Source organism: Taudactylus pleione, unplaced genomic scaffold (genome assembly GCF_031769625.1).
Source record: "Taudactylus pleione unplaced genomic scaffold, aTauple2 ptg000556l, whole genome shotgun sequence".
Lineage (NCBI taxonomy): Eukaryota > Metazoa > Chordata > Amphibia > Anura > Myobatrachidae > Taudactylus > Taudactylus pleione.
This window is the reverse complement of record NW_028284958.1, coordinates 19826196-19970374: the sequence shown is the minus strand read 5'-3', so window position 1 is coordinate 19970374 and position 144179 is coordinate 19826196. Positions and strand designations below refer to the sequence as shown.

General features: G+C 43.1%; 1 protein-coding gene across 1 annotated transcript; it reads right to left on the bottom strand.

Annotated features, from left to right (window-relative positions):
• Positions 1-41904: 41904 nt before the first annotated feature.
• Positions 41905-127413, bottom strand: PLEKHO2 (pleckstrin homology domain containing O2). The gene is made up of 6 exons (XM_088452871.1): positions 127339-127413; positions 78830-78979; positions 67741-67857; positions 53427-53531; positions 47674-47775; positions 41905-45790 (listed from the first exon to the last, which is right to left on the bottom strand). The coding sequence occupies exons 1-6, from the start codon at positions 127345-127347 to the stop codon at positions 44528-44530; spliced, it is 1746 nt and encodes a 581-aa protein (XP_088308997.1). The 5' UTR covers positions 127348-127413; the 3' UTR covers positions 41905-44527.
• Between the last annotated feature and the right edge of the window lie 16766 nt (positions 127414-144179).

Here is a 144179-nt window from a genome sequence, read left to right as displayed (position 1 = left end):
TGCTATCAATCACCTCATTCAGAGCCTTATCCAAAATATGTTTTGGATATCCTCTCAATTTAAATGATTCCAACATGTTGGTAGCCTGTTCTAGAAAACCCTATTTTGTGGAGCAATTTCATCGCAAACGCAAAAGTTGACCCTTTGGTATATTCGTTTTCCACGGCATATAGTGGGCACTATGATAATGTAAGTAGGCATTGCTGCCCACCTCTTTCGTGTAATTCGAAGTAACAATTTGATTTTCAAAAATTTCAAGTGTGATATCCAAATAATTAATTTTCGTATAGTTGAAGGAATAAGTGAAAACCAAATTATATGTGTTGGTGTTGAGAAAATTAACAAAATCAATAGCCGTGTCCAGACCCCCATCCCAAATAATAAATAGATCGTTGATGTAACGGCCATATAGGACCAGGCTGTCGCCGAGTCCGCCTCCCCACACAAGTTCGTCCTCGACCTGGCCCATGTAGAGATTGGCGTAGCTCGGCGCAAACCTGGTCCCCATGGCCGTGCCCATCGATTGTAAGTAAAAAGTGTTTGAAAAAATAAAATAATTGTGTGATAAAATGAATTGAATGCTATCCAGAAGAAATCATACATGTCTCTCAGTTAAGTCACCGTCACGCTCAAGTGTCTTCTTAATTACCTCCACACCCAATTGATGGGGAATATTGGTGTAGAGACTCTGCACATCCAGTGTCAAAAATGCATATGATGATTTCCACCTAACTTCTTTTAGTAATTGTAAGAAGTGTGTGGTATCACGTATGTGTGAACGGAACTGAGAGACACGTGGCAGAAGATAGACATCCACATAGGCAGAAAGAAAAGAAGCCAAGGAGTTGACACCCGAAATAATGGGAGGTGAGGGACTTGTGAATTTTGGGAAGGTGATAGTAGACTGGAGTTGTAGGATGAGGTGGTAAGAGAAATCTAAACTCTTCCTTGGTAATAACACCATCCTCAAAAGCATCCGACAGGAGCCCTTCTAACTCCATTAGGAAAATTTTAGTCGGATCCTTTGGAATCACACAATAAAATTTGGTATCTTCTAATTGTCTAAGTGCCTCTTTAATATAGTCCGATTTGTCCTGTATCACTACGCCTCCACCCTTATCTGCTTCCTTGATCATGAGAGATGGGTCCCCAATTAGTGCTTTAAGGGCCTTTCTCTCCTGATTAGTGAGGTTACTCTTTTTCAATGGCTTGGACGTACATAAGGTTCTAAAGCTCTCTAGCATGGTCTTATAGAATATCTCTATATTGTTACTTTTAAAACTAATAGGAAAAAACTCTGATTTAGATTTCAAACCACTTTTATCAATATTAAATATTTTTATGGGGGTTTCTCTCTCCTCAGTAGGGTTGGATTCACTCTGTAGATCTTGTAAAATTTCCACAATGGGATCATCAAATGAATCCAAAAGAATAGGAACAGGTTCTGGAGTATCTTGAGGCATTGCCTTTTTAGCAAAAAATCTCTGTCTACACAGGTTCCGGTCAAACTTATTCAGATCTACATAGAGATCGAAAATATTTGGTTCTGTAGAAGGAGCAAATTTTAGACCTTTGCTTAGCAAAGAAAGTTCATCTTTAGACAATTTTTTAGAAGATAAGTTAAAAATACTATTGGTTGGATTTTGTTGTCCCTTCAGCTTCAATCTCTTAAGTTTCTCCTTTTTCCCATCTTTTCTGCCTCTATACCTCTTTTTGGTGTGGATGGATGGTAATCTTTTCTCCACACTGGTTCTTGAGAGGGTGGGTGCGTTTTCTCTAAAAAAACCTCTGATCCTCTCTCTCTATGTTCATAAATTCTAGAATGGTTGTTCTTTGGACGTGCCCCTAGACTCCTTTTAGTTGATAGATTTTCCTGAAGAGGAAAAGTTTCTATCTTTCTAGTATCGGAAAGGCTTGGTTCTATGTCAGGCCGATACCGATCAGAGAGAACTCTCCGTCTGATGTTGCGATATTTAATCGGATGATATTGATTAGTAGGGTCTAAAGGACGGACATTCCCAGCTTTAAAAGCTGTATGGGAATTGGAGGAGTATCTGGTTATGTTCTGTGTCCTGAAAGATCTAACCTGTCCCTTTTTGTAATCATCCAAGTCCCTTTTAAATTTTTTACATTTAATATCTGTAATATTCTGTTCAAATTTTAGTATCTTATCTGTTATTTTATTATCATATTCTAAGAAATCTGTTCTTTTACTGATGGGTTCTAATTTAATTTTGATAGCATCAATTTCTTTTTATTAGTTGCTCCACTTTCATATTTCTATACTTAATCACTACTTTCATGAGGGATAATGAGCACTGATCTAAAATATTTTCCCATTCTCTCTGAAATACTGATTCGACTGGAAAAATAGAAGGTTTAAAGATACGCAACCCTCTTGTAATCATTTCTTTATCCAGATACTTCTGTAGGTTGGTGCTATCCAACCAATTTTTTGATTCCAACTTCAATAATTCCTCTAATTTAATTTCAGCCAGTATCACTCCCAGCCGTACGTGGTACAGTGAATCGATTCTTTAGGGTCTGGAAGATGGTAAAGAGGAATTTGTGTAGGTACAAGCTGTTTGCAGATAGGAGAAGGAGGAGGGGTCGGGTGCTGGCTCCTGGTGATAAAGTCTGGCTGTCAACCAAACATCTGAGATTAAGGGTTCTGATGATGAAATTCGCTCCCAGATTCATTGGTCCTTTTCAGATCTTACATGTGATCAACCCAGTGGCATATTGTTTGAAACTTACAAACACTCTAAGAATACCCAATGAGTTTCACATTCTCTTCTCAAACCATTGGTGCTCAATCATTTCTCAACTCATTGCAGCCCTCCTCCTGCGATTCCGGTAGACCATCAAGAGGAATATGAAGTGATATAGATTCTACACTCTAGGGTTTCTAGAGGAGCTGTTCAGTTTCTAGTAGATTGGAGGTGCTATGGTCCTGAGGAATGTTGCTGGGTCAAGGCCTCTGACATTCAAGCACCTCAGCTTCTTCAGGAATTCCACCGGAAGTTTCCCAACAAACCTTTTTTGGGGTGTTCGGTACCCACCCCTAGAAGGGGGGGTAATGTCACAGTGCGCCGGACCCCGGCTTCCACTTACCGGGTCCGGCAGCACTGGAATCTGCGGCGGGCAGTGGGCAGGGAGTCCCCAGTGCCTGCAGCTATGACATCTCCTCAGGGTCCCCCGCATGCCGGCTGGAACTGCCGGCTGCCGTGGCTGTCCTACGAGCGTGCGCGCCATCCTGCAAAGTAATTTAAAGGCACAGGCGCGTCAAACGTGAAGTCACGTTTGGTGCGAGATGTGAACTTCCTCTGTAAGAGGAAGTCTCTGGTACCAGACAGGTGCCAGATAATAGGCTCCATTCCATACTCCAGCTTTCATAGTACTTACCTGTTATCCTGATCTTGACCTTGGCTTGTTTGTGACTCCGATTTCGTCTGACCCCTTGTACTGCTCCTGACATCTGGTTCCAACCTCGGCTGCTTCCTGTGACCCGTTTACGTCTGCTCCCTGGTACTGTCTCGTCTGTTTGGTTCTGACCCGGCCTGTCAACAACGTTTATTCTTCTGCACCTGATCCTGTGTCCACCAGTACCTGTATAGGGGAACCTAACCTGAGGGCCGCGACCTGTGTGACGGACGCAGCCAAGCCCATACCTTCTTGCGAGGTTCCCTGGTGAATACCGCCGGCACATTAGACTCCGTGCCTCAGGTATAGGTCTAGCCAATTCCCTAAATAGGGGCCACATCCACATTCCATCCGAGAGTTGTGACAGTGTGTCAGTCTCTTTAGTCAGCCTCTCACTGCCTGGAAAACAGGTCAGTTGACTGTTGAGAGACACTGTTTGCTGAATGTTAGTGCTGCTCTAAAGACTTCTGTTTTGACAAATGGGTTGTTAGGTCCTTTCACTCTGAGAGAGAGAATCATTTTGTTTAGTCAGAGCTGGACAGGCTAGGATTTGCTTTTATTTTTTATTTATTGTTGTGCTGCTAATAGCTGTGGTTACTTGTACCATGTCCCTGGACTAGAGTACTACTAGAGTACTACTACTTGGCTACTGCATGATAAATGCAACCATTTGCCCCAGTAAATGACATCCTTACCCTGATCTTGCCACAGTTTGCATATTATCACTCATCAATATTACAAATTACTAGTCAGTAAAATATTATTAATGTGTAATGTACTTGCAATACAGGTAAAAGTTTCAGTCATTTCCTGTTTTGTAACAAGACCAGTGACCAGATTATATTATCTACACTTCCATGACAAACAGAAACCCAGTTAATGCTGCAGCCTAGCAACCTACACTTGTTCCATATTTAGCTGAATGCATTTTCTTGGTCTCTTCTGTTGTATATTCTCTTTGATGTTATGCTTAGTGTGACTTATCTTGTTCTGCATACTTACTGCTTAGTATCACTTCCACTGTTCTATATGACGCTGGGATTAGTTCTCAGAATCACTTCTCTATGGAACTACATCATTTACCTCTCTTTTACCAGGCTGCACTGCAAAAATCTTTTATAAGTACTAAAATTAATTAGTAACACCTTTATTGTATAAATAGCATATAGAGGGTGGCTTATTCTAAAGTGAAAATGTGGCCAAAATTCCAATGGCATTGCCTAATAGAAACCTATGGGCTTCTTTCCTCATTCTGCCCTGGGAGGGATCCAATAGAATCCCTCCCAGTATCCCCTGCGGCTCGCGGATTGGCTAGCACATGCGCAGAAGGACTCCCAGTCTTTGCAAAGGAGCTGTCCTTTACGATTGAAATTCCATTTGTACGTGGATACTGGTGTTATTAACGCCAATATGCATGCGGTAAATGGCAGGTTGTATCGCATCCATAATGTGGTGCTTGATACATCCCGCCTATGTTCTTTAGTCTTCTTCCCTTCTTATCAGGTGTTTGGTAATTGTTTATCTAGCTGTTTGGTAATTACGAGATGTAAAGCAGCATTTCTAAAGGCAATACTCAAAATGTACTACCTTTAAAAAAATAAAACACCGCTTTAAATTCTGAGCAAAAGCCGCCAGAATTTGTAAAACCTCTGTTTAGTAAAAAAGGCACTTTGATATCTTCTTGTAAAAATGCGTGATTTGCTACTAAAGGGCTTATTCCCTGTTTTCATGCATAATAATGCTTTACAAGAGATGTGATATATTCACAACATTCAAATGTTTACTTTTTTATGTTATCACAAAACGTCCCTTAGCACCTGATATTTCACCATAGAAAATATAAGGGACGGTGCAAAAATCGGATTCAATTCATTGCACGTTAAATTCACTAGAGTGCCATGGGTTAGGCATGGGAGACCAGAGCTTAGGATCCCAGAAGTCAGAATGCCGACACCGGTATCCCAACAGGTAAGTACCCTACCCCTAAACCTAACCACCCCCACATGCCTACCCCTAACCTCCCCCAGCCCACAGCCTAACCGTAACCCTCGCCCACCCCCCAAGCCTGACCATAACCCTGCCCCTAGTGTCTAACCCTAACCCCTAACCATAACTCTGTGTCATCGTGCAGCATGGGATGGGGCCAAGCATTTTAAAGAATAATTTATTGGGCTATGTTGCCCCCTTCACCCTAACATTTCCACTATCTCCAGTGCAAAAAAGCCAGAGCTGTTTCCCCCTATGACAGGCAACAAACACACACACATCCTCTTTATTAAGGATGAAATTAATCAGTGTTTGGAAAAAGATAAAAATGGGGAGATGTATCAAACCTTCGAGAGAGATAAAGTGAAGTTGACCATAGCACCCAATCAGCTTCTAGCTAGCACAGTCTATAAAAAGATAGCTAGAAGCTGATTGTTTGCTGTTTTCAAATTCTCCACTCTATGTCTATCAGAGGTTCAATACATCTCCCCTTCAAGTTTTGGTCTCGCTCAGGGAGTCAGACTTCCTTGCTACAGTCTTGGAAGTTACAAGTTACAGTAATTGGATCATTGTTACAGATGGTTTCTATGTAGTACTTTCAATGTCTCTCAGTGGGCACTAGATGGCGCCCTCATCAGCTTTAAAAAAGCTGTAACATGAGAATTTAAGAATTCATATTTCAATATGTAGTTGAGCTTGCATAACTGTGAAAATTTACATCTTAAGGGGCACATTTATGAAAGTTGCCACATGAAGTGCTAGGTATCCCCTTGGCCATGATTATACTAAAAACCTCTATTGATTGCAAAATTTTATTGCATTTATATATTATCAATAATTTGGAGTTGTGCACCTGAGATTTGTCTTTCTCTGTGCCTGCAATTAGTCTCATCAGGTAGCACCTCCCATTATATATTTTCAGGTTGTGCAGTCCAGGAATCTTTCTCATATACTCTATTTAATGTGCTTTATTGCACATCTGAGGGAAAGGAGGCGCTCTCAGTCTGGATTAGCACCCTTCCATATTGTTTTAAAAGAATGGAGCCTGGTAATGTATATGCACACTGGTATTAGGCACAATTCTAGGTAAGTCCTACAAGTTATATACTGTAGTGCAACTTTGGTTCATTTTTGGGGCGTGGGTCTCCCTGGATTGCTTTGGTTGATCTGTTTCAGGGCACTGCATTATAACACATTTTTCTTTTATAACACATTTTAACCCTTCACTGTTTGTTTAATATACATGTACTTCACTTTTTTATTTTCATTCTTTATATGCAGCTGTGGCTGCTCTGAAATATCTCTTTACTGCACTTTTCTTACTATGGCTATGCCCTGGGGCAGCTTAGCTGGGCCAGTTTGGGGGGGTCCTGCACTCTGGATTTGAACCCTAGTATGTTAGGGACCTAACATAAAAAGAGGTTACCTGGATATGGTGGGTGGGCCCATAACCTTGGCCATGATTATGCTGAAAACCTCTATTGATTGCAAAATTTTATTGCATTTATATATTATCAGTAATTTGGAGTTGTGCACTGGAGATTTGTCTGTTTCTGTGCAGCAATTAGTCTCATCAGGTAGCACCTCCCATTATATATATTCAGGGTGTGCAGTCCAGGAATCTTTCTCATATACTCTATTTAATGTGCTTTATTGCACATCTGAGGGAAAGGAGATGCTCTCAGTCTGGATTAGCACCCTTCCTTATTGGTTTAAAAGAATGGAGTCTGGTAATGTATATGCACACTGGTATTAGGCACAATTCTAGGTAAGTCCTACAAATTATAAAATGTAGTGCAACTTTGGTTCATTTTTGGGGCGTGGGTCCCCCTGGATTGCTTTGGTTGATCTGTTTCTGGGCACCACATTATAATACATTTTTCTTTTATAACACATTTTAACACATTTTAACCCTTCACTGTTTGTTTAATATACATGTACTTCACTTTTTTATTTTCATTCTTTATATGCAGCTGTGGCTGCTCTTAATTATCTCTTTACACTGCACTTTTCTTACTATGGTGGTGCCCTGGGGCAGTTTGGCTGGGCCAGTTTGGGGGGGTCCTGCGCTCTGGATTCGAACCCTAGTATGTTAGGGACCTACCCTAAAGAGGTTATCTGGATGTGGTGGGTAGTCCCATAACCTTGGCCATGATTATGCTAAAAACCTCTATTGATTGCAAAATGTTATTGCATTTATATATATTATCAATAATTTGGAGTTGTGCACCAGAGGTTTGTCTGTTTCTGTGCAGCAATTAGTCTCATCAGGTAGCACCTCCCATTATATATATTCAGGGTGTGCAGTTCAGGAATCTTTCTCATATACTCTATTTAATGAGCTTTATTGCACATCTGAGGGAAAGGAGATGTCCTCAGTCTGGATTAGCACCCTTATTGGTTTAAAAGAATAGAGTCTGGTAATGTATATATGCACACTGGTATTAGGCACAATTCTAGGTAAGTCCAACAAGTTATATACTGTAATGCAACTTTGGTTCATTTTTGGGGTGTGGGTCCCCCTGGATTGCTTTGGTTGATCTGTTTCAGGGCACCGCATTATAATACATTTTTCTTTTATAACACATTTTAACACATTTTAACCCTTCACTGTTTGTTTAATATACATGTACTTCACTTTTTTATTTTCATTCTTTATATGCAGCTGTGGCTGCTCTTAACTATCTCTTTACACTGCACTTTTCTTACTATGGTGTTGCCCTGGGGCAGCTTGGCTGGGCCAGTTTGGGGGGGTCCTGCGCTCTGGATTTGAACCCTAGTATGTTAGGGACCTACCCTAAAGAGGTTACCTGGATATGGTGGGTAGGCCCATAACCTTGGCCATGATTATGCTAAAAACCTCTATTGATTGCAAAATGTTATTGCATTTATATATTATTAATAATTTGGAGTTGTGCACCGGAGATTTGTCTGTTTCTATGCAGCAATTAGTCTCATCAGGTAGCACCTCCCATTATATATATTCAGGGTGTGCAGTCCAGGAATCTTTCTCATATACTCTATTTAATGTGCTTTATTGCACATCTGAGGGAAAGGAGACGCCCTCAGTCTGGATTAGCACCCTTCCTTATTGGTTTAAAAGAATGGAGTCTGGTAATGTATATGCACACTGGTATTAGGCACAATTCTAGGTAAGTCCTACAAGTTATATACTGTAGTGCAACTTAGGTTCATTTTTGGGGTGTGGGTCCCCCTGGATTGCTTTGGTTGATCTGTTTCAGGGCACCGCATTATAATATATTTTTCTTTTATAACACATTTTAACACATTTTAACCCTTCACTGTTTGTTTAATATACATGTACTTCACTTTTTATTTTCATTCTTTATATGCAGCTGTGGCTGCTCTTAACTATCTCTTTACACTGCACTTTTCTTACTATGGCGGTGCCCTGGGGAAGCTTGGCTGGGCCAGTTTGGGGGGGTCCTGCACTCTGGATTTGATTCCAAGTATGTTAGGGACCTACCCTAAAGAGGTTACCTGGATATGGTGGGTAGGCCCATAACCTTGGCCATGATTATGCTAAAAACCTCTATTGATTGCAAAATGTTATTGCATTTATATATTATCAATAATTTAGAGTTGTGCACCGGAGATTTGTCTGTTTCTATGCAGCAATTAGTCTCATCAGGTAGCACCTCCCATTATATATATTCAGGGTGTGCAGTCCAGGAATCTTTCTCATATACTCTATTTAATGTGCTTTATTTCACATCTGAGGGAAAGGAGACGCCCTCAGTCTGGATTAGCACCCTTATTGGTTTAAAAGAATAGAGTCTGGTAATGTATATATGCACACTGGTATTAGGCACAATTCTAGGTAAGTCCTACAAATTATATACTGTAATGCAACTTTGGTTCATTTTGGGGCGTGGGTCCCCCTGGATTGCTTTGGTTGATCTGTTTCAGGGCACCGCATTATAATACATTTTTCTTTTATAACACATTTTAACACATTTTAACCCTTCACTGTTTGTTTAATATACATGTACTTCACTTTTTTATTTTCATTCTTTATATGCAGCTGTGGCTGCTCTTAACTATCTCTTTACACTGCACTTTTCTTACTATGGTGGTGCCCTGGGGCAGCTTGGCTGGGCCAGTTTGGGGGGGTCCTGCGCTCTGGATTTGAACCCTAGTATGTTAGGGACCTACCCTAAAGAGGTTATCTGGATATGGTGGGTAGGCCCATAACCTTGGCCATGATTATGCTAAAAACCTCTATTGATTGCAAAATGTTGTTGCATTTATATATTATCAATAATTTGGAGTTGTGCACCGGAGATTTGTCTGTTTCTATGCAGCAATTAGTCTCATCAGGTAGCACCTCCCATTATATATATTCAGGGTGTGCAGTCCAGGAATCTTTCTCATATACTCTATTTAATGTGCTTTATTGCACATCTGAGGGAAAGGAGACGCCCTCAGTCTGGATTAGCACCCTTCCTTATTGGTTTAAAAGAATGGAGTCTGGTAATGTATATGCACACTGGTATTAGGCACAATTCTAGGTAAGTCCTACAAGTTATATACTGTAGTGCAACTTTGGTTAATTTTTGGGGTGTGGGTCCCCCTGGATTGCTTTGGTTGATCTGTTTCAGGGCACCGCATTATAATATATTTTTCTTTTATAACACATTTTAACACATTTTAACCCTTCACTGTTTGTTTAATATACATGTACTTCACTTTTTTTTTTCATTCTTTATATGCAGCTGTGGCTGCTCTTAACTATCTCTTTACACTGCACTTTTCTTACTATGGCGGTGCCCTGGGGAAGCTTGGCTGTGCCAGTTTGGGGGGGTCCTGCGCTCTGGATTTGAACCCTAGTATGTTAGGGACCTACCCTAAAGAGGTTACCTGGATATGGTGGGTAGGCCCATAACCTTTGCCATGATTATGCTAAAAACCTCTATTGATTGCAAAATGTTATTGCATTTATATATTATCAATAATTTGGAGTTGTGTACCGGAGATTTGTCTGTTTCTATGCAGCAGTTAGTCTCATCAGGTAGCACCTCCCATTATATATATTAGGGTGTGCAGTCCAGGAATCTTTCTCATATACTCTATTTAATGTGCTTTATTGCACATCTGAGGGAAAGGAGACGCCCTCAGTCTGGATTAGCACCCTTCCATATTGGTTTAAAAGAATGGAGTCTGGTAATGTATATGCACACTGGTATTAGGCACAATTCTAGGTAAGTCCTACAAGTTATATACTGTAGTGCAACTTTGGTTCAGTTTTGGGGCGTGGGTCCCCCTGGATTGCTTTGGTTGATCTGTTTCAGGGCACCGCATTATAATACATTTTTCTTTTATAACACATTTTAACACATTTTAACCCTTCACTGTTTGTTTAATATACATGTACTTCACTTTTTTTTTTCATTCTTTATATGCAGCTGTGGCTGCTCTTAACTTTCTCTTTACACTGCACTTTTCTTACTATGGCGGTGCCCTGGGGCAGCTTGGCTGGGCCAGTTTGGGGGGGTCCTGCGCTCTGGATTTGAACCCTAGTATGTTAGGGACCTACCCTAAAGAGGTTATCTGGATATGGTGGATAGGCCCATAACCTTGGCCATGATTATGCTGAAAACCTCTATTGATTGCAAAATGTTATTGCATTTATATATTATCAATAATTTGGAGTTGTGTACCGGAGATTTGTCTGTTTCTATGCAGCAATTAGTCTCATCAGGTAGTACCTCCCATTATATATATTAGGGTGTGCAGTCCAGGAATCTTTCTCATATACTCTATTTAATGTGCTTTATTGCACATCTGAGGGAAAGGAGACGCCCTCAGTCTGGATTAGCACCCTTCCTTATTGGTTTAAAAGAATAGAGTCTGGTAATGTATATATGCACACTGGTATTAGGCACAATTCTAGGTAAGTCCTACAAGTTATATACTGTAGTGCAACTTTGGTTAATTTTTGGGGCGTGGGTCCCCCTGGATTGCTTTGGTTGATCTGTTTCAGGGCACCGCATTATAATACATTTTTCTTTTATAACACATTTTAACACATTTTAACCCTTCACTGTTTGTTTAATATACATGTACTTCACTTTTTTATTTTCATTCTTTATTTGCAGCTGTGGCTGCTCTTAACTATCTCTTTACACTGCACTTTTCTTACTATGGTGGTGCCCTGGGGCAGCTTGGCTGGGCCAGTTTGGGGGGGTCCTGCGCTCTGGATTTGAACCCTAGTATGTTAGGGACCTACCCTAAAGAGGTTACCTGGATATGGTGGGTAGGCCCATAACCTTGGCCATGATTATGCTAAAAACCTCTATTGATTGCAAAATGTTATTGCATTTATATATTATCAATAATTTGGAGTTGTGTACCGGAGATTTGTCTGTTTCTATGCAGCAATTAGTCTCATCAGGTAGTACCTCCCATTATATATATTAGGGTGTGCAGTCCAGGAATCTTTCTCATATACTCTATTTAATGTGCTTTATTGCACATCTGAGGGAAAGGAGACGCCCTCAGTCTGGATTAGCACCCTTCCTTATTGGTTTAAAAGAATGGAGTCTGGTAATGTATATGCACACTGGTATTAGGCACAATTCTAGGTAAGTCCTACAAGTTATATACTGTAGTGCAACTTTGGTTCATTTTTGGGGCGTGGGTCCCCCTGGATTGCTTTGGTTGATCTGTTTCAGGGCACCGCATTATAATACATTTTTCTTTTCTAACACATTTTAACTAGGGGTGAGTGGGTTCGGTTTTACTCGGTTTTACTCCAATCTTTTTATTGGCCAATCGCCGAACATGTGTTTTGGATAGCGAATAAAATCGAGCCGAATTTGCGGTAAAGTGGCGATAAGAACCGAGTAAAACCGAGTAAAACCGAACCCGCTCACCCCTAATTTTAACACATTTTAACCCTTCACTGTTTGTTTAATATACATGTACTTCACTTTTTTATTTTCATTCTTTATATGCAGCTGTGGCTGCTCTTAACTATCTCTTTACACTGCACTTTTCTTACTATGGTGGTGCCCTGGGGCAGCTTGGCTGGGCCATTTTGGGGGGGTCCTGTGCTCTGGATTTGAACCCTAGTATGTTAGGGACCTACCCTAAAGAGGTTACCTGGATATGGTGGGTAGGCCCATAACCTTGACCATGATTATGCTAAAAACCTCTATTGATTGCAAAATGTTATTGCATTTATATATATTATTAATAATTTGGAGTTGTGCACCGGAGATTTGTTTGTTTCTCTGCAGCAATTAGTCTCATCAGGTAGCACCTCCCATTATATATATTCAGGGTGTGCAGTCCAGGAATCTTTCCCATATATCCCCTGGATGTAAGAAGGAGCGACCGCAGCAGACATCTGTGACATCTGCGCTGTCCCTCCATTTCCGATCACAAAAGCAGCCTAAAAGGTTTTTATAGGCGCTGCTAAGTTGTCAGACTTACCAAGCTCCAGATGTAAAGCTTTCAACCCTATACCAGGACCAGTGGCGGATCCAGGGAGAACGATCAGGGAGATTACACTGGCAAAATCGTTATCATTGTTATCACTAGATCTTTATCAGTAAGCCCCAATATTGAAAAACAATGCATTGACACTATCTCAGTTGTACATGTGTTCTATATTGAACATAATTACAAATGATGTATACAGCACTGGTACGCGCAGATTTAGTGCCTGTAAAGCTTATCTCCTGATCCCACCTCTGAGTACTAGCACACTAGTCGCTGGGTCTGTATAGGGCTATGGTCACTGCCAGGCATACTTGCCTACTTTTGAAAATGCATTTCAGGGAGACTGTAAAAGCAACACCTATGAGCACGGCGGTTAAGTGGGCGTGTACTGCTACATCTGAGAGGTGTGTCATAATACTGACTTACATCCAAATGTAAATGAACCCTAAATCAGTTAATATGATCTATGTGTTGATAAAAACACACTGATTTTTTTTTCCAGAAAATACATGTAGCCATAGGGATCATTGTACCTTATAAATTACTAATGCAGGGAAATGATACTAATGATCCCATTTGAATATTAGATATATTTGTATATATCTCTGTTTTTTCTTTTCTATAATAGCTTCATAATGGGGGTAAGGTGCAATCGGTGAGATTTCTAGACTCTTCAGGGAGTCAAAGAGATTGCTACTATTTCAGGGAGTCTCCCTAACAATCAGGGAGGGTTGGCAGGTATGCTACCAGGGTATGGGTGGATGTACATTTTTTACACTCTTCGCCCTTTAAAATTCATAAGGCTATTTCTTCCCACTACACAAAATTACGTTTGACCCAGATACAGATCTGCAGTAGGTGATGGCAATGGCGCAGGTGGAGAACATACTGTACATAAAGTCAGATACGTGACAGCACAATCACATTCACAAGGTAAGATCGGCCTATAAACACTATCACTCGTCTGATCACAGAGACTTCTCAACTTTTAGCAGCTAACACTTTTGAATGTTCAAACTACTATTGTTAACTAAGCCTAATACAATAGAAAGTCGGAGCTGAGTTCAGATAGACTAGAATTAAATTGATAGACAAAAAACACTGAGTGCACCCCCCTATATGAAATAAAGTTCCCTCATCCAATTTGTTTCTAATTAAACTATTTTGTATTGTTAGACCATTTCTCCATCATAAGCAATTTTGCAAGACGAACATGCAAGCACAGCAATAACAGTATAGGTCTATTACTTAACATACACGGTAAAAAGTCCCACTCACAATTAAGGTGTGAATCAGCACAAATGTTTCAGCACTCCCCATAATTGTCCAAAATACGATTTCTTCATAAGATGCTGTATGCTGCCTCATTGCCTGCAAGAGCCAGTATGGGATGATTATGGCTCCAAACAGTTATTTTATTAGTTATCATTTATCGGACAAATCTACAGCTGTTGTTGGGCTATAATTGTTGTGCTCATGTTTTGTGTTTACTCTGGTTCAGTTACTAAAATTAAAAAGCCCTAATTTGCTTCTGATATAATCCTTTTATTTTTTTTAGACATGACTACAACTTCCAGCTTAGAGGAGAAGACCTGGAGGTGGTGGGACACTGAATTCCTGAGCTATGATTAAGTTAGATCTTGTGCGTTTAGCCCTTCCTGGCTCATATCTAGCTATGCAAGAGAGTGCAGTTTCTTGTAGGTTTTCGGAATGTGAGTGACCGGTCATTTCTGTATTCTTATTACAATGCTGAAATCTGGGTTATAAGTATCACTAGTGCAGGAAATGTAATAAGTGGCGGGTATGATTGCAACTCGCAAATTTACTAAGCTCATAACTGCTGCATGAACACTTTGAACCCTCACTTTATAATAGAAAATGTTGTCCTGATTTCTCCCCATAGTATAGAAACCTCCAGATTTACTAAGCAGCAGCTTTAAAACCCACCACAATCCTGCCTAAAAAAAATGACCTGCCTCTAACAGGCATTTTGGTGGAAAGCAGCACTGCACACGTACCTAGGATCTGTGCAGCCATAAAAAATAAATTGGTTTTGGGTCCTACATGAATTGTTAACCAGCCCCAGGCCTGGTTGATAGTGTAAAAATAAGCAGGACAAGGAACGTAGTTCATGGATGCTACTTTGAACAAAGAGAACCCTGCTGTATTCATATACAGTAAATGAGTAATAAAATAGGAAGAAGGGATGCAGTCCGCATCATGTCTTATTTTAAATAATTTTTTTACAGGTGCACTACATATGCCAGGGTATGCCCTGCTAATGGTTCTTCAAGTGCCAGCATGCCCCGACAGTCTTTTAAACTGGGTATGACCATGCTAGCTGAGATCTGTAGTACAACAATAAATTATAATATTATTATTATATTTTTTAAATAAACATTTATTAACCCCACTTCCACCACCCAAGGGGGTGTGAGGAATAGGCGTCACTTCTACATATTAGCGCCGTGTGATTGCTCCCCTTCCTCTTTTCCAGCATTCAAGTGGAAATAACCCCACCCCTCTAGCCCCCTGTTATGAGGGCAGTACATGGGCTTAACAACAGGCTCCTTTTGAGATTTGTTTGCTCATATACCAAAAACCTGTATAATATAATGTTAAAGAGGAGTTTTGAAGATTCGGTTTATTTGCGCTTTTGAGATATATCTCATTTATTCATATAGATTGTGTCAGTTATACTAAGGCGCAAACACTCGGCATATTAATGTGCTTCCATTTGCTGATACATATTATGAGCTACAAAATATCTTTTTAAATATTTCTTCCTGAACTGCCACCATATATGCTGCTTTATAGGGTTCCAGGACATGTTTTATCCATTTGTTTTATCTATTATGTCCATGCTGCTTGAAGTATTATAGTATTTGTCAAGTCAATAGTGCATTTAATACATGCTAAAATATATTGCCATCCTATCTATTAGACTAATTTTTTACTTATGTATCTATTTATGTGCTTTTGTTCATAACAGTACAGTATTTTTTATTTTATTTTATTTAGGAACATCTTTTGTAACCGTATTTCTTTATTTATTTTGAATGCATGATTCAATAAATGCAGCATTATTCTTTTTAAGTAATAAACATTTTACTTATACTACATTGTATACCACTTTGTATGCACACAGTGCTGTTATTATTTATTTTCTAGTTTATCTACAGTATTTGGCTTGCAACCGCTGAACAGAACTTAGTCTTATAATATTTTTATTACACTAGACATATATAGGTACATATATAGCGCCTTGGTATTTCTCTGGTTCCTGGGTGCCTTCCATCGCACTGCAGCCAGACTGAAAAAGTGACCGCGCATGCGTGTTACTCATAATGGTTCTCCAATATGTAGTCATGTAGCTAATGAATCAGCCTTATATCTTGTGCCCAATAATATCACCAGCATCTATTGAACTGGTAGGCTGGATATTGGATCATCACCAATAAATGGCTACCTCATCTGTGTGTACACTTTAGCATATGAATCATATATAGTATATAGTACACATTATAAAACAGACAATATATACAACAATATAAAAGTCTGTAGTAAAACACAATAACATAATTTTTCTTAAAGACTGAGGGGGAGGGGGGCGTGGCCTGGCAGCTAACAGAGCCGGACGTGTGGAAGAGCGGCTCCAGCTGAGTACAGAGGAAAAGCGGGGTAATCCATATTCCCCCAACGCTAGAGACGCCGGGAAGTGCCCATAAATACATAAGATACCTGGCCCTGCTGATCGGACAGGCTTTCGGAGCCGGGCGGCGTATTATTTAGCCGTCGCAGGCTGAGGCCTCTACATCCAGAGAAGCCGGGACCTCAATTTCCACTGGCCGGATCCGCGACTGTCTGGTAGGGACGCGCTGCACAGCAACGTTGCCGGCGTGAGTCATCCGCTTACCCCGCACGCCCGCTCACCCGCTTACCTTTATCTCCGGATCTCCGGTAGGTCTGGAGAGCGGCAGGCATCCTCTGGCATAGAGTGATTACAGATCCCTGGGGAGCGCGGCGGGTGACGTCATCACGGGAGCTGAGACCCGGGCTGCATTCTCAAAACAGGGTGTGCATATAAGGGGACAGAAATTTCATTCAATATTCCCCTGTAATTTACAGCAGTGGAGAAGAGCAGTGTCCATATAAGTCTTATCCTCTGCTGGCTTTACTCACCATTGTTGATACTCCGGCTCCATCTTGTGGCTGATAGCTATTACTACATGGTGCATTGCTTCTATTATTTACCTTATATTTCTACTGAATGCAGAGGATTTACCCAATACTATATGATCTAACTACTTTGTTCAGTGGCGGATAATTTCCTCTCAGTGAATTTTCAGATGTAATAGTGCTATATGCATAATTCCCCCCACTACTCCATGATGTCTTACTGAATATCATCGTATGATTGAATCATCTAGTTGGTGCCGCCTTTCGTGTTGAGAGGGATAGCGAAATAGGAGATTGAAGTGGTGGCGATGGGTCCTAAACGTCAGAAAGTTCCTACGAAGGTTCCGCAAGTGAGTTTTTTCAAAACACCCTCCCCGGCACAAGGTTCTAAACATCTTTCCAGTGATGGGGGTTCTAAAACTACCTCCACTACTGAACCAACCACAAAACCCCCGGCACAAATCTCTGCAAATGGGGACTCGTTGGGCGATGATGCACCCCTGACAGTGGGAACCATGAAACTCCTTTTGGCATCCTTTAAATCGGATATATCCTTGGAATTTAAATCTGCACTCCAGACCTGTCAGCAGTCAGTGGATAGCTTGGGAGAAAGGACGGATCACTTAGAAAATAAATTAGAAGAAGTGGTCAAGTCCCACAATGACTTAATTACGCTACACGAACAACTTCAATCAGAAGTGACTACTCTAAGAGATAAAGTCGGAGACATGGAAGATCGATCCCGGCGTAACAATATCAAAATCAGGGGTATTCCAGAGTCCGTGACCAACTCAGATCTCAAAGAGTATGCCACTGATTTGTTTACGAAGCTTCTTCCTACAGTTACCATAACTGACTTTCTGATAGATAGGATTCATCGACTACCCAAATCCAGAAATGCCCCAGAGGGCTCATCCAGAGATACACTCATGAGACTCCATTACTTTCATATCAAAGAAGCAGTATTACGAGCAGCAAGATCTTCCGACATTGCAGGACCGATTCTAGGCGACCTTCAAATCTTTGGAGACCTATCAGCTTCCACATTAGCTAAGCGCAGATCTTTTTACTCAGTTACAAGGGCTCTACGACAAGCTAATATACCCTATCGGTGGGGTTTCCCCACCAAATTGCTGATTGCTCGAAATGGGTCGACCACAGTAGTGTCATCGCCGGAAGATGGTATCCAGTTGATGGTCGCTTGGAACCTAGAGAATATTTCGGCATCGTTGGTCAAAAGTCCAAGAGTCGACCGTGAATGGACTTAAGTAATATTACAGTATTTGTAATTTTTTTCATATCGCAGGGTGTGCCATAAGTTAATCTAAGAGGCTATGGCGTTTAGTGCTTTTAGATATATAATATATTGTCTTTCTCCGGTTAGTCGGTTCCAACAGTATCTGGAAATGTTAGATAAATTGATAAGTATTTCAATTTGTTGATAATAGCAGATTGATATCTTCATTTTGAATGTTTATTATGGAGTGGTGGGGGTGGTTGCTACCCCCATTATATACCTAGTATGTGCCACCTCAGGAGGTGGTCCCAAATAGCTCCCATAAGGTGCTATATTTTTCCTCCCCTAATTTGTTTTCCCCTCCTTTTTTTGCTTTATCTATACAGATGTTTTTCCGCCTGTTTTGGAAACGCAATTATTTTTTTATTTTATTTTACTTCTTGCTTTAAAGGTACTATATATATATACCAGATGTTTTACGTGGTTAAATATGGCATAAGTTATAAATATGGCATTGTGACTCCATGGTTAAGCTATTGTCTTTAAATGTTAAAGGGCTAAACTCGCCCAACAAAAGGCGATTGGCCCTTAACTTTTTCCATAAACATAAAGCCGATATAGTTGCGATCCAAGAGACCCATTTAATTTGCTCAGCTCCCCCGAAATTCACTAACTCTTATTACCCAATAGTGTATTTGTCCAATGGCCCACAAAAAAAAGCTGTGGTGGCTATATTATTTGCAAGCTCCTGTCAATTTATACTAGAGGACCAAATTGTAGACCTTAATGGCCGATACCTTATCTTGATAGGGAAATTAGATAACAAAATAGTCACATTAGCCACGGTATATGCCCCAAATGCTAAACAAAATGTATTCTGCAGGAAATTTTGTGCCATTCTCCAACAACATAGCAAGGGTCAGGTTATTTTAGTGGGAGACTTTAACATGGTGCTAGATCCTTCTTTAGATAAATCTTCTCCCACTAATAAGCTACAGCCACAGCAGGTTCTAAATCATTCTAAAGTGTTTAATAGAATAATATCGGAGTATGATATCTATGATATATGGAGGGCAAAAAACCCTACAACCAGAGACTACACATTCTACTCCCATGTGCACCGATCCTATTCAAGGATTGACTTAGCGTTATCAGATAAATGGACATTGCGGCAATTTAGGAAAGCTATTATATTGCCTGTTGCATGGTCAGACCACTCGGCCATTGTCTTACATTGGGATGTTGAGTCATATAGGATTCCGCCTAGACCATGGCGTATGGGTGCCTACCTTCTAAATAACCCCACAGCTAGACAGACCATCCTGGAATCTACTAAATTGTTCTTGGAAACAAATAAACCTGAAGACACCTCTTTGGATAATCATTGGTGCACCCTTAAGGCGGTGGTGAGAGGATCAGCCATCCAAGCAGCGGCGAGACTCAGGAAAACTTCTATTAAAACTAGAATAGATTTAGAGGTAAAATTGGCCGACCTGGATGCCAGACATAAAATTTCACCTCTTAATGATAAAATTTATCGAGAACTTTTAAAAACTAGAGAGGAGTGGAATGTGCTGGCTTTGGAAGCTGTCCATAGAAATATTTTTAAATTAAAACAGAAATACTATATCCATGGCGACAGGGCGGGAAGAATGTTGGCAAGAAAATTAAGGAGCAAAATAGCTACAGAACGAGTTAAGATGATTTACAATTCCAAAGGAACTAAAGTAACCGATCCTTTTGAAATAGCAAACGCCTTTGCCGACTATTATTCTAAATTATATAATTTAAAGGATGATCCGTTAACTCCCCAACCGACCACGACAGATATTGATAAATTCCTGAATACACTACGACTCCCTTCCTTAGATGACACGGCCGTCGAACTGATTAAATCTCTACCCTTAGAAAAAGCTCCGGGCCCAGATGGGTTTATCAATAAATTTTATTCAGAGAGTTGCTGAATCCCATATTGGTAAATCTTTTTAATAAAGTTTCAGAATGCGGCTCTTTACCCAAGGAAATGTTGGAAGCCAGATTAGTGGCATTTCCAAAGCCAAACAAGAACCCCTCCCTTATTTCAAATTATCGCCCGATAGCATTATTAAATACGGATATTAAAATCTACGCAAAATTGATTGCAAATAGATTGAAATCACTTTTACCATCCCTGATTCACCAAGATCAAGTGGGGTTTGTCTCGGGCCGCCAAGCCCCCGACAGCACCAGACGAGTAATAGATTTGATTGAGACCTTCTCTGATTCGGGTGAGCCATTGTTGGTGCTTTCCCTGGATGCGGAGAAGGCTTTCGACAGACTCCACTGGGGCTATTTAACGGCGGTGTTACAGCGCTGTGGAATAGGCAATAGAGCCTTATCCTCTATAATGGCCCTGTACTCTAATCCCACAGCCAAAGTGTTTTCAAATGGTATGCTATCCAATAGGTTTGATATAACTAACGGTACTCGCCAGGGCTGTCCACTATCCCCGCTAATATTTGCGCTAGCTATTGAACCCTTGGCAGAATCTATCAGATCCACATCGGATATTCAAGGACCTATTGTTGCAGGAGTACACAATAAAATATGTTTATTTGCAGACGATGTGCTATTGACCCTCATACATCCCATCTCTAGTTTGTCAAAACTCCATGACTTACTAGTGAGTTATTCCCATGTATCATATTATAAATTAAACACATCCAAGACTGAAGCTCTCCCGATTAATATTGAACCAAATATGCTCGCCTTGCTCAAGGCATCTTACTCATATGTTTGGAAAACTAGGAGCCTTAAATACTTAGGGATCCAAATTACACCCCAAATTTCTAATATAATATCTAGGAATTACCTCCCTTTATTGAACACGCTATCTTTATTACTGAAAGATTGGATGCTGCAGGAGGTTTCTTGGCTGGGACGAATTGCTGTATTAAAAATGATGCTTCTGCCCAAGCTGATGTATCTTTTTAGAACAATTCCGGTGCTGGTTCCAAGATATATATTGGATAAATTTCATAAACTGTTTATTACATATGTTTGGAATAGTAAGAAGCCTAGAATAGCTAGAAATATTTGTCCTTACCAAAACGGAATGGGGGATTGGCATTTCCAAATTTGCAAATATATCAATTAGCCTGTTTGATGAGCCAAATTGGAGATTGGTTCGAATTTGATAAGCCGAAAATATGGGTTATGTTAGAGAGGGACGCAATACTCCCACTACCTTTGACTGATATGCTATGGTTGCCTCAAATCTGTAATATCAACAGTCCAAAGTATTTAACAGCTATCATGTCCACTAGGAAGGCTTGGCTCGAAGTAGTTTCTAGACTGAATGACTTTTCTCTTCCCACTACTAACCTCTCTCTTAGGGGAATTGCGACCCTTATTCCGAATTTGTGTTTTGATAATTGGATAGAAAGGGGGGTGCTTTCCCTTGGTGATGTAACTACTGAAGACACGTTGAACTCCTTTGCTCAGATTTGTGAGAAGTTTTCTATTCCGACAAAAGATTTCTTTAAATTTTTACAATTACGTCACTGGTTATATAATGTAATTAATGCCCCTCACCATATTAGTAAAATTCCTCAATACTTAACGAAAAGAATGGATACAATTACATCTAAGGGTGGCATAACATGGTGGTACGCTCTTATAACTGAATCCATAAAACCCTCTAAATTTTCCTCCCTGATCAAATGGGAATCAGATCTGTCATGCTCTTTGACTGAAGAAGACTGGCAGTTAGTTTTCCGTAATTGTTTTGCACTCTCAAAATGTGTTTCTCATGTAGAACAGTACTATAAATTACTACATAGATGGTATCTAACCCCAGAGAAACTACATAAGATTTGGCCTTCGGTTCCCAATCTCTGTTGGCGGCATTGTGGGATGGTGGGTACACTACCACACGTGTTCTGGACATGTCCCATGGTTCAATCACTTTGGAACCAAGTATTTAATCTCATAACCCGGGTTTTGAAGATTTCTATAGATCCGGATCCTTTAATAGCGTTGTTTCATGTATATCGGGGCCCCATATCCAAAAGTGATCGTTATGTTTTGGGACATATATTAATCTCTACAAAATTACTAATAGCTCAGCAGTGGAAATCTAATATTATTCCCAATATACAAGCTATTGAAATAAAATTCAGGCCCATTACGAATTCGAAACGGCAGGGGCCAAATACTCGTCATCATTCTCTAACCCATTGGTTCGCTGGTTTGTATGGACCGAATACAGAAATCATAAAGGTGGACAGGATGACTGATGTGAATTAAACAATACAATAATATTTTCTAGATTTTATTCGATATAATTTACAATAAGGTTATATGGTAATATGGAGTATCGAGCTGAGTATGGAAAAGCTATTGGATAAGGAAGAGGTCACGACTATGTGAATGTATGTTTCTCATATCAGTGCTATATTTTTGGTATTTGTATTTAAGAAGTTATACGGAGTCAAAGATATTATTATATTGTATGTACCTTTCTAAGTGGAGTCAGTTGTTTATGTAACGTAATCTTTTTTTTTTTTTTTATTATTATTAGTTATTATTGTTTATTTTATTTCTATTATTATTTTGTATTTTTCTGTCTGTTTTTATTATATATATGTCCAAAATTTCTCTTTGAAAATCAATAAAAATTGAATATTGAAAAAAAAAAAAAGACTGAGGGGGAGATTTATCAAAGCTTGGAGAGGGTTAAAGTGGAGAGTGATTAAAGGGGTCTATGTGCTAAGCCTTGGAGATAAAGTACCAACCAATCAGCTCCTAACTGTCATTTTTCAAACACAACCTGTAAAATGAAAGTTAGGAGCTGATGGGTTGGTACTTTAAATTTGTCCACGGCTTAGTACATAGACCCCAAAGAATCAACCCATCAGCTCCTAACTGTCATTTTACAGGCTGTGTTTGAAAAATGAGAGGTAGAAGCTGATTGGTTGGTACTTTATCTCTCTCCACTTTATCTCTCTCCAAGGTTTGATAAATCTTCCCCTTAAGCCTCATTAAACAATGAGTCTTACCATTGACAATGATTGATAAAACTTGTTGCGTATGATAATGGTGCTCCAGCCAATCAGCTTCCAACTGTCATCTGTTTAAAAAATGACAGTTGGGAGCTGATTGGCTGGAGCACCATTTATCATACGCAACAGGCTTTATCACTCGTTGTGAATGAGGCCCTTATTTAGTCGATTAGATAAATTACTGTTAAATGTAAAATCTGAGTATTAACAGCGTATACTTCCCCTGTAAGCATAAGCATGAGTCTGGGGCCCAGTTGTCCTACAATGGTTATACTGTGTTGCTAGTTTGAGAAGAAGTCTTGTTGGCCAAATCTGACAGATCCTGCCATTCAGCACTTAAGCGGAACAGCTACATCATATGCAGGCCTATACATGTATATAGAAAAGGGGGCCCTAGACTGCACACCCTGAATATATATATATATAATGGGAGGTGCTACCTGTGGAGACCATTGTTGCAAACACAAGAAGAGAAAGTACAAGTGCACAACTCCAACATTTACTAATTATATATAATACATTATGCAATAGAATTTTGCAATACATAGAGGTTTTAGCATAATCATGGCCATGGTTATGGGCCTACCCACCGCGCCCAGGTAACCTCTGAGGGTAGGTCCATAACTTACTAGGGTTGAAATCCAGAGCACAGGACACCCTCAAACAGGCTAATGCTTAATTTCATGTCTCATCATCTCTGCTAGTGTTCCTTCAGCATCCATCTGGGGCCTACTGTACCTACATCGTTTTACAGTACTGTCCTTTATCTCTGCTGCAGAAGAGACTAATTTATCCTTGACAGTCATGGCACATCTAATGGAGGCTAGTCATACTTGTCCCTATCAATAATGTCTCCAGCACTATGGGGGTCATTCAGGCCCGGTCGTTAGCGCTGATGCGCTCGGACCGGGTCGATGGCCCCCCACAGAGCATGCGCACGACGGCGCCGGCGCCATCGTGCGCATGCGTGAGACCCGCTATGACCGACAGCGCCGGTCATAGCGGGTCTCGATCCAAAGGGGGCGAGCTGTCAATGTTGATTGACAGCTCGCCCCGTTTGGAAGGCGGGCCGGGGGGGTGGCAGCTCAAACGGAGGCGTTCCCATGGGAACGCCTACCATTTGGGGGAGGCCCCACTGACATCACTAGTGATGTCAGTGGAGAGCTTCCGGCTCAGACAGAGCCAGAAGCTCTCCGGGGCTTACGACAAGGGAGACCCTACCCTAGGGTCTCGTCGTAAGCCCCGATGGTCGCGATGGTCTCTGACCATCGTGACCATCACCGGAGCGGTCGTTAGAGCTGTGGGTGTTAACCCACAGCCTAACGACCGCAACAGAGGCGGGCGGTCAGGATGCAAGCGGCCGCCCACTTTCTGAGCGACCGCTTGCATCCTCCGACCGCCTCTGAATGAGGCCCTATGTGAGGTAGAGCTAATTATCAAACTCCGTAATGCTTAATTTTTCAAAGCTTGAATCCAGTTGCTAACCCCACCTGAGAAATGCGTTAGTTTGTCTAACCTATGGCTAAATCTGATCCCTGCCATGCTAGGCTAGACTGTGAGACTAGACATTGGGGGGGTAATTCAATCGAGTACTATTATCTTGCACCCACACATGAGGGTGGGGGGGGAATTGCCATTGTGATGGCGTGTAAATGCTGGCATCGGCATCGGAACTCGCCCCCCTGACGCTTGGAGTCATGCTGGACTCTCACATTTTTGCTTGCAGCCATACAGGGCTGCAAACAAGATCTGCATACAGCCACACTTACTGGCGGGTGTGAGATAATCGCACCTAATTGAATCCCCCCCCAATTGGGCCATAATCCGTAAATTAATCTTGTCAACACTGCGATGAGCAAGCAAAGAAACATGCACTGGGATAGCTTTATATTGAATGCACTGTTCAAGAAAATGATTAGTTATTATTGCTTTTCAACCAGTAACAAGGGATGGGAGTGGGGGTGGGGTGTTACAGAAAAAATTAGGAGGGGGGGGGCAGGACAGAGGAGAGGAATAAGTAGATCCCACACAACCAACAATTGTATACTGTAAGATCAGTCCACAGCATAGATCTTTCATAATAAAGTCAATGCCATATATAAAGACCAGCGATCTTGAGACTGGCGGGGGCCAGGCCACACAGTAAACCCAGGCACAATATGTTCTAGGGCAGGGGTCAGGGAACTTTTTTACCTTTTACCCCAAAATATATTTAGATACGCCTACATTACACCCTTGATTTGAAAGGAAGGAAATCATATAGTAGTGCCCCCATATAATGCCCCATGTAGTAGTGCCCCCATATAATGCCCCTGTAGTAGTGCCCCCATATAATGCCCCATGTAGCAGTGCCCCATGTAATACCCCTGTAGTAATGCCCCCATATAGTGCCCCTGTAGTAGTGCCCCCATATAATGCCCCTGTAGTAGCGCCCTCATGTAATGCCCCTGTATTAGTGCCCCCATATAATGCCCCTGTAGTGCCGCTTGTACATAAAAAAAAAAAAAACACTTACCTTAATCCCCGCTCCTGCATCCGCCGCCGTCCTGTCCACCCGGCTGCTCCTGGGAACTATGGGAGAGACGTCATGACATCTCTCCCATAGTGCGCATGGAGAGAGGCGGAAGCTGGAGTTCAGAAGAGAACTCCAGCCTCCGACTAACGCGGCTCTGCAGGGAAGGAGCAGGGCGCGTGCTGGTAATAACATCTCAGCGGGCGTCCGGCTTAGAGCCTCGCTGCAGCATAGCCGGGCAAGCATATGAATCATTCTATATTATGATTCATATGCATGCCCGGCTATCCATCCATTACCCCCAGGAGTTTCATTTTTACCCCATGTATGGTAATTTATCCCTGTTCCCCGACCACTGTTCTAGGGAATACACAGCGTCACACAGTTACAAAGTGAAATGCGTTTCCCTGGTCCATCGGGAACATATTTGTGTCACCAGGACTTTACAGGCCTTTTGATGTGAATGTAGATAAATAGGCCCCTCTGTAATGAGATTAGTCAAAACTGTACCTGTTATTGCAGAACAGAGTTTCGGGAACTTCGATAACTGATTGCCTGCAAATAGAAGCAATTACTACAGTTTAAGTATATTTGACATAGTTGGCCTTTGTTGGAAATACCAGTATGTGTTTGTGCCTCTCATTTTAGTAACTGTAGATTCACTTAACTTTTTCTTGAAGGAAAATGTCTTTACTTCCCTATTTGTTTAATGTATTTCTCCAAAGTACTTACAGCAGGGGCTGCTTTGTACACAGCAGAAGTGACAAAGTGGTCTATAGACCACCCCATAGTGTCAACTAAATCATTTACACGCATAGAAATGTGATTATGTAGGCTGCGCTAAGTATGAGAAGCAGCTCTTATGGATTTTTACAAATTAAAGTATAAAAAGAGTGCTTGTATAATGAGTAAAATGTACAACTATGGATCTGAGAAAATAAAAGATAAGAAAATGATAAAATAGAATAAAAGTAATAAAAAGTAAAATTAAGATAAAAAGTAAAGGATAAAGATAATAAAAATAATAAAATAATATGATCTCCGGGCAATGCTGTGAAGAAAAAATTAAATTAGAGATTGTGGTATTAACCATTATGTGTTTATAGCCATTTTGCAGGTATTTGTGGGGAGCCAGACTGTAGGGGTTGTAGATGTTGCGGGCTTTGAGGGCGGTGTCACTTGCTCGATGTTTTGGAGACACTGGGCCTGATTCAGAGCCGGACGCTCTGACCAGAGCACTCGCTCTGAATCAGGGCCCTCCTCCATTAAAATGGAGCGTCCTCCTGGACGCTCGTATAGCTGTGGGTGACCACCCACAGCATATACGAGCGTCCAAAAAGATGGTCGCGATGGTCTTGACCATCGCGACCATCTGACTTGCGAGGGAAACCCTGCGATAGGGTTTCCCAGCTACAAGCCCTGGAGTGATTTTGGCTCTATCAGAGCCAAAATCACTCCCACTGACATCACGAGTAATGTCAGTGGGGCCGGCTTCAGACGGTAGGCGTTCCCATGGGAACGCCTCCGTCTGGCAGGCACGCCCCCGGCACGCCCACCAAAAGGGGCATGCTGTCAGTCACCATCGACAGCACGCCCCCTTTGGTGCGAGACCCGGAGCGACAGCTTGGCTGTCGCAGTCCGGGTCTCGCGCATGCGCACGACGGAGCTCCCTCCATCGTGCGCATGCGCAGTGGGGAACATCGACCCACTTGCGAGCGTACTGCCGCTTGCGAGTGGGTCTGAATGACCCCCACTGGCAGGTTCTAACTAGTTGACCCAATTCCTACCTTTGCCTCCTGGCAGTGGTCACCTCTTCCTCCTCACAGCATTGCGGCAATGTTCCGGGTCCCTGACGGTGTCTTACGTCCACCGGAAGTGTTCATGATCGTACTTCCGGTGGATGTTAGTCGCCAACTGGGACCCGGGACATTGCAGGTTCCACCAAGAATCACGTTTATCTATTTAGATTCCCCCTGGGATCTATTTTAGAATATTGGTTCCAAGGAACAAGTGTGCATAAGTCCTGGGATACTGTAAGCGCATTTGTGTGCACTGTGCTGCAGGAACAGTCAGGCCCGGCAACGGGCGTTACACCCATGCCGGGCCCCGAGGTTCTGAGGGCACAGCGGCACAAACGGCATCTGCCATGGGTCCACGGCTAATATAAATAATATATACTTATATATTAAGAAAACCCTCCACTTATGCACTGGAGGAAAGAGCTATATGTAAAATCATGATAAGTGTCACTTACTCTCATATGTCAATCTCAATAAAATAAAAACACCCTGTCATGGACGTCACACTTACCCCCGCAAACAGCCGCTGGGACAGTGGAGGTGCAGAGTTGCAGGCACAGCACAGCGTGAAGTAGTGTAATGTCTGTGTGCCTGGTGGTGGTCTGTTCCACTTCCTCCCTCCCTGCTCCTCGGTGGATGGATGTCACGAAGCGGGAGGTCAGAGGCACAGGGAAGGGCCGATGCAGCTGTGCAGAGTCATGCGCAGTGACGTCATGGCGTGATATGCACCAGCACCACACTCAATACTGACCCAGTGACGGGGCATTTGCGGCTAGATCCCCTTCAGCTACAGGACCCTGGCGTCATCAGTTGCTATCCATGTGGATAAAGAGTGGGAATAGTAACCTGCGGCAAGCGAAGCGAACCACCATGCCCGAACCATTGCACGTGAAGCGAGCCTGCGAGGGTACAAATATAATATACAAGTAGGTTGATTGGCATGACGGCATCCCATGAATTTGCCCTTGATGCGTGTTTGTTTGCGTGCCTGTGGTAATGAAATTAGGGCCTGATTCAGACCCGCTCGCATAGCGCTCGCAAGCGGGTCGATGTTTGGCCCCTGCGAAGTTCAGTCGCTCCGGGGCTCGCTACAAGGCGGAGCTGCTATCGATGTTGATTGACAGCTCCCCCTGTTTTGTAGGCGGGGAGGGGGGGAGGCTGCACAAACGCAGGCATTCCCTTAGGAACGCCTGGCATTTGTGGGCGGCCTACTGACATCACTCGTGATGTCAGTAGTGAACTTCCTGCTCTATTAGAGCAGGAAGTCCACTCGGGCTTGCGGGAGCCGAGACCCTACCACAGGCTCTTGTCGCAAGCCCGATGGTCGCGATAATCGTGACCATCGCCAGGCCGCTCATACAGCTATGCGAGCGGCCTGGAGGCTGAAAAAAAAAAGAAAAAATGCCCTGATTCAGAGCGAGCGCTCGCAAACAGCGAGCACCTCTGAATCAGGCCCTTAGATTGTAAACTTCACTGTCGTGGGCACCAAGCTTAATGACAAAATGATCTGTTACAGAGTTGCGTAATATGTCTGCTCTGTACTAAGGACAATGGGCCTGATTCAGAGGTGCACGCTTATGCAAACGCATTTGCGCATTTTTCCGCTTAGCACTTGCTAAAATATGCTAACGCGTCAGCCGGTGGAATTTGTATTGAGACGTCCACCGGAGCCCTCGCAGCTGCCTGCAACTGCCTACACAAATGCAGCATTGGACGCAGATCCTAAAAACATCGACTCCTCGAGTGAGTCTATGGTCACTCAGAATGGATGTGGTAATTGAGACGCTGGAGCTTTGTTCTATGCGCTGGCTAGTACACGCCCAGGAAACGGCCCAGACACGTCCGCATTTTAGCCTAAACTCCCCGTAACCACACACAAACCGGTCTCTTTCTGTCAAACAATTGTGAGTGAATCCTCACAGTGAGCATGATCGCAATTCATTCACCATGCGTGTGCAATGCGGCTGTGACGCATGCGCAGACCACCGATAATCGCCTAATTCCATGAAAAACGTCATCGCGTTCAGATCTGAATCAGGCCCAATAATAATAATCTCCATATCAATGTCCTGTCCTATCATAGTCATGATCACTTTAAATAACGTCTTGTAAAAGCCTGAACTTTGGGCCTGATTCATTTACGGATCGCAACTGCGATTATGCACGCGATAGTATGCTAATCCATTGCAATCGCTATGCCGCCTCAGCACAACATAAGGACGCCCGCATTACCTTACACACATCCGTAATCCTTAGCAAGATGGCGAAACCATCGGTACATCGCAGCGTCACACACACTTGCACAAGCTCTGACCGTACTCAGGAATTACTAACTTCATTGCACGCTATGAGTACTCAGGCTGCGTACGGCATCTCAGTGGATAATTTATGCACACCCCTGCAACGCCGCTGAAACCCCCCACCCCCTCCCACAAACAACACTTCCTGTCAATCACTCTGCAATGGGTCTGTGTAGTCGCTGCAAACACAGTCCCGATTACAGTGGCTGGTTTGTGCACACTCACTGAGTATGCGCAGAATGCAACAATCGGACGATTGCGTGCGTAATCGCAGTTGCGATCGGTAATTAATCAGGCCCTCTGTCCAGCAGTATATGATTATATGTATCCAGTGCTAACATTGTATGCAGCATATATAACACGTCAGACTAGGCACCTTATAACACAGTAATACAGAACAAAGGGCCTGATTCAGAGCCGCTCGTAAGCGGCCGCTCGTTCGTTCCGAGCGATGTTTGCTCAACTGCGCATGCGAACGGATCGTAATATGCATGCTCGAACCAGTCAGTACGGCCGAAAATCATTTGTTCGCTAAATAGCGAATGCCTGCTATTTTGAGTGACAGGAGGAGGCGTATGTGGGTGGTAACAGGGGAAGGTGCTTGAAAATGGGGAGTGGAGATCCGAACGCAGGCGTGCTTAAAGGTCAAAACGGGCGTTTTATGGGTGTGCATAATTAATACTGCAGCGTCATTGACCACGTCACTGGGTTATTTAATAGTCAGAACTGCTCGCAAGATTGCGGTAGTAAAACCAACCACAAGAATAGCGAGCAGTTCATACGCTGGTCGATGTACTCGATTAATCAAATAAATAGCGGACATGACGTAGGATGCGAGCGGCCAGGGGGCGTATTTTTCTAAAAAACGACCGCATGTTTTGTTCGCTCGTTCAGACCTAGAGGCGTGAACAGACCGCAAAGAGCGAATGGTTCATTTGAATAGCCACCCCTTTTTTCTGAACGAGCGAGCGCAAATAGCATCCGGCTCTGAATGAGGTCCAAAATGTGAACAAGTACAAAGGAGAAGGTTACATAACATTGTACTAATGTACTGACAGAATGAAACTTCTCCAGCTGAGTGTTAGGTGTGAATCTTTGTGTACTTTCTCGCACTATAAAGCCTTATTGTTGCAGTCTTTCCATATCCTGGCATCACACACTGCGCTGCTGTTTATCATATTGCTGTTGGCAGACATACACTGCTGGGAGGGGAGGGGGGATTCCATCTCTGGGCTGTACCAGCTACAGACAGGATGAGGGATGGCTAGACCTTCCTGTCATACATCACAGATTTCCAGTGTCACAACAAGATGAACATCTTACAGAGAAATAGCAAAATTAAATTGTATTCATACACTTAAAGTACTTGACAACAACTTCATGTAACTTTTACTTTAAAATACATCACTTCCGTGCTTTTCACAAGTGCATTTACACAATCATAGTTGTTTTCTTCTATTGCCATTGAATTATAGGCAAGGATGGGCTCTGGATAAAACTGTATACAATATAGAGAGCACAGGAATAACAGACATTAACAACGCTGCAAGGCTATAAATGCAGAAGAGAACTGCAAGATATGACAGGGGGCGATTCAATTGCGGTGCGCATCCCCTGCTGGGCATCTATGCGAATAGGCGCCCTGATGGAGCTATTCAATTGTTTATCCATTTGGCGCCCATTAGCATTTACGGCACCCACAAGCACCAGGTTTAGCCATACAAAGCGGCTAAACCCGTCTAAAGAGAAGGTTAGGGCACCCAAACCACCATCGGGATGCCCCAAAAACGACACTTTAGACACATATTTTCTCGCACCTCCAGAGGCTGCGAGAAAAAATGTGACTGCCGCGGTAATGGGCTTCTATCGGAGAAACAACTGAATTGTTCCGATAGACGCCCATTATTATAGACAGCCAGTGGGGGGCGCGCGGCAGAATTGAATCCACCCCAATATGTTTATGCGTACAATCCAATAACAATCAGCACAAACGTGGCATTCCAACTGTGCATAAAAAACGTAATACGTCTTTACTGTCCGGCTTTTTGTTTTTGTACTTGCGCTAATTATTATGGGCCTGATGCAGAAGTGCACGCAAACCACGCACAATGTTGCTGTTCATGCCGTTGAGCAATTATTTGCTTCTGTGTATGCGCAAAATATTCTGAAAACCCTAATGGCGCAGGTGTTACCCTGAGTAACCGCACAAAGGCGCTGTTGTGTGTGTAAGGGAAGGTATCAGATACCGCGAGGGAAAGTGATGGGCAGTGACTGGGAGGCGATCTGAAGTGAGCACAAAAAAATCCGACATATGAGCGTTTTAAGTGAGTGTCGGTGAAAGCGGCTGCGTTCTCTGACGCACACACGCAGCCACAGGGCATGTGCAAGTGTGGATGGTGTGCAGCATGGTGCGCTGATAGTAGATTGTCCAGAACCGCCGTCGGTGTTACAGTGTGCACGGGCGCTGAAAGTGGGCGTCTCAGTGTTTGCACATTCTGGCGCATGCTAGTACACATGGGGGAAGGCTAAAACTAGCGTTTGCATATTATCGCTGTTTCACAATATGCAGCCACTACTGCCTGCACCTCTGAATGAGGCCCTATATGTGGTAGATATAATGCCTGATTCTGAAATGCACATGATGTGAATGCTATTCTGAACACCTGCAGTGGGCGCAATGCTAATGCGACCATACATTCGTATTCTGAGTCATACACATCTATGCAATCGCACCACCCCTCTCCTCTGTCCGTGAGAGCAGCTTCATCACTACCCCATGCTAGGTGCAGGAGATCCATCTGACCTTGACATCTACAGTGCATACGCATGACTCAGAATAGGGAGTAACACTTCCCCTGCACACCCAGTCTTCTTGGGTGTGCACACAGTTACATGCCGCACAGTAACACCCATTCAGCAGCCACAGAGAAACGTCTGAGAGTGTACAACTCTAAAATGCTCGTAAGATGCGTATGTAGCCAGCGATGCATGTGCAGTGTGCCAACACTAGATGTGGCCGCATTGGGTCTTGAGTGCGACCTCAGAGTCAGGCCCAGGAGGAGATGTATCAAACACAGCCCATAGCAGCCAATCAGCTTCTGTCCTTTTACAGACTGTGCTACATAAATGATAACTAGAAGCTGTTTGGTTCTACACTTCTCCACTTTATCTCTCTTGATAAATCTCCCCTCTAATATTCTAAATGCAGATACACACAATGGAGCCAATTTAATGAGGTGCGAGTTGGGTCAGGCGAATTCGTATCATGAAATAAATCTTTACTGCAATCAACATCGGTAATGAAACTTAAAGCGTGTGCAGTACGACTCATACACATATACAGATCTCCGATATTCGCTGAACTGCGTAAACATAAGCACTGCCTCCATCTCTGAATCAGGTCCTTGGAGGGGTTTAAATAGCATAATTTGCATAATTTGGGCAATAAAGACATGTCAGTTTTCAGGTGAAGTTCTCTAAAAAGCTCAATAATGAGTTAAATGATGGGTGTCAGCCATGTGGGTGTGTAAATGATGTGTGACAGGCATGTGGGGGTGTAAATGATGAGGGACAGGTACATGGAGGTATAAATGATACGAGACAGGTACGTCAAGGTGTATATGATGTGGGACAGGTACATGGAAGTGTACCAGATGTGTGACAGGTACATGGACATGTAAATGAAGTGGGACAGGTATGTGGAGATATAAATTATGTGAGACATGTATGTGGAGGTGTAAATGATGTGGGACAGGTATGTGCAGGTGTAAATTATGCGGGACAGGTATGTGGAGGTGTAAATGATGTGTGACAGGTATATGGAGGTGTAAATGATGTAGGACAAGCAAGTGGAGGTGTAAATGATGGGGGACAGGCACGTGGGGGTGAAATTGACATGGGACAGGAGGTGTAAATGATGTGGGATGGGTGTGTGGAGGTGTAAATGATGTGGGACGGGTATGTGGAACTGTAAATGATGTGGGACAGGTATGTGGATGTGTAAATGATGTGGGACAGGTATGTGGAGGTGTAAATGATGCAGGATGGGTATGTGGAGGTGTAAATGATGTGGGATGGGTATGTGGAGGTGTAACTGATGTGGGAAGGGTATGTGGAACTGTAAATGATGTGGGACATGTATGGGGAGGTGTAAATGATGTGGGACGGGTATGTAGAGGTGTACATGATGAGGAATGGGTATGTCAAGGTGTAAATGATGTGGGACAGGTATGTGGAGGTGTAAATGATGTGGGACGGGTATGTGGAGTTGTAAATGATGTGGGACAGGTATGGGGAGGTGTAAATGATGTGGGACGGGTATGTGGAGGTGTAAATGATGTGGACAGCTATGTGTAGGTGTAAATGATGTGTGACAGGTATGTGTAGGTGTAAATGATGTGGGACAGGTATGTGTAGGTGTAAAGGGTGTAGGACAGGTATGTGGAGGTGTAAATGAAGTGGGACAGGTGTGTGGAGGTGTAAATGATGTGGGACAGGTATGTGGAGATGTAAATGAGGTGGGACTGGTATGTGCAAGTGTAAATGATGTGGGACAGGTATGGGGGGTGTAAATGATGTGGGACAGGTATGTGGAGGTGTAAATGAGGTGGGACTGGTATGTTGAGGTGTAAATGATGTGGGACAGGTATGTGAAGGTGTTGTATTGATGGGAGAGGATATTTTGAACTTGCAGATGAGAGGTAAAAGTGTTTATTCAAACTTTTTACAAACTTTTTTCAAAACGCTGAACAGGTACATGGCCATATAAATTATGTGGGACAGGTATGTGGAGGTGTAAATGATGTGGGACAGGTATGTGCAGGTGTAAATTATGCGGGACAGGTATGTGTGTAGGTGTACATGATGCGGGACAGGTATGTGGAGGTATAAATGATGTGTGACAGGTATGTGGAGGTGTAAATGATGTATGACAGGTATGTGGATGTGTAAATGATGTGGGACAGGTACGTGGAGGTATAAATGATGTGGGACAGGTACGTGGAGGTATAAATGATGGGGGACAGGCATGTGGGGGTGTAATTGACATGGGACAGGTACATGGAGGTGTAACTGATGTGACAGGTACATGGATGTGTAAATGAAGTGGGACAGGTACATGGAGGTGTAAATGATGTGGGACAGGTATGTGCAGGTGTAAATTATGCGGGACAGGTATGTGGAGGTGTAAATGATGTGGGATGGGTATGTGGAGGTGTAACTGATGTGGGAAGGGTATGTGGAACTGTAAATGATGTGGGACATGTATGGGGAGGTGTAAATGATGTGGGACGGGTATGTAGAGGTGTACATGATGAGGAATGGGTATGTCAAGGTGTAAATGATGTGGGACAGGTATGTGGAGGTGTAAATGATGTGGGACGGGTATGTGGAGTTGTAAATGATGTGGGACAGGTATGGGGAGGTGTAAATGATGTGGGACGGGTATGTGGAGGTGTAAATGATGTGGACAGCTATGTGTAGGTGTAAATGATGTGTGACAGGTATGTGCAGGTGTAAATGATGTGGGACAGGTATGTGTAGGTGTAAAGGGTGTAGGACAGGTATGTGGAGGTGTAAATGAAGTGGGACAGGTGTGTGGAGGTGTAAATGATGTGGGACAGGTATGTGGAGATGTAAATGAGGTGGGACTGGTATGTGCAAGTGTAAATGATGTGGGACAGGTATGGGGGGTGTAAATGATGTGGGACAGGTATGTGGAGGTGTAAATGAGGTGGGACTGGTATGTTGAGGTGTAAATGATGTGGGACAGGTATGTGAAGGTGTTGTATTGATGGGAGAGGATATTTTGAACTTGCAGATGAGAGGTAAAAGTGTTTATTCAAACTTTTTACAAACTTTTTTCAAAACGCTGAACAGGTACATGGCCGTATAAATTATGTGGGACAGGTATGTGGAGGTGTAAATGATGTGGGACAGGTATGTGCAGGTGTAAATTATGCGGGACAGGTATGTGTGTAGGTGTACATGATGCGGGACAGGTATGTGGAGGTATAAATGATGTGTGACAGGTATGTGGAGGTGTAAATGATGTATGACAGGTATGTGGATGTGTAAATGATGTGGGACAGGTACGTGGAGGTATAAATGATGTGGGACAGGTACGTGGAGGTATAAATGATGGGGGACAGGCATGTGGGGGTGTAATTGACATGGGACAGGTACATGGAGGTGTAACTGATGTGACAGGTACATGGATGTGTAAATGATGTGGGACAGGTACATGGAGGTGTAAATGATGTGGGACAGGTATGTGCAGGTGTAAATTATGCGGGACAGGTATGTGGAAGTGTAAATGATGTGGGATGGGTATGTGGAGGTGTAAATGATGTGGGATGGGTATGTGGAGGTGTAAATGATGTGGGACGGGTATGTGGAAGTGTAAATGATGTTGGACAGGTATGTGGATGTGTAAATGATGTGGGACAGGTATGTGGAGGTGTAAATGATGCAGGATGGGTATGTGGAGGTGTAAATGATGTGGGATGGGTATGTGGAGGTGTAACTGATGTGACAGGTACATGCAGGTGTAAATGATGTGGGACAGGTACGTCGAGGTGTAAATGATGTGGGACAGGTATGTGCAGGTGTAAATTATGCGGGACAGGTATGTGGAGGTGTAAATTATGCGGGATGGGTATGTGGAGGTGTAAATGATGTGGGATGGGTATGTGGAGGTGTAAATGATGTGGGAAGGGTATGTGGAGGTGTAAATGATGTGGGACAGGTATGGGGAGGTGTAAATGATGTGGGACGGGTATGTGGAGGTGTAAATGATGTGGGACAGGTATGTGGAGGTGTAAATGATGTGGGACAGGTATGTGGAGGTGTAAATGGTGTGGGACAGGTATGTGGAGGTGTAAATGATGTGGGACAGGTATGTGGAGGTGTAAATGATGTGTGACAGGTATGTGGAGGTGTAGATGATGTGTGACAGGCATGTGCAGGTGTAAATGATGTGGGACAGGTATGTGTAGGTGTAAATGATGTGGACAGGTATGTGTAGGTGTAAATGATGTGGGACAGGTATGTGTAGGTGTAAAGGGTGTAGGACAGGTATGTGGCGGTGTAAATGAAGTGGGACAGGTGTGTGTGGAGGTGGAAATGATGTGGGACAGGTATGTGGAGATGTAAATGAGGTGGGACTGGTATGTGCAGGTGTAAAGGATGTGGGACAGGTATGGGGAGGTGTAAATGAAGTGGGACAGGTGTGTTTGGAGGTGTAAATGATGTGGGACAGGTATGGGGGTGTAAATGATGTGGGACAGGTATGTGGAGGTGTAAATGAGGTGGGACTGGTATGTTGAGGTGTAAATTATGCGGGAGAGGTATGTGAAGGTGTAAATGATGTGGGACAGGTATGTGGAAGTGTAAATGACGTGGGACAGGTATGTGAAGGTGTTGTATTGATGGGAGAGGATATTTTGAACTTGCAGATGAGAGGTAAAAGTGTTTATTCAAACTTTTTACAATCTTTTTTCAAAATGCTGGAAAGATTTTAATTTGGTGAGAAACACTTGCTTGCTGTGATTTTTCAACTATTAATGTGCACAAATCAGCCATTTTGCATCTTTTAAGAACCTCTACTACTTTCATTATGTCACTAACAGTCTTCAATATGGTCCTGCTATCTCAGTTGCTACTTGTTTGGGATCCAGGATAGTTTCCCCACTTTTTCATGCTCTTCTCCCAGGTCAATTTTTGCAGAAAAGTCGCGCAACGTCGACAGCGCACACCCGATAAATTATTATTGACAATAATAATTTATTGAGTGTGCGCTTTCACGCAATGTACTGTATGCAAGTTTCAAGATACAAACTCACTTTTGCAAACTCGCTCCTACTTGAATTGACTCCATTGAATGTATCAGTTTATTGACAGTAGTCGAGTTTCAAAATAATGTTGTAAAGGGTTAGAACACAGAAGTAAAAAAATGCAACAACAAAACAGTTTGGAGGAGCTTCCACTCTCTGTGACATTTCTCCCAGATGTTTAGCATGATCAGAACCAGTCCAAATGAAGAGAACCAAATTTTGTATCCTGGATCATATCCAGAACAGTGGCAAATGCAGGATTTCTAGAGGGGAGTTTCCCAATGCTTGATTTTAGAGTGAGTGTGGCCAGTCCATGAAGAGGGCAGAATTAGCACTTATCCAGCTATAATATGCGTCATACAATGTGTATTGTGTGTCATAATTCCAGCATATACAGGATCACAGTAAGTCATTAGATGCAGCAGTAGAGCCATCCTGCCTGAGCTGAATGTTTGTATTTTATATGTAGGCACCATTCCAGAGTATTAGAGCAAGTCCGGGAGTCTGGGAGCAGCAGAATAACCTAGCACTGCCCTGGACATATATGTACATATTGGGCTCTACAGCAGCACATCCCTAACAGTGCATGGTTTCCAGATCTTCTAGTTGATGCACAGGTTATTTATTAATTGCTGATACATGTGAAAAGATCCACAGGTGGTACTAATTATTTCATTTGTGATACTGAGAATAACATGCAGCACTTGTACAATTCTATTATATTACTATTTCTTTTGTGGTCATGGTGTGGGCTGGGGAGGGGGGTTTCCTGGCAGACGGAAACCCTCCCTGCGTTTGCCTATGCAGAACTGGACGCTGCTCTTGGCCCACAATGTGAATAATACTCATTTCCTGGTAACCAGCAACCATAAAACACAGAGATAAAGCAATTGAAGTCTGTAGCAAGGTCTAGGGTGCATCACTTTGGATTGCTTAGATGTATACCAACATCTTTATTGAAGCCTTTGCAGCTGAAGCAGAGATTTGTAGCATTAGTTAAAATATAGTTATAAAATGTGATTTAAATTTGTCTCCAATAACTGTCCATTTAAACTCAAACTTAGGGGCATATTCAATTGCATGCTGGAGTTTTAGCCGGCATCGCTAGTTTTGGCTCCGGAGAAGTATCGTGCTCATCACCGCGATTCGCCCTATTCAATTGCAAAGGATGCGAGAACGCGTCTTGGGGAAACTGTAATCGCCGAAAAGTCCTGTCAGATTTGGGGAAATTGCCCTCACCCCCCAAATAATGCACTGACATGGGGGATCACTATGGGTATAGTCCCGCTGAATGTATTTGGGGTGGTTAAATGCTCTTAACTGCTGCTATATTTCGTCTTTGCACAAGTGGTGAAGAATAGTATTTAGCATTTTTTTTTGGCAAAAATATGTAGTCAAAGCAAATGTGGGGTACATGAAAATAGGTGCAAGCATGGTTAAAAATCGCTAAAGTGCATTTAAAAAAAACATAAAAAACGCACCTTCAGCAAACACCTGCAAACCAAAAAACACATGGGGCATACTTGGGGGACCCCCTGGATTCTATTTTGCTAGTTTTTAAGTTTGTCCCCCAACTTTGTTTTTGTTTCGCCCCCAAAACTAAAGTACTTTTTTGGGGTGTTCTAAAGTAATTTTAAAACGTTTTTGGACACAGTCTACCTTTGGGGGACTGTCCCAAGGCTGCAGGGGTGCTCCAGCAACTTTGCAGCCCAAACCCCCAATTCTGCAATTTTTTCCGCCTCCATTCACAGGCGAATCTTTTCCGCTAGTTACAAGGCGCAGACTTTTCTCACCGGCGAAAAGTCTTTGCAATTGAATATGGGGAAAAGTTCTCGCCTTGCGAAATGACATCACCAGCGAGAACTTTTCGCCAATCTTGGCTTTTCGACTGCAATTAAATATGCCCCTTAATCTCTAAGACACAAGGTTTCTGTGGTTTTTATGGTATGCTATATCTTTAGAAAGAGACCTGATACCAGAGGCATAACTAGGTACTTGAAGGCCCGGTAGTAAAAGTTTGTAAGGGCCCCTATGTACCACCCAATTGTGAAAAATGTATATAATACATGTAACTTTGCCAAGGAAGATGGGCTCCCCTCAGCTCTGGGCCCCATACCAGCTGCACTCCTTGCATCTATGGTAGTTACGCCCATGACTGCAGTCACCAAGGAAGCACCAGCCTTCACAAACATTTACTGGTGTTATAAACGTGGCAGGTAGGGCCCAGAGCCGATCAAAGCTACAACCATCTGTAACTGCTGCCTGCATGCATTGTGATGTCACAATGCAGGTCACAGCCCTATATAAAGGATGCTCTGCTACTGGCAGCCATTTTGTGGTAACAGTTTGTCCTACATTGATACTCTCTGAGTAGTTCCTGCTTTATTTAAGCAAGTTTGGATAACAATTACTGAGAAGGAATGTGGATTACATCTTCCAATAAGATCCTAAACAACATCTTCAGCTAAAGAATCAGAATAACATCTACAGGTAAATAATAATAATAATAATAATAATAATAATAATAATAATAATAATAATAATTTTATTTATATAGTGCTTTTCTCCTAAAGGACTCAAAGTGCTTTACATTTACAGTACAAAATACAAAATAAGCTTAAACAAGGGACATTAGTGAAATACTTGGGTGAAGAGGTGAGTCTTGAGTCTATTTTTGAAGGATTCTAGAGTGGAGGCCTCTCGAACTGTGCGGGGAAGTGAGTTCCATAAGGTTGGAGCCACAAAACTGAAAGCTCGACCCCCAGACGAATTCCGGGAGATTCTAGGTACTGTTAAGAGCCCTTCGTCAACGGATCGCAGTAATCGAGTGGGACAGTAGGGAATCAGAAGCTGCTTCAGGTACCCTGGGCCATGGTCATGAAGGGCTTTGTAAGTTATTAATCCAATCTTGAAAGCAATTTGCCATCTGACAGGCAGCCAGTGAAGGGAGTAGAGAGTGGGTGTTATGTGGCTGAACGGGGCTGGTTGGTTAATAGCCTGGCAGCTGCGTTTTGTACCATCTGCAAGCGGTGTAATTCTTTTGCTGGGAGACCGAGGTAGAGGGCGTTGCAGTAGTCTAGGTGTGATGATATAAATGCATGTATGACTTTAGGCAGATCTTCTGGGGGAATTAAGTGCTTGATTCTGGCTATGTTCCTCAGATGAAAGAATGAGGATTTGATTGTGGCTGATACTAGACTATATAACACCCGTAGCCCATTAGACACCTCCCACCGTTTTAGCTGCAGTTTTTAAATTTAGAAACAATGAATAAAGCAAATGATTCATCTGACCTGACACTGCATGACTTAAGATGGGTTCACACTTGTCACAGACTGTAGATCCTAAAGGGTATGATATAAGGTGATCATAATCCAATTCTGCTCCTATTGTTCAACTTTTGGCCTGTCACCCTGTCACTCTTACCCCTTTAGACACCTCCTACCATTTTATCTGCAGTTTTAATGTAGAAACAATGGATAAAACTGACATACTACACCTGCTGCCCACTGAAGGGATTATGACATAAACAATTTACAGTCAGAGAGGTTTGAGGAAACCCTGATACATTAGTTTATTATTATTATTATTATTATTATTATTATTAATAATAATAATAATAATAATAATAATAATAATATTGTTGTTTACTTATAGCAATGGTAGCAGATGGACCTGAAAGTGTGCTGTTATTATAAGGCAGTAGTTGTTATTATAAGGCAGTAGTTGTTATTATTGTGTTGTTATTATAAGGCAGTAGTTGTTATTATAAGGCAGTAGTTGTTATTATTGTGTTGTTATTATAAGGCAGTAGTTGTTATAAGGCAGTAGTTGTTATTATCGTGTTGTTATTATAAGGCAGTAGTTGTTATTATAAGGCAGTAGTTGTTATTATTGTGTTGTTATTATAAGGCAGTAGTTGTTATTATTGTGTTGTTATTATAAGGCAGTAGTTGTTATTATAAGGCAGTAGTTGTTATTATTGTGTTGTTATTATAAGGCAGTAGTTGTTATTATTGTGTTGTTATTATAAGGCAGTAGTTGTTATTATTGTGTTGTTATTATAAGGCAGTAGTTGTTATTATAAGGCAGTAGTTGTTATTATTGTGTTGTTATTATAAGGCAGTAGTTGTTATTATTGTGTTGTTATTATAAGGCAGTAGTTGTTATTATAAGGCAGTAGTTGTTATTATTGTGTTGTTATTATAAGGCAGTAGTTGTTATTATAAGGCAGTAGTTGTTATTATTGTGTTGTTATTATAAGGCAGTAGTTGTTATTATAAGGCAGTAGCTTTATCCTTGGTGAATGTTTTTTCTGTGCTGCTACCGATGGTGCGACATGGGTGACACAATGAGACACAATACAAGAACCAGATTTTGTAGAAACCTTAAAATAGTCATAACTTTATTTTGCATTTATTATAACTGAGTCTTCATCCTCTTCTGATTGTGGGATACAGAGCTAGGATTTATTTATCACATGAGCAGCAACTACCACAGTCAGGGGCCTAACTACTATAGGTATTTGAAGGCCGCATAGCAAAAGTTTGTATGGGCCCCTATGTACCACCCAATGGTGAAAAATGTATATAACACATGTAACCTTGCCAAGGAAGATAGGGCCCCCTTAGCCCTGGGCCCCATAGCAGCTGCACCCCTTACACCTATGGTAGTTACGCCATACTTGCCTACCCTCCCGATTTGGTCGGGAGCCTCCCAAAAATCGGGTGCCGCTCCCGTCCTCCCGGGATGGCAGGTAAGTCTCCTGGCTGCCGCCGACCCCACCTGTCCCACCGCAAGTCTCCCGGCAGTGAAGGGGGGCGGTGATGCGATTTGCGTCATTTTGGCACCGCCCCCCGCTTCACACTGCCTGTAATATCGGCAGTGTGTAGCGGGGGCGGGGCCAAAATGACGCGCTCGCATGGCTCCGCCCCGCCCGCAAAACCTTCTCATCTTGACGGCCCCGCCCCATCTGCTGGCCACGCCCCCCCATTAATGCCGATCTGGCTGCTCCCTCCCGGAAGGGGCAGCCAGATAGTTGGCATGTATGAGTTACGCCCATGACTGATACTGCAACTACGGCTGAGTGTGCATGATTTTTGTGTTGTAGAACAAGAATGAAAGGTTTAGAAGGCAACATAGCCAGGGGCAAGGACTTATAGCAGCACCTGAGTCCTTTACATTCAATGATATACATTCAAACACATGTAATTAGGCCGCCTTTATGCCCCCATACTTTCATGATTAATAAGATGCACTGCGTTTATAAGCAGCTCTACTCATCACTAATATCTATAGTGAATTCCTGGTGTATGTCCCAAATCAAAATCAAATCCACTCAGTTTAGTACAATACCTGGAGAAGTTGTGCATCTACTGTACATAAGTGTTCCCATCTAGAACCTAGAACAAATTCTGGTAATGCACAACAACAATTATTATATACATATGTACAGTCTACTAAAATGCCACTCAGTTATCAGAATCTATATCTCTGGAGGTGGTAAAATGTGGAACATGTGACAGTCTCAGACATCTATTGCATGAGTATTGGTAATGCTGGATATACACTATACAATTATCTGGCGATCCGCCAGATATCAGCAGATCGGCCAGATAATTGTACAGTGTATTACCGAAATCGACCACCTGAAATCTTCCAGAATGTCCAAAAGATGTGTTAATTAGTCAGCCACATCAGGCAGTGTAAGCGCTGCTGCGGGCCACTGTTCCTTCACAGGGGAGGAACGTGGAAATGTTTCCTCACCAAGGGAGGAAAGCAGATATCGTGGCAATAAATGGTGAAATATCTGGCAGTCTTCGCCTATGATATTTGATGGTTTTACCTTGTAAGACATTGGGCGGGATGCACCAAAGGGAGAAATGTGGTCAAACCCTGAAAATGTGTGTTTGACTGCATTTCTCACATGCACCAAGCTTGGTTACGGTGGGTAATGCCATCTCCTAATTGGCGTTACCCTATAAAAGGCTATGGGCTTCTTTCGGGAGAGTGCTGTCAGAGGGATCCAATCAGATCACTCCCAGCACCCCCCGAGGCGCGTGTGTACTTCTGCGCATGTGCAGAACTACGCCAGAGGGGTTTCTGGGTCATAGACCTGGCACTCACTCCATCGCAAATGACCGCTCTTACCGGGAGGTGTTTCGGTGTTCGTCATGCATATCGGTGTTGCTAATGCCGGCATGCATGCGAAGGGAGGCGGGATGCATTGCTTCCCAAATGCGATGCGTCATGCATTCCTCCCAAAATGTGTGTTGGACTGACAGATATTTGATGCTTCAACTGGTAAGGCCACAGAGTGACTAAGATTCTACTAGAGATACAATGACATGCCTTGGATGTCATTGCTCTGACCATGTGGAAGGCACCATGATTCCAGTGCCTATCGCTAAAATTTACTGGATAATTTAATATTTTCTTTTTAATCTATAATATACTTTTAGGTAAATATCCCATATTGGTATATATGGCATCTTATTGTATATTTACATTATGTTTGTCTTTGTACATACAGGTAAATGCTCTAAGATTAGACATGTTCTCTGGGTTCCAAAGAAAGGATCCTATGAAGTATTTTTATAGTTAGAGGAAAAGCAAAGACAGATTAATTTTACACAGAATGCACAGAGCTTCATGTGTTTGTCCTCAAGCTGTAAATAGAGAATGACAAAAGGTAAAGTGCTAAAGCAGTTTGTGCTCTGATATCTGCAAGTTCCTCCATTCTAGTAATCATTAAAAATTAACACTTCTCCTTTGGAGTACAAGTAATTCTTTCAGCTTCTCTTTCTGCTTCTCAGTCTGTACCTCTGGCATATTTAATGTGTTTTTGGGTCCTTTGATCTCCTTCAATACTTCTGAAGCTTCTTGAAGGTCCTTCATTACCTCATTGAGAAGTGTCACTTGATTAACATCGAGCTTATTGCTCTCTGGGGTCTCTCTAAGTTGTTCCTTCAAAACCTGGTTTAAAAGTGTCTCTGTTCTCTCTCTTCCACAGGCCAGTTTCATCTCCATTTTGTTTAAATGGTCTTTAGTTAGCTGTAATATAGAGTTGTCAGGGTGTACCTCACTGCCATAGCCCTTTTTGTTTTCAGATAAGAGGTCTCCCATGGAAAGTGACTTTGTTTGTCTCTCAAGGCCACTAGTTTCTATTGGAGTTTGGATGGCTTTCTTTTTGTACTTTAACTCTGGAATCTTCTTCTCATCATGCCAGAGTGTAATTGGCTGTTCTGTAGGAATTTTTTGAATGGTTGGCACTTCATTTTCCATGAGGGTGTCTTTTTCTTCTACCGCAATGTGCATACTATTTCTCTCTGGGGACATTACATCCTGAACGTCTCCTTCATCAGTGACCTCATCATGCAGATGACACGACACCCTCTGACTTTCTTCCTGTAGGCTGCTGTCACTACCGTTAATGTCCTTTCTTTCTATGTCTTCTGCGAATACCCCTTCACAGGTGCTTAGTGGTTTTACCAGCTCATCAGACTCAAAGTCTACCAGGTTTTCTTTGCTTCCTCTCTCAGCTGGTTGTATGTTTTCTTTTTCCAATATCTCTGAAGATGATCCCACCCATTTAATCTTCATCTTGTCTGACAAAATTTTGGGGGGAGGTTTGGGAGGAGAGCCTACCGCCTCACTCAGACTTTCTCTGCTCACACTGTTGGGTGTTTTGGGTCTTGGCTTTTCTTCCACTATTGTCTCCTCATTTTCAGACAACAGCCTCTCATGGTCATAAACACTTTGTTTCAGGCTTTTCGGAGGAGGGGTTGGTGCAGAAGGTGCTTGTTCATTGCTGTCTGTGGCATCTGGGACAGAATACTCTGAGACGGGGGCATTGTTTGGCTTTGTAGGTGGCATGGGGATCTTTACTGGTTCCTTCTGAGGTTGGGGCTCTGTATCCTTATCCCTGGGGAGAGGGGTAACTACTGTCAAGATTCCAGTGTCCAACACCTCCAGGCCTAGTCTTAGAGAATCATCAGCAGCAGCATCCGCCACCTGTATGAGATGTGCAGACAACCAAATGTATTAGTGGCAGTTAAAATTATATTACGGTTACTGAGACTGTACAGCTACTTCAAAATAGTTTTGGTTTCTTACATATCTACAAACCTAAAACTAAATTGTATCCAGGTGACATGTTTTAGGCTGGCATTTTCGGAGGTTTGACCACATTTTTCCAGTTGATGCATCCCATTCCCAGACATACAATTATGCTAGCAATACTGGGATTGAGCAGGCCACATACGATGCCGCCTGGCTGGAGTAAAATATAGCCAATGAAGGATCATATAATGTAATTCCAGGTGGTTATAACATTTGAAAATCTTTGAAATGACAGAAGCTGATTTGTTGCTTTGCACAACTTCTCCACTTTATCTCTCTCCAAGGCTTGATACACATCTCCCTATCATACCCATTGAACATGTCATCTCACATTCTAAGGGAGTCCAAACTGGCCTGGTTGGGGGGGAGGTGTGTTAAAAGAGAGGACGTAGTTGTTTGGGTGTCCAGATAGATCACAGAGGAAATAATCCGAGATCAAAGCCTTTTCTAGGTCTACGCATGGTTTAGAGTTAGGTAGAAGCGCCTTATCACTAATCTGTGACACTGGGCACACAGAATGATAAGTGGACAAATTGAGAACCACTAATCTGCACTGTTCATTTTACAGAAAGGGCAGAACTTTAACCAGGAGCACAGGGACAACATTAGAGGGATGAAAATTGGGATAGGTAGACCACCCTTGTGGATATGAAGACGGTCTGCTCAGAAAGATGGTTGTCGTTCTTGTGGATGTATGTAATTTTTGTGCCATCATCAGTGTGAATTTATACTATATGTTTAGTCTTAATACATAGTGGTATAGTGTTGGAATAGGTGCTGTAACAGTCGCCTGGGGAGAATCAACCAGATCTCCAGTGGACCAACAGGGAAGCAATATTACAATATATTTTGTAGTATAAATGCATTATTTTGTAACAAATTAGATTTTTATGGCAGAAAATTATTTAAACACAAAATCAGTTTTGTAATACTCAATTGATTTTGTGGCATAAAATGCTTTTGTGACACAAACTTAAGTATGTTAGATATTCTGCAAAATTAATTTGGAATATAGAAACATTTATTTTGTGACACAACAATAACTCACATGCAGCTTTACTCTTAATCATGTAACAAAAATGACTGATTGACAAACTGTAATCATACTCATTAGGGGAGGGGGATCCCTAAAGCTACATAATAATAGCACCCACTCTAGGTCATATAATTGCATACTGTTGTGACACATTATAACGGCACATATATAAATACATTTAAGTTGATAGCCAACTCACCTAGGCGGTACCTCAGAGACCTCCAAATAGCACTACAGGAACCAGCACACCCTCCCAATACTGGTCCCATCCATGCCTCTCAGAACAGCAATACAAAATAGTGGATGCTCATATCAACTTAATGGTTTTTCACAGGTGCTTGTAAAGGGAGGGTTTGACTCTGGACTCTGACTTCTAGTATCATGTAGTGTTCAAGCCTTCTTGCTGTTTTATTTGCAGTGTGCTGGAGGGAAACCTTTTTTCTTTTTTTTCTGTAGTACAGCGTAAACCCCCTCCCTTTATAAGCACCTGTGGAAAACCATTAAGTTGATATGAGCAACCACTATTTTGTATTGCATTTGAGAACTCTTATGTAGTCAGCTGGTTAGCTCAGCTCCAGAGCATGCAAAGTGCACACAAGGTATACCGGTAAACTCACTTGCATTCATCTCTGCATCTACCCCAAAGTGAGCCACACACATATACATGAGCATAATAGTATGACTAAATAACTTTAGGTACCATGAGATATATTATTCTGCATGTGAATTTTCCATATACCTCTTTGAGGTGGATCCTTGTGGGAGGTCTTCTTTTTGTAGCCGCAACTTTAATTCGATCCCGAGTCACATGTTCTAGTGAGCAGCTGGTGTCTACCTTCACCTACCGGAAGACAATATCAGAACATTATAAATTAAAACTTATTTATTTTGCCCCTTTGAGAATGTGTTTGTAGCCTAAACAATATTGTTTTGTCCTTTTAAATATGTAAAGTGTGCTTCCTTTTGATGATGGGAACTTCAAATATATTTGGCATGTACAGAAATCATATGACTGCCGGTTACACACTAAGCAATATATCGTCTGATCCGGCGGATCGGAGCGACATATTGGGAACATCAGCCAGTGTGTACCTGCTAGGTCTCTGATGATGCGGGCTCTCGAGCGTGATGGGCGACAACCTTAACGAGGGCCTTGCTGCTGAATGCAGCATGGCCTCCGCTGTCGCTTTGTTGCTGCCGCATTGGCAAAAGACATCGTCTAGTTTGTACCAGCCCTAAGACTTTGACAGAATATGAAACCAGGATTTCAAGGTGGTAAAGTGATGAATTATAATAAAGGTAGTTGGCTAATTAGTTGGGAGAACCATCTTGCCCAGTCTATTTCTATTGGTGCAAATATGACTGGGCAGAAATATTTATGTCTGCAAAAGTGCAACCTGAAGCTACTGTATGTGACTAACTCAGGGAGCCTGTTGTATATCTCAGCATATGCTCCTTTCATCCCATGTATTATATAACATGTACATGTATGTACTCTTACTGTCTATAGGACAGTAAACAGTACAATTGAAAGGTTACAAGGGTATCACCCAGGCGTCAGAATTCCTTAATATGCCACTATTTGCTAAGAAAATATGGCCTCCCACCACCAGACTCAACATATACAAATTTAAAAAAGAGGGACTGTGAAATATGCTGTAGGGCGTGTTTGACACAGTTGGGCACTTATTGCAGTTATGAATTAATACAGTGCACTTGGACAGACATCTTTAGTCCACCAGAATATTAGAAACCTAAAAGCAGCACATAGTAGTGCTAGACAGTTAAATCCTTAATGGGTACACAGAGGAAATGGTTGGCACAAAGTACGATGAGGGAAGATGAGGCTTATAGCTTTGGTATCTTCCACCCATCCCTGGCTTTTGGCAATAAAGCAGATGCAGCATGGGAAGGATATAAGGGGGCATATTTAATTGCCCACGTAATTTTGGCACAAACCATTATATGGGCATTGCAACCATTTTTCAAATAATGCAGCTATGCGTGCTCCTGGTAGCCGTAGATTACATCTTTTTTTTAGCTGAAACTTGCATGAAATGTAAAAAAAACAAAAAAAAGGGGAACCCTTTGTTCCCCTAAAAAATAAATTGGGTTTATAGTAATAATGGTTATTACTGTCCCAAATAAAAATGTATTGTATTTTAAAAATGCAGCAAATGGATATATTTATATATATATATATATATACACATATAGATATATACATATATATATATATATATATATATATATATGGTGAAAGGAGTGTGAGGGTAGCGCACAGTAAAAGATGATACCCTTATTAATACAAATGAACGTGTAACTAGTGCAAATATGTGAACGGTAAAAGAGTTGCTTCAAAGTCACTGATCCTTAATTAAAAGGCGGCTGCAGTCCTATTGGGGTCCGTTTTGGCTAGCAGGTGAAGTGGTTCTGGAAAAGAGGTTTAAGAAGACATGCGCCTGATAGTGTAGTATTTAAAAGAATAGTACTGAGTGCTCGTAAGAATAAGTGTGCGTACCAAAAATAAACACTTTTAAGCTTATCTGTGTTCCAGGGATGAGTAGTCCACACTGGATAAGTTTAGATGGGATGTCATCAACTTGATCACCTTAGGGGGAGCTTGTATAAGCTCATGGGAGAGGGAGTATATATCGTGTAGTATATTTTTGAAAATTATATAATAATTGCTGAATAAATAGCCCGTAGTATGTTCTCCTCCAGGGACCACCTAATACCCTCTAGGAATCCCTCTTAGGTGCTTGGATGTTCAGTGTATGAGAGCTGAATACATATGCAATCTCTCGTCAGTATATTCCAAACAGGGGATTTTATTAGGTTTACAGGGTATGGGGGAACATAAAACAAGATATAAAAGAATAAAAAAATGGCTTATCTTATATAAGGGTACCCAGTCCTCTTTACATAACCAAGGATAAAAAATTCCTAGATCAAGATCCCCTGATCGATACCCAGCACAAACATTTTATTTGTGAATTGATCTTATTTATTTTAACTCACAATTATTTTAAACTTTAGATCAATTTTATTTACAAATGTGTGGTACCGCGATGGGCACGATCTTCGCACATAGTTATGCGAATCTTTTTATGGGGAACTGGGAATCAGAATTCATTTTTGATAAAAATCCTTTCAAAAACAAAATACATCTATATAAACGCTACATCGATGATATTATTATTATATGGAAAGGTTCAGAAGAGGATTTTAAATGTTTTATGGATTTTATTAGTGTCAATGATTTTAACTTAAAATTCTCTTCCAACCTACAAAGAAACAAAATAGAATTTTTAGACATTATCCTTGAAGGATCTCAGAATGCTATCTCCTCAAGCACTTTTATTAAATCAGTAGATACAAATAGCTATCTCCACTATGGTAGTGGATATGTCAGGAGCTGGAAAGACAACATTCCTTATTCTCAGTTTCACCGTATAAAAAGGAATTGTAGTAATGATGAAGTATGTTCACAACAGCTTAAAGTCTATGCAGAGAGGTTTAGGAACCGTAAATACCCTGAATCCATCATTTCCAAAGCTATGTCCAAAACAGAAGCTGTAGCAAGGGAAGATCTTCTACAATATAAAAATGTAGATAATAAGAAAAAAGAGGATATGATCCCCTTCGTCACTCAATTCAGTAATGAGGAGAGTAGGATTAGACAGGTCCTCAATAAACATTGGGGCATCTTACAAATGGACCCGGTTTTATCTAGTATTTTACCTCAAAAACACATGATCATTTTTAAAAAAGCCAGAAACTTAAAGGACATTTTAGCTCCTAGTATGCTGAGACACACGGTCCCCACTAAACAAACATATTGAAATGTGTTGGATCATATAAGTGTGGAAAGTGCAATATGTGTAAGCATCTCCATCCCAATAGAAAAACTGTCATCAACCTTCAAAGCTCAAGGACTTACAAGATTAAAGATTTCATCAATTGTAACAGCTCTTCAGTTATCTATGTATTGGAATGTCCTTGCCAATTGAAATATGTTGGCAAAACTAAAAGAAATTTGAAACATAGAATCCAGGAGCACGTAAGGAACATAAGGAATAAGGTTGAAAGTCATTCAGTGTCCAAACATTTTAAAATGTGCCATGATTCGAATCCAGAACTCTTAACCTTTAAAGTTATTGAACTTGTGAAAGTAGGTGGAAGAGGTGGCAATCTCGCAAAAAAACTCTCACAGCGAGAAATGTTTTGGATTTTCGAACTCAATACACTGCAACCTAATGGACTAAATGATAGCTACGAAATAGCTCCATTCCTTTAACCTGGTTTTATTGCTCACTTTATTAATATTTTAACGGCTATCAAAATTTTAACCGCAATTTTTATTCTAATGTTACATGATGTGTATCTGTTTTATGTGACAACTACTTTTTTGTTGCTTTTAAAGTTTTTATGGTCTCATACTAAACAGATCGTTTTAAGGCTTGTAACTATTTGCCATAACAGTGTACATATACATAAGGAGGTGGCAATTCTCTCCTTTTAGTTCCCTTTATATGTGGTTTGCTGTATCATTTATTTATATGTTTTACTTTTATTCTTTGTTATTATGTATTATGGCATTCATAATCCATGGTGCAATTATGCTTTACTGTACCTAATATTTGTGCTGCATTAGCTATGTTTAGACTGTAAACAACCATTTACTATTCCCCTTTTTTCCTAAAGTATGATTTCTATATATTAATTATCTTTGGCACCAATTTAACTGCTGCATAGTGGGTTTGGTATCCTATCCCACTAACAAAATGGCCGCCTGTGTATCTCTATATCTTACAAGCTTTCTCTAATCCAAAAGATGGCCACTGCTTATTCAAATGCAGTTTTCTGCATTATTAAAATGGCCGCCGCCATGTGGGTACAGTATCTGTCCCACCAACAAAATGGCCACCGCTACAAGGAATTAGACCTTCTAGCTTGCCTTTTAATGGTCCCCACTACACATATACCTAGCCAGGTTAGCGATTTAGCCCCTGACAAGTATATAGAGCCATTTCTTCTACGGCAATTTGGAAAAAGGGGAAGGGAAAAAAAATATATATATTATTTTTTTTTGCCGTTTTTGGCGCCAAAGTGCAGCAGCACACCTCCCCCTATCCAGGGGATAAATAGAAGGCACTCCAATGACCCACACTACTCCTGAAGAAGTCCTGAAGGGACGAAACGTGTTGAGGCCAGCAGACCCAGGCTCTCTGTATCTTTGGTTATGTAAAGAGGACTGGGTACCCTTATATAAGATAAGCCATTTTTTTATTCTTTTATATCTTGTTTTATGTTCCCCCTTACCCTGTAAACCTAATAAAATCCCCTGTTTGGAATATACTGACGAGAGATTGCATATGTATTCAGCTCTCATACACTGAACATCCAAGCACCTAAGAGGGATTCCTAGAGGGTATTAGGTGGTCCCTGGAGGAGAACATACTACGGGCTATTTATTCAGCGTTATCCGGTACGCAGCCTCTACTTATAATTATTATATAATTTGCAAAAATATACTACACTATATATACTCTCTCTCCCATGAGCTTATACAAGCTCCCCCTAAGGTGATCAAGTTGATGACATCCCATCTAAACTTATCCAGTGTGGACTACTCATCCCTGGAACACAGATAAGCTTAAAAGTGTTTATTTTTGGAACGCACACTTATTCTTACGAGCACTCGGTACTATTCTTTTAAATACTACACTATCAGGCGCATGTCTTCTTAAACCTCTTTTCCATACATATATATATATATATATATATATATATATATATACATATATATAGATAGATAGATAGATAGATAGATATAGATATATCTATATATATATATATATAGTATATAAACCATTTTTTTGTGTTTAAATATATGCTTTAATTAAATTTAGGGTGCCTAAATTGATTAAAAAAGTTGATTTTTGGTTATTTAAAGTCACTATTGGTTTAACAACCAATAATGACATGCAATTATTGGACTAATTAAGCTAGTTGGAAACCTCCAATTGCTTAATTAGTCATTAGGGGGTTCAAAAGCAAGTTCTGCCAATTTTTCCTTAAAATAACGGTTTTAGGAAAAACTGGACTTGCTCTGAAGGTGCTCAAGAAAATAAAAACCTTGCACCCAATTGAATACCAAAAGTCTTGCAGCTGTGAGAAAAACCCTGCAACACGAGATTATTGGGAAATTCGCTCCCAATTGAATATGCCCCAAGTAGTCACCACACTGATGCTCAATGGTGGCCTTGTTCATGTGTAGGCAAGATTGTATTGGGAGGAACTAGACTAGCATAAAGCTAGTCTGAGAATCCAAACAGCAGCGCAAAGCAGCGATGTTACGTTTTCATAAAATTTGTGCAGGAAGATTGTTTTGTGCAATGAACCTAATATATGCAGAAATGGTGTAGGGCAATTTGAGGCAACATAAAGCTGGTAAATATACTAATCTGTAATTACATAGATCAGTACCTCATCAAAGATTTTGTTTTTGCCTCGGTTTATTCCATCATTCAGGGCCTGGATCCAAGCGTCTCTTTCCTCTATACTCCTGGCCTGAAATTTCACATCTTGCACCTAGGACATTAATAGTCATTATTCACTGTGGCCATTTAGCAGAACATGATGAAACGCATGTTATGAAATCATAGAATGGGCGGGGGAGGCGGAACATTATCAGAAACCTCTAATTGAAGTAATATTTTCCAAAAAAGGGATTGTTTAGAATTGCGACACAGCCCTGTGACTCTCCTACATTACTGGCAGCTGTGCTGCTTTGCCGAGTTCAGCTGATCATATTGCCACCAGTCACATTTAAATACAAGAGATAATCTGATCATTTTGAATCCTAATGAAACATAATGTACACAACTAGATACAAACAGTTACACAGCAATGTTACAGGGACAAATTCCTTGTAAACAAGCAATAAAACAGATAAATGATGTCTATTTGTGTGTTGAAATATTGAAGGATATTCAGGAGGAATTAGAGAACCTCTTCTGAACACAATAGCCTAATAAAAGCCTTTCCTTAGAATGAAGAATTGGCCTTTTGTTGAACCCATGAAAGTCATATTTTCTCTGTTTTCTGAAGCAAAAAAAAAAATAGTTCTTCCCTATTGTGTTTAACTTCAGACGGTTACTTCCTACTTGTGTAATAGTGATTGCTAAATCTGTTGGGGAAAAATGTGTACAAACTATTACATTACTTGTGTACAATAACAGAGGGGTTTTACTGTGGAATGAACTGGGTCATGTCTACTCTATACTCATTGACATGAGAATGTCTCCTGACTTTTTAGGTTGAGCATGAAAAGGGGATGTGGTAACGCATCATACAGGGGTGTAACTATATTGGGTACAGGGTGTGCGGTGCACATGGGCTTCTAAGTCCAAGGGGCCCCACTCATCACACCCTGCATTCATTTATTCAATACTTGTCCCGTGTCAGCGGTAGCAGCGCTGTACAAATCACCAGCGAAATGGCGCTGAAGCCATTTTCCTGGTGGTTTGCGCATGCACAGTAGGGAAATGGCCGGGAAAATGGCTGCCGCGCCATTTCCCCGGTGATCTACGCATGCACAGTATACTCTGGCACTGAGTCTACTGCTGCACTGAGTGCGCTGCCAGCCGCCGGGTAGAGAGGAGATTGCACACGGGCCTCCTCATCTCTTTATATGCCCCTGGCATTATCGTGGTGTGTCCAGCACTTTTGAAATGCTGGACCCTCTCCCCGTCTTTTTCCCCTCCCCTAAAAGCACCATTTTGTCATCAGTAGTATTTATTGAAATATTTCAGGGAAAGGGGTACAGAAAAAAAAGAATGCAAAATGAATTAACAACGAAATATTGTAAACAGACGAGCAATAGTCACACAGTAACATGATAGTTCAAGAAAAATCAACCTCATTTAAACTAAATGCCAATGGGTCTGATAGAGACGGCTTAGAGAATAGTTGAACACCCTCGCCATCGGTAACATACTAATGCCAAAGCCATCCACTTCATAGATGGAGAGGAAACGGAGGTGGAATATGGGAGAGAAGCCGTTTCGATAGTGAAAAGAATATGAACCTTATGAAACACTTTAAGTAAAGGAGGAGGGAGGGACTGTTTCCAACATTGTGCTAAAGTTGGGCGTGCTGCTATAAAGGTGGGACGTAACCCATACCTCTGATGGGGCTGCACTACATCAGGGTAAAGGTTTAGAAGTGCTCATGTTGGAGGAGAGGTCAAGGTGAGAAATCAGTGAGAAACCGAGTAAAAGCACCCTGATAATGCTGCACGCAGCAATGCAAATGTTCAAAACACCCGTACACCTCTGCTCTCTGATGCAGAGGAGCAGTGAACTGCATGCGGCATGTAGTCAGGAAGCCGGCGGTCGAAATGCCAATCGCCGGCTTCCCGACAGTGAAAAGTCTAAATACCGATGCCTATCATTAGCCCCATGCTGAAATCCCGACACCCGGCATACCGGACATAGGTAACCCTGGCATCGTGAGCTGTTAGCCGCGGGGGAAGGAGGGATAGGTTTAGGGACTTCCGAGGGGACTAAGGGTTAAGCACCCCACTGGTAGGGTTAGGTTTAGGCTAGGGGAAGGGGAGTAGTGTCAGGCATCTCCTGGGGGGAGGTTAGAGTTAGGCACCCCCCGGGAGGGTTGGCTTAGGATGTGGGGAGGGGGGATTAGGTTTAGGCACCCCTGGGGGGAGGTCAGCCTTAGGCACTAGGGGGGAGGTTAGGGTTAGGCACCACTAAGGGAGGGTTAGGGGGGGGAGAGGGGTAGGGATAGTGTTAATATTTACCCTGTCGGGATCTCCATCTGTCGGCCTTCCGGCGTCGGTATTTCATCCGCCGGGCTTAGGTCCGGCGCTATAACATACCAATTCCCTGCATGCACCTCCCAAGCTTCTGGCCTGATGAGGACAAAGATGTTCCAATCAGGATGGAGAGAACGAGCACTCATCTTGGTAATGTGCTGCCTAAATTGGGGCAGTTGGGAGGTGTGTGACATAGGAATGGTCAGTGGGTGAAATAATTGTGATATAATGTAAATTGCAAAGAACCACTCTCCTTAGGAGGAGCAAGACAACATTTCCATTCCACAGCTTTTATAGACTACACGCCATGAAATTCAAATGTATTAATTTTATTATTCTTTCAATCATAATTTTCATGACTGTGCATGATATGTGCCAACATAAATAACAAACGTTAATGCTGGTACAGCGTTGCAGCTGGGCCTGTGTGGTCTGACTTCCTGCCTGTATTTGCTGTTGTTGCTGCTGCCACCCCATTTCTAAATAGTCAATTACCTTAGTGATCAACAGCTACTTAAAAGGGAGGAGACTGACAAATGAATATCTGAGCAAGATGTAAATGGTTAATCCCACCACAGCTGAGGTTATACTGTATGCAGAGAGAGCTCAAAGCTTCCTGATGTCCTGAATAATTTTGGGTGTCACCTCTACAATGTGAGTCAGACTCAGCAGAGAGAACTACACAGCACTGCAGTGCTCACTACACAGCACTGCTCATTACACAGCACTGCTCATTCACTACACAGCACTGCTCACTACACAGCACTGCTCATTCACTACACAGCACTGCTCATTACACAGCACTGCTCATTCACTACACAGCACTGCTCACTGCACAGCACTGCTCATTGCACAGCACTGCTCACTACACAGCCCTGCTCATTGCGCAGCACTGCTCATTACACAGCACTGCTCATTACACCGCACTGCTCACTACACCGCACTGCTCACTGCACAGCACTGCTCACTACACAGCACTGCTCACTACACCGCACTGCTCACTACACCGCACTGCTCACTGCACAGCACTGCTCACTGCACAGCACTGCTCATTCACTACACAGCACTGCTCACTACACAGCACTGCTCATTACACAGCACTGCTCACTACACAGCACTGCTCATTACATTGCACTGCTCACTACACTGCACTGCTCATTACACAGCACTGCTCACTACACAGCACTGCTCATTGCACAGCACTGCTCACTACACAGCACTGCTCATTGCACAGCACTGCTCACTACATAGCACTGCTCATTACCCAGCACTGCTCATTACACTGCACTGCTCACTACACTACACAGCACTGCTCACTACACAGCACTGCACATTACACAGCACTGCTCACTACACAGCACTGCTCATTCACAACACAGCACTGCTCACTACACAGCACTGCTCATTACACAGCACTGCTCACTGCACAGTACTGCTCATTACACAGCACTGCTCACTGTACAGCACTGCTCATTACATTGCACTACTCACTACACTGCACTGCTCATTGCACAGCACTACTCATTGCACAGCACTGCTCACTACATAGCACTGCTCATTGCACAGCACTACTCATTACACAGCACTGCTCATTACACTGCACTGCTCACTACACTGCACTGCTCATTACACAGCACTGCTCACTACACAGCACTGCACATTACACAGCACTGCTCACTACACAGCACTGCTCATTCACTACACAGCACTGCTCATTACACAGTACTGCTCACTACACCGCACTGCTCATTCACTACACAGCACTGCTCATTCACTACACAGCACTGCTCATTACACAGTACTGCTCACTACACCGCACTGCTCATTACACAGTACTGCTCACTGCACAGCACTGCTCATTACACAGTAATCTGGCTCACTACATAGCACTGCTCATTACCCAGCACTGCTCATTACACTGCACTGCTCACTACACTACACAGCACTGCTCACTATACAGCACTGCACATTACACAGCACTGCTCACTACACAGCACTGCTCATTCACTACACAGCACTGCTCACTACACCGCACTGCTCACTGCACAGTACTGCTCATTACACAGCACTGCTCACTGCACAGCACTGCTCATTACATTGCACTGCTCACTACACAGCACTGCTCATTGCACAGCACTGCTCACTACATAGCACTGCTCATTACACAGCACTGCTCATTACACTGCACTGCTCACTACACTGCACTGCTCATTACACAGCACTGCTCACTACACAACACTGCACATTACACAGCACTGCTCACTACACAGCACTGCTCATTCACTACACAGCACTGCTCACTACACAGCACTGCTCACTATACAGCACTGCTCATTACACAGTACTGCTCATTGCACAGCACTGCTCATTCACCACACAGCACTGCTCATTCGCTACACAGCACTGCTCATTACACAGTACTGCTCACTACACCGCACTGCTCATTACACAGTACTGCTCACTGCACAGCTCATTACACAGCACTGCTCATTACACAGCACTGCTCACTACACAGCACTGCTCATTACACAGTACTGCTCATTGCACAGCACTGCTCATTCACTACACAGCACTGCTCACTACACAGCACTGCTCACTATACAGCACTGCTCATTACACAGTACTGCTCATTGCACAGCACTGCTCATTCACCACACAGCACTGCTCATTCACTACACAGCACTGCTCATTACACAGTACTGCTCACTACACCGCACTGCTCATTACACAGTACTGCTCACTGCACAGCTCATTACACAGCACTGCTCATTACACAGCACTGCTCACTACACAGCACTGCTCATTACACAGTACTGCTCATTGCACAGCACTGCTCATTCACTACACAGCACTGCTCACTACACAGCACTGCTCACTATACAGCACTGCTCATTAGACAACACTGCTCATTACACAGCACTGCTCACTACACAGCACTGCTCACTATACAGCACTGCTCATTACACAGTACTGCTCATTGCACAGCACTGCTCATTCACTACACAGCACTGCTCATTCACTACACAGCACTGCTCATTACACAGTACTGCTCACTACACCGCACTGCTCATTACACAGCACTGCTCATTACACAGCACTGCTCACTACACAGCACTGCTCATTACACAGTACTGCTCATTGCACAACACTGCGCACTACACAGCACTGCTCATTCACTACACAGCACTGCTCATTACACAGTACTGCTCACTACACAGCACTGCTCACTACACCGCACTGCTCATTACACAGTACTGCTCACTACACAGCACTGCTCACTGCACAGCACTGCTCATTATACAGCACTGCTCACTACACAGCACTGCTCATTACACAGTACTGCTCACTACACAGCACTGCTCATTGCACAGCACTGCTCACTACACAGTACTGCTCATTGCACAGCACTGCTCACTACATAGCACTGCTCATTACCCAGCACTGCTCATTACACTGCACTGCTCACTACACTACACAGCACTGCTCACTACACAGCACTGCACATTACACAGCACTGCTCACTACACAGCACTGCTCATTCACTACACCGCACTGCTCATTACACAGTACTGCTCACTACACAGCACTGCTCACTGCACTGCACTGCTCATTACACAGCACTGCTCACTACACAGCACTGCTCATTCACTACACAGCACTGCTCACCACACAGCACTGCTCACTATACAGCACTGCTCATTACACAGTACTGCTCATTGCACAGCACTGCTCATTCACTACACAGCACTGCTCATTACACAGTACTGCTCACTACACCGCACTGCTCATTACACAGTACCGCTCACTGCACAGCACTGCTCATTATACAGTACTGCTCATTGCACAGCACTGCTCATTAACTACACAGCACTGCTCATTCACTACACAGCACTGCTCATTACACAGTACTGCTCATTACACCGCACTGCTCATTAGACAGCACTGCTCATTACACAGCACTGCTCACTACACAGCACTGCTCACTATACAGCACTGCTCATTACACAGTACTGCTCACTACACAGCACTGCTCTTTCACTACACAGCACTGCTCATTCACTGCACATTACACAGTACTGCTCACTACACCGCAGTGCTCATTACACAGCACTGCTCATTACACAGCACTGCTCACTACACAGCACTGCTCATTACACAGTACTGCTCATTGCACAGCACTGCTCACTACACAGCACTGCTCATTCACTACACAGCACTGCTCATTACACAGTACTGCTCACTACACAGCACTGCTCACTACACCGCACTGCTCATTACACAGTACTGCTCACTACACAGCACTGCTCACTGCACAGCACTGCTCATTATACAGCACTGCTCACTGCACAGCACTGCTCATTACACAGTACTGCTCACTACACAGCACTGCTCACTGCACAGCACTGCTCATTACACAGTACTGCTCACTACACCGCACTGCTCATTACACAGCACTGCTCACTGTACAGCACTGCTCATTACATTGCACTGCTCACTACACTGCACTGCTCATTGCACAGCACTGCTCATTGCACAGCACTGCTCACTACATAGCACTGCTCATTACACAGCACTGCTCATTACACTGCACTGCTCACTACACTGCACTGCTCATTACACAGCACTGCTCACTACACAGCACTGCACATTACACAGCACTGCTCTCTACACAGCACTGCTCATTCACTACACAGCACTGCTCACTACACAGCACTGCTCACTACACAGCACTGCTCACTATACAGCACTGCTCATTACACAGTACTGCTCATTGCACAGCACTGCTCATTCACTACACAGCACTGCTCATTCACTACACAGCACTGCTCATTACACAGTACTGCTCACTACACCGCACTGCTCATTACACAGTACTGCTCACTGCACAGCACTGCTCATTACACAGTAATCTGGCTCACTACATAGCTCTGCTCATTACCCAGCACTGCTCATTACACTGCACTGCTCACTACACTACACAGCACTGCTCACTATACAGCACTGCTCACTACACAGCACTGCTCATTCACTACACAGCACTGCTCACTACACAGCACTGCTCATTACACAGCACTGCTCATTCACTACACAGCACTGCTCACTACACAGCACTGCTCACTGCACCGCACTGCTCACTGCACAGTACTGCTCATTACACAGCACTGCTCAAAGCACAGCACTGCTCATTACATTGCACTGCTCACTACACTGCACTGCTCACTGCACAGTACTGCTCATTACACAGCACTGCTCAAAGCACAGCACTGCTCACTACACAGCACTGCTCATTCACTACACAGCACTGCTCACTACACAGCACTGCTCACTATACAGCACTGCTCATTACACAGTACTGCTCATTGCACAGCACTGCTCATTCACTACACAGCACTGCTCATTCACTACACAGCACTGCTCATTACACAGTACTGCTCACTACACCGCACTGCTCATTACACAGTACTGCTCACTGCACTGCTCATTACACAGCACTGCTCATTACACAGCACTGCTCACTACACAGCACTGCTCATTACACAGTACTGCTCATTGCACAGCACTGCTCACTACACAGCACTGCTCATTCACTACACAGCACTGCTCATTACACAGTACTGTTCACTACACAGCACTGCTCACTACACCGCACTGCTCATTACACAGTACTGCTCACTACACAGCACTGCTCACTGCACTGCACTGCTCATTACACAGCACTGCTCACTACACAGCACTGCACATTACACAGCACTGCTCACTACACAGCACTGCTCATTCACTACACAGCACTGCTCACTACACAGCACTGCTCACTATACAGCACTGCTCATTACACAGTACTGCTCATTGCACAGCACTGCTCATTCACTACACAGCACTGCTCATTACACAGTACTGCTCACTACACCGCACTGCTCATTACACAGTACTGCTCACTACACAGCACTGCTCACTGCACAGCACTGCTCATTACACAGTACTGCTCATTGCACAGCACTGCTCATTCACTACACAGCACTGCTCATTCACTACACAGCACTGCTCATTACACAGTACTGCTCACTACACCGCACTGCTCATTACACAGCACTGCTCACTACACAGCACTGCTCACTATACAGCACTGCTCATTACACAGTACTGCTCATTGCACAGCACTGCTCATTCACTACAGAGCACTGCTCATTCACTACACAGCACTGCTCATTACACAGTACTGCTCACTACACCGCACTGCTCATTACACAGCACTGCTCATTACACAGCACTGCTCACTACACAGCACTGCTCATTACACAGTACTGCTCATTGCACAGCACTGCTCACTACACAGCACTGCTCATTCACTACACAGCACTGCTCATTACACTGTACTGCTCACTACACAGCACTGCTCACTACACCGCACTGCTCATTACACAGTACTGCTCACTACACAGCACTGCTCACTGCACAGCACTGCTCATTATACAGCACTGCTCACTGCACAGCACTGCTCATTACACAGTACTGCTCACTACACAGCACTGCTCATTGCACAGCACTGCTCACTACACAGTACTGCTCATTGCACAGCACTGCTCACTACATAGCACTGCTCATTACCCAGCACTGCTCATTACACTGCACTACTCACTACACTACACAGCACTGCTCACTACACAGCACTGCACATTACACAGCACTGCTCACTACACAGCACTGCTCATTCACTACACAGCACTGCTCACCACACAGCACTGCTCACTATACAGCACTGCTCATTACACAGTACTGCTCATTGCACAGCACTGCTCATTCACTACACAGCACTGCTCATTACACAGTACTGCTCACTACACCGCACTGCTCATTACACAGTACTGCTCACTACACAGCACTGCTCACTGCACAGCACTGCTCATTATACAGTACTGCTCATTGCACAGCACTGCTCATTAACTACACAGCACTGCTCATTCACTACACAGCACTGCTCATTACACAGTACTGCTCACTACACCGCACTGCTCATTAGACAGCACTGCTCATTACACAGCACTGCTCACTACACAGCACTGCTCACTATACAGCACTGCTCATTACACAGTACTGCTCATTGCACAGCACTGCTCATTCACTACACAGCACTGCTCATTCACTGCACAGCTCTGCTCATTACACAGTACTGCTCACTACACCGCAGAGCTCATTACACAGCACTGCTCATTACACAGCACTGCTCACTACACAGCACTGCTCATTACACAGTACTGCTCATTGCACAGCACTGCTCACTACACAGCACTGCTCATTCACTACACAGCACTGCTCATTACACAGTACTGCTCACTACACAGCACTGCTCACTACACCGCACTGCTCATTACACAGTTCTGCTCACTACACAGCACTGCTCACTGCACAGCACTGCTCATTATACAGCACTGCTCACTGCACAGCACTGCTCATTACACAGTACTGCTCACTACACAGCACTGCTCACTGCACAGCACTGCTCATTACACAGTACTGCTCACTACACCGCACTGCTCATTACACAGCACTGCTCATTACACAGCACTGCTCACTACACAGCACTGCTCATTACACAGTACTGCTCATTGCACAGCACTGCTCACTACACAGCACTGCTCATTCACTACACAGCACTGCTCATTACACAGTACTGCTCACTACACAGCACTGCTCATTATACAGCACTGCTCACTGCACAGCACTGCTCATTGAACCTCTTGTGACCTGAAAAGTGCAAAAAATTAGCTTCATTTAAAAGAGGGAAAGATTTTTGTATTTTTTTTTAAAAACCTCAGTGAAATGTCCATCATTATTCTCTGTCATTGCCTTAAATGGAAACACATAAATAAGGTTTTGGAAACTGTTGAGATCAGTAGAAATCGGGTCTCTCGTGACTGCAATAAACCACAGAGAAATGTCACTCCAATTATCTTGATATTGTGCATTGGTTGTGAGTCCCTTACTAAAAATCCTTAAATCCACCTTTCATGGTAGATGCTTCTTCTAATGTAAGTATATAGGGGTTGGGTATGGGATGGCAGCGCTCGGGATCCCGGGAGTCAAAATCCTGATGCCAGAATCCCGTCAGGGTTAGGATACCGACACTTGTCGGTAGGTATCCTACCCCTCCCCCTCTCCCTACACTAACCCTCCCCGGTGCCTGACCCTAACCTCCCCCCCTAGTGCCTAAACCTAACCTCCCCCTCCCCATAAACCTAACCCTCCTCCCCTAGTGCCTAACCATCCCCTAGTGCCTAAGTCTGACCTCTAACCCTTCCCCCAACCCCGCTACTTACCTTCGGGTTGCCGGCGGTCAGGATTCTGACAGGTGTTGGGATTCCGGCGCCGGTATTCTAAGCGCCGACATCCCCAGAATATATCCCCTTATAGGTCTGGATTCAAGTAGTACACTGCAGTATACAGATGTGTCCTCATACATCTAGCTTCAATACATCGCGCAGCGCGACTTGCCTGTCGTGAGTGAGCTAATGCTACTCTGCTAGCGTTGGGCGTCTTCTTTTGCAGAAAATGCACCTACATCGCAATGCAATATGACTACGAAGCACCAGCAGACTGTGCTGATTAATGTGATATGTGACACTTGTATATCTGTGTGCACCTGAGTCTGTATATGATTCACAACGGAACTTGGAATGAAAAAATCTGCGTCTGCAACATTGTAGCACTTCATATACAGATTCAGAGACTCAGTGGCACACAGATATACAGGTGTCACCTATCAAATTAATCAGCACAGTTTCCTGTTGCGTCCTAGTCACATCGCATTATGACTTAGACGCATTTTCGGCAAGAAATGACGCAATAAAGGACACCTGGCGCTAGCAGAGTCTCACAGAACCTGATGTGCTGAGAGGAGCTTTTTACCATGACTGCAGCAAAGATGTATAGGGACACATGTGTAACATAATAATGTGTCAGTATAAATTGCTGGCAGTAAATGGTTATAAAATTGTCAGTAAAAAGTTCTGTATTTTCATGGTACAGAAACCTTGGTGTGCACATTGATAACTTGTTTTAAATAAATGATCTGTATTCACCAGCAGCTTTTTACTATAATATGGTAACAAGCACAGGATGAGCCTTCAACACTGTCTGATTTATTATTGTTTATTTATTAACCGTGTTTCCTACAGTGCTTACAAATTACACAGCGCTACACAGCTTACCATTCCTGGGGTTATTTATGGGACTAGTATGCTATATTTATTTTGAATATAGAGATGCAGAGACAGAAAATCAATAAAACATTTCAGGGGGCCTATTCGCTATCCCCCTCCACCAATCTTCAACTGGACAAAAGGGACGAGCCCACCAAAACATTGCTTAGTCTAGTGACTAAAGGATACTAGCTCTGTAAATGGAATCAGTATGATTTACCGCCAGATGCAAGGTTCAAATCCCGACAGCGGCTGCCTGAAATGGGTGAAAATCCCGACCGTCCCCAGGTAAGTATTTACTAACCTAACCTCCCCCCCTAACCCTAACCCTACTTAGTGGTGCCTAACCCTAACCTTCCCCCTAGTGCCTAACCCTAATCCCCCCTCTAAGTGCCTAAATCCAACCCCCCCTTCCCGCCGTCTAAACCTAAGTCCCCCAGGGGGTGCCTAACCCTAACCCTCCATCCCCCTAGCCTAAACCTAACCTCCCGGGGGGGTGCCTAACCCTAAATACCCCCCAGGAGCCCTAAACCTAACCCCTCCCCCCACCGCTGCGGCTGTCCTCGCTCGGCACCCGGCATCACTTCGAACGGGATGCCGGGCGCCGGTCTCCCGGCATCGGTAAAGTGACAGGCGTCTAGATTTAGACGCCTGTCATTTAACCCTCGCCGGGATTAAGCAGTCGGGAAGCCGGTCATCGGGATTACGTCCGCCGGCTTTCCGACTGCGTACCCTGTAAATACCACTGTAGCTCTCTAAATACAGTAGCATATAGAGCATATAATTGTTTTTTCTTTTCTTTTTAAGAAATGGGCAAAAGGGGCATTTGCCCACTTCCCAACTGGGCAAAAGACCACTCACCAGGCTTTATAGTAACATAACAGCTCACTGAAAGAGACACAAGAGCACTGGCTTGAGAGAGGGAAGTTGTCTCTTTCAATGGACTAGAGCCTGAAAATGAAGAAACCTTCAACTAATTCTACTATAGCGAGTCCTAAGGGCTAGACACCTTGGGCACCATAGGTTCACAGAGTGCAATGAAGGACCAGAGAGTTTGGAGTATCGCAAGTATTTTATCATGGATACAAGAAATTAGGGCTTGCTCAAACTAGCCCATGCACCAAGTTTGTCTGTGTACTGCACATGCATATTGTTTTCTATTCGCTCTAGGGGCCCATTTATCAAAGTTAATTTGAGGTAAATTCCCCGAAAACACCTGTTTTCGGGGGTTTACCTCAAATACTAAGTATCCCCCGGATGTATGAAGGAGGGACCGCAGCAGGTATCTCCGATATGGTCCCTCCATTGCCGCTGGCAGCCGCCTCCCCCATAGGTTTCTATGGGGGATGCGATGCTGCCAAATGTATCAATATCGGGAATGCAAAGCATTCCCGATATTGGCACCAGCAGCTAACGCCGTCTGAAGATAGTGTTAGCAGCTGTAGTCTATGGGGACTTACCGCATGTCAGCCGGTGGAGGTATCTCCCAGATCCCTCCGCCGGCAATGGGCGCCGCTCATGTGCAGTCGGCGGGACTGTGCATGCGCAGCAGCCCCCCATGCACTCCGGCCACATCGCAGGGATGGGCTCCTTTCGGAGCCTGTCTCCCTGCATGTGCCGGGTCATACATTCAGCCGCTATGATCGCATTTTGCAATGCGATCATGGGCGGTACTGGATGCCCTGATCGCATTGCAAAATGCGATCATTAATAAATGGGCCCCTAAGACAGGGCCAGCCAAAAGGTCGATCACGATCTACCTGTAGCTTGCGGAGCTCCCGCCGGTAGATCGCGACCAGCCTACTGCAGTTTCTGGGAATGCTGGTCTCTGAAGCGATCAGAGACTAAAGAAGCCTCTGATTGCTTCAGAGGCCAGTGTTCCCAGTAATGCAGCGCTCGGGTGCGTGGGTGACGTCATGATGTCACCCGCGTCTTCCCCATTGTGAAGAGCCTGCGCGCCTGCTGGATCTAATTAGATCCAGTCAGCGGCAGGCAGTGGACGTCTACGTGGGACCGCTGACCAGGTAAGTACTGCACAGGGGAGGGGGCACCAGTACTGGGGGCACAGAATAAGGGGCACTACTAGGGGCATTATTGGGGGAACAGCATAAGGGGCATTACTAGGGGCACTGCATAAAGGGCACTACTGGGGCATTGAATAAGAGGCTTTAATACAGAGGGCTTTGCATAATAGGCTCAAATACAGGGGGCATTGCATAATAGGCTCAAATACAGGGGGCATTGCATAAGGGGCATAACTACTGGGGCATTGCATAAGGGGCACAACTACTGGGGGCATTGCATAAGGGGCACTACTACTGGGGGCATTGCATAAGGGGCACTACTACAGTGGGCACTGTATAAGGGGCACTACTGTGGGCATTGTATATAAGGGACACTAGTGTGTGTCGTAATGTAAGGGGACACTACTATGTGGTGTAATGGGAATATGATTGTGATGCTATGTGGAGTAATTTGAATTGGGGATACTATGTGTGATTTCGCCAGGACAGACCCCGCGTCCCTTTCTGCAAGGCCACGCCCTTTTTTGCATGACACCCCCCCATTTTCATCTTGGTAGATAACGAAAGGTTTGAAGTTTTAAAAGTAGATCACCGAGTCCAAAAGTCTAGCCACCCCTGCTCTAAGGTTTACGTTGAAGTATCCAGTCCTGCTCATGTACTGTATTGTAAAGTGGTGGTTGGCCCACCAATGTGATTTTCCTACATGCCCAGCTAGAATCTTAAAGCACTCATTAGAAAGTATTTACCTTTGTGCCTTGGGATGGTATCAAAGCAAAGTGTCTTTTGCGCTTCATGAAGGCTTTTTGCTCTTGGCACCGTTCATAGTTAGAAAGCTCCAACTTCTCTGCACCCTTCTGCTCATCCTGTGGACACAGAAGTATACAGTGACTGAGAAAGTGAGCAGCATGTGACAGGAGAGTGTCACCATATGTTTGTGTCTGTGTGTGCGGGAGAATCATGTGGATAGAGGTAAACTGGAAGATCACGTACTGTGACTATGGGGTAGATCTATTAAAGCCTGGCGAGAGATAAAGTGGATAGAGATAAAGGGCTCTATTTAGTAAAAACATTTAGGGGTCTATGTACTAAGGCTTGGAGAGAGAAAGTGGATGGAGATAAAGTACCAACCAATCAGCTCCTGTTACTTTACAGGTTGTGTTTGAAAAATGACAGGTAGGAGCTGATTGGTTGGTACTTTATCCCCATGGCTTAGTACATAGGCCCTGATTTAGAGCCGGGCGCTCTGACAGAGCGCTCGCTCTGAATCAGGGCCGTCCTTCTCTTTTTTTAGAGCGGCCTCCTGGCCGCTCGCATAGCTGTGGGTGACCACCCACAGCTATAGTGAGCGGCCAAAAAGATGGTCGCGATGGTCAAGACCATTGTGACCATCGGGCTTGCGATGAGACTCTTGTGGTAGGGTCTCGATGCCGCAAGCCCTGGAGTGCTTTCGGCTCTATCAGAGCCAAAAGCACTCCCACTGATATCACTTGTGATGTCAGTGGGGCCAGCCCCAGACGGTAGGCGTTCCCATAGGAACGCCACCGTCTGGGCAGCCACGCCCCTGGCACGGCCACCAAAGGGGGCGTGCTGTCACGCACCATCGACAGCATGCCCCCTTTGGTATGAGACCCATAGCGACGGCTTGTCCGTCGCTATCCGGGTCTCGCGCATGCGCACGATGGAGCCGGGTCCGTCGTGCGCATGCGCACTGGGCCAACATCGACCCGCTTGCGAGCGGGTCTGAATTAGGCCCACAGACCCCTTAAAGTTATTATGCTCATTCAATCCATTCACTGAGATTGTATCCATACTGAATGTCCATCTGGACTCTCTTTGTAACAAAACTTTCTCCCGGTCACCACCCCTTCTTGATTTTGGCACTTGATCTATAAGCATAAATTGAAATATGTTGCTAAAAAAAAAATGTTGTGCAACCGATATATCACTTTGTCCACTTGAGATGGCTTGTCTTATCTTGATTCGACATTCTGTCCGTAAAACATTGTGATGTTTTGTCCACATCATATAAGCCATATGGGCTTGTGAAAATGTAAATGACGAAACTGGAAGTACAGGTAAGCCAACGTTTGATACGTATTCCTTTAGGCAGAGGCACAGAAGGGGCTGCGTGCGACTACACAGGACCCATTCTGCACACTCACAGAATGGGTCCTGCGCACGTGCAGATTTCCGATAATCGCTGAGTCAGCCCCAGAGTTCTTAATAAAGGACTGTCCTTTGTCCTGACAAAATTCCCTTGACTTCTTCCACAATAAACTTCATTTAAATAGGCTGACTAGGCAGCTGAAACTGGAGTCCCAAAAAACTGGAATTCTTTGGAACTGAGGGCCTAATTCACTACGGATCGCAACTGTGATTGCGGCTGCGATTATGAGCGCAGTTTGACTGCCATGATATGCTAATCCATTGCAATCACTATGCCGTTGCAGCACTACATAAGAACGCCCCCTTACCTTACACACATCCTTAATACTTAGCAAGACTGCGAAACCATCGGTAACATCGAGTACAATCGGAGTCTCACACACACTTGCACAAGGTCTGACCTTACTCAGGAATTGCTAACCTCATCGCACGAGTACTCGAGCTGTGTATGGCATTGCAGTGGCTAATTTATGCACGCCCCTGCAACGGTGTTCAAACGCCCTGGCACACCTGCATTTCGCCAACCACCCCCCTGTCACCTCCCACAAACGGAACTTCTTGTCAATCACTCTGCGATGGGTCTGCGTAGTTGCTGCGATCACAGACCCGTTCACAATGGCTCGTTCGCACACTGCAATGCATACACAGAACGCAACAATCAGCCGATTGTGTGCGTAATCACAGTTGTTATCCTTCCTGAATCAGGCCCTGAATCACACAGGATCACAACAGATGAGAACTTCTGTCCGATCAGATGTAAATCTGATTTTGAACCAAACTCCAAAAATACATCTATAAAAAGTTTTAGTAAGATGATAGAGCAACAATCCCAGACCCAGGCTTGTAAAAAAACAGCATATTGGTGGGAACCTGTCAGCACAAGAACATACGCTTTAAAGGAACTCAGGGGGTCATTCAGACCCGCTCGCGAGCGCAGGATGCTTGCAAGCGGGTCGATGTTGCCCCACTGCGCATGCGCACGACGGAGGGAGCTCGGTCATGCGCATGTGCAAAACCCGGATAGCGACGGGCTCTCTGTCGCTCCGGGTCTCGCACCAAAGGGGGCATGCTGTCGATGTTGATTGGGCGGATAGTTTTCATCATCCACAGAGGGGACTACCATTTTCTCAACTACTCAGAATTCATCGAAATTCTGGCAACTTGTCAGAAACCATCAAACAAATGAATGGGATGATCAGTACATTTATTGCATTATGAATTTATGACCCAAGAGAACTACAAAAAAAAAAACCAAATTGAAAGTTTAGAAAATTCTGAGAATAGAAAACCTCTGACCTGCCAAGAAAAAAAGATGTCTTGAAAACCATCATATGGGTTAATGATTTTAACCAAGAAACACAAGCCTCGATGATATCGGTGAAATCTTTGTGGCTGATTTTGAACACTGACCTGCTTTGGTAGATTCCTCACTGCTACATTGTTACAGTTACAGACGTGGTAAAAACACTGGTGATGCGGTGGTTAGGAAAGACATTTCTATTATAAAGGCAGCGGTAACACACATTTTTTAACCCGCAGGAAAGTTTGTGTGAAGTGTTTTGGGTGCAACGAGGGACACATTTGAGCATTCCCACTCAGGCAAGAATGTGAAATGAATTACACCCTGACCTGTAGCAGAAATTCCTAATCTATTTTATCAGATGTCCCTGTGATGTCCTCATATCGGGAAACTGCACGCAAGTAAAAATAAAGAATCATGCTCCATCGGGCGGCTATTTGTCAAGCACGGGATGGCAGGAAGTGTGATCAGCCGGTGGTCCGCCACTTCAAAGGGAACAGACACAATTTAGCCTCACTGAAGGACAAAATGATTGAAACTTATGGGGGCTGCATAAACAAATGAAAATGCGGAGAGATCATTAATTTCTCTGCACTCTTCTCTATACTAAATATAGAGAACAATGGCCCTCATTCAGAGCCGTACGCTCTGAGCAGAGCGCACGCTCTGCATGAGGGCCGGGCTCCTTTTTCATGGAGCGTCCTCCTGGACGCTCGTATAGCTGTGGGTCACCACCCACAGGCTATACGAGCGTGCATTTTGATGGCCGCGATGGTCGTGACCATCGCGACCATCGAAATTGCGAGCCGGAGCCTGCGGTTGAGGTTTTCAACCGCAAGCTCCGGAGTGATTTTGGCTCTATCAGAGCCAAAATCACTCCCACTGACATCACTAGTGATGTCAGTGGACCAGCTTCTGACGGGAGGCGTTCCCGTGGGAACGCCCCCGTCAGGGAGGCACGCCCCCGGCACGCCCACCAAACTGGGCGTGCTGTCAATCAACATTGACAGCACGCCCCCTTTGATCGGACACAACGAGCGAAGGAAAGTCCTTCGCTCGTCGTGTCTGGCGCATGCGCACGACGGAGCTCCCTCCGTCGTGCGCATGCTCAGTGCAGACCATCGACCCACTTGCGAGCGTACAGCCGCTCGCGAGTGGGTCTGAATCAGGCCCAATATTTCTTTATATTTTAGGTTTTCTCCAGCTAATAGCTTATTTTACATTTACTAAATAAACCCCTTTATCTGTCTCCACACTATCTCTCTCCAAAGTTTGATACATCTCACCCGTAAGGAGCAAATGTATGAAGTAGGGTAAAGAGTGAAGAAGTGGACAAATGGAGACGTTGTCCACAGCAACCAATTAACTTCTACCTATCACTTTATAGAAAGTACTTCATAAATGCTACCTCAAAGCTGATTGGTTGCTATGGGCAACTTCTCTACTTGTCCACTGTCTACATTACACTACTTGATACATCTTCCCTATATGATAGCAGACGGATTAAGCTGGCACCAGTCTGTTTAGGATGTGATAGCTAGGTATTTAGGGTAAAGCCATTCATAAGGATGTACTGTATGTATATTAAAAGAAATATAGATGCAGTTGCCATTGTTCATAATAATACACCAATACATTAGCGGGGAAAAAAAGTAAAAACTAAACATAAGGACGACAAGAGGTTTCAGGGTTTCATTTGAAGGTGGAATAGGCCAAGTGAGGAAACAAGATTCCTTGCTCAATGTTTTATATGGACCTCAGTATTATGTTTACCAGAAGGAAAACTTTAAGGGTGGAGGGGCAACTTTTCCCCCCCTAAACTTAAACTCTTAACAATATTAAGTTTTCAAGTGGTCCTGAGTCTAAAACACTGATGCCATGTTCCAGTTGCTGATGATGGAATGTGGGGGATAACAGGATCTGCACTGTACTGGAAAATGTTGGTTTTTTTTTTATGTCCCTTTACATTCTCACAGGGTATATTTACTAAAGGTAGAATAAAAATCGATGAAAAGCTATCAACATCGATGCAGACTTTGGCCCTTATACATTCATATTGTCTCATGTTGAAGGGTAAGGTATCACTCAATTTTGTAATTGTATGGGGGTGGGGATTTTGGACCTGATTCAGAGCCGATCGTAAGCGGGCGCTCGTTCACTCCGAGCGATGTTTGCCCAACTGCGCATGCGTACGGATCGTTATACGCATGCGCGAAACAGTCAGTGCGGTCGAAATTCATGTGCTCGCAAAGTAGCGAATGCCTGATAATTTGAGTGACAGAAAGAGGCGTATGTGGGTGGTAACGGGGGAAGGTGCTTGAAAACGGGGAGTGGAGATCCGAAAGCAGGTGTGCTTAAAGGTCAAAACGGGTGTTTTATGGGTGTGCATAATTAAAACAGCAGCGTCATTGACCACGTCACTGGGTTATTTTATAGTCAGAACTGCTCGCAAAATTGTGGTAGGAAAAACCAACCCCAAGAATAGCGAGCAGTTCATACCCTGGTCGATATACTCGATTAATCTAATACATAGCGGACATGACGTAGGATGCGAGCGGCCAGGGGGCGTATTTTTTCAAAAAACGACCGCAAGTTTGGTTCGCTCGTTCAGACCTAGAGGTGTGAACAGACCACAAAGAGCGAACGGTTGATTTGAATAGCCACCCCTATTTTCTGGACGAGCGAGCGCTAATTGCGTCCAGCTCTGAATCAGGCCCTTTGTCAGTACTTCTCCTTTAAATTCTGCAGTCACAGAGGGAGATGTGAATAAACAATCCACATCTATTTAGATATATACACACATGTGCCATTGCAGTGTGGGCCTGTCGCTGCCAAACAGCTGCCATGTTCTTACATAGAGACAGGTGCCAGCCAGATTAATCTCACAGAACCATCCTATAGAGAGTAGATTTTTTTTTCTGGACCAAAGCGGCCAAGATTTCTTTCCACAAATATTACTGTCTTGGCAGCAAAATCAGGTGACTGACATTCCTAAACGAAGAGGAGACCAATGGTGACAGCAGCCTCAGTGTACCCACCCCAAGATCTACGTTATTACAGAACTTTCCTTTAAATCTTGTTTATGTGCAACCAAAGACAAGAGGCTTTTTGTACTGAACTTGCATAGTTGCTTTAAGCTCATAGGACTGTGAAACTTTCCACACAGAATATAGATGAAGTTAACTATCTCATATAAATAAGGTATATTTTTTTGCTCACAATGGAGGCATCCATTTTGTGGGCTGAAACCAGGTTTATCATGAGTTTTTGTCCTCAAAATCAGTGAGTACTTGTACCTATCCATGTCTAGGTGCAAAACATCCAAAAAGGCATATTTTTCGCTTATGTGCATATCTCATAGTTCCAGACCCTCCAAAATGTCCCGTTCCATCAGGTACAGAATGCTTTGCTCCTGGACTTCCTTCTTAATTGATGATTGCAGTCACCTGTGTTGAAACACCCTTCTCATCAATTAAGTAGTTTAACTCAAGTGACTGCAACCATAAATTTGGTGGTAAGCCCAGGAGCAGTGCATTTTATACCTGGTGGAACAGGTCATGTTGGAGGGTAGGGTATCACTCAATTCTTTTGTTTTCTTTTTTTTTTTTGGGGGGGGGGGGGAATTTTGGCAGTACTTCTCCTTTAAATTCTGCAGTCACAGAGGGAGATGTGAATAAACAATCCACATCTATTTAAATATATACACACATGTGCCATTACAGTGTGGGCATGTCAGTGCCAAACAGCTGCCATGTTCTTACACAGAGACAGGTGTCAGCCAGATTAATCTCACAGAACCATCCTACAGAGAGCAATCATAAATTAGTTGGTAAGCCCAGGAGCAGAGCATTTTGTACCTGGTGGAAGGGTTCACTGAACTTTGCCTACCAGAGGAAGCCCCCCTGGTTCAACCTCTCCAGTCGTAAGTATAGATGCATACTTGCCAATTTTAACTGGACCCATCCAAAAGGGTCCCGTTCATGTGCAATGTGTGAGGGCAGAGGCACAACAATTGTGTCACCGCATCCTTGCCCCTTGCTGTTAAAAGTCATCTTTAGCGGCATTGTACAGTAGGATTATCGGGACCACGATGACATGTTTCAATGCAAATAACGTTGTCCAAACCCCAGGCCACCTACTTCTCTTGGGAAGTGGGCAGCTAGTGGGAGACAGGCCAACTTTGCTGGGAGTCAGACACCCCAAAATTCAGGACATTCTGATACAGTGGGTAAGTATGGCATAGATGTAATCAAAATGCATATGAATCTGCATTGCCTGTATTTGCGTAAACCCATTTTCAGTGTCTGTGGCACATGCGCGGGGGGGCTGAATATCTAGAAACCCCCCCTGTGTGTGTCCTCACACACAGAGGCCACCAGGCTCCTCTAAGCCCAGGGTATGTGTATACTGTATGTGTGTATGTTTATGCGTGTGTGTATATATATTGTATATATGTTTGTGTGTATGTATGTATATATGTAGGCATGTGTGTAAGTATGTGTCCTATGTGTGTATGTATGTATGTGTATGTATATATATATATATATATATATACACCCCACCCCCAGTAAATCCTGCATTTGCCCCTCAGCTTAGTGTCATTTTACACAAGAGGCCTTCCGCAGTTGGGAATACACCAATGTATACTGTAAATGTAATTTAAATAAAATGTTTATTTATTTATGAAATAATAATATAACAAAATATATATTTTTGAACTGTTATTGCCATCCTGAGGCAGTGATAGGAGAACAGGTATTGCCCTGATCAGAGCTGTAACTAGGGCTGGGAAAATGGTGCTGCCGCACAGTTCTCATGGCCTAGGAGGCAGTATTTGACTTGCAGAGTGCCTGGAACGGCATCCTGCAACCCAATGAGTCGCTGCAAAGCTATCCGGAGTATCTTTAGGTTGCTTTTATGCCCAGCTTGGAGAAGCGCTGATTGGCTGATAGTGGAAGGTTGCTGTGGCATTGTCTGCCAATCAGCGCTTCCCCATTAATTCCCATGGAGTGATCGGGGATTACCTCTCATTTTGGGTTTGCACTGTCTGTGGGATTCGGTTTTTAGATTGTTATTTTCCGACCTATAGATGCCTACATGGATCACAGAGGAGGCCACCCAAACAGAAGCATATCTATAATGGGTGCAGAGTGCCAATTTCCCGGCGTGTAGCACAGCGCTAAACTCTACTAGTGCCCAGAGTTTACTGCCCGACTCAGTGCGCTGACGGCCACTTGGTAAAGAGGAGGGGGCCCTGGACAGAGACTGCACACGGGCCCCCTCTTCTCTTAATACGCCCCTGAACCCAAAGGTTTGGTAAGTATGATATTTAAAATAAATAAAAGATTAAAACACATGGGGGTAGATTTACTAAAGCTTCTAAAACAGACAAGTGGTGATGTTGAACATAGCAACCAATCAGATTCTAGCTATCATTTCTCTTTTGCATTCTAGAAAATGGTACATGGAATCTGATTATGGGCAACATCCCCACTTGTCTGTTTTAGAAGTAAATATACCACACAGTGTGCAAGTCCTGTGTTTATTCTAGTACTTTCTTTACAGGTGCCAGCGGGACCTTAAAGTCTGGGTATACTGGCACTTGTTGTTCCACAAGTGCCATTATGCTAGGGCAGGCTGCCTGGGACTTGTAGTCCACCTGTAACAAACAAAATAATTTACTATTTTATTAGGACTGGTAGTTCCTTGGGAGGGGAGACTCCGTTTTGATTTTGGGGTCCCCACTTTCAGAGAAATTCCAGTCCTGGGCTGACCAGTTTGGGGCTAGTTAGTGCTAAGGCAGGGGGACCCCATGCTGTGTGTTTCCTTGATATGGCATTAGCTCCCTGGCTGGTTTAGCCCGGTACTGGTTATATGAAATCCCCCCCCCCCCCCCCCTATTTTCCCATACCAGCTCAGGGTGAGAGTCCTGGGACTGGTTATCGATTTGGGGAAGGGGGCAGGGGCGTATCTATAATGGGTGCAGGGTGTGTGGGGAACACGGGCCCCGCACTGCACAACACGCACCCATAATAATACTTACCTTTCTGGAGTCCCACGTCAGCGCGGGCACCCGGCAATTGCAGTACAGGGAAAATGGCCACCGCGGCCATTTTCCCAGTGACCTGTGCATACACTATAGACTCTGGGCACACTCTAGTGCCCAGAGTCTATAACTCCGGTGCTGGCCGCGCTCAGTGCGCTGCCGGCTGCCAGGCGGAGAGGAAGGGGCCCGTGTCGGAGACTGCACACGGGCCCCCTCCTCTCTAGAAATGCCCCTGGAAGGGGGTGTACCCTACGCATTTTTTTCATTTAACCCTTTCTTTACAGTTTACAGTAATTAAGCCTGCACAGATCACAGTGATCTGTGCAGTGATTCTGTTTGGATGGGTTTGCCATTGTTACTTTTTTCACTTCTATTTGTCACTGGTTTAGAAGTGAAAGATCAAAACCGACAGCATATAGAGCTGCAAAAACCGACTGACATCGACGTCAGGTGTCAATTGAAGCTGACATCAGCAATCTGACATCAATAAAAGTCGGTTTTGGTTTAGAAACTAAACCAACTTTTAGTTAATTTACCCCTTAGTGTCAAATGTGCCTGTTGGAGAGAAAGTTAATGTGGTATAATATGCAGTAAAGAAGAACTGTGCCAAGCCAAAAACCAAATATTTAAATTTTACGGACTTTAGTCAAATGAAGAATCACTTATGTTACTCTTTATGCCAATGGAGGCATAGTCATAGGAGAGGGATCTTACGATTCAGGGGCACTTTATTGATGATTGCAATTGTATGGGGCCCCCTCCTCTCTCCCCGGTGGCCGGCAGCCGACTGACGCAGGACCACAGACAGGTGAGTTTAAAATAATATGGGTGCAGATTGTGCGGTGCGGGGCCCCCCTGGACCTGGGTCCCATGTGCCCAGCACACACTGCACCCATTATAGATACGCCACTGTTACAATCTCTCTCCATCAGCCTCCAGTTAGCTCCATAATCTGACACTGTGCGCATGTAGGGCATCACAGACGGTGTAATGGTTAGCATTACTGCCTCACAGCACTGAGGTCATGGGATCGATTCCCACAACGGCCCTAAATGTGTGGAGTTTGTATATTCTCCCTGTGCTTGTGTGGGTTTCCTCCGGGTACTCCGGTTTCCTCCCACACTCCAAACATATATTGGTAGGTTAATTGACTCCCAACAAAAAAAATTACCTTAGCATGTGATAGGGAATACAGATTGTGAGCTCCACTGGGGCAGGGACTGATGTGAATGGCCAAATAAAGTGCTGCAGAATATGTGTGTGCTATATAAATAACTGGTAATAATAATGCAAATGGGAAAGACTCAACAAATATGCCGGGGATGCAATTTGCAAGAGACAGCGGTAATCGCTTCCCCTGCCCCTGTAAGTTACATTTAGTACATAGCGGGGATAATCATGGAAAAAATAATTATCCCTGATGAATTTTTTTTTACAATAAAAAAAAATTGTGACACTTCTGTGATTTTTAGCACATATGTACCTTAATTTGCATAATAACCTTGCACTAAAAAATACATATAAATGGGCTCATTGGTTTACTTGTCTTTATGCCCTCCCTTTTTTCTTGGATGAAGTTGGATTGGTTGGTCTGGAATTGGGCATCACCCATGATAAGATGGAGGATGTATAGATAAGTACAGGTTGAGTCTCCGATATCCAAAATGCTTGGGACCAGGGGTATTTTGGATAACGGAATATTCCGTATTTTGGAATAATTGCATACCATAATGAAATAACTTGGGAATAGGACCCAAATATACACACAGAATGCATTTATGTGTTATATACACCTTATACACACAGCCTGCAGGTCATTTTATAAAATATTTTCAATAATTTTGTGCCTCAAACAAAGTTTATGTACATACATAAAATTCAGTTATGTTTCATATACACCTTATACACACAGCCTGAAGGTAATTTTATACAACATTTTTAATAATTTGTGCCTCAGACTAAGTTTGTGTACATTGACCCATCAAAAATCAAAGGTTTCATTATCTCAGTCATGCCAAAATTATTCCGTATTTCGGAATATTTGGATATGGGAGACTCAACTTGTATCTAGATAAGTGAGAATGATTTATCTGGTTCGGGGCTATACACGGCATTCATTCATTTTATGGGGAAAAAAAGCACAAAAATATTTGTTTGAGAAACACTGCAATCAATAATCCTCCTTTGCATCTCATACCCTTCTGTACAATTGGCAATGCTTCCCTGGCGCACTGACTGGAAATGTATCAGTTAATCCATCTATTGCCCTGAGAAGATACACTTGAATTTAGCTTCTCACCCCAAGAATATTTGTGCTCTTTACCTCACTGTCACACACAAGAAGCTGCGTATGAAGAATCTGGATGTAGCGATCTTTCCATAGTCCCAGCAGTCCGCTGCTTTTCCTTAGCCAACCAGCCCTGTGGGTCACCTTAGACTGTGGCGGGGGAGAGACGCTGCTGCCCTTTACACCCTGAGAACAAAGTACACACAGATGTGTTAGTGGTGCAGGTTGGGAAACGCACATAGATGAAAACATGCACATTTCCAGAGTCTTTTACAGTAACTATTTTAGTCCATGTAGAATTTTATCATTATTTTATCTCTTGAGTTAAAGGGATTCTCCAACTAAAATGCATTTTAACCCATCACACATCTAGTGCAAGTTAGACTATGAAAGATAATCACTGATGTATTGCTATGGCTTATAGATTTGCAAATTTAAGCAATGTTAATTTTGATATTATAATGTTCCCTGGATTTACTGCCACTACAGCCATCTGCAACTAATTATAACATGTACTACTGTAATTACACATTATTATACCAGTTTAATAAGACAAGCCCTGGAAGCAAGAACACATGGGGCTAAAGTTTAATAAGCGGCAGGTCAGGCAGTGGGACCAGCCATTCTGATTCTGTAGTACTAAGGGGTCTATTCATTATGCTAATTATCGGGGCCCAATAATGAACATACTAACTCGCCGCAAGCAACACCACCAACGTTTAATTATTACCATCTGTGGTTTATACAAATTTCTGTCATGTTGGTCTTATTTATATTTATATTTAAAATTATCTGAATCCTGTGCGGCTCTCACCCCTCTTTTTTCTTCACCAGGTAACTAACCAGACCCAACATTAAATCAAAAGCACCCACGTTTAATAATTAGGCATCCCTTCCTGCAGACAGCCTTGACATTAGCATTCACATTTAATAAGCAGACCTACATCCCGACAAACACTCCCAACATTTAATTAATGTAAGTCAAATAAATAATGAACATAATAATGAAAAATTTACATTTTCACCTGCAATTGTAGAAATTAAGTTATAGGGCCATTTATCAAGAGGGTAAAGCAGGAGATATCACAGATATCTCCTTCTTACCTTTCTATCACGGAATGGTCCGCTGTCCCTATACACTAGTATGGGGACAGTATTCATCAATACAATATTTTCGGAGCTTGATTGCGGGAGCATTCGCCATCTTCTATGGGAAAGAGTCCAGGATAGCGAAGAAGGATCCTTTAGGATCCCTCCGCCCCTGTCCGGCTCCTTCCGTCGGACGTCGGGCTGTTGTGTGCATGCATGACCTGTAGGTCACGCATGCGCGCTTGTCTCACTGCTCCTGATTTTCGGATCAGCTGTCTCCACACCGGAGCAATTATGATTTGCTCCCCCAGAGCCAGAGGGGTTGCCTGGTGACTTAGAGGCCTATTCATGATGTTAATTATTGTCCCCCGATAATTAACATTATAACTCACCGTGGCTGCCGGAGCAATTCATCATTGCTCCGGCGCGATGACAGCTGATGCAAAATCAGCCATCTCTGCGAGTGGCTTCACTGCTCCATTTCAGAGCAGTGACGGAAGTGCGCATGCGCAACCTACAGGTCGCGCATGCGCTCAAGAGCCCTGACGTCCGGCGGAAGGAGCCAGACAGGGACGGAGGGATCCGAAAGGATCCCTTTTCGCAACCCGGACCTCCTTCCTATAGGGAAGGAGCGGGTTGCAAACCTGGGGCAGGATCATTCGCCATCTGAAGATGGCGAATGCTAACGCACTCAAGCTCCGAAAATATTATATTTTCGGAGCTTGATGAATTCTGTCCCCATACTAGTGTATGGGGACAGAGGGCCATTCTGCAAGAGGAAGGTAAGCAGGAGATATCACAGATATCACAGATATTTACCTTCTTGATGAATGACCCGATAACTTAAGTTTTACAATGGCAGGTGAAAATGTGCATTTTCACATGCTTTTGTAAAAATTAAGTGATGATGAATAAGCCCCTTAGAGAATTTACTCAATGCTAGACTTTCCATATTCCATGTATCTATTCTATTTTCACTCAGATGCCAATATAGCAGGGCAGTCTGCATACTGTCCTGATTCTGGTGCTGCTCTTCCAATTTTGAGTGAATGTCCCTCTTATGCTGCCTATCCACTAGCAGACGATAGAAACGACAGCACGATCGTGACATTGTAATCATGCTGTCGTTTCTATGTCTGTGATAAGCCTGCACTGAACGAACAGTCAGTCAGTGCAGGCTCATCGATTATCTGGCAACATGCTGAACCTGATGTTATTGTCAAGTTGACCAGCATGTTTGCCCGATGATTGATGTTGGAATTAATAATAACAGTTTACAAGGATTACTAACAAGTGTATAATGATTAAAAGCATTATAATAGCAACAAAAGTCAAGGATGTGAGGCAGACACCAAATAAGTAAATGGTGATATCCAAGTAACTCTGGTGCAGGTCGCCGAGAATATTTGATACATGAATCTCTGTGACTTTCTGTGAGTTTTATTTTATGAATCAGGCTTTATAGGGTTAAGAAAACCCAAAAAACTTCTCTGTGTGCTGGTTTATTGTACCCTGCAAGGACAGGGCTATAAATATTCAGGGGTCTATTTATTAAATCCCTGAAAAATAACATTGCATATCATTGCTCACTGCTGTGATATGGAAAGTTTTCAGGGGCCTATTCATCATCACTTCATTTTCACAAAAGCAGGTGAAAATGCATTTTCACCTGCAATTGTAAAAATTAAGTGTTCAGGCCATTCATCAAAAAGGTAAAGCAGGAGATATCACAGATATCTCCTACTTACCTCCCTCTGGCGGAATGACCCGCTGTCCCCATACACTAGTATCACAGATATCTCCTACTTACCTCCCTCTGGCGGAATGGCCCACTGTCCCCATACACTAGTATCACAGATATCTCCTACTTACCTCCCTCTGGCGGAATGGCCCGCTGTCCCCATACACTAGTATCACAGATATCTCCTACTTACCTCCCTCTGGCGGAATGGCCCGGTGTCCCCATACACTAGTATCACAGATATCTCCTACTTACCTTCCTCTGGCGGAATGACCCGCTGTCCCCATACACTAGTATCACAGATATCTCCTACTTACCTCCTTCTGGCGGAATGGCCCGGTGTCCCCATACACTAGTATCACAGATATCTCCTACTTACCTTCCTCTGGCGGAATGGCCCGCTGTCCCCATACACTAGTATCACAGATATCTCCTACTTACCTTCCTCTAGCGGAATGGCCCGCTGTCCCCATACACTAGTATGGGGACAGAATTCATCAAGCTCTGAAAATATAATATTTTTGGAGCTTGACCGCAGGAGCATTCGCCATCTTCAGATGGCGAGTACTCCTACTCTGGCATTGCAACCCGGTTCTTCCCTACATGGACATATGTACCTCTTCCCAAACAGTGTGTTTTTTTTTCCGGAGGACCTACTAAGCTCTGTATGACCCCCTGGTATTTCTTTGATCACTGCCACTACTAAGGAACTGTGGGCAAAAGCACAAGCACCTGCAACGGCTTGGCCACCAGCTATAGAGGCACAGCCTGGATAGTTCCAGCTCCCCGCTCACCACAAATGCGAGAGTTCCCGGCACGGCAACGAAGCAGGCAGCTATAAGGACCATGGACCCAAAGCGAACGCCTGGGTAGATTGACAGCTTGTGCAGCCCCAGTTTACTGTTCAACCCACATATACGGGTCTTCGGAATAAACAGCTGAAAAGTGAGTTTTTTCATTGACAGTGGCTATAGCACATCCATAACGAAATCCTTCCATTTACCTAATAAGAAGACTCATATCACTGGATGCTCCTAACTGCACCATACTAGGAACAATATTTTATGGAACATTTATATTAGGTGCAGATACACACAAGTGATAAGTAGCTTCCCATATCACAGGGATTATAAACAACAGTGGGTCCAAAATCACCAACTTATACGGATACACTAAACAAGCTACATGGTGGCCGGACATATAGTTTTTTGACTACAGCACCTACTGAGAACTGTGTAGGAGAGAAGAAAAAAACAGTTTGGATTATTCACTATTGTTATTTAAAAAATAGCCGGACGCGGCTATACTAAATCAACAATAAAAAACATCCCGGTTTTTTATTACCAAAGAGCTCATAGTGGCTACTTTTGGTATGCGATCTGTCTACATAGAGAGAGAAACATGGTTTCCACATTATAACGAGAGCTTTTAGCAGCTGTTTCTGAACTGTTATTAAATTTATGTATAACAATTTAGGGAATGCAACATAGTGTTACACTATTTGCAATTATTGTCTTTAATATCATTCTTATTATTATTTCTATTCAAAGAGTTTGGGGGTCATTCAGACCCGCTCGCGAGCACAGGATGCTCGCAAGCGGGTCGATGTTGCCCCACTGCGCATGCGCACGACGGAGGGAGCTCCGTCGTGCGCATGCGCGAGACCCGGCTAGCGACGGGCTCTCCGTCGCTCCGGGTCTCGCACCAAAGCGGACATGCTGGTGATGTTGATTGACAGCATGCCCCCTTTGGTGGGCGTGCCGGGGGCGTGCCTGCCAGACGGAGGTGCTCCCATGGGAACGCCTACCGTCTGAAGCCGGCCCCACTGACTTCACTAGTGATGTCAGTGGGAGTGATTTTGGCTCTGATAGAGCAAAATCACTCCAGGGCTTGCGGCAGCGAGACCCTACTGCAGGGTCTCCTTCGCAAGCCCGATGGTCGCGATTATCTTGACCATCGCGACCATCATCATGGACGCTCGCATAAGCTGTGGGTGGTCCCCCACAGCTATGCGAGCGTCCAGGAGGACGCTCCATTTTCATGGAGGAGGGCCCTGATTCAGAGCGAGCGCTCTGGTCAGAGCGTTCGGCTCTGAATCAGGCCCTTTGTTTTTTATTATACTTCTTTTTATGGCATCTATCTTTAAATATTAAAAAACAACATTAGTTTCACTTTTCAAGTGTTTGATGGGGTACCTATCTTTTATTATTATTTACTTCCTATCTGATATTTTCTGCAAGTGCAATAACTTTTTTTCTCTCTGTATATGTCCCTGGCTAGCAACCATAATTACTGCAGCTAAGGAAATTGCCAGAAATATAGGACAGAGTTTGTCATTAGATCCTATCACATTATATATCTGAATTCTGCTTTGAAGCGCCGTGGCTATATATTTCTACCTGTGTTTCATCTGTCGGCCAGTAGTAAAAGAATGAGGGGTAAATTCATTATCACTTAATTTATACAAAGGCAGATGAAAATGAACATTTTCATATACTTTTGTATAAATTGTCAGGGCCATCCATCAAGTCCTAAAAAAGCATGTTTTTCGGAACTTGGTGGTGTTACTGTATGCCTTCCTGAGATGGCGTACAGCCCCCATAATCTTCACAGGCTGCCGTGTGAAGATTTATACGGCAGTCACTTCAGCCAGCAGATGGATCTATTCATATCCCTCGCTGCTGTGCATAACTCTGGGAGCTGAGATCTCTGGGGCAGCGCAGCCTGGTGTCCGACTCACCTGCTCACAGAGAGGGGGGGGAGAGGACAGAGCGGACACCGGGGAAAGGATGTGGGGGAGGGGGACACAGAAGCAGGGGGAGGTGAGATGACACAAAAGACACCAGGGGGGCTTACACACAGCAGCGGGATTAGCAAAAGGCACAGACATCGGTGGCTGCAGGGTGGGGGCTGCAACTGTGGGTGGGGGGGCAGGTACAGGTAAGATACTTTAGTTAATGAGGCATGATGAATGCCTCCGAACAGTTTTTAAACAGAGTTTAAAACATAATTTTCACAAGTGACAATTATGTATTGATGAATAGACCCCTGAGTGAGAAAAAATGTTAAACACTACTAGTGAAGCTAGTAATATAATAATAATAATAATAATAATAATAATAATAATAATTAGTAGTAGTAGTAAGTAGTTTGACTACTTCAAACAAGTAATTTATTATTATTATTAAAAAGTTGTTTGATTAATAAATTACTAGTTTGACTGTTAATGCTACTGTTTTGTCTTTTTTTATTTGGGATATCTATTGGGTTCTAGCATTTACCCTACAGGAGCATTAGTCAGTTACTGTTTATGTGATTGGTGGTCTCAGCACCCAAATTATTTGTGATTGTTTTCTATCAGTAAAAGGATGATAGCAGATTGATTAGTGAATTTTAGTTAACACGCTTCACACAAGTGGTTTGAATCTAAATTGTAACCCGTTATTCTGAGCCCCTCATAAAATGTCTTCTAATTTAGTTGTTTATATATTATCACAATACATAAACAACTACCTATGATAATTTGTTAAGACAAATAACTAAATGTCAGTAATATTTAATAAAATTGTAACTAAATTATATATATATATATATATATATATATATATATATATATATATATACATATATTTATATTTATGTGGCTTCGCTGCTAGAACAATGCAGACAGAAATTATACGTAATGCAACAGTGTATCTATTGAACATTCATTTCATGCTGCAAGTAGGAGGCATTTGGAAAAACTAGCAATAAACTACAATGTATTATACTACTCTCATATACGTTGCTCTACATCGGGTCTGTTTTTTCAGCTGTGCTATTCCAACGGCTAGATAGACAGTACATTTCCCCATTTGGTATGGTGTAGTTAATATCATACTGTATATATGAAAATTATTCAGTTCATACGGGTGAGAACATGTACAGGAGTTTAATACTGTTTGTGTGAGAAAGTGAAAGAGACAGATGATGAGGAAATGACCAGGTAACAAGGACAAAGGGGAAATCACAGGGAGGAAGTTGGATAAACAAGATATTTCCAGAAATAGCACTGAGGGTGACTGCATGGACGGGTCATAGGGAGAGGAAATATCTAGAGATGGAAAACGCTGTTTCACTGATTCTTTCTTCTTGCACCTACATAAGTTAGTCCAGATTTAGTATTTCTGATGAGCTATTGTCATTTTTATTTTTAACTGGTGTATTCTTTATATTCTATACAATATTTATAGACATTATGAAAATGCCTAGCCGCCTCTCTGGGTGACTCACAAATCATCCTGTACTCCCCGGTGAGTAAGGCCACCCTGCTGCATCCTGGGAGGAGTGTGAGCATAATAACACAAATCATAGCAATTCATCTTAGCTCTGTCCCCCATTCCGCAATGCAAATTGCATGACCACACCCCACACTTGCAACTTTCACCTGTCATCAGGGACCTCCCGGAAGAGAGTTTTATGAATTGGCAAGTATGGTCTACCACAGTGGTTCCCAAGGTCCTCAAGGCACCCTAACAGTCCAGGTTTTAATGATATCCATGCTAGGGCACAGATGGTTAAATCAAATTGACTGTGGTACTAATTGATCCATCTGTGCTCAAGCGTGGATATCCTGAAAACCTGGATCATTAGGGTGCTTTGAGGACCAAGTTTGGAAACCACTGGTCTAACAGTATAGGAAATATTCTCCCTCTCACCTCTCAGACAAGCTCTTTGTCTTAAGGTAGTGTTAGGTTTGAATTTTAGAATTATACCTTAAAGTAACGCAGAAGGAAAACAATCAAATTAGAAGTCCGAAAGAGTACACATTGGCCGCGATTCAATTCAGCACGCTGTTAAGTTGGAGAATGTCGGTTCTCACGACTTAACCTGGGTGTTTAGTCACGAGAACCGACATTCTGCGACAAAAGTGCCGGCCGCGAGGCTGTTAGCACCGCGCTAATCCGGCAAAAAGCCGCTCAGCCGGAACTTTGTCGGATTTTTCCTCGCATCCCCAGAAGGGTGCGAGAACAAGTCCTTTAGTCGGGCCAAACATCGCGTTGAATTGAATAGCTTTGTGAGCTCCCTCCCGGTGCTATTCATCAGCACTTTGAATTGAATTGCGGCCTTAGAGGTGTCTCTGCCTTTCTCCATGTGTATCAGACGTCGATCGGAACACTGGAGGTCATTTAGATTTCTGACAAAGTATAGAGGTGTGCAGAGCAAGATGAGGCTGTCTGTGGCAGAGCATCGGTGGTATAGGACGAAGGGAGGAAGTGGGAGAAGTGAGGGCATTAGTTCCTAGGCATAGAGGAGGCAGTATACCATCTTTTGCAGAACAACATGTATGAGAAGGATAAAGGAGAGGGGGGTTCCTTGCTGCTCAAAGTCAAATTTCCTCTGCTAAAAGATTGCATTTTTCAGTATCTCAGAATGGGTGGTCCCCAGTTCTCATCCTTTACTCTAAATGCTAGCCATTGTGCTGCTTTATGTTGAGAAGTGCACTCTGAGCATTGTAATAAAAGTTCATGCAATAATGTCAGTCTTAGTGCCCTCATCATTCTCATGATTAAAGCAATAAATTAGTCTTAACTAAGGAGAAAATTGGGAAACTTTTAACAAAACTTAGCCACAGTGCGCTTCTTCAGGATTTTCCTCACTAGGACACACTTTTAGATTATAGTGACGTCTCCCAAGAGCAGAGAGTGGAGCAAAAGGTTGTGTGCTGGGTGCATTAAACCAAAGTATTTTACTGTGCAATCCCATTGTGCTTTATAAATTATGTCCAATGAATTGTTTCTGCTTATCCCATTCAACTCTTTCCAACAGCTTCATAATGCAGATTTCTGCCACTGAGAACTGGACTGCAGAAAATCAAAGAGCATTTTCAAGGATTTAACTGTTTTTTTGGGGGGAGGAACTGCAGCAATAACCTATTAGTTTCACCTCCACCAATCAGTGTTCTGTTTCTATGGAGACTAGCAGAGAGTTTTCTTTATACCGTTAAAGCTCTGAAGCTACAGTATTAAAATGGGAAGTGATGCCAGAAATCACACTGAAAGATGACAAAATTAAATTCTATTCTCTTTAAGAGATGTGCCAAAGTGGTGGTAACAATATATGTAGCTGGATAGAGGGGTGCAGTTATGAGGGATTTCCAGTTGCCCAGAAACCCCCTGAAAAATGACAGCTGTCACAGAAATGTTCCTGTCATTAATTCAAACTTCAAAGCTGGAGTCACTAGTGGATCACCACTGTTTTGTCTTTGCTATCAGATAAACTGCTCTGATCGAAACTTTCGGAGCTTTATTCTCAATTACTGTTGCAGCCTCCTATAGGGAAGCTTGGACTAATAGTTATTAGGGGTGTGCACCGGCCACTTTTCGTGTTTTGTGTTTTGGTTTTGGACCTTTCTTCGTGTTTTGGATCTGGATTGGTTTTGCCAAAACCACCCTTCCGTGTTTTGGGTTCTGGGTTTTGGATCTGTATTTTTTTTAAAAAAAGCATAAAAACAGCTAAAATCACAGAATTTGTGGGTTTTTCTGCTCCTATGCTATTATTAACCTCAATAACCTTAATTTCCACTAATTTCCAGTCGATTCTGAACACCTCACAATAGTGTTTTTATGTCCAAAAGGTTGCACCGAGGTAGCTGGATGACTATGCTAAGCGACACGAGTGGGCGGCAGAGATACGTGGCCCATCTAGGAGTGACACTGCAGTGGCAGACAGGATGGCAGTTTGAAAAACTAGGCCCCAAACAGTACATAATGCAAAGAAAAAAAAGAGGTGCAAGATGGAATTGTCCTCCCACCCACCCTTATGTTGTATAAACAGGACATGCACACTTTAACAAACCAATCATTTCAGCGCCAGGGTCTGCCACACGACTGTGGCTGAAATGATTGGTTCGTTTGGGCCCCCACAAAACAAGCTGGCAATTAATCTGTCCCTGCACAAACTGGCTCTATGGAGGCAAGATGTCGTCCTCATCCTCCTCATCCACCGATTCCTCACCCTCTTCAGTGTTGTATACATCCTCATCCTCACAGAGTATTAGTTCGTCCCTGCTGGAATCCACAACCACAGGTCCCTCTGTACGTTCTGGAGGCTGGTCTCCCTGGAAGAGTTGATAATTCATTTTTATGAACATCATCTTCTCCACATTTTGTGGAAGCAACCTCCTACGCCTTTCGCTGACAAGGTTCCCGGCTGCACTAAACACTCTTTCGGAGTACACACTGGAGGGGGGGCAACTCAGGTAAAATAGAGCCAGTTTGTACAGGGGCCTCCAAATTGCCTCTTTTTCCTGCCAGTACAGGTACGGACTGTCTGACATGCCTACTTGGATGCTGTCACCGATGTAATCCTTTAAGAGACAGACGCACGCTTGTCGCTGCTGCTTTGAGGATGCAAGTGCGGCTACAGCCCACACAATTCACAAAGACAGAAAAAAAAAGAAGAATTTTTTTATTGTTTGTGGAGCGCACTTTGAGGGTTACACCACCCTTTAACAGACAGACGCACGATTGTCGCTGCTGCTTTGAGGATGCAGGTGGAATCTAGACGGGATTTGGAACCGGGGACACACTACCTCCATCAATTGTCTAAATCCCACTGCACTAATGGTGGATACCGGACGCACGTCTAACACCAACATAGCAGTCAAGGCCTCAGTTATACATTTTGCTTCAGGATGACTGCTGTCGTACTTCATCCTCCTCGCTAAGGACTGTTGGAGAGTCAATTGTTTAGTAAAAGTAGTGGTGTTCCTACTTCCTCTCTGGGATGATGAACAACTCCCAGCAGCAGCAACAGCACTAGGAGGAAGTGGTTCTTGATCTTTCCCTATTTTATTTTTATCGGAGAAAGTTTGGTCCTCCATTTATGTTATATTGATATATACATGTGGCTAAGGCGCACAGAAACACAGAAAATTATTTTTTATTTTTGTTGGAGACTAGTGCACTTTGTGGGTTACACCACCCTTTAAGAAATGAGCCAGCCGGCCCTTTACTTATGGGATACAGGCGCACGCTTGGCGCTGCTCCTTTGTTGATGCACGTGCAGCCACAGTGCACACAATTCACAAACACAGAAATTATTTTTTTATTTTATTTGGAGTGCACTTTGGGGGTTACAGCACCCTTTAACGGTCAAGCCAGCCGGCCCTTTACCTATGACACAGGCGCACGCTTGACGCTACTTTGTTGATGCACGTGCGGCTACTGCGCACACAATTCACAAACACAAAAAAGTATATTTTTATATATTTTTTGGAGTGCACTTTGGGGGTTACAGCACCCTTTAACGGTCAAGCCAGCCGGCCCTTTACCTATGACACAGGTGCAAGCTTGGCGCTACTTTGTAGATGCACTTGCGGCTACTGCGCACACAATTTATAAACACAAAAAAATATTTTTTGTAATTTTTTTTGGAGTGCACTTTGGGGGTTACAGCACCCTTTAACGGTCAAGCCAGTCGGCCCTTTACCTATGGGACACAGGCGCACGCATGGCGCTGCTCCTTTGTTGATGCACGTGCAGCCACAGTGCACACAATTCACAAACACAGAAAATATTTTTTTATTTTGTTTGGAGTGCACTTTGGGGGTGACATTTTTTTTCTTTTTCTAAACTTTCTTGTGCTCTGCTGGGGTGCACACATGTCCGACCAGCCTCCAGAGCCTGAGGACGGAGCAGAGCGCCGGAGGGACTCGTCGGGGGACCTGCACACGTGGATACAGGTAAGTCGATTCTGCTATTCGCCACCTCACAGTGGCGAATAGTAACTGCATCAAATTCAGAAAATTCATAATTTTCAGAATTTCATGAATACCACAATTTCCACATCCCCATACTAATGTATGGGGAGTGTGGAAATTAACGCAGGGGAACTTAGCAAGGAGATATCTGTGATATCTCCTGTGCTAAGTCTGTTCATGAATACCAAAATAACATTATTTAAGGAAAATGTCCTTAAAAACGTTATTTTAGTGTTGATGAATAGGCCCCTAATACTTACATGGACCTATCTGAAGGTTGTGCTTTACACCAATATTATGAACACCATTTATCTGCTATGTGTTCATATTGACAATTTATAATTCTGAACTCAATCTAGTTGATACATAGCACTTATCGCCGGACACCGCGATCAGTAGCACAAAGGACAGCTCTTCCGATAAGAGCTGTCCTTTGCGATCTACCCTGCGCCATGGACTTCCGATCGGATCCCTCATAGCAGCGCGATGCGGTAGAAGCCCATAGGCTTCTATAGGGTAATGCCATCAAAAGCTGGCACCCCTTACTGCATACGGAAAATGCGGTAAAACCACGGAAATGGGGGTTTTACTGCATTTTTCATTTAGTGCCTCCCGCCCTTCATCACTGTTTTCATGCATAGCTGCATTTATTAGTGATTGAAACCACAGTGGACAATTCTTCCAATAAGAGCCGGAAGTCCATCTGAGCATTCACGGCTGCCAGCCAGCGCATGCGCAAGCTGTAGGGGACACTGGGAGGGCCTACATGATATATATATATATTCATATTCAGTATATATTCAGCAAAGTAAAATGATTTATATTTTGGCTTTGGTCCAGAACCAAGCATTTGGAAACCCCTTGTTAGAATACTTTTGTTCGCTTTGCCCCTGGGTTTGGTGGTGGAACAGCCAGCTGGGTATGTTCTGTGCTTTGGAGCTTTTTAATTGCAGTATTTACGTTCTATTGTATGTTCATGTACATGTAGGTGGCTTAAAGTTCAATAAAACAGTTAAAAGAGCCTGACAAATGCTCAGATTTCCTCCTGATAAATGCACAGACCTGACAACTCACGGGGTCCTACAGTGCAGTACGTGGTTTTGGGCTTTGTCATCTGGTCACCCGGTGAGTGGGCTCCGTACAGCTCTTAACTGATAAGTCTAAATTTGCTCAAGTGCCAGAATAACAGGAAGCAACCTCTCACTGTTGCACTTCCTATAATGCTTTATGCAGAATGGAAACTGATTTCCCACTATATTCCAGCTCTGCAGTTTTCTCTTTTTTAAGTGAACATTCACACTGCAGATGCAGTGTCCACACAAGATGTAAGGAGGCAGATGCAGCGTATACACAAGATGTAAGGAGACAGATGCAGTGTCCACACAAGATGTAAGGAGGCAGATGCAGCGTACACACAAGATGTAAGGAGACAGATGCAGTGTCCACACAAGATGTAAGGAGACAGATGCAGTGTGCACACAAGATGTAAGGAGACAGATGCAGTGTGCACACAAGATGTAAGGAGACAGATGCAGTGTGCACACAAGATGTAAGGAGACAGATGCAGCGTATACACAAGATGTAAGGAGACAGATGCAGTGTGCACACAAGATGTAAGGAGGCAGATGCAGTGTATACACAAAATGTAAGGAGGCTGTACACACAAGATGTAAGGAGGCAGATGCAGCGTACACACAAGATGTAAGGAGACAGATGCAGTGTCCACACAAGATGTAAGGAGGCAGATGCAGCGTGCACACAAGATGTAAGTAGACAGATGCAGTGTGCACACAAGATGTAAGGAGACAGATGCATACTTGCCAACTCTCCCTCATTGTCAGGGAGACTCCCTGAAATTGTAGCAATCTCCCTGTCTCCCTGAAGAGTCTAGCAATCTCCCTCATTTCATCCTTACCCCCATTATGAAGCTGTTATATTAAAAAACAGAGATATATACATTCAAATGTGATCATTAGTGTCATTTCCTTGCATTGGTTATTATAAGGCACAATGGCCCTCATTCAGAGCCACTCGCTAGCGGCAGTACGCTCGTTCCGAGCGATGTTCGCACATCTGCGCATGCGTACGGTTTTTAGTACGCATGCGCGAACCAGTCAGTGCGGCCGAAAATCATTTGTACGCAATATAGCGAGTGCCTGCTATTTTGAGTGACAGAATGAGGCGTATGTGGGTGGTAACAGGGGAAGGTGCTTGAAAACGGGGAGTGGAGATCCGAACGCAGGCGTGCCAAAAGGTCAAAACGGGCGTTTTATGGGTGTGCATAATTAATACAGCAGCGTCAATGACCACGTCACTTGTTTTTTTTTAACTCAGAACTGCTCACAAAATAGCGGTTGAAAAAACCAACCACAAGAATAGCGAGCAGTTCATATCCTGTTCGATGTACTCGATTAATCTAATAAATAGCGGACATGACGTATGGTGCGAGCGGCCAGGGGGCGTTTTTATCAAATAAACGAGCGTATGTTTCGCTCGCTCGTTCAGACTTAGAGGTGTGAACAGACTGCAATGTGCGAACGGATCATTTGCATAGCCACCCCTTGTTTTTGAACGAACGAACGCAAATAGCGAACGGCTCTGAATGAGGGCCAATGATCCCTATGAATTTCTGCAAAGTATTAGTGTGTTTTCATCAATAAACAGATCTTACTAACTGCTTTTGGGCTGGTTTACATTTGGACGTAAGTCAGGTTTAGGACACGCCTCTCAGATTTATCAGTACATGCCCACTGTAACACGCGCTCATAGGTGCTGCTTTCACAATCTCCCTGAAATGCTTTTTCAAAAGTAGGCAAGTATGGACAGATGCAGTGTACACACAAGATGTAAGGAGGCAGATGCAGTGTGCACACAAGATGTAAGGAGACAGATGCAGCGTATACACAAGATGTAAGGAGACAGATGCAGTGTGCACACAAGATGTAAGGAGACAGATGCAGCGTATACACAAGATGTAAGGAGACAGATGCAGTGTGCACACAAGATGTAAGGAGGCAGATGCAGTGTATACACAAGATGTAAGGAGGCAGATGCAGTGTGCACACAAGATGTAAGGAGGCAGATGCAGCGTACACACAAGATGTAAGGAGACAGATGCAGTGTGCACACAAGATATAAGGAGACAGATGCAGTGTGCACACAAGATGTAAGGAGACTGTACACACAAGATGTAAGGAGACAGATGCAGCGTACACACAAGATGTAAGGAGACAGATGCAGTGTACACACAAGATGTAAGGAGGCAGATGCAGTGTGCACACAAGATGTAAGGAGGCAGATGCAGCGTACACACAAGATGTAAGGCGACAGATGCAGTGTGCACACAAGATGTAAGGAGACAGATGCAGTGTGCACACAAGATGTAAGGAGGCTGTACACACAAGATGTAAGGAGGCAGATGCAGCTTACACACAAGATGTAAGGAGACAGATGCAGTGTGCACACAAGATGTAAGGAGACAGATGCAGTGTATAAACAAGATGTAAGGAGGCAGATGCAGCGTACACACAAGATGTAAGGAGACAGATGCAGTGTGCACACAAGATGTAAGGAGGCAGATGCAGCGTACACACAAGATGTAAGGAGGCAGATGCAGTGTACACACAAGATGTAAGGAGACAGATGCAGTGTACACACAAGATGTAAGGAGGCAGATGCAGTGTCCACACAAGATATAAGGAGGCAGATGCAGCGTACACACAAGATGTAAGGAGACAGATGCAGTGTCCACACAAGATGTAAGGAGGCAGATGCAGTGTACACACAAGATGTAAGGAGACAGATGCAGTGTACACACAAGGGACCTTATTCAGAGGCGGCCGTACGGTCTACGACCGCAATGCCGCCTCGATGTTTGGCCAGTGCGCATGCGCACGAGGGAGCTGGCTCCCTCGTGCGCATGCGTGAGACCCGCTACAACCGACAGCGCTGGTCGTAGCGGGTCTCTTTCCAAAGGGGGCGAGCTGTCGATGTTGATTGACAGCTCGCCCCGTTTGGAAGACGGGCCGAGGGGGTGGCAGCCCAAACGGAGGCGTTCCCATGGGAACGCCTACCGTTTGGGGGAGGCCCCACTGACATCACAAGATGTGAGGAGACAGATGCAGTGTACACACAAGATGTAAGGAGACAGATGCAGCATACACACAAGATGTAAGGAGACATATGCAGTGTACACACAAGATGTAAGGAGGCAGATGCAGTGTACACACAAGATGTAAGGAGGCAGATGCAGCGTACACACAAGATGTAAGGAGGCTGTACACACAAGATGTAAGGAGGCATATACAGCATACACACAAGATGTAAGGAGGCTGTACACACAAGATGTAAGGAGGCTGTACACACAAGATGTAAGGAGGCAGATGCAGCGTACACACAAGATGTAAGGAGAATGTACACACAAGATGTAAGGAGGCAGATGCAGTGTGCACACAAGATGTATGGAGACAGATGCAGCGTACACACAAGATGTAAGGAGACAGATGCAGCATACACACAAGATGTAAGGAGACAGATGCAGCGTGCACACAAGATGTAAGGAGACAGATGCAGCGTGCAAACAAGATGTAAGGAGAAAAATGCAGTGTGTATACAAGATGTATGGAGGCAGATACTGTTTCATACTTGCCTACTTTTGAAAATTAGTTTCAGGGAGATTGTAGGTTGTAGCAGGATGTGCCACACTGAGGAGGCGTCATGTTCCGCCCAGGGGTTGTTTCTAGCTCCACCTATGGGTGTGTCTATTGTCATTTAGGGGCGTGTCCTGCAGTGGCAGGTGAAAACTATAGTACTAAGGTCGAGCTTATTTCCCCTTCTTGCTAGGGACCTGGAAATGACGTGAGTGAGGGCAGAAGTGCAGTTCATGCCCATGACGGCCAGCTAAACAAGTAAGTTGTCCCCAATTAAACAAGTTTGTAGTGCCCCTCGTGGGCTTGCTGCGCTCGCCACGATTTGGGCTCGGTGGATCACTACGCTCGCCACATGGTTATATTCCCCCTCTATGCCCACTTGGATGGTAGGGAATGACACTGGACACTGGCTGATGATGTCAGAGTCCTCTCCGTGAAGGGGATTTAGACACTACCATAGTACTAAGAGCAGCATGCCACTAGAACTAGATTTTCTATGGGTATCATACTACCATACTATTGTTTGAGGACATTTTATGGTTAATATCAGACTTGCCTACCCTCCCAATTTTAGCAGGAGGCTCCTGAAAGTACAGCTGCCTATTTGAAAAATATATATAAATCAAATATTGACTATTGTTAACCATTAAATTTCCTCAGACAATAATTTCCAATGATTAGGGGCAGCTGTATTTTTAGTCAGAGCTCCCTTATTGTAAGTAAAATATATATCCAGTGACCAGTCACAAGTATTAACTGCCTCTGAAAGGGCACTCTCTGACAGCCATCCATTTATTGGCTGTCAGTGAGTGCCCTTTCAAAGTGCAGTTAATAATGCTTGTGACACTCAGCCCCCTCAGCCCCCAGGTCTCATTGGCCGCTTATAATTACATTGAGGCCACCGTGAGGGGAGAAAAGGCCACCACACCTGTCCTGCGCTGATGTCCCTGTACAGTGCAGCGCTGCTGATCAGTGCTGCGCTGCTGGCTAGGCTCGGCTCCGATCTGCCCGACGCCGAGCCCAAGCACACTCCTTGTACGCACTGACTGCTGACTAGCCGACCACCGCTACCCACAACCCCACGGTGGCCGGCCATTAAGTAGCATGGCGTCACGCGTTGTGACGTCATGACGTTCCCCCTTGCAGACTCTGCCCCCCGACAATCCAGTAAAGGGTTGAAGAAACCGGGAGCTCAAGTAATGTTTGCAGGGGAGCGGGAGGGTGTATTAAAAACCGGGAGACTCCCGCTAAAATCGGGAGGGTAGGCAATCCTGTGCTGTGTGCATACAAGATGTAAGGAGGCTATACACACACGATGTAAGTAGGCTGTACACACAAGATGTAAGGAGGCTGTACACACAAGATGTAAGGAGGCTGTACACACAAGATGTAAGGAGGCTGTACACACAAGATGTAAGGAGGCTGTACACACAAGATGTAAGGAGGCTGTACACACAAGATATAAGGAGGCTGTACACACAAGATGTAAAGAGGTTGTACACACAAGATGTAAGTAGGCTGTACACACAAGATGTAAGGAGGCTGTACACACAAGATATAATGAGGCTGAACACACAAGATGTAAGGAGGCTGTACACACAAGACGTAAGTAAGCTGTACACACAAGATGTAAGGAGGCTGTACACACAAGATGTAAGGAAGCTGTACACACAAGATGTAAGGAGGCTGTACACACAAGATGTAAGTAGGCTGTACACATAAGATGTAAATAGGCTCTACACACAAGATGTAAGGAGGCTCTACACACAAGATGTAATGAGGCTGTACACACAAGATCTAAAGAGGCTGTACACACAAGATGTAAGGAAGCTGTACACACAAGATGTAAGAAGGCAGATGCAGTGTACACACAAGATGTGAGGAGGCTGTACGCACAAGATGTAAGAAGGCTTTACACACAAGATGTAAGGAGGCAGATGCAGTGTGCAAATTATAAAAGCAAATTAGCAAATTGTCGACTTTCTGGCAGTCCCGTCTGTAGAGGGGGTAGAGCTAAATTATACAATTCGTGCCATTTTAGCCCTGTCCCCTCCAAACGGACCCGCTATTAACCCCCCATCCTGACCACTACACTAGGCAGTAGGCAGGATGTGGGAAATTCACCTACTCTTTGTGGGTGCCCCACACAAACTTTTCACAGTTTTCTGCAATGTCACCAAATTAAGACACCTTCTGTCCTACTTTACAATCTGCTATATTTGTTATATTATAATCATAGAGAACTATTATATTTGATTTATTATTTTATAATATTTAAAATAATGTTATATTGATACATTTTTAAGCTGTTTATGTTATCCTTCCATACTTATTTACACTAGTTTTAATAGTAATTATTTTTGTGCTGCCTCAGATCCATAGAAGGCAAAGCTGTGGCTCAGCAGGAGGAAAATTGTTGAGGATAAGGAGGGAATAATGTGGTATAAACACAGACTCACCTGTGCCAGATCCAGTTAGAATCTGTGCCTCAATTAGGTTCCTCTGTAGAGCAGTGACTTTAAGTCGGGTTCCGTTGCATAATTTGGGTGGAGTCAAGTTCCGCCGGAAGCATTATCGAAACACCAACTTTCAGTGCAATGCTGTGCACTAGAAGTCCATCTGCACTATCTTGTAGATGCCAAATCCGTTGCTACTTAACCTATAGTAATACTAAAAGGTTGCAAGTAACATGAGCAGCGACTCTATGATATGTAGTATTTGTCTTTATGCGCCATATAATGAAATTACTTGTATACTGCAACTTCATGAGTCAAGATAATGTGCCTGATTTGTGCATAATATATAGTTGCATTTTCCTGTGAAATAGATCTTGAGATATATATATGTATTTATATATACATACGTTATATACATACATTACATACATATATAACTGCGTTTGGGGTGTGCAATATATGTGTATATATATATATATAATTATATAGTATATATTTGGGATCCCGGCAAAATCCTGACAGTCGGGATGACGGCGCCGAAATCCCTGCACCTGTCAGAATCCCAGCGCCAGCATCCCGATGGTAGGAACTGGGGTTAGGGTTAGTGGTAAGGTTAGGCACTAGGGGGAGTTTAGGTTTAGGCACTAGGGGGGTATGTTAGGTTTGGGCACCAGGGAGGGAGGGTTAGGGGTTGGGAGCGGTGGAGGGTTAGGATACTGTCCGACGAGTGTCGGTATCCTAACCCTGTCGTGATGCCAGTGTCAGGATTCTGACGTCAGGATCCTGAGTGACGGCATCCCGTACTCACCCCATATATTTATATACATATGGTCATTTTGGACTTAAGGAGCCTGTGCAAATTCCGATAAAAATTTTGTCTCCATTGTTCATAAACAGTCCCCCAAAAAATGATAAACATCTAGTAATTTTTGGCATCAGGAGTCTGCACACTGCACGCGCTGAGTGCCAAGCATCTGTGTTTTCTTTTATTGCTCCTCTCCCTGATGTCACATTAATATAATACATACCTCAATTTCTTTTTAGGTGACTAAGTTATACAATATTGAAAACGTAATCCAAATTCATCCCATAGTTTTTGCGCGATGCCGGAATGAGCAGACAGACAAACAAAAATTCTGAAAAAAGTTTTTTTGTCTCCATGGTTCATACACAGTCCCAAGGAGGACATTTCTTCAAATTAATTTCTATGTACAGACACAACCATTTCAACTTTATTATAAGTATAGATTTTCTGGGGATTTGTACATCTTGCCCTAGGTTTCACCGAATATTAACACAAGGAAAAATATTTTGAAGTTAGCAAGGTTTCTGTTTATAGGTCACATTATTCTGCTGACAAACTAGATTTGACTTCCACGTACAATGTGCAATGTCGCTGATGTACACTAGAGAACCTCCACATTCACTGCAACAGTAACAGCCACAACCCATATAGAAGCACTTTTCAGTGATAGTAGGGATAGTTGTCCTTTTTATCTTATTTAAAAAAGAAAACGGTCCCTGCTTTTTCTTTGGCAGTACATGCGTTATGCATTATCAACCAGATTAGGTTATTAGAAAATAAATATGTCCTGTGCTTTTAAAGAGAGTGGTAAATTCACCAAGTCATATTTTTTGTCTCATTTCTTACTCTGTGATCATTATGGAACCCCAAGTTTACGTTAAACATCATTGGTTATGTAGGAGGCATTGCAGAAAAGCTAATGCGGCAGATAGGCCGATTAATTAAAAAGCATTAAAGAACACTTAGGGGTATATTTACTAAAGTGTGGGTTTTTAGAAGAGGAGTTGTTGCCAATAGCAACCAATCAGATTCTACTTAATATTTATCTAACACCTTCTAGAAGATAATAGCTAGAATCTGATTGGTTGCTATGGGCAACATCTCCACTTCTAAAAACCGTCACTTTAGTACATATATCCCTTAGGGCCTGATTCAGCTTTGGGAACAGAGTAAGACATTGCAGGTAACTGCGCATCTTGGTACTGTAACACCATGCTGCACTGCAGGTGGAGCAGATGTAAAATGTGCAGAAAGATTTAGATTTGGGAGGAGTGTGTCCAAAATGATATCTAAATTGCAGTGTAAGAATAAAGCTATCCTGCATTTGTAGGCTACATGCAAAAGCAACCAGTATTTAACCCACATACAAAAAATGTATGTATTTGCACCCCTTGCATTGCAGCATGGTTTGTCCAGGTGCACAGTTACTTGCTCTAACTTACTCTATCCCCAAATTTGAATCAGGTCCTTAGTTGTGATTTTGTTTGCACGACACAAGAAAAGGATGCACAAAGACAGTGAGAATGGCAACTACTATCTAGTACCCATGTGTGGCTGTCCAGCTATGGTGGAACTACAAATACTGGTGGAGCAGTCTGTGACCATAGGAGTAAAAAGATGACAGGCATGGTGGGGCTGGATGTGCCCCTCTCTGAGATGGATTAGGGGTGGGGGACGCTAACTGCTCAGATGAATAGATCCTATTGGAGTTCCCTCAGGAAACTGCTGAATTGGGTAAAGACTCGAGATTCATATTTGTGGCCCTGGTGACGGGATGTAGTTTTGAGACCGGCGGCCGCAATGCCTACACTGAAATCCCGACAAGGGACTTAAGATAGGCATCGGTATTGTGACACCTATATTAATCCAGTTGCTGGAACGCTTAAAAAAATATTTATATTGAACATTGGATTATGCTAAGACCAAAAGACAGGGATACCATACATAACCTATACATATATAGTATATATACTATATACTTGAATTTATGTGAATTAATTGCACCCAAGGTGTCAGGGTGTCAAATAGGTTCTCAATCTCTGATCTTCTGGCTACATTAATTTACCTCCTTTTGTATTCCTAATGATGCAGAGCGAGGACCAGACAGTCACATAGCCTATGTAGCAATCCAATTTATTCCATAACTGGCTGACGTGCAGTGAATGAAGCCTCCCTGGAGGAGCAATATGGAGTCTACGCAGTAGCGCTCTCCATCTTCAACAGAGACTGTGGGGGAGATTTACTAAGCAGTGTTAGAAGACAGAGTTAAAAGTGATAAGGTGCCAGCCAATCAGCTCCCAACTCTCATTTTTCAAACACAGCCTGTGAGATGACAGTTGGGAGCTGATTGGCTGGCACCTTATCACTTTCTTATCACTTTTCACTCTGTCTCCTAACACTGCTTAGTAAATAGACCCCTGTATCTCAAAGCTTGATAGGAGGCCATAGGTTGCCTACTGGTTGGGTTGCTAGAAAATGTTTCTGGTCTGATCCCATAAGATGATCTGATTCTCCTCCACAAATATAAATATAATATGTGGCCTTGGGGGGTCGAAATTGCCAGGACATAAAAGCGGATAGAATTGGAAAGAAAGCTAAGGAAGGTTTAGTCAAATCCAGATAATGGGTTGGAAATATGCCAAGATTGTAAATTGAAATTTCCCAAAGGTTCAGTGGACAGGAAATGGCAGGATATGGGTTTACAAGGGAACATTGCCGAGGGTGGCGGAAAAAGCTGAATATGTCATCAAACTTAGAATAGAGAATGTTCTAGGTTATAAATTGATTGGTTCGCAGGAACTACTCATCCCACTTTAGTGTATTTACTTAGGAACATTGCTCTATGGCCATTTATGATATTTGAGAGGAAGAACATGATTCTTCTGGGAACATTAACAGGCCCTGTAGCAAAAGACTACACATGGAAGGAAAGGTCATATGTGTGGGAGATTGAGCAATACTATTTCAGTTTCAGTTTTTCTTTTCTTGTTAAGGAGTAGAAAATAGTAATTACCAAAGAGAGGAATAAGTGACCATAATGACAACAGCTAAGTACCTGCAGTAGTAAGATCTCCACTTATAGGAAAAGGTGAGAGCTACAGTAGGGCACTATGTAGAATTTGTAGACTTTGGAGCATTGGTGTGCGTAGTACCTTTAATTAGGGTGTGCACCAGGGTTGGATTAAAGGAGGGCAACAGGGATGGTCGGTCTGACCCTGCAATTGCAGAGGACAGGTACCCAGTGGCACCTGTTCCCGTACGGAGCTGCCACAGCTCTGTGGTTTGCATTTGTGGGGGCATAGTTCTGGTGGGGTGTCAATTTAGTTGCCCCAGGGCCCGCTCATTTTTAGTCAGACCCTGGGGAGCACCCAGGGAAACTATGGAAGCACACTCTGTGCTAAGGGATGTGTCTAGCAACACCTAGAGGCGTCTAGCCCTATTTTCATGTCATCACGCCACCCACCTAGTCTTCTCCAATATCATTATACCCCCACATCAATCTGCTCACCTCACTTCCCTATAACCAGGGGCATCAGAACGTTTTTATATTGAGGGAAAGATATAATTTCATTTTGGAGCCCCCCCTTTCAACTTACAAGTTGCCTAGGAAGTCAGGGGAGGTCCCACGGGGGAGGTGGAGGCCGCCATTATGAAAGAAAAGGACAGGACCACCTGGAAGGAGTAGGTGGCACCACAGTGGAGCAGGAGGCAGGGGCTGTGCATTATAGCAATAGGCTGCACACCCCTGCTCTGCACGGAGGAGGAGCCTGGTGTAATGTGCAGTCTTTTAACTTAAAAGATCACACATTACTCCTCCTCCTCCTCCTCCTTTGTGCAGTGCAGGGCTGTGCAGCCTATTGCTATAATGCACAGCCCCTGCCTATGCCTATAACCATATTATGCCACACAGTAGTGCCCCCAATTCATACAATGCCAGGTAGAACTGGATGGTGTATTTTATATCGTACATGTGTAACTCACTGCGCTGCTCTGTCCTCTACTTCTCTGGGGCTTTAGATAATCAGGGCTAACACTACACGTAAGTGCACAGTTTTTCTATATGGTAACAATAGCCATGCATTCAGTGAGTGTCATATAGAGCCTAGGGATCCTCTATCGATCAAGAGCTCAGCTTTTTAGAACCAATCTTTTATAGTTTATTAGTTTGTGCCATAGGAAACTACTATGGAATATGCTTGTGCCATATAATTTAATTTTAAAACGTAAACGTTAATAAACATTGTAACTATAGCTATGACTGACCTTAAGACATTTTGGGAAATATTTATTAATTATTTGGATTTTGTGATCTATAGTCCCTAGGCTGCAATTGCTAACACCATCTGAATTTGGTGTTATTTACTGGCCCAAGCTCCACGTTAACTTGGTAAATTTGAAATTTTAGCAGCTCCCATAAAAATCTATGGGGGCTGCTTTTGTTGTATAAAATACAGGATTGCAGCAGATATCTGTGATGTCTGCTGAGGTCCCCCATACATACATCCAGGTGATACTTAATATTTGAGGTACACCCTGAAAACACCCATTTATCCAGCAAATTTTTATTTATAAATATGCCCCTAAGAGCCCAAGGAAATTGATTTGCCACTTCAACTACTTGTGTGACTACTAGTAAAAGGGACACAGGACAAACCTTCTTCTACATGCCCAGAAATGTACAATGTAAACCACCAAAATCTGCCCACAGAAACCTCACAGGATACAACATCGCAGCCAACATTTTTTAACAACAGAACACAGATGATACATCCAGGGCCACCTACACATAAATGCTGCTGACATACAGGGCAACGATTTGTATGGCATCCACATGTATATATAGCATCACCAATTGCAATTCTGTGCTCACCAAGCACAAGCTTAAATGCTGGAGGCTGCTCATTTGTGTACTAGCATGAAGATTTTTATCTATCTCTACGTATCTTTAAAAATGTTCTTGATAGTTTCGCCTTCATAAGCTTTTTTCACAGAGCGATGGGCTTCACAGTTTATATGCGTGCTGTAGTTTATGTTGTTGGTGAGGCTAGGATTAATCAAATGTGGAATCATTGCAAAAAAATTTAGACTTTAATTTTGTCTTCTCCGAATCTGCAGCAGAGTGCTTAGGTAGGGTCATGTACAAACCAAGTGCTCAGGTAGGGTCATGTACAAACCGAGTGCTCAGGTAGGGTCATGTACAAACCGAGTGCTCAGGTAGGGTCATGTACAAACCGAGTGCTCAGGTAGGGTCATGTACAAACCGATTGCTCAGGTAGGGTCATGTACAAAATGAGTGCTGAGGTAGGGTGATGTACAAAATGAGTGCTCAGGTAGGGTCATGTACAAACCAAGTGCTCAGGTAGGGTCATGTACAAACCGAGTGCTCAGGTAGGGTCATGTACAAACCAAGTGCTCAGGTAGGGTCATGTACAAACCGAGTGCTCAGGTAGGGTCATGTACAAACCGAGTGCTCAGGTAGGGTCATGTACAAACCGATTGCTCAGGTAGGGTCATGTACAAAATGAGTGCTCAGGTAGGGTCATGTACAAAATGAGTGTTCAGGTCGGGTCATGTACAAACCAAGTGCTCAGGTAGGGTCATGTACAAACCGAGTGCTCAGGTAGGGTCATGTACAAACCGAGTGCTCAGGTAGGGTCATGTACAAACCGAGTGCTGAGGTAGGGTCATGTACAAACCGAGTGCTCAGGTAGGGTCATGTACAAACCGAGTGCTCAGGTAGGGTCATGTACAAACCGAGTGCTCAGGTAGGGTCATGTACAAACCGATTGCTCAGGTAGGGTCATGTACAAAATGAGTGCTCAGGTAGGGTCATGTACAAACCAAGTGCTCAGGTAGGGTCATGTACAAACCGAGTGCTCAGGTAGGGTCATGTACAAACCAAGTGCTCAGGTAGGGTCATGTACAAACCGAGTGCTCAGGTAGGGTCATGTACAAACCGAGTGCTCAGGTAGGGTCATGTACAAACCGATTGCTCAGGTAGGGTCATGTACAAAATGAGTGCTCAGGTAGGGTCATGTACAAAATGAGTGCTCAGGTAGGGTCATGTACAAACCGAGTGCTTAGGTAGGGTCATGTACAAACCGAGTGCTCAGGTAGGGTCATGTACAAACCGAGTGCTCAGGTAGGATCATGGACAAACCGGCGGTCAGCACCTATTTGTACAGAACAGCACAAGGGCTTGTCCTGCTAAATGCAGACTGTACATATTTATCTCAGGTTTCAGAGGGTCCCTGCATAGATTCATCTCTGCAACATAAACATAATCAAACACTGAACTATCGGTATGCAGTCACTATGTCAGCGGTTAACATGTCATCATTAATGTTGACAGCAGAAGGTTGGCGTTGATGGTGTTGACATAGGTAAAATGTTGGCATCATGTTGATATATCTGCAATTTGTCGACAATGTAATCTTGTTGACATTTCTAGGAGGCTTAAGGTTGCCATTATGGTTAGGGACAGAAGGAGAAGAAAGCCTACATGTCCATACTGTTATAATGGGCATGATTCAGAGATGTAAGTCACTAATGCTTACGCAGCTGTGATCCCGCACGTAGCTGCCATGGGAAAATATGCTAATGCCGTAGACGACTGGAAATATATTGAGATGCCCACTGGCGGCTTTGCAGATCCATGCTAGTGCGTACAAATGCACAGCCGCCATCGCAGATCATATGATAATCGTCCATCTGAGTAGCCCTAAGGTCACGCAGAATGGCCGCCTGAACCGAGATGTCAGAACCACTTTATCTGAGTATGGGATCGCAGATGCAGCCTATGACATGCCCTGGAACCGGCCGGGACACGTCTGCATTTTTGCTGCCACTCCCCATTACCACCCCCAAACACTCCCTGACTGTCTATCACTTTGAGAAGAAATCCTCACTGTGAGCAGAAACGCTAAGGTTCCTTGGCACGTGCGCAGTTTGACCGTGACGTATGCATAGCCAACCGATAATCGCTCTACTGTGCAAATATTGGAGTAGTGTCCATCTCTGAATCAGGCCCAATGTTGACATAACATTCATGTCGACTTGCTGAATGATGACATGGCTAATGTCGACATCAGGAACATTTTGACATGATAAATGCCGACATTGTTTCCGGCTCCGAAGCCGAACTAACAATGCCTGAAAGAAATTAGATTTTAAGTTGCAGGGCAGAGAGACAACCAGGATGACAAATTGGATTGGGAATTAGTCATGAGGTGTATACAGCAGTGATATCATTGGGTATGATACTAAGGTGGAGCAATGCTGCTATTGGTGACGTAATTGGGTATAACCACCACTGGTACAAGGCAAGCGAAAATCATATGTCAAAACATTTATATAAAAATGGAGATAAAATACTGTAAAACATGAATGAGGATGAACAATATAATAGCAGTGAAACAGAAAAAGGTTGTGGGAAGATATAAGTCCCATAATAACACAAAGATTGCAGCACATATTTATGTGCAGATGGACCATGAAGTCCTCAATGGGGACATAAACACTAGTATGTTTGGACCCATGAAAGTAGGAGATATGTACATTCATGGATGTGCTGTGCTCACATAAATTATGATGCTCAGACATGATCCACAAATTGGCACCTGCTATTTACCATCATGTGTACTGTACTGTGTAGAAACCGTTACCACTTATATCGGGGATGGGGTGTGAGTAGTGCATAGTGTTTTACACTTCCACCCTTCTGCAGCTTATAACAATTTCAACTTACATGTAAAATAGGAAGTATAAAAAAGAGCAGCACAGCATTGGGTGGATAGATCCTATTTTTGCTCTTGTGGTATGGGTACTACACAGTTCCGCTCACTGAGTCACCCATATAACGCACATGAATACACGTTGCTTTGCTCCAGACTATTGTAAATAAAAAAATAACTAAATGCTATACACCGATATACACCAATCTGCAACAGTAAATATAACACTGAGATGCAAAGGCAAAGCTTCTGCCACAGCTATGTTAGTAGGATATATTTCTCTTTGCTTTTATTTGAGTGTTATGTAAAACAAGATCAGCACACCTCTGTACAGAAAGCATCATTTCTATTCATAGCTAGAAAATCCATTTTCACTCCAGACTACGATGAAACAGTGCCCCTAATGGGCAAATATATTCTACCCTGTAATAATAACTGCAGGATCTATTGTATTTTCCGGGCATGCTGTAGGGCTAAAATATATTGAGTTTTAAGTAAAGTTTAAAACAAAATGGACTGTAAAAAAAATGTTTGCAATAAACTCCCATTGCTGAGCGAACAAGACATCAGTCTGGTGTAAACTCACCTCTGCCTTCATCTATAGCCCCATGATGCTCCAGGGCCACAACTTTTGTTTGAAGTTAACCATACTTATCTACTTGAAAAAGAATTTCAGGGAGATTGTTAAAGCAGCACCTATGAGCATGGCAGTAAAATGGACAGTACTGCTACACAGGGCCGTAGCTAGGGTGGTGCGGTCGGTGCCTCCGCACAGAGCGCAACATTGCTGAGGGAGGAACACCGACCGCCCACCATCTCTCTATATTGTTGTTTAATCTAGTGCCGGGCGGCCGCTGCTGCGTATCCGCGGCGCCCAGCACAGAAAAGGCAGGGCAGACAGACACTGCCTCCCCGCCTCCTTATGACATAAAGCCTCCGGCTCCGGCATCCACAGTATTAGGGCAGCCGGGCAGGAGAGACGCAGGCGTGATGACATCATGACGTATCCCCGCCCAAGGCTCCCAGAGGACAGAGGAGCTGCTGGCTGCTGTCCTGTGTGCTGGGGGTGGCTGGCAAGGAAAGGCGCGGAGTGTGGACACAGCAGACAGCACACACCAGGGCTGGAAACCAGATGCTACAGGACCGAAGAGCTGCTACTGCCAGGTGAGGTCTGACTGTGACTGGCAGTGGCACTGGCAGTATTAAAAGTTTTGGCCAGCCCAGCACAGCAGCCTCCCCATTACAACTCGTGTGCTGAATTTATTAAATAAATAAATGTATATAATATATATATATATATATATATATATATATACACACATACATACAAATGTATGTGTATATATGTGTGTGTAGCATATATATATATATATATACACACACATATATATGCAGTACGTGTATATATATATATATATATATATATGTATATATATATATGTGTGTGTGTGTATATATATATATATATATATATATATAGTCCAAATAGGTCCACATTCTCGTCTTCTTTTATATATATATATATATATATATATATATATATATATAAAAATTTGTGCAATGGCCGGCACTCCCTTGCTGTAAGCTAACAGCCGCATCCGTTGCCCTCTCGTGTGTCCAACCTCGATGGGCACACCAATGAAATGTAGCGGAATGAGACGGCACTCAGATGACTCAGATTTTGTTATATAGGAAGTTGGGGGGGGGGGGGTACCAATGAACTTTCTCGCACAGGGCACCAAAATGTCTAGCTACGGCTCTGCTGCTACATATGGGAGGCGTGCTGTAAAATTTACTTACATCCAAAGTAGTTAGTAAGATCTACTTGTTGATGAAATATGTACTTTTCAGGGCTTGCTCATATATTGTGTTTTACAAGTGGTTCCATATAAGTGGCCACAAGAAGCTTTATATGAAAATGCATGTAGCCATAGGGATCATTGTGCCTTATAACCAATGCAGGGAAATTGCACTAATAAACCCATTTGAATGTATATATCTCTGATTTCTGTTTTTTTTCCCAAGTATATAGCAGCTACATAATTGGGGTAAGATGCAATCAGGGAGATTACTAGACTCTTCAGGGAGACAGGGAGATTGCTGCTATTTCAGGGAGTCTCCTTGACAATCAGGGAGTGTTGTCAAGTATGAAGTTAACTTATGTAGATGCCCTTTGCAGAGCCATTTTGTCCAGTCAGCTGCACTGACAGCCAGACAGTTTACATTGAAACTCCATGTTGTATATCCTGTAAAATCACCAACCTTCAGAAGCCTGCAGAGGTGAGCATATTCACAAAAGCAGAGATCTGCGGGTTTGCTAGTTAGGGTAGGAAGGATTCTTGCAACAAAAGAAATAATAGCTGTTGAATAATAATTAGGGATGTGCGCCGACCCCCATGTCTTGGTTTTGGATCTGTATCTCCTTCATGTTTTGGATCTGGATTTGGTTTTGTCAAAACCGCCCTTGCGTGTTTTGGTTTTGGATCTGTAGTTTTTCTAAAAAATCATAAAAACTGCTAAAATCACATAATTTGGGCCTGTTTTTGTTCCTACAGTATTATTAACCTCAATAATATTAATTTCCACTTGTTTCCAGTCAATTTTGACCACCTCACAGCTCACAATATTTTCATCCAGTTTAGGACCATAATTTGCTACAAGCTATCTGGCTGACTAAGCTAAGTGGCAGCAGTGGGCGGCACAAACAAGTGGCACTTCAACTTCCAACATGGCACTTAAGGAAACATATGTTTTCATTAATTAAGAGGCCTGAAGGAGATGGAGTATGTATGTAGTTGAAGATAGGGAAAGGAAGTGTTGATTCATAGTAAATTTAATTTAAGTTTTGGATTCCAAAGCAAATTTATGAGGGAGTAAGGTGGGGAGTAATTTTCAAAGAATATTTGACTCATTCACATCAGTCCAGTTGAGCTCTTGTGGTGGTCCAGCATTTTTTTTTTAAATGAAAGGGGCATGCAGGAGATGCTGTCTGTGCCAGCACACAAAACAGAAGCTCTGAACAGGAAGGGGGCAGAGGGATTTTTAAAGTCTGGTACTAAACGTCTCTTATCATTGTGCTTTTGGGATTATGGATGGGAACATCTCCAGATACCATCACATCATAGCTTTTCCATTTGGTATTTGAGTTGCATCTGACCAAACATGGCTGTTACGATCAAGGAAAACCAAGCCCACCAGGTTGGTATCTACAAATCAAGGTTAAAAAATGGCATAAGAGTTGTGAGGACATGGGATGTGTGTTACAAATTTACTGGCAGCATCTCAGTCATTGCAGAGATCAATTTACTTTTTAGTCCTTTTGTGTCCCCCATCCGTCTCCTAGTGTATGTGTGATCATTCTCAGGACACATATTTCCATTAGCATGTATATTATGTACTGTAATAATGTAAGTAATTGTAATGTTTAATACTGGATAAGCCTTGATGTTAGCCTGGTCCATATGTCTGTGTTATTCGTAACCACTAGAGCAAGGTGACACCTCCCAGAACAAAAGACCCTCTAAGTTAATTCCCACCTCCCCAGGGGACGCTCAGGATTTACTCCTCCTTCCATTTGCCTGTTTTGTGCCTCATGTGAATCTGGTAGACTAAACGGAACCATCCCAGCAGGTGTTCGTCAGGGAAGTAATACCAAGAGGAGGTAGGAGAAAGTGACATCATAAAGGACGCGCACCAATCAGCAAACGGTGCAACCCCCCCTGGGTGGTCACAATATCATGGGAAATTGGAAGATTTCAAAACAGGTCACCGAAGGCAACTCCACATGTTAGTCGCTGACTTTGGCTAAGAGGCCTCGCTCTGCTAAGGTGCTAGTGGAACGCATCACCAGTTCTGTGGATTTATACTTTGGAAATTCTGCAAGGACCTATATGCTATTCATTGCTGTGTGTTCTGTGATTAGCTTCTACTGTATGGGATCCTGGAAACAATTGTTTGGACCCAGGGACTATCACTGCTGTGTGATCTCTGATAGTTTCTACGTGTGGGGTCCTGGAAACGATTGAGTGGAGTTATGCGCTATTCACTGCAAGTGTGATCAGTGATAGTTTCTACTGTGAGGACTGAGGGTCTCTAGCTATTTCGTGGAATTGTTCTGGGACATTATACTCTACTGGGACTGCCCCTGTCTGGACTGCTACCTGTTTATTGCCTGTTCACGGTATTTATTATCCTGACATATTATCTGTTGCTGTGTGCTGTGGAAAAATAAACCATCACGTTGGTTTCATCTGCTCGGTGTCTAGGTGATTGAGAGAACCCCGTATCCTCACATTTAAGTTCCTCCCCCACTTTTTAGGCCTTGTTCCCAGGGGTGATCAGGACACATTACAGACTGGGCGAGGTGGTGTGCAGGGTAAAGCATCTTGTGGGTGAGTGTGCCACCAGTGTCCCACAGAGTAATGTAACAGAAGACCCAGGATGTGAGAAGCAGCCTAGTTAGACCATCCACAAGTACAAAATTACAATATAACATGTCCCCTTTTACCACCAGAGGATTTAGCAATTCCCTCAAGTCAGACGTTCGGTGTTCCCCCTTCACATTATCACACCCCTTTCCCCAAAGCATACCAATCAGATGTCCTAATGCCCTCACTTCTGGAACACAGGGGCAGTGGGTACCTCCCCCCTCACCACCTTGTACAAGTAAAAGCTGCCCATGGGCAGGCAAATATTGGGGCTCTGTACATGGCACTTCTGTGGCAGTGTCCATTCCTTCCTCCCCCAAACACCAACTGGGGGGCTGACAACTTTCAGTGCAACATGTGGGCTCCTCACGGCTCGGGCCCCAGGATGAACCTTCTATCTGGAACAATGCAGTTGGTGGCTGCAGGGGAGCCACCAGGACAGGCTGGCCCTGTCCCGGCCCTCCCCCCTCAAAATCCAGTGTCTCACCTGGAACTTCTTCTGGACTGTCCGCCTCCTTGGTAACTCCCTCTACTAGCCCGGTCGGCTGGATAACTGGTTGGGTACCACACCAGGTTTTAACCGCTGAACACTCCAAAATTATCTCCACAAATGCCTCGTGTTCTGTGAGATGCAGGGGGCCGGGTTGTGCAGTGCCTTCTCCCTGGGGTGGGAGAAGGAGTTGCAAGCGCTGTCTCCTGACATCCACCTGGTCTGTACTTGCTGGAATCTTACTAAGGGCAGGCAAATCTCCTGGCACATAGTTACAGTCCACACCACTGTCCGAGTTATTACAGGGTGATAACAAATCCTCTTCTGATTTATGATCTGATGTTAGGTTAACAGTCTTTGCTACCCATGTTCCATTTAAATCACAGGGTACGTACCAACATTTTGCCTGCAATTCCTCAGTTTCCAAATAGGGGATCGGGTACAATCCTTCATATCCTTCAGGGGGAGTTAGGATAGCAGGATATACACAGGGCATTTTCTCCTCAGCCACCCCCGATGAAATAAAAGAGTCTGCCATTGCCAGTTCATCATGATGGGCCTCTCCCAGCTGAGTATGCTGAACAGCCTGGACTACGATGCCATCTGCAACTGGTATGCTTGTGGTCGGGAAGTGAGACGGTACTCCCCCAACCTTGGTGATCTCTCGGACACCGTCCACATAGATCCCCATGCAGCTGGTTAATAGGTCTCCAAAAGGGAAGGTGTAGTGCGACTCCTCCTGGGGTGCCTGTATTATGGGCACTGCTTCCTTCACTTGGGCGCTAGCCTCTCCCAGTATAGTACACTGGGCAGCTGTGTCCTTTGGGAGTGGGAGAAGCTGTTGCAGGCGGTGCCTTTCCGCATCCACCCTGCAACACTGGTCCCACCAGCCTGGGGTATCCAGGAGACCACGATCTGAGGCCTCTTCCTCTGCCACAACAAAGCACGACTCCAGACACTCCAGCTGTTCCCCCACACTCATCGGTGGGCTGTGATCGAGTATAAATGTCCGATAATCAGTGAATGCTTTGGTGGGGTCCCCCTGGTCCTCGAGTATACACTGGAGGATTTCCCTGCGCATGCTGAATTTGGCCAGGGATGCCCCGCAGCTGGCATTCTGCTATCAACTCCTCCATGCACAGTTCTTCCAGAGGGCTTAGGGGCCCCCCTGACAACGACCCTGCTCCACTGGTAACAGTTAATTTTGGGGTAACCCCCTCGGTTGTCTGGCCGGGTTGCAGTAGTCCTATCTCGGATCTTTACTCTGGGTCTGTCCAGGAGGACAACTTATCCTGGACCTGCCCTCCTGTCTTTGTACAGTGGCTTCCTTGTATCATTTGGGCCATTGTAGCCTTCACTTCCTCCATGAATTCTTCAAACTCTGGTTCATCCAGCATCTTCCATGTGACTGCTTCACTTCTGCAGTGCATGAAAGCATCTCCCAGATAACACAATTTATCTGTTAAGCTGGATACTCTCCACCCGCTAATCATCTTCCGAGCATCATTCCAGTATGCCCATATCTACTGCATCCTTATAAAAAATAAAATATCCAGCTTCCTAGCCTGCCGACATACCGACGTACCTCCATCCACGAGCTTCACTGCCCTGGGAGACTTGAGGCACTGACTTTCTTTCCTTAGCACCATTTTACCTTTTACAGGACTGGCGACCACTCAGTTGCTGGGACCACTTTACTGCAAATTCCTTACATATGGCCTGATCCTCTCTTCTCTATTGTGAGTGACTTCACGCTTTCACTGCTCCTTGATTGATGTCTGAATAATCCCACTGTCGCTGCAGCCAAATTTGAGGATACGGGGTTCTCTCAATCACCCAGACACCGAGCAGATGAAACCAACGTGATGGTTTATTTTTCCACAGCACACAGCAACCGATAATATGTCAGGACAAGCGGTAAATACAGTGAACAGGCAATAAACAGGTAGCAGTCCAGACAGAGGCAGTCCCAGTAGAGTATAATGTCCCAGAACAATTCCACGAAATAGCTAGAGACCCTCAGTCCTCACAGTAGAAACTATCACTGATCACACTTGCAGTGAATAGCGCATAAGTCCATTCAATCATTTCCAGGACCCCACACGTAGAAACTATCAGAGATCACACAGCAGTGATAGTCCCTGGGTCCAAACAATTGTTTCCAGGATCCCATACAGTAGAAGCTAATCACAGAACACACAGCAATGAATAGCATATAGGTCCTTGCAGAATTTCCAAAGTATAAATCCACAGAGAACTGGTGATGCGTTCCACTAGCACCTTAGCAGAGCGAGGCCTCTTAGCCAAAGTCAGCGACTAACATGTGGAGTTGCCTTCGGTGACCTGTTTTGAAATCTTCCAATTTCCCATGATATTGTGACCACCCAGGGGGGGTTGCACCGTTTGCTGATTGGTGCGCGTCCCTTATGATGTCACTTTCTCCTACCTCCTCTGGGTATTACTTCCCTGATGAACACCTGCTGGGATGGTTCCGTTTAGTCTACCAGATTCACATGAGGCACAAAACAGGCAAATGGAAGGAGGAGTAAATCCTGAGCGTCCCCTGGGGAGGTGGGAATTAACTTAGAGGGTCTTTTGTTCTGGGAGGTGTCACCTTGCTCTAGTGGTTACGAATAACACAGACATATGGACCAGGCTAACATCAAGGCTTATCCAGTATTAAACATTACAATTACTTACATTATTACAGTACATAATATACATGCTAATGGAAATATGTGTCCTGAGAATGATCACACATACACTAGGAGACGGATGGGGGACACAAAAGGACTAAAATGTAAATTGATCTCTGCAATGACTGAGATGCTGCCAGTAAATTTGTAACACACATCCCATGTCCTCACAAGAGTATTTTGCAAGTATACCTATTTGTGATTTTAGTTGAAATAAATACAGTATGAAACAAAAAAAAACTTCAGAGCAACGGCACAAAAGCACAGCAGTTAAAAAAATATAGGACATCTATTAAACTTTTGAAACACAGCAGTAGCAGACAGAATGGCAGTTTCAGAAACTATAACATTAAAAATGTCAGGCAGCAATGCCCCAAACAGCACATAATGCAAAAAAAAGAGGTGCAAGATGGAATTGTACTTGGGCGCTTCCACCCACCCTTATGTTGTATATAGGACATGCACAGTCTAACAAACCAATCACTTCAGCAACAGGGACTGCCAATTGTGGCTGGAGTGATTGGTTTGTTTGGGCCCCCACAAAACAAGCTACCAATGGGCAGCTGACATTGCTGGCAATGATCTCTCCGTGCACAAACTGGCTTTACAGAGGCAAGATGTTGTCGCCATCATCATCCAATTCCTCACCCTCATCAGTGTGTACATCATGTTCACACAATATTAATTTGTCCCGCTGGAATCCACCATTACAGCCTTAGGTGCCTCTGTAATTTTTGGATGTAATTGGTGGTAAAGGTCTTCCTCATGAAATTTGTGGTTCATTGTGATGAACATCATCTTTTCCACATTTTGAGGAAGCAGCCTCCTACGCCAATCACTGACAAGGTTCTCGGCTGTGCTGAAAACTCATTCTGAGTACACACTGGAGGGTTGGAAGCTCAAGTAAAGCAAAGCCAGTTTGTGCAAGGGCCTCTAAACTGCTCTTTTTTCCTGCCAGTAGTGAAACAGACTGTCTGACATGACTATTTGGACGCTATAATTCAAATAGTTCTCAACCATTCTTTGAATGGTGACTGTATCAGATGGAGTCACGGTAGAGGTCTCATTAATTGTAGCCAATTCTTTTAGACCCGACCAGATGTCAAAATTTGGTTGTGCTGATTCATCTGCATCACCAGTGGGTCTTTTTTTGGAAGAGTTCAGTTTTTTCCTGGCAGCCACACTTGCTGGAGAAACTGATGGAGGAGCCATCGCTGCACCGCGTGCTGCTTGAGCTGACAAGTTGCTTACCAACAGCTCTTTGCATCTCTTCAGATCTGTGTCCATTGGGAAGAAAGACACCTTATTACTTAAACCTAGGATCGAGCATGGTTGCCAAAATGTATTGCTCCGATGGATCATCTTGACAACCCTTGGATCCTGGTGAAGTGAATAAAGGACATGATCTACAAGTGCAACATATTGATTGGAATACCTTTATTTCAGCTACTCCTTCAGTTTCTCAAGCTGCTTTTCCAACAGTAATGAGGGGAATTACCTGACTCAAGCTGGCAGTGTCTGAACTCACTTCACAGGTGACTACTTTGAAGGGTTTCAGAACTCTGCACAACACAGAAAGTATTTTCCACTAAGCTTGAGTAAAGTACAGTCCCCGTCCTCTTCCTATGTCATACTTTGTTGTGTAGCTTTGGATGGCTTTTTGCTGTTCCTCCATTCTCTCAAGCATATAAAGAGTGGAGTTCCACCTCATAACTACCTCTTGCTTCAGCTGCTGACAGGGCAAATTCAACATTTCCTGCAGGTGCTGCAATCTTCTTCATGCACCTGCTGAATGGCGAAAATGACAAGAAATTTGCAAGCCACGGAGAGCATCTCCTGCACGGCCCTGTCATTTAATAAAAAATCTGCACCACCAAGTTAATAGTGTGAGCAAAATATTGGACATGTTGGAATTCACCTAGCTGTAATGCTCTCACAATATTGGTGGCATTGTCAGAAATCACAAATCCCGAGGAGAGTCCAAGCGGGGTAAGCCATTTTGCAATGACTTCCCTAAGTTTTTCTAAGAGGTTATCAGCAGTATGCCTTTTATACACAGAGTAGCCTGCCTCTGAATAAGCTGCTTTTTCTTAGATGCTGCTGCTGTTGGTGCTGCTGAAGGCAATACACCCACCCACTGGCTGTTACAGTCATGTAATCTTGCGTTTGCCCTGTTCCACTTGTCCACATATTTTTGGTTAAATGGACAGTGGGTAAAACGGCATTTTGGAGGACATTAGTTAAGTTTTTTTATGTCCCTGTACAGGCTGGGAATTGCTTTTCTAGTGAAGTGGAACCTAGATGGGATTTGGTAGCGGGGACAGAGGACCTCAATCAACTGTCTGAAACCCACTGCACTAATGGCGGATACCGGATGCATAGATGTTATGGCGTCAGTGATCTGCTGTACAACTGGGTGACTGCTGTCATACTTGCTCCCCCTTGCAAAGGATTGTTTAACAGTTAATTGTTTTTTTTAGAACTACTGCTAGTAGTGTTAATGGTTCCCTTCTGGGATGAAGATCCACTTAGAGCAGCAGCAGTAACAGGCATGGCGCTCATGGATTCTTCTGAGGAATCCAGAATAGGGGAGGACTGAGTTAACCTTATCAAATTGGATGCACGACTACTTCTGATCATGATTGAGGATATTATTGATGAAGGTGCTGGTGGTGAAGATGCCAGGTGCTTGAATCTAGCAGAGAGAAGGGAGCTAGCTGACACTGGACTGCTCGTTGTTACTTTTTAGCCAAAGTTTCTGAATTTTGCAAACACTTTTGATGGATGCGCTGTTGATGATGTAACAGGGAAGAGGTTCCTAGAAGGTTAGGCTGTTTACCTCTGCTTACTCTGGCATGACAATGGGTAAAGATGGCTTGACAATTGTTGTCTGGATTTGGGTAGAAATTATTCCACACATAAGAAGTGGATTTGTTTTGTTTTATGCCCAGGGATGACAATGGGCTTTTCCTTATCATGGGCAACAACTGTTTTCACTGGGTTCTTATTTACATAAACAACATCCTCATCAACAACATCCTCATCATCAACATCCTTATTAGCGTCAGCTACACAAATATCCTCATCCTGGTGCAATTCCACAGAAGCATCCTCAATTTCTATGTCAGCATGTTAACTTGTGCTGCTCATCCCCATATTTGCAGAGGATGCACAAGTGGTGGAAGGAGGCTCCTCTTCTAGTACAGTATTGGAAAGGTCAGGCTCACACATGGCACCCGCCAACACACTTAGACTCTCCTCAGAGATTTGTGACATTTCTGAGTGCACAGTTGGTTCCTGTGCCTTAACGATTTTAATTTTTTGAAGCGTCTACAAGGAGAAGGGCTTACATCATCATAAGAGGCAGAACCACCAGTCATAAATAAAGGCCTTAGGCTTTCCTTGCCACTTCATGTGGTGAAAGGCATATTGCCAATTTTATATAATTCTGCAGCTAACTTTCCCTTTGATGTTTTTTTTCTTTACCACTGTAAGAGATTGGTTCTTTGATTTTAGATGCCCTGACTTAAGCCCTGTATGCCCTTGGGCATCGGCTTCAGTAGATGATGTAGATGGACTAGTATCGTCATGACTGGTGACACTGGCAGCAGCTCCAGCACTAGTATGTGATTCCTGCTGTCCTCTCAACTGATCGTTCTCCATATCAGCAAACACGAATGAAGTGGGGTACAGCACACATGTCAATTTGTGCCAATTTTAAATATTACACTACAGTATCAATGACCTACAGGGTCACAATATTTTTTATGAATAAGAAAAGAATAACACACTGCGCTACCACTTACAGTGTCACAAGATTTTTTATGAGTAAAACACTGCGCTACCACTTACAGTGTCACGAGATTTTTTATTAATAAGAAAAGAATAACACACTGCGCTACCACTTAGAGTCACAATAGTTTTTATGAATAAGAAAAGAATAACACACTGCTCTACCACTTACAGTGTCACAAGATTTTTTTATGAGTAAAACACTGCGCTCCCACTTAGTGTCACAAGATTTTTTCTGAATAAAAAAAGAATAACACACTGCGCTACCACTTAGTGTCACAGTATTTTTTATGAATAAAAATAACACACTGCACTACTACTTACAGTGTTGCAATATTTTTTATGAATAAGAAAAGAATAACACACTTCGCTACCACTTACAGTGTCACAATATTTTTTATGAATAAGAATAACACACTGCGCTACCACTTAGTGTCACAATATTTTTTATGAATAAAAATAACACACTGCACTACTACTTAGTGTCACAATATTTTTTATGAATAAGAATAACACACTGCGCTACGACTTATAGTGTCACAATACATGGATGATAACCTGCGGTCTGGCCCGGCAGTGTCACCAAACAATAATAGCGTAGCTAGCACACACACAAAAAAACTGAAAAAAAAAATCCTTTTTTTAAAATTTTTTTGTGGAATGATAATTTTATTTAACTTTTATTTTTTTTACACTGGGGAAGAGCACCCCTAGATTGACAGAGCACCCCTGGATGACACAGTACCCATTTATGTACTGCAGCCCCAGCCCCTTTATGGACAACACAGCAGCACCCCTTATGTATGGCAGCCCCAGACCCTTGATGAACAGGACATCACAGCAGCACCCCTTTATGTACTGGGTAAGAGCACCCCTGGATTGACAGAGCACCCCTGGATGACACAGCACCCCTTTATGTACTGCAGCTCTAGCCCCTTTATGGAAAACACAGCAGCACCCCTTTATGTACTGAGCCCCAGACCCATTATGGTACTGCGGCCCCAGCCCCTTGATGGACAGGATGGCACAGCAGCACACCTTTATGTACTGCAGCCCCCCTTTATGTACTGCAGCCCCAGCCCCTTTATGGACAACGCAGCAGCACCCCTTTATGTACTGCAGCCCCAGCCCCTTTATGGACAACACAGCAACAGCCCTTTATTTACTGCAGCCCCAGCCCCTTGATGGTACTGCAGCCCCAGCCCCTTGATGGACAGGACAGCAGCAGCCCTTTATTTACTTCAGCCCCAGCCCCTTGATGGTACTGCATCCCCTTGATTGACAGGGTAACAGTGACAGCAGCTCCAGCCCGACAACACTGCACCCTTGAGAAGTTGAGAACACATGCATAGACAGAGCAGCACAGAGCACGTCTGTTCTGTACACTCTCCACAGCTGGAGTGAAAGTGACACCGATCACCGGGTCCTTTATAGAATCCAAAGTCCACGAGAATCCGACAGCGGGATCATGATGTTTTGCCTCGTATTGGATTCCGAGTTAGGGCCCTATTCAATTAGCCGCAAAAAGTGCCATCTGGCAAAAAGCGTAATGAATTTGCCTCATTCGCCTGTTATGCCGCAATGTTTTCTCTGTGCGTGTCCCCTGTTTTCGCCCAATTCAATTGTAAAACGTGGATAGGCGATTGTTCTCTAAAGCAAAACTAGCGAAAATTACCTCTTTTTTGGGGGGAAATCAGTCTGTACCCCATAAAAAGCTTCAGTGACCCTGGGAATCAATATAGAATAGTACTAGTAGCCCTAATAAAGGTATTTAGTGGGGTTTTCTTTGGGGTGCAAAGGGCTGTTATATGCATTTTTGCATATATGTGGAAAATTGTTTATGCCTATGGAACTGAATATGGAGATACTTTGAAAACAGGCGCAAAGTGCAAATCGGAGAAAACTTTTCTCAAAACGGCACTTTTTGCAGCTAATTGAATACGGCCCATAGACGGGAAAACCCGAGCCGGACTCGGATCCTACTCAGAACCCCCGTGTTCAGGTGGGTTCGGTTCTCGAGAACCGGACCCGCTCATCTCTAATAATAATAGCTCAACAATACAAGTAACTATTTCAAATAAGCTCTGCTGTGGATGAAGCTATTATGGGGGCATATTCAATTAGCTGCATTAAACTGCTTTCATGGGTTAACGCTATCCAATTAGCTGTGAAAATGAACCCGCGTTAACTTTCCATCAGATTTAACGCAGCTTTTTTCTTGCAACCCCAGAGCAGGTGAAAAGTTTGGGGAAATCCCTATTTGCTATGGGCAACATCTCCACTTCTAGAAAACCTGCACTTTAGTAAATATACCCCTTAGGGGTAAACTTACTAAGGGTCGATTTTCAGTTCCATTCTATTTTGTGGTGATTTTGAGGTGAATTGGTGGTGATTTTGACAATCAGGTATTTACCAAATGCAATACCGTCAAAATCCCCAGAAATACGACGTCACACACAATAGAACTTCAAACAGACTATTGGTACTTCCCCATAGCCATCAGTAGAAAAAGCTTATTTACTAACAGTCCATTTGAAAATAGACAAAAATCGACCAAAAATCTACTCAAAATCGACCCAAAATCACCATTTTCAGTAGAACCAGAAACAGTTCTATTTGATTTTAAATCATGTAGAATTGTCTGAAAACTCACTGTGATGGAAGAAAAACATGAGAGAGAAGCATGTGGACACTGTGGCTGTATTAATCAGGCATTTAAAGGCATAACAATTACTTTTTACAAATTGTGGAAATGTAAATTAGCACTGGGATGAAGGTGTTTGTGGGTAATACAGTGCATGTGACATGTTTTGGCCAATTGAAATGCTTTTGTATAATTTTGTGTCAATTTTGGGTTCTATTGAGGATGAATAGAACATATTTAGAACTTCAAATAGAAACCAATGCACCATCGAAATCAGAACCCAAAATCGACTGTTTGTAAATAATCTATTATGAATAGAAACACCGTGGACGATTTTGTGGGGATGTTGGTTCTATTTTGGTGGATTTTAAATTGAACCAAAATCGACTTTGAGTAAATGTACCTCTTAGAAGTTTTTAATTAGCTTAATTTAGCCAGCACTGACATTTTGGGGCAGGGGCGGATTGGGACGGAAAACCAGCCCGGGAAATTTTTGGAAGCAGCCCTGATGGGGGCGGGCTCTGTTGAGAGGCGGGGTCTGAGGGAATGGGATACTCCATCTTTATAGGCCCTGATTCTAAATTGAACGCAGTTGCGGCTACTACTAACCCCTTGCATGGTGCACAGCCGTGCATCTGAATCTGCAAGGACTGAGACACATAGTCTTATGGCCTGTACATACTAAACCAGTGGTTCTCAAACTCGGTCCTCAGGACCCCACACAGTTCACGTTTTCAAGGGCACAGGTGAATTCATTACTCACTGACACATTTTAAAAGATCCACAGGTGGAGCAAATCATTTCACTAATAATTCTGTGAGGAGACCTGGAAAACATGCACTGTTTGGGGTCCTGAGGACCGAGTTTGAGAACCTGTGCACTAAACGATATGTTGTCCGATCCGGACGGATTGGACGACATATTGGGAACATTGTCTAGTGTGTATCCTCAATTTAACTGACGATGCACACTCCCGTGCATCGTCAGCAACATCGCCCCTTGGACTTGCATGCAGGTCCGACAGGTGACATCGTTAGCGAGGGCAATGCTGCCGAATGCAGCATGGCACCTGCCATGGCGATGTTGCTCCCGACACCACCGCTGGGCCCATCACTGAGACTATGCTTGTTAAATGTGTATGCAGCATTAACGCTACAAATGCTGCAATACTGCTTGGTGTACCTTTAGACGACACCACTTGCTTACGCCATCAAAACTTGCCCCAACCATATGCAAGTTGCATTTCATCACAGTATGGCCTCCAACGAGATCGATTCAGCATCTCTGTACGCAACTATATATATATATATATATATATATATATATTTATTTATTATGCACTCACATACACAGTATATAGCAAGTAAATGATGGGCGGCACTTTGGGTGTGTGTATATACACACACACACACAGTGTGTGTGTGTATATATATATATATATATACACACACACACACACACACACACACACACACACACACACACACACACACACACAGTATATATATATATATATATATATATATATATATAGGCAGGCAGACATATATTAGGTATAAATAATATAGTTTACTTACTATAACAATTGGTCTGTAGGCACCTGTGTGCAGGATGCTGCTGTTCCGTGCACATTGCCCTGCCGGCGTGTACATAACTTGTCCTGGAGGCGGCCATGCAGGCCCGCTGACAGCCTGGAGGCGGTGCCGTCAGAAGTGACTGACAGGCATCCGCAAGGGCTTATGGGGGAGCTGCAGCAGCTGGGCATGCGCGGCAGCTCCCCGGCGTTTGCCATTTTTTTTTAAGTGCACACAGACAGCTGTAACGCTGCCCGATCGGAAGGCAGCTGGGCTGTCTAAACAGAGGGGTGGGTGGGGAATGGGGCAGTTGCCGGCATGCGCGGAAGCTGTAATGCTGCACGATCGGAGGTGAGCTCCGATCGCAGCAGCTTGCAGCTGGGCCGGCAGAGGGGCGGGTGAGGGAAGGGCCGCCGCCAGCCCCTAAAGATAAAATAAGGGACCGGCCCAGCGGGAAACGGCCCGGCTTCCCGGCGGCCCAATCCGCCCCTGTTTTGGGGTGATATTCTGCTAAATGCTAATAATTGATGTGGGACAAGTATATGGGGATGTTGCATTGATTGGACAGATATTTTTAAGCTTGCCGGTGGGAGTTACAGGAGGGCTTTAACAAATCTTTAATAGTGATTTAAAAAAACAGTTGACGTGTGTTTTATGCGCCCCAAATTATTGTACAGCATTTTGTTTGCTGAAAAACCTTTTTCTCATTGTGCAATGTTTTTTAAACATGTAAAAATCTGCCATTTGACACCTTTTAAGAGCCCCAATTACTTTACTTTTGGCCACTAATATACTTAAAAAGAACGTAAGTATGTCTAAGGGCATAAGGGCTCTGAGTAATTAGCATAGCCGTACCGGTATTCCAGAATTACGTCAGAGCGGGCACCCGATTCACATTGCCGTTCATTTCAGCCCGACCGGGACTCATCACACAGAGCGGACCACGCGGCTTGTCCTCCCGTATGCACATCAGGCTCTTTTTTTCAAGTCTATTCCGGTAAGAGCCTTTTTTTTATGCAATAGGGATCACACAGATCCAGTGAGACTGTTATACCTTCAGTTATACTGCCTAAACACAGTACTGATTGTTATTATTATTATTATTATTATTATTATTATTATTATTTATATCAGGAGATCAGAAGGTTTTTACAATCGTGCAATGCTCATTCTTATATACAGATTTCATTATTTAAATATGTCTTTTGTAACTGAAAACAATATATCGATGTGGATTGTTTGTTCATTCATGTTGTATTAACATTGTTTCCTTTTATCCTACTGGTGCTACATTGTATGTATAATCCCTATGGTAATTTTTTACTGGTATTATTTTGCTTTAGGTCCAGCTTGATCTTTTTATTTTATATTAAATTATTTGAATATTCAGAAAGGTTGATACTTGATTTTATAATATCATTGTAATAAACATCACTGAAAAGCGCTCCCAATATTTCCTTTGATTTTTGCACTAATATACTTCTAGAAGTTGTAATCCACACCACAGGCAATAAGCTTCACAGAAAGAGAGCTAATAGAGGCATGCCTCTGAGTATGGGGGGCACCGATGGACACCTTGGATGTGGCATGTGACCAGGAAGTGCCCTGCAGTGTTTAGAGATTGGAGCTGAGTCATGTTAATTCAAGCCGTAGTAAAATTGAATATGCCCCTTGGAAAAGAGATAGTACATGATGATTGTGTACAGCAATAATAATAGTTAACTCCCTAATATGACCTGTATTGCATTAATAGCAGTGGAATATATGGAATTATAATATTTGTAAACATGATCATAAAGCATCATGTTTAAAGTTGTAGTGCCGACTATAGCCTTGCCGCCAACTGCCCATTCCACACTTGCCATATGGGATTTCTGTACCAAACTATATCGCCTTGACTCCTACTATCACTTATTGAACCATCTGTGGAACAACCCCGCTGTCCCCCTGGGTATTGACCACCGGTCATTTTACTTTTGGACCTGCCAAAATATCTTATTCCCCTTAGATATTGCCAATTACGCACCTTTCCCTACTTTGCTAGTCTACAGTCCCCTTTCTCCCTATCTCACAATGTATTTTACCAATTCTACCAAATATGACACTTTTACCACACTCTTCTACACACCTATTCCCCCCCCCCCTTTAGCTCTCCCCTTATGCAGGCATGCTCAGACAACTTATAGCTATTATTTACCAACTACTCCTTTCTTACAGTCACCAAAAGAAGTGCATTAATTGGCCTGGGATCATGATGTGGGTGAGACTCTGACCCCCGAGGAGTGGTCCCAAATTAGACTTGAAGTCGCCAAAAGCTCTATCTCTGTTCATGTGCAAGAGAACTCTTCTAAACTTTACTTTTGCTGTTATCTAGTTCCTTCCCATCTACACGCGATTTACCCTACCACTTTGGAACTCTGCTGGCATTTGTGTGGTCAACTAGGAACACTGATGCATATTTGGTGGTCCTATCCCATTATCCAAATTTTCTGGTCAGAGGTTCACGCTTTAATCAAATATGTCACTGGTGTACAAATGCCGGACTTACCTTTCTATTCATTGTTGTCCCGACCTATCCCTCATCCAGGGCCGTAGTTAGGGTTAATGCGGCCGGGCCACCACACAGGGCACCACAGGTCAGGGGGCGCTGTTTGGGCTTGTCAAATTTCTGTTTATTATCCTTCTCACTTGTAGCTTCCTCTTATTTCATCCCCAGCATCTCCTGGTCTCCCTTATCTCTTTCCTGGCCCTTCCCCAAGAGCCCATGGCCCTTTTTTTGGGTGCATTATGTCACTTTGAAAAATGAGGGTGGGGCGCCAATGCTCTTTCTGGCACAGGGCACCAAAAAGTCTAGTTATGACTCTGCCCTCATCTCTCACAAGCCTCGCAGAAACTCATCAAACATAGATTGAATGCATCACAATGGAAATCGTCCATGCCCCCCCTCTTTATTGGCCACTATCAATGTGATATGGTCTGCTTATAGAATGGAGAGAATCACCTCTGTATTACATCACACTCCAGATCACTTCGTTAAAGTCTGGACCCCATGGACTAGCCACTTTGAAGCCGAACCTCCTTTGAATACCATATAGTTCCATCAACTTTTGATAACAATATATTGATCATGGCGGTATGCGCCGACTGGCTCCCTCCCCCATTTCTTCCCCCTTTTCTCTCTCCTTACCCCTATGTTTCTTATTCTTTATGTTACTTTCTCTCTTTTGTATCTACACATGTCTGATCCTTATGGTTCTTGATAAGATTGCTAATTTTTATGTGTTATGTTGACATTTTTATTTAGCTAGTCCCTTGACTGTAGCATTGTTATTCTAGATAACCTTGGTGATCACCCATTATTGACATGTTTACACTTTTGTCATTTTATTCCCTATTTTCGACTATGTTGTTGCTAATAATTACTTCTTATATGTCTGTACTTGGGGAAAAACGTGGAAATTTTAATAACCAGATTTAAAAAAAAAACCAGTTATAATGCCGACTTTGTTAAAATGCTTTAACTAACATTATAACCATGTTGGCATTCTCCCATCATCATATTGACTATCGACATAATGACTATTTCCTGATAACCTTGGCACACATTGATGACTACTTTTTCTTAATATTATGGTGTCCTTGATATTGCCAATGTGTTCATTTATTTTGTCCAATATTTTTACATTGCATTATTACAACCTTTATTATGATTTCCCTGTTAAAATGGGTAGCTGTATCACTAGATTAACTACTCCTAGGAGTAATTTTTTGAAATTATTTCTATCAATTTCTAAAATGTCCCAGATATATGATAGATAGAACTTGCTTGGTTTCTAAAGGCAACACTTCCACTTTTATAAACCTGCACTTTAGTAAATTTGCCCCCAGTGTAGAATAATATTGTGCAATAAAGTCTGGCATTAAATCAAACAAGTACATGCAGAATAATACATTTACTATCTTGTGAACAGTAAAGTAATCTCAAGAGGCGTAAAAAAAAAAATGTTTATTCCATCAAAATATGTATCATTTATAGCAAAATAGAAATGGGATCGGTGCCTCAAAGTGTGTTGGGATCTGCGACCTTAGGAGAATACGTCTCCCTAGAGGTAGTCTGTTAAAGGAAAAGTACTATCCAGCACTGATAGGAACACTTATAAAATGTATTTAGAAATCCATTAGAGATATTGTCTATGACACTGTAATTCTATTTGCTGTAATACCGCTGGTTCCCATGAATGTGAGTCATCTATGAGAATTATGTCTGTGACATTATGATATCCAAAAGGACAAATACCTTACTCATAGTGACCTATATACACCAGGAATGTCCAAACAGCGGGTAAAAGTTGAAACATCAGTTTATTTACGTATAAAGAGTCAAGCAATTCTACCTTGCTGTTTTCTTTAAATAGTTAGCAAATTGTCATGAAGATAAATGTACAAATATCGCAATAAACGCTTTTCTCGCCATTTCAGGCAATGCATTGCATCTAAACGTTAAAAAATAAATCCTAAACAATAAAATGGAAATAAAATCACAGTATCAGACAGTAAAAAAAAATAAAGCATAAAATCGAAATGACAGCAAAAAGTCTCACAACAAACTGCTACGCGTTTCACGGCACCAGTCCGCTTCTTCTGGCAGTTAAAGAGTGAATTCATTTAATTTTAGTATCAATAAAACATAACATACTAGACCAAATATTTCAGGCAGACTATACTGGGCCTATCAGCACCCCCTGAAAGATTTTAACTGAGAAAGAGTATATTTGAATCACTTTTCAATAAACAGACCTGTTTTTAATATTCCAGCCTAGTGACAAAATGCGTTTGTCAGATGTTTCTATAACAGTGCGGAGCTCCCTTTCAGTGGCAGAGCTGGAAACTTTTAATCAGCTGCAAAACATTTCTGATTTCAGAGTACAATCTGGGTAGTGCTGAGAGAAACCACCACAGCTTGACACACAGCTGTTGGTATAGTAACCCCTTCTGTACACTGAGATCCACTCTGCATTCTAAAGTGTATGTGTCTTTCTGATGTCTTACTAATTGGAATAACACTGGTGAGTTGCAGGGACCAGCATCAGTGTATCTGACCTCCTTCTCTTCTCATCTATCCATTCCCAAACCCCCAGAGCTGGTGATGCTCGCCATCAGATGGTTTTACACTATTTTAGCATTGTTTGCAACTATTCTTCTTATCCCATGTCTTCATGTAAATGCAGCAAAGACAATTGTACACAGAATCATGAGTATTCATACATAGGCAGATTCTTGCCCTGTTTGTACTCAGCATCTTTATTTAATGCTATGTCGGTGAATACTGTGGTGTGCGGAAAAGGACACGACTTAACTGTTTCTGTTCTGCTATGGGCTTAGTGTAACTGTAAGTAGCCATTTCATCACACTTGACAAGTAGTTTAACCACACTGTGTAATGCCTGTTGAAACAGTTGTAACACTCTTCCCCTTTTCCTGCCCTTTTGCAAAATCACAAGCTGAAAGAAAAGTAGGAAATCAGTTTTATTTTTGCTGCAGGACTAATAGAATAATTGTACCCTGTACTAGGGTTATCATTATCACAGGGAGATGCTGAACAGTCACAGCATCACTGCAGCCCTAGATGGGAAAGGGTTAAGCATAGTAGACAAGCAGGTGATGTAGAAGCAGAATGGGTGAATAGACAGGGTGATGTGTAACTTACATCTTCCATGGTCAGCCTGTCCCCAGGATACACTGCCCAGCCCTGCGACTTCTCTACAGGAAGGAAAGCCAGATGTCGTCCTCCATGCACCCCCTTCCCTGCAAACCCACCCACCCAGGCTGGACCTTAGACCCTGACAGGCTGAGCAAGAGGAACCTTCCTAGTCCCAACTCTCAGCTCTCCTCCCTCTGCTTTGCTCAATTCCTCTTTCTCTGCTGCTTACAAACCTCTGCTTAGAAAAGTTGGGTTTCCGGTGGTTGAGCTGAAGTTGAGTCAGTGAACTGAAAGTACAGAGCAGTGTACTAACTATAACAGTGCTTAGCCTTGTACTATCTATAACTGTGCAGTTTAGTGTAGCAATTACAAATGTGCTGGTCCATGTAGTACATATAATGGATATAATTTTACCTGGATTCGGGGTTTATAGGTAACGCTCAGGGTTAATGAGCGGTTTGGTTTTATTCAGTTATGTTCAGATCTAAAATCTAATGCTAATTTGCGGAAAAGTAACGAGTAGTACCGGACCACTCATCTCTACTTTTTACCTTTGGCACCTCACCTGCTGTCTCTCTCCTGGTACCTGACATCTTGCTGCAGGAAAGTAAGCACAGCAAATAGCAGTATTCACTAGGTTCACTCTATCATTGCTCCCCCCCCCCCATCTGCAGTAGTAACTTGTCAGTTATAGCATTTACAGTATATTCTAAAGTGTTCCCATGCTCTAGTGTTCCTGTTCAGTCAGTATCTCAGCTTGTGACTGCGACTCTATCTTGTCTGCTGCTTAGATTGACCTCAAACTTGTAATCTCTACTCTGCCTTGGTTGCTGCCTGCACTGCTCTCTTGCTTGTGACCTCTACTCTGCCTTGTGTGCTGCCTGCACTGGTCTCTTCCTTGTGACCTCTTCTCTGCCTTGTTTGCTGCCTGCATTAGTCTCTTGCTTGTGACCTCTACTCTGCCTTGTGTGCTGCCTGCACTGCTCTCTTGCTTGTGACCTCTACTCTGCCTTGTGTGCTGCCTGCACTGGTCTCTTCCTTGTGACCTCTTCTCTGCCTTGTTTGCTGCCTGCATTAGTCTCTTGCTTGTGACCTCTGTAGCGAAAAAGCGGATTTTGCGTCCGCATGGGCATAACTGCGCATGATATTGTGTCAGCACACCCGTGGCTTTCACTTGTAAATGTAAATGTAATGTTATGTGTATAGGAAGGACAAACCTTTGAAGATGGACAGATAGGTTGTAAGAGAGGTTTAGGGGGTTCTGCTTTCCCGTCAAATTGTCAAATTGTATATAGCATGTAAAAAAGATGTCCAGGGAAATTACTTGACATCTGGCCAGACCCTTGATAAGCAGTCCTTAAGAGCCCTATGTTCTATTTAGGTTCAGAGATCAAAGAAGGTTGTTTATACCAGAGACACAAAGTCTTGAAAGGTGTGTAATCCCCCACCGAAGTCCATGGGTACGTTTATTGACACAAGTCTGTGATCCCATACCTCTCAGCTTCACAAAGAGCGGAAGGTATAATAAAATAACCCCTGCCCAAATGACCGAGAGACCCTGGAGCTCCAGCTAGAGGGACAATACACTCTGAGCTGACAAGGGTTAAAATCATCCCAGGGAGGGGGGTGAGGGGGGTGCCTGGAGAAGCAGGCATAAAAATGTAACACCCTGGTAGTTCAGTGTTCATTCTGAGAGAGGCAATCGAAAGGTACAGATGATCCAGAGTCTCCATTGGGACTGCCTCATCCCACAACCGCTTAGGTGATGTGGTTTGTTTATTCCATTTTATTTTATTTCTGAACTTGCGAGTAATTGTGTGATTCCTTTTTTACCATTATTATGTTCTTGTAACTAAGCTTTGAAAATATTCTTGAATTAAAACATTAATTCTAGTTCTGGATCTGTGTTTTTAGGACCGAAGGCCTCATATGGCTCATGTTACCTATTGTTCTAAGTATTGATAATTGTGTGTGCAGGTTGGAGCAGAAGCCCACCTTAGCTTTAGCATTACAGCTTACTTCTGCTGGTGGCAGTTACCCAGTTTATTTAACCACACGTGCTGAGGTGACCTGTAAAAGTCATGGGTGGCGATTCTCAGATCAGCGTGTCTGCAGGGTCGGGCCGCAGGACCGTGACAACCTCTACTCTGCCTTGTTTGCTACCTAGGATAGTTTCTTGCTTGTGACCTCTACTCTGCCTTGTTTGCTGCCTGGGCTGACCTCTTGCTTGTGAACCCTACTCTGTTTTGTCTGCTGCTCAGACTGACCTCCTGCTTGTATACTCGATTTGCATTTGGCCACTACCCAACTTTTCTTATTGCTTCCAACATACTGACAACTTCCACCATATTGCATTTGTCTTATCAATGACTTTGCTCTATAGTGCAAACTGTGTTACTGGCTGCCCTATGGTCAGGGGCATTTCTAGAGAGGAGGGGGCCCATGTGCAGTCTCCGACATGGGCTCCCTCCTATCTGTCCGGTGGCCGGCAGCGCACTGAGCTGTGCGCGGCCAGCACCGGAGTTATAGACTCTGGGCACTAGAGTGCGCCCAGAGTCTATAGAGTATGCGCAGGTCACTGGGAAAATGGTGGCGGTGGCCATTTTCCCTGTACTGCGCATGCGCAAATGATGGGAAGATGGCCACCACGGCCATTTTCCAGTTGTCTTTACAGCACCGGACCCCCGTGCCGATGTGGGACTCTGGAGAGGTAAGTAATACTATGCGTGCAGGGTGTGCGGTGCAGGGCCCTGCTGGACCCAGGGGCCCCGTGTGCCCCGCACACCCTGCACCCATTATAGATACACCCCTGCCTAAGGTACTCATGCATGTTACGCTACAGTGCACCTGTAGATCTGTCACGTTGGTGTGTAGCTATACTTCCATGATATTCTGAGGTGCACGTACAGTGAAGGAAAACCTGTTTCTGACAATCTCTTGCACCCAGCACAGTTCAGGTGCAAGTACCAATACTAATGATGACAGTTGCTGCTGTGGATGGATAAAAGTGGCTGGTGTAGCTTCCTGCTTAATGCAGTATGGATACTCGCATTAGCAAAAGCTAGTACATCTGACTCTAGAAACATCACACAAATACAGCCACTTTGCATCCAACTCAGAATCAGGCCCCGTGTGTTCTACTTGTGTGATGCTCCTGGTTTTAATAAGAGCCAATGGATGTTATGTGAGAGGCTGCCACCAGGTGGAGCTGCAGAGCTCCATAATAGACATACTGGGAAAGGATACAGGATTTGTGGCTCACATGTACAGGGCAGTGAGTGAGACTCCAATGAGTTGTGCAAGAGAGCTTGGTGAGGTGCCATAGGTCTGGAAATGGAAATTGGGCAAGCAATGATGCTGAGGTGGAGCCAGGGCCACTAAATACCCATTGGTAGAGTGCTGGGGATCGCAGCAGAAGTGCCAACAGTGTGTCTGAGAGATCCGGAGAGGCAGCGCTGAGAGCCGCACAGAGATCTGTGGAGGCTGTATGAGTTAAACTGATTAAGGGAGACTTTTCCACTGAGAAAATATACTAATGTTTGCAATCGCAATGCTGTCACAGCCTAACAAAAGGACGCCCACATCCCTTTCTCACAGCCGGAATACTTAGCAAAATAGCAAACCATCAGTTACATTGAGTACCATTGCAGCCCCATGCACAGGCCTGACCTTTGTCAGAAATTGATATATTCATCGCACGTAGTGAAAGCCCAAGCTGTATATGGCATCGCAGTGGCTAATTTATGCACGCCCCTGTAACAGTGTTCAAATGCACTGGTACATCTGTGTTTCTCTGACCACCCCCAAACACTCTGTGATTGCAGCGAGACCTTCGCACATGCGCACTGCGATGCATGCGCAGAACGCAACAATCAGCCGTCTGCGTGAGTAATCGCAGTTGCGATCGGTACTGAATCAGGCTCTGAGTCTATAAATGTAACAAGACTGGAAGCCATTTTGTGAGAAGAATTGCTATAAGAGTTGACTAAAAGTGCACTTGGGACTGAGATACTAATACTATTGATTGCTGAAGATAACTATGTTACTAAAGAGGAACTGTATTCATTATGCTTTATAATTGGAATGTTGAAGCTATTATTCTCTAGAATCAGGAAATAACAGCATTAGATGTTAATTCTGTTACCTTTGCCTATTGTGGATTACAAGTAGATACATGTAATAGGACAGTTAGCACCAAGCAAGAGAGGGTATGTAGTCAGGAAGCCGGTGGTCAAAATACCCGACAGTGGAATCCCGGCATGGGACTAATGATAGGCATCTAAATACTGACGCCTATCATTAGCCCCACGCCGAAATCCCGACATACCGATTGTAGGTAAGCTGGGCGTCGGGAGCGGATAGCCGCGGGGGGTAGGGTTAGATTTAGGGTCTCCTGGGGGGATTAGGGTTTTCCCCAATACTTCTAGAAAGAGACTTCTCTCTATAGTGGTTGTTCATTTTATGCCCCATAGTAGTGCTCAAGTTAATTTTATGCGGATAGTAGTGCTCTAGTTACTTTTATCCAAATTTGTAGTCCCCATTTCACATTATGCCACACAGTAACCTATTTCACAATGTGGAGCCCCCAGTTCAAATTATGATAATGCGCAGTGCCCCCGTTCATATTATGCCACATCAGAGTGTCTCCAGTTCACATTAAAACAAATTGTAGTGCCCAGAGTTCATATTATATCAGTGTGCCCAATTTATAAGCCACATTTTAGTGCTTCCAGTGCTACATTGCCTGATTTACTTCTCACACTGCATCAGGCCTATTGCACCTATTATAGTAATGCTTTCTGCCAAGCTGCAGGGGCTTATGTTTCTGTCCCATTGTAAACCTTTGCATTTGCACAATCTCTACCTTATTGAAACATCTTATCCTGCAAAATGAAATCTTTTTTTTGGAAGTTTTGAGCATATACAGATATATCATTGGTCAGCTGAGAGTTACAATGGGCCCAGTGTATATTGAAGGGAGGGTGGGGGGTTATGTCTCCTGAGAGGCTCAGGTACACATAACTTCAACACCATTCCCAATGCCCCCGCACTAGGAACAGCGAGTTCCATCTAACATCCACCTATTGCACTGTGAAATATATAGTTGCACTTTGCACGTGACTCTGTAGGTGGGTACACAGTCTACACTTCTAATTCTTACATTAATCTGTTTTCTAAGAGTTATCCTTTGTGCTATATGATGGGGAGGGTTATACCCCTTTCACACTGCATTCCCGGGTCACATCCGGGATTTTGTACATGGCTCCATCCCGGGTCCAACCCAGGTGAGACCCCTTTCAGACTGGCGGCTTATTGTCAGGTCGAAGATGTCACCGCCATCACGTGCCAAGCCGAAATCTTCTCCAAGCGCCATCTCTTCCTATGCTGTGAACGGGACCCGGGTTGCATCGACCCGGGTTACCCGTTCACACTGCACTGTGAGCCGTATTGAACCCGAGTTCAACCCTGCTCATTAATCGGGTTATTTCAACTGGGCCCTTTCACACTGCACAATATCCCGGATTGCTGCGCGTTCATGTGAAATAACCCGTGTTATTGCTGGCAGTGTGAAAGGGGTATTAATGTTGCATGGGAACAGTATGATCCCGGTGGTTCAAATCCCGACGCCGGAAGACCGGCAGTGAAGATCCCGACAAGGTAAGTAAATTAACTAATTCTAACCCTCTCCCGCCCTAACCCTCCTTTAGGGGTGCCTAACCCTAACCTCCCCCCCTGTAAGTGCCTAAACCTAACCCCTCATCCCCGCAGCCTAAACCTAACCCTCTCAGGGGGGTGCCTAACTCCCCTTCCCCTAGCCTAAATCTAACCCTCCTAGTGGGGGGGCTTACCTAACCTAACCCTCCCTCCCCCGCGGCTGTCCACGCCCGCCGCCCAGGTTACATTCGTTCAGTATGCCAGACGTCGGGCACCCGGCATAGGGATAATGATAGGCGTCGGGATTTCGATGCCCATCATTAGACCCCTGCCGGAATTTGACAGTCAGGAAGCTGGCGGTCGGCATTTCGACCGTCAGCTTCCTATCTACATCCCTTTTACATTTCACTTTGGTTTAGTTGTTTTTTTAAGTAGTATAACTGGCTAAATTAGTTGTGTAGATTTTTACCATAATCAGTTTGGAATGTTTTCCTTAAGGCTCATACACACTTAATGATATGCTCCATGAGAGATATCGTTAAGTGTTATCCCTTGAACAATATCGTTCAGTGACGTCACCCTCCCTCATCCCTGAACACGATATTGTCAGGTTGCCCAGCATGTTCAGGCGGACACCGTTAACGATCCGCAGGGAAGCGAACACCGTTAACAATATCATGCATACACACTGGACGATATTGAATGCTATGAACTTTAGTGGAAGCATGTGAAAGGACATGCACTGGCAGCTAGGGGATGCACTAGTGGTTGAGAGGTGTCAATGGAAGATACTCAAGTAAATGAATCATGCAGTGTACAAAATTCATGTTGTGTGGCTGCCGACATGCAAGTAGGTGTGGGATCATTAGAACACATATCCGTTTACATCCTGTTGCTCGGGTTGCTAGATTTTTTAAATGCCATTGATTAAAGGGCTTTACACATTACATCATTAATAGTATAGTGTCACACTGATCTCTTTCTAAATATGAAATTAGTTAACCATTTCACATGTCTGCAATGAACTTTGAATGCACCTTTATAATGTTATGGACCTGTGCTATGGTCAACTGTTGTGTATTGTACTTACTGTATGCTCTGTTACTCTGTTGTTGAGAAATCTTTCATGTTTAGTCTATACGGTACTACGGACACTTTGTGTTGCCTTAATAAAGGTTAATAATAGCATTAAAAAGTTCCAGATTAGTGCTTAGGGCCTGATTCAGCAAGGACCACAATTACAAAGCTGCACACAGGCTATAGATATATGATGTATGCACGCAGGCTATAGATATATGATGTATGCACGCAGGCTATAGATATATGATGTATGCACGCAGGCTATAGATATATGATGTATGCACACAGGCTATAGATATATGATGTATGCTCGCAGGCAGCTTTGCAATTGCGATCCTTGCTGATATGGTAATGCACAGGAGACATCACCATATGTCTAATCTCTGGAGGGGCCGGGTTCGGCGCCGCCCCCCCTACCTCTTACATCACAGCAGCCCAGCACACGTTGCTGTGTGTTAGGCTGCACTGGGAGACTGCTCGCGGCTGCTAAGCAGCAGCCGCAGCAGTCTGCTATACCTGTGGGGGGAGCAATCACACTGATCACGTCCCCAATGGATTTGCGCCGGGCTGAGGGGGCTCATAGCACCCCCATCCCCACCAAAAATGTTATCTTTATTATTATTTTTTATTAAGTGGCCGTGACCACGCCTGCCACAATTAGGCCACTCCCCCTTTACATCGGCCCGTCGCGGCTCTTGGTGCACCTTGGCATCGCGCCTCCTGCTGTATTATTGATCTGAGCTGCATTGTCCAATGCAGCATTGTATACTCTTTGGGAACAGCAGCCGGCTAAGGTGACCCATGGGGTCACGCAAGCCGGACGCCGCAGATGAGAAGAGGCCAGGAAATCTCCATCAGCAGATGGAGATCCTGGTCTCTTCCCTCCTCCCCAATGGCAGCGACATGTCTCCGTTTTGGGAAACAGAGGCCATTGTCGCCCCCTCCCCGCCCACAAACGGCAGTAGACTGTCAATCACTGACAGTCTGCGTGCGGGATCGCAGAACTGGTCATGCACCTGTTCAGATTCCCGATCATCGGGAATCTACGTTCAACAGTACACTAGTGTACACTGCTATAGACGAAAATAAGCGTTCCACAGGCACTGTCACAAATATGTAATCCTCTACCGTTTTCTAGATGTGATGCGTCATAGATAGGGGAGATAGAACAACAAAATAAAGATCAATCCAACAAAAACGTAAATAATTGGATAGGCGAAAAAATAGAGTAGTCATAGGTGCACTCACCAATTGGAGGTGCCCTATGTTCCTATAAAGGTTTCTTTATTTCTGTTCATCAGCACCAACACAAATATCTTCACTGCATGGGATAGAAGTTTTTCCCCATAGGAGATTGAGTCACCTAAAACCAGGTATGAATATTCCTCAAAAGGTTTCTTTGCATCCCTTGATATTCCACATTCAAAGTATTTCTTCCATAAGAACATTCTATTCCAAAAGAAAATAAAAGATCATAAAAAATTTAAAAACCAAAGTATGGGACCACCTAAAATGTCTGGAGTTTCTTTATATCCGGATCAAGGTTCCTCCAGAGCAATAATTAATAAGGTAAGTCCAACACTGCATAAAATATCAACGCGTTTCAGACCTTCCTGGTCCTTCCTCAGGATGAATACTAAAATGCTGCTCTTATCATGTATATATACCCCTTCCCCTCCTTATGGGGGAGTGGTTATCCTCAGTTGTTTCTAAAACCTGGAACCTTCTATTTCTTTATAACCTCAACATTCATATTTAAATATTATATTCCAACTATCTTCAATATTATTAGATCCTCTCTCCTTTACATATATAAGAATAAACCCATATAGACAATATTTATTAATATTTTCGATGTACCATTACTTATAATCCAGTCCATATTTCATTATAGTTGTCCAGAAATGGCGCCAACACACATGTGTAGAATTTTCCCTATCCTTGTCCTTCAATAGAGAACGAGTCTGTCAATACACTCCCAATTTCCAGGTGTGTGGACCGCAACTGCCGGAAGTCCATAGACTACGTCATCTCCGTCTCATCATGTCTCCGATGTTATGGAGGACTTCCGTCTTGGTTTCTCCTACCCGCGTGTATAGACGGGAACCCGGAAGTTAACGATGACATCATGTCCAGGTCATCTCACACCGGACACTAGAGGGAAACTCCATCTTTAGTTTTTTTCATTTAGGTGTTTTTTCTGGTGCCATATTTCATTGGAGTATATGGGAAAGATTTCTGGACTGCACACCCTGTAATATATATATAATGGGAGGTGCTACCTGATGAGACTAATTGCAGGCACAAAAACAGACAAATCTCAGGTGCACAACTCCAAATTATTGATAATATATAAATGCAATAAAATTTTGCAATCAATAGAGGTTTTTAGCATAATCTTGGCCAAGGTTATGGGCCTACCCACCACATCCAGGTAACCTCTTTAGGGTAGGTCCCTAACGTACTAGGATTCAAATCCAGAGCGCAGGACACCCCCAAACTGGCCCAGCTAAGCCACCCCAGGGCACTGCCATAGTAAGAAAAGTGCAGTGTAAAAGAGATAGTTAAGAGCAGCCACAGCTGGCCAAGATTATGCTAAAAACCTCTATTGATTGCAAAATTTCATTGCATTTATATATTATCAATAATTTGGAGTTGTGCACCTGAGATTTGTCTGTTTTTGTGCCATATTTCATTGGACCAGACTCATGTTATGTATTCACCAGCCTCATGTAACCGGAGATATAAATGAGGATATTTTCACCATAACGTAAAATATAAGAATACATAAAAATACATAATTAGTCTCCACACATAAACACAAATATAATAACATATTCGAATAAAATAAGGAATAATGAATAATGAAGGAACTACATAAAATACATTAATTCAATATATACCTACATAAACCATTTAATTTAGAAATCGACGTTTAAACCCCTCCGAATCTGAGTTTTCAATAGATAAATCATATGCATTTCCTCTTGTGCCAATATATTTTCCCTATTGTCAGTACGCCAATTTGGTTCCACCATCTTAATCCCACAAAAAGAAACCATATGTTTAATGTTGCACTGATGGGTAGTTTTAAAATGTAGGGAAACATTGTGGCTCTCCAACCCTTTTTTTATGTTTCTCACATGTTCCCCTAATCTAATTCTAAGCATTCTTGTGGTCCTCCCCACGTACTGACTCCCACATGTACATTCCAGTAGATAAACACAATATTTAGAATTACATGTGATAAATTAATTTATGGGGAAACTTTTTTTCGTTTGGTTTGAATGATAATGTGTAATTTTCGATTTCTCAGATTTACATAGTTTACACATACTACAAACTCCACATCGAAAAAAACCTTTTGTTACAATCCTATTTTGTATTTTAGGGTTTGATATAGCACTCCGTACTATTTTATCTTTTATATTCTGCGCTTTCCGATAGACAAACTTGGGTCGTGATGTGATATATTCCTTTAGAATCGGATCATTAGTCAGTATATTCCAATGTTTACTTATCACTTTCTCCAATTGTTTATATTGACTGTTATATTGGGTTACAAATGGGATAGTGTTCTTTTTCTGATGTTTTTCTTTTTTTTTGGTATTTAAAATAGCTTCCTTCCGATTCAGGTTTACACCTATTTCCCTGGCTTTCTTAACGATTTGCATGTCGTACCCTTTCGATACAAAATTTATTTCTAGAATATCGGCTTGTGATTCATATATTGTTAGCTCAGAGCAATTACGTCTTATTTGTTGAAATTGGCTATGAGGAATACTCTGTAGCCAATTTTTATGATGATTACTACTAAAATGTATAAAGGAATTACAATCCATTGTTTTTAAACAATTTTTAGTTTTAATTTGTCCATCCTCTCTCTCTCTCTCTCTCTCTCTATATATATATATATATATATACTCAAATCAAGAAAATTTACTTCTTGTTGACTAATATTAAATGTCAGAACAATACTATATATATTCCTATTTAAGTATTGGCAAAATAGATTCAGAGATTCACGGTCACCTTTCCAGATGAAAACAATGTCATCTATATGGCGTCGCCATGTCACCAGATCGGCACCATACGGGTGGCCCCGTCAAACATGGTGGGCTTCACACCACGCCATAAACAGATTGGCGTAGCTTGGTGCCAGTCTGGTGCCCATGGCGGTGCCTGTTAATTGTAAATAGAAGGTCTGGTCATACCAGAAAAAAATATTCTGTAGAATCATCATAATACCCTCTATTACCAATTCTTTATATTCTTCCTCACAATTTTTATTATCAAGAAAATAACGAATAGCTTCTAAACCATATTGATGCTTAATTATCGTATACAATGATGTAACATCTGCTGTGATTAACCAAAAATGATCTTGCCATTAAATTTCCGAAAGTAACTTAATAGTGGATATAGTATCCTTGAGATATGAAGGGGTCTCCTGAACCAAAGGCTGTAGTTGATGGTCTAAATGTTGAGAGAGATTCGATAATATAGAATTAGTGCCTGCCACTATTGGGCGGCCGGGTGGTTTTTCTTTATTTTTGTGTATTTTTGGCAGTATGTATATGACAGGAATTGACGGTTGTTCCACTTTTATATAGTCCTTAACTGTCTCTGTGATTATATTCTTAGAAGTATACAAGGTTAGAAATACTTCCAACTTTTTTGTTATTCTATCACTGGGATTAGCTCTAAGTTTTTTATACGTGGATTCATCTGACAATTGTCTGATGATCTCTTCATCCCTGTCCATTATTACTACACTCCCCCCTTTGTCGGCAGGTTTAATTACAATTTCTTTATTTTCTTTTAATGTCTTAATTGCCAATCTCTCTGCCTTTGTTAAGTTTACATTTTTGACAGATTTAAAATCTAATCTTTCTAGGTCCTCCCTTACTAACCGTTCGAAGGTATCAATAAAACACCCTTTCTTATGCATCGGGTAAAAAGTTGATTTCTTTTTAAAGACAGAATAATTTCCATTATCTATTACATTCTCTGTTGTTTTATTCTTGTCATGGAAATTTTTTTTTAAAGTAAGACGTCTGATAAATTTTTGTAGGTCAACAAAGACCTCAAATTCATTTACATGGCTGGAGGGAGCAAATTTCAGTCCTCTATCAAGGACCTTGGATTCACATTCATTAAGTTGATATTTGCTAAGATTATACATCTTAGTTTTAGTGGATTCTCTATTTAAAACAACGGATTGTAATTCCTTTATACATTTTAGTAGTAATCATCTTAAAAATTGGCTACAGAGTATTCCTCATAGCCAATTTTAACAAATAAGACGTAATTGCTCTGAGCTAACAATATATGAATCACAAGCTGATATTCTAGAAAGAAATTTTGTATCGAAAGGGTACGACATGCAAATCGTTAAGAAAGCCAGGGAAATAGGCGTAAACCTGAATCGGAAGGAAGCTATTTTAAATACCAAAAAAGAAGAAAAACATCAGAAAAAGAACACTATCCCATTTGTAACCCAATATAACAGTCAATATAAACAATTGGAGAAAGTGATAAGTAAACATTGGAATATACTAACTAATGATCTGATTCTAAAGGAATATATCACATCATGACCCAAGTTTGTCTATCAGAAAGCGCAGAATATAAAAGATAAAATAGTACGGAGTGCTATATCAAACCTTAAAATACAAAATAGGATTGTAACAAAAGTTTTTTTCGATGTGGAGTTTGTAGTATGTGTAAATCTGAGAAATCGAAAATTACACATTATCATTCAAACCAAACGAAAAAAAGTTTCCCCATAAATGAATTTATCACATGTAATTCTAAATATGGTGTTTATCTACTGGAATGTACATGTGGGAGTCAGTACGTGGGGAGGACCACAAGAATGCTTAGAATTAGATTAGGGGAACATGTGAGAAACATAAAAAAAGGGTTGGAGAGCCACAATGTTTCTCTACATTTTAAAACTACCCATCAGTGCAACATTAAACATATGTTTTTTTTTGTGGGATTAAGATGGTGGAACCAAAATGGCGTACTGACAATAGGGAAAATATATTGGCACAAGAGGAAATGCGTATGATTTATCTATTGAAAACTCAGATACGGAGGGGTTTAAACGTCGATTTCTAAATTAAATGGTTTATGTAGGTATATATTGAATTAATGTTTTTATGTAGTTCCTTCATTATTCATTATTCCTTATTTTATTCGAATATGTTATTATATTTGTGTTTATGTGTGGAGACTAATTATGTATTTTTATGTATTCTTATATTTTACATTATGGTGAAAATATCCTCATCTATGTCTCCGGTTACGTGAGGCTGGTGAATACATAACATAAGTCTGGTCCAATGAAATATGGCGCCAGAAAAAACACCTAAATGAAAAAACTAAAGACGGAGTTTCCCTCTAGTGTCCGGTGTGAGATGACCCGGACATGATGTCATCGTTAACTTCCGGGTTCCCGTCAATACACGCGGGTAGGAGAAACCAAGACGGAAGTCCTCCATAACATCAGAGACATGATGAGACGGAGATGACGTAGTCTATGGACTTCCGGCAGTTGCGGTCCACACACCCGGAAATTGGGAGTGTATTGACAGACTCGTTCTCTATTGAAGGACAAGGATAGGGAAAATTCTACACATGTGTGTTGGCGCCATTTCTGGACAACTATAATGAAATATGGACTGGAGTATAAGTAATGGTACATCGAAAATATTAATAAATATTGTCTATATGGGTTTATTCTTATATATGTAAAGGAGAGAGGATCTAATAATATTGAAGATAGTTGGAATATAATATTTAAATATGAATGTTGAGGTTATAAAGAAATAGAAGGTTCCAGGTTTTAGAAACAACTGAGGATAACCACTCCCCCATAAGGAGGGGAAGGGGTATATATACATGATAAGAGCAGCATTTTAGTATTCATCCTGAGGAAGGACCAGGAAGGTCTGAAACGCATTGATGTTTTATGCAGTGTTGGACTTACCTTATTAATTATTGCTCTGGAGGAACCTTGATCCGGATATAAAGAAACTCCAGACATTTTAGGTGGTCCCATACTTTGGTTTTTAAATTTTTTATGATTTTTTATTTTCTTTTGGAATAGAATGTTCTTATGGAAGAAATACCTTGAATGTGGAATATCAAGGGATGCAAAGAAACCTTTTGAGGAATATTCATACCTGGTTTTAGGTGACTCAATCTCCTATGGGGAAAAACTTGTATCCCATGCAATGAAGATATTTGTGTTGGTGCTGATGAACAGAAATAAAGAAACCTTTATAGGAACATAGGGCACCTCCAATTGGTGAGTGCACCTATGACTACTCTATTTTTTCGCCTATCCAATTACTTACGTTTTTGTTGGATTGATCTTTATTTTGTTGTTCTATCTCCCCTATCTATGACGCATCACATCTAGAAAACGGGAGAGGATTACATATTTGTGACAGCGCCTGTGGAACGCTTATTTTCATCTATATATGTGTCTGGAGGAGTGGTGCTCCTAAAGCTTGTACTGGGCTGCAGTCTCAGGGCGCAGGCGGTTTGGATTTTTTGTTTGACTAGTGTGCACTGCTGAATAAGGCCCTTAGTTCTAATTCTGCTTCTAAATTCCTTGTTAGTAAATAAGCTCTACATGATAAGTTTTACTATGGCTAGAATATTATCATATGTAAATAAGAAAAAATAGTACCTCAAAGAATTTTTTAAAATGAGTAAACTTTTTGTTAAAACATTGTTTGGAGGTTTACATTTACACTAAATCTATAGAAACCAATCAGACAATTGCTTTTTTTGTCTAACCTGCACTAGAAATATAAAAAGACCAATGTTTGATTGGTTGCTGTGGAATTAGTGCAAATATGAACTTTTGAGCAATGTGCTTCTCCTTCCCCTACTTATACTATCATTTACTTATAACTCCCCAAACGGCACCTAACACTTGGTTTCTGACACACTGCTGTTTATTTCAGTGTTATGCAGCAATGTTTATAACCCATGTGCTTGTCCTGCATTGTTTTGTACTGGTAATAACTGTTTTTCTTGTGTGCTCATTTGTTTATGTACTTTGAAAGGTGCTGCAGAACCTTTGTGGCACCATATAAATAAAGGAAAATAATAATAATAATAATAATAATAATAGAATCTCATTCGATTTTTTTCCTGTGTCTGTCAGTCTTGATATCTTCAGTAGGAGCACTGCTGCCACCTGGTGGCTATCACAGTACGATTGTACTTATTGGATGGCAGTGTGGCCACAATGTATAGTGCAATATACATACAGTATTTTGTATATAGTGCAATTCTACGATGATGTGATTCGCTCCGCTCTGTGTAATGCCTAGATTTGCAGAGTGGAGACAGGGACACAGGGGGAGATGTTTCAAGCCTTGAAGAGAGATAAAATGTAGAGAGCTAAAGTACCAGTCAGCTCTAATCTGTTATTTTGCAAACACAGGTCCTGATTCAGAGCCGCTCGCAAAAAGTAAGCGTTCGCTCTGAATCAGGGTGGGCGCTTGTTTTTTAAGTTGTGGCCTCCTGGCCGCTCGCAAAGCTGTGGGTTACCGCCAACAGCTTATGCGAGCGGCCAAGTGATGGTCGCAGTGGTGTGATGCTCTGAAAGTTGGTACAGTGTTGCACCACTAGCACCAGGTTCAGGTGTGTTCGGAATGCTTCGGTGGCCGATTTCACCTTCGCTAAAATAGGACACACCGGTACAGAGAGGTAAGCCTGTATTCCCCTTTTGCAGACACAATGACCAGTCAGGAGGGAAAGGTGCAACGCAATTTTATTGTAACCAATCAAAGATTAACAATTAACACAGGAAATGTTTACCATTCACAGACTGAATTAAATAAATGACACTTTTCAATGTCAAGGTATTTATTTATTTATTACATCCCCGTCCTCTACCGGTGACCTCAGCTGGCAAGCATGTGACACCAACAAGAACCACAATTCCTGCAGAACTTTTAATTTATCTAAAACAAATGAGAGACCTAAACATGAAACCTGCTGGTCGAGCTTGTATCAGTAGTGCACCAGCAACTTATATCTTTAAAATACAGTCTGTGCTACGCTTCTTTTTGCTGAGGATAACGTAGGAAAAACACACGTAGGTTAGCCTTGAGAAAAATAAGGATAACACTGAGGCTATGCTGATAGCAGTAGTTCACCGGCAGCAATAATGTAACACAGTCTTTGAGCCTTGAGAAAGATAAGGACAACACTGAGGCTATGCTGATAACAGTAGTTCACTGGCAGCTATAATGTAACACAGTCTTTGAACCTTGAGAAAAATAAGGACAACACTGAGACTATGCTGATAACAGTAGTTCACCGGCAGCTATAATGTAACACAGTTTTCCTAAACGCTTATGCCACAAATTACTACCAACAGAATTGCCAGCCGGGGTTACACAGGGCTAAATAAACAAGTAATGTACATTACATCAGCATGAATAGACTTAAATGGTTACCGGGCCAAACAGTGTATAAGAGACAATTTACATTAACACCAATACCAGTAAATATTCAAACATTTAATGCAAGCAAAATATTAATCAGCATTACAATAATAACACAGCGAGCAGTGAACAGCTTTACAGAGTGTTATAACAGATAAAGGGCCACGGAGGGCCACTATCAACCACTTAATTGACACAAATGGCCAACACTAAACAGAGGCAAATACACATCAATAGCATTGCATTTGGTTTAAAAATAACATAGGATAACCCACGGTGGCATTAGACTTGAGCCAACACCCATAAATCACATCCCCTACTGGACATGAACCAGGGGTTCACAGGAGAGAAATAACCACCAATGCAAATCTTGGGGAAAAGAGGGGGTGACCTATCTTTTACTTCCCCCCTATTTCAACATTACACACACACTTTACCTAATTTAAGACACTATGACCCCTTTCTACACCCAGTTGTGTGGGAGACTACCCCCCGGTCCCAGCTTTTACACAAAACCTAATCTCACAGCCTAATCATGGTTAGCCACAAGGTAAAGGATAATGCAATAGACCCAGGGGACCCAGATAGGATAGGTGTACAGAGGGGCAGGACCTTAATGGAAGGCATATAGGA

Coding starts and splice junctions, on each gene's coding strand:
- PLEKHO2 (XM_088452871.1), bottom strand. Junction 53,532..67,740: donor TACCATCCCAAGGCACAAAG/GTAAATACTTTC, acceptor TTAATGTCCTAG/GTGCAAGATGTGAAATTTCA. Junction 47,776..53,426: donor AAAACAAAATCTTTGATGAG/GTACTGATCTAT, acceptor GTCTTCCGGTAG/GTGAAGGTAGACACCAGCTG.